Here is a 138,622-nt window from a genome sequence, read left to right as displayed (position 1 = left end):
TAAGATGACGATGGGATGTTCAGGCAGTTCAGAAGTTGGAATGTGAGCTGTATTTTCCCAAGGTTGAGAAGTAGGTCCTCTGACTCCTCTATCCGTTTCTGTCTGTCTTGGAACCCTCAACCAGTACTGTCTTCTTGGAGTATCCTCGTCCGTGTCTGACGAGTCACTATACTGAGATAGCTCCCTCTGGTGTTGTGTTCTTGAAGGTCTGGTTTGCACCCTTCTCTCTGTAAGTTGTGTAGTCTTTGTCTGTTGGGTTAGGTCAATCGGTAGGTCGTTTACAACATGCAGGAGATTTCTGTGAAGAGTCCGTACTCTATTTCCACCAGTCTCTGGGGACACCTTGTAAATGGGGTTGTCATTCACTTGTTCTCGAACGACATACACTGTTTGTTCCCAATAGGACCGTAATTTCCCTGGACCCCCCCTTTCACCCAAGTTACGAACCAAGACCCTGTCACCAGGTTGGAGAACGACTCCTTTCAGGTGACGGTCATAATATCTCTTGCCTCTAGCGCTTGATTGTTGACTATTCTGAGAGGCTACTTGATAGGCTTCTCTCATTCGCTTTGCCCATTTCTCTGCATAACCCCTGGGAGAATCTGGTTCCTTTTCTGTGGACAACCCAAACAATAAGTCAACAGGTAGGCGTGGATGACGCCCATACAGTAAGTAATGTGGTGAAAACCCTGTGGCTTCATGTTTTGTGCAATTATATGCATGTACCATCTGTGGTAAGTGTTCCTTCCAGTTGTTCTTCTCTTTCTCTTCTAGGGTTCTCAGCATCTGAAGCAGGGTTCGATTTAGACGTTCTGCTGGATTACCCTGAGGATGGTATGGCGTTGTCCTGGAGTGGCTTACTCCGGTTAGTTGTTGTAGAGTTTTGAATAGTTCGTTTTCGAACTCTCTGCCTTGGTCATGGTGTAACTTGGCTGGGTATCCAAAACGGGGAATGAAGTCGTTGAAGATTCTTTCCGCAGCTGTTCTTCCAGACTTGTTTCTCGTTGGATACGCTTGAGCAAATCTGGTGAAATGATCTATGACAACCAAGATGTATTCATAACCACCCTTACTTGGTTCTAAATGCATGAAGTCGATGGAGACCAGTTCTAGGGGTGAAGTGCTGGTGATACTTCCCATTGGTGCTCTGATGTGGGTGACAGGTTTCTTCTTTTTGATGCAGGGACATTTCCTGGTCACGTAAACTTCAATGTCTCTTTTCATAAAGGGCCAATAGAACCTCTCTCTCGCCAAGGTAAGAACTCTCTCAGTTCCTACATGACCCATGTCATCATGGAGGTGCTTTAAAACCACTGGGCGGTATTTTGTTGGTAGGACGAGTTGTTGTCGCTGCGTTGTCTGCCTGCACAGCAGTTGGTTCTTGATCTGGAGTTTCCCCCATTCATGCATGAGTTTTCGCAGCGGAACATTCGCTCCTTGTCGATCTTCCTTTGACAAGACTCTATTTGTTTCTTTTAGTCTTATTAGTGCCCCAATTGCTGGGTCTTCTCTCTGAGCCTTGACCAGTTCATCGTGGTTGATAGAAGGTAGATGTCCGATCACACCAGTCTCTGGGCCTTGTGCAAGATTAAGCGCTGCCACATACGCAATGTCTTGTTTCTCTGCGGCCTGGCTACCTTCCCACGTTGCAAGTACTGTTTCCTTGGACAATTCCTCGGTGCACTCACCCACATACCTGTCCATATCCAGTGGTAGACGGGATAGAGTGTCAGCATCAACATTGCTCTTCCCTGGTCGGTACCTGATATCAAATCGGAAGTCTGCAAGTTCTCCTACCCATCGGTGACCAACGGCGTTTAGTTTGGCTGTGCTCATGACATATGTTAGTGGGTTATTGTCTGTGTAGATGGTGAAGTGGGGCGCATAAAACAGGTAGTCCCTGAATTTCTCACAAACAGCCCATTTCAAAGCGAGGAACTCAAGCTTTCCAGAGTGAAGCCTGTAGTTCTGCTCGGCCGGAGACAAAGTTCTAGAACCATAGGCGATGACTCTTAATCTTCCTTCCTGACGCTGGTAGAGCACTGCACCTAACCCTTGCTCTGAGGCATCAGTGTGTACGGTGAAGGGCAGGTCAAAGTCAGGATATGCCAGTATAGGTGGGTTAGTTAGAGCATCAATGAGTTGGTGCAGGATACCTTGATGCTCTATCGTCCACTGGACTGGGGACTTTGATGAGAGCTGGGCCCCTTTACCTTTCTTTAGTATCCGTGGAGGTTGTTCTGCTGTGCTTCTTTTTACTTGCAGCAATTCATAGATGGGCTTAGCGATGCGAGAGAAGTTTTGGATGTACGTCCTATAATAACTGAGAAATCCCAGTAGCTTCCTGACATCTCCTACCGTGTGGGGTGTCTTCTCCCTTAAGGCTAACACAGCATCCAGATCTTTTGGGTCTATCCGTACTCCCTCAGCAGAGACCAGCCTTCCCACATATCTGACTTCGGGCTTGAATAAATCACACTTTGTTGGTCTGAGCTTCACACCATGTCGTTGCAGAGCTTTTAGGACCCGCCTAACCCCCTCAAGGTGATCTTCAAAAGATTTGCCATAGCAAAGGACATCGTCCAGGTAAGGGATACAGCATTCATCCCGCAGACTGTCAAGCATTTCCTCCATGCTTCTCTGAAAGGCGGCTGGAGCATTTGAGAGGCCAAATGGGATCCTCACCCATTCATAGAGGCCCCAAGGTGTGACAAATGCTGTCATATGACGAGATCCCTCTGCGATGTAGCCCTGATGGTAAGCCTTTCCTTGGTCCAGTATAGTGAACCAGCTGTGACCTCCAAGGGTGTTAATTAGGTCTTGAATACGAGGTAAGGGGTGTCGGTCTGGCACCGTCTTTTGATTGAGTTGTCTGTAGTCAATGCACAGTCTGAGTGTTCCATCCTTTTTCCTCACACAGACCACTGGAGCAGCAAATGGTGATTTTGACTTTACTATCCATCCTTTAGCAAGCAGGACCTGCACATATTCCTTGACCTCCTTGTAGAGCGGCTTGGGAATAGATATATAGGTTCGCTGAACAGGAATATCATCCTTAAGGTTGATGCTCATTTGGAGACTGGGGATGCATCCAATGTCATCATCATCCTGAGCAAAAGCTCCAGATTCTTCATACAGCATTTGGTGGACTTTTTTCTGTTGATCCTCTGCGAGATGGCTTATGTCAACAGAAGGATGCCACAGTGGGACTGAGTGGCCATTGTTTAACTTAGTGACTGATGCAGAGTCGGCACCGCGTACTATGTTTTCAGGTTTCTTGTGACTCTCTGGCTCTGTTACTTCTGTTATTTTCTGAACAAGCTCAATACTACCAATCACTGTCTTGCTGGACAGTATCATATCCTGCTCTGTGTGGTTCCCTATTGGCACTTCCACGTAGGGCCTGTCAGACTGATGGATTTTCACTAACCCCACACCCATGTCTAGTCTTTCTAATGGTAAGCTGTTGAATTTAGGTTCAAATAACACCAATGAGTCAGAGGATGAAAAATTGTCTGGGACTTGACATTTGACATAGGCCACTTCTCCAGGACGGATGATAGCCCCTTTCAGACCGACTTTCACAGTAGTAGATTCTTCCTCTGATCTTTGGGTCTGTACAAAACTCACGATTGCTTCAGCTTTGACACTGTCAATTTCCATGGCTCCAGCAAGGAGATTGGTAAGGATAGACAGGACTTTGGGTCTACTTTGTTGTCCCATAATGAGCTCTTGAATAACATTAAATCCAATCAATGGTCTTTCTATCTTTAAACGACTCACTAGGAATGGCACTCGAATAGACAGGTCTGGGTCATCATTACCTTGTAGGTTGACTATTACCTCAACCCATCCGTCATAGGGTACTTCGTCTCCTGTGATGGCTAGTACATCCAGTTCCTTGTCAATGAGCTCACTGAGGGGTCGGATATCTTGATAGGGTAAGTATTTCTCTTTCCAGGTACAATCAAGGATGCTCACATTTGCTCCAGTGTCCAACAGAACAGTGACAGCATAGCCTGCCATGCTGCATTTTAGCAGGGATCTGCGCCCTATTAGTGGAGCTACTTTGTCTGTGTCTGGCTGTGATTTGTTGGACAACTGAGGGGAAGTGGTTGAACTGACACTAACAGTCTCGGATGCCAGCACATCACTGCGATGGGACTTGGTCTTGAATGCGGTCACAGCTCGTCCCTCTTCTATGACCGAGGCCCGTTTCCCGACGGCTTTGGTTTGTTCAGGCAACCTACAGCACGGTGACCTTCCCCTCCACAAGCGAAACAATGGCTACAGTCAGGTTGACCTTGTTCTACACACTGAGAGCATCCAAATGGTCTTTTTCTTCTCTGTGAAATAGCTTTGTCAGTTGTGTATCTATACACAGGTGAGTATGGCTGTTCAGACACCTGAGTTTGTTTTCTAAGTCGTTTCAATGAATCTATGGTCTGATTTAAGGCCTCAACCTGAGCCGCTAGTCTTTGAATTGTCTTGTCTTTATTTTCAGTTTCAGTATTCTTGTTGTCACATTTGTTTGTCTTTTCCGGTTCTGCATGAGTACTGTGGGCCTGAGTCACTTTGCGGATGGAGCTGCGACCCAGTCTGCGCTTCCTTTCACTTTCTTCATTGGTAGTTTGAATTACTTGTCTCAGTAGTGATTCGTCCGACAGGGTGGCGTCAGACAGAAGAGGTTTTAGATCTCTCCTCACATCCTCATGTTTCTCACCCAGACCCTGGTAGATGGTGTTAAGGAACACACACTGTACTGTGGCTGCATCATACTTAACCACAGAGTTAGACTGTCTGGATGTGAACATTATCTTCTGCTTTAGTCCAATTGTCCTGTATAAGAACTGCTGGGGTGTCTCATGTTCATGTTGTTTCGCACACATCAGTTCTTGAAATAGTTCTGTGCTGCCCCTCTCACCAAGATGAGATTGGAGGAAACTTTTCAGCTCTGTGACAGTCATTTCTTCTTTGTTTGTGAGCATATCTCTAAAGTTTCCAGGTTTAATTATGCGCAGGACGCCTTTGATGATCTCATTCTGTGTGTGTCCCTCCCTCAGTCCCTCCTCTACTTGTTTGCAGATGCTGTTATAGCTCATGTCTGATGCAGTGTCCCCGATTTGTCCTCCATGTATTTTAAATTCCCTACGTTGTAGTAGCGGAAGATCCCTTAAGGCTATCATAGTTTCACTTGCATGAGTGGGCTGCTCGGTTCTCAACTGCGGTATATAGTGAGGTGACTGATCAATGTTTAGTCTACTGGTTTGGGTGGGCTGTTTCGCTGTGCTGGAGGAAGGTAAACGTGAGGGTGAGTGGACTGTGTTTAGCCTGCTAGGGGGGTTATGGTCCCTCAAACTAGATACCTGCTTGTCTGACATGATGGGTGTTGTAAGTGGGACATTTAGCTGGAGGAGTTTATTGTACATCTCCTCATAACTGGACAGTAACTTCTGCATATGAGATTCATGGGTACCCGTATTAGCAGTGGCTGTGTCAGTTTGTGTGTGTGTCCCCTGTGTGTCAGTGTTCACTCTAGTCACTTCATGTAGCACAGTCGAGATGTTAATGTCCCCCTCAGTATTTAACTGTTGAGCCTCTGGACTCTTGCTATGGTCTTCAATGATCTCATCTACTTTATCTTTTAGTTCCAGTAACCATGAAATACCCTCATCTTCTAACATCAATAGGAAGTTGCTAGACATATAAGCAGACAGATATTCAAAACAACTCTCCTCGTCATCTTCGTCCAACTTATCTGATCGAAGTTCATCAACTGATCCAATGTTTTGAGTGAGTTCGAAAATCTCTTCGGTGGTCAGGTGGTGAAGTCGTTTCTTTATTGTCCAAACAAGTCTCTTTCTCTCGTTGTCAGACATGGCGCACGTTGTTGACGCTCTGGGACTGTTGAGTTGCGCTCTCTTGGCTTAGATTCCACTCTGCTGGCTCCCTCACCCTGGCAGTCGCACCCTCGTAGTTCCCCTCGCTCTGGCAACGTGTCGTCACTCTGGCCCACGGTTCACGGATCACTAGATCAGCAGTTGTCGGACCTCCGTAGCACTGCCGATCCCGGACGAGCCCCCAAAGATCTGTTACAGATCCCAGATGAATGGACTGGTAACAGACTTAATACCGCTTAGTGCGGAGAGAAGTACGACATCCGCGTTTCGTTAGAACACGAATTTAATAACAAGGCGTGAAGTCACTTTCCATGGATCACGGACACACGTAAAAAAAACAAAAAAATAACTCAGCTAGCTAGCTCACTAACGGCGGCCGTCTTCTTCTTCTTCTTCCTTTTTTTCTTCTTCTTTTTCCCGCGTCTTCTCAAGATATACATGAGACTGTTCACTGCCACCCACTGGGCACATATGGCATAACATCCGATAGAAACGATGAAATACAAAGCAAACAAAATGTGACCATATAACACATCATAGAAATAAAATGAAATACAATCAAAACAAACAAAATGTGACCACACATTTGTGTGCGTCACATGAAGCATAGGCTGCAGGCAAGGGAGATAGAAAGGTAGTATGGAGGACAGAGAATCTCCAGGGGAATCTGTAGGTGTGTTTTTGGTGTGTACGTGTTTGCCTATGAATGTGTGTGTTTGTGTGTATATTTATGGGACTACCGAAAGATGTGGGCCTGCTTCATACATAAACACAAACAGACCTACACTCACTCACATTCACGCACACACAAGAATAAATGCACACAATAATCCCACACTTCTTCACCTCCTTGCACACACACACACACACACACACACACACACACACACACACACACACACACACACACACTGTGCTTCAGAGATGAATAATGCCACTCTGCGTCTGGTGGGATGCACCATTGTCCCTTGGGTGGGTTGAATGCTGGGATGTGCTGGAAACGGCTGACACACGCACACAAAAACACACACGGACACGCACACAAGCTCAGTGCTCCGTCTCCAGGTGACTCTGTTCCTTTTATAGAGCAGAGCACTTGCCCAACTTCCCTCTTCCTTTTTCTTTTGTATTAATGCATAAGCACACACTCACAAACATGCACGCACACACACACACACACACACACACACACACACATGGAAAAGTAGGCAATAGATTACAAACATTGCCACGTGCACTTATACACTGCAAGAAACACACCAAACACACTCTATGACACCCCTACTGGTGTACTTAAAGCATGTACATAAACACACTTCCCACTTCCTCTTAGAGGACATTTGTGTTTGCATCTGTGCAGGAAAAGACAGAGGCGAAGAGAAGGAAAATCGGGCTAAGTGAAACCTTTTCTGAAACGCTGCATCAAAGAGAAACCAGATAATATCGCTTTACATCGTTTGTTTAGGTTATACATTTTTAATATCTTAGAGCGTTTAGAAAAATGGAGCTAAGTCTGGGGATCATATTTGATCCAAAACAATAATAATGAATAAAAAGTCAGCTGGAAAGCTAAATAGCCACAGAGGAGCTGGACGTGAGTGTTATGAACCAACGTGGTTGCTCTTCAGATGTAATTTTATTGCTGTGGCCTGCTGTGTTTGAACATTTGCCTTGTCTCAATCATGCACCCTGACATATTAACACACACATCCACACTGTGGTTGTTATGATTACTTATTTATTACTGCTTAGTAATTAAGTTCCATCATCTATGTTTCTAGCTTCTCTTCCAGTCATGTCAATCGTTGCACCAGAGACTGCTTCACTTGTCTGCCCCTCCATCTTGAGCGGCTGAAACAGATTCTGGAGCCGGCACCATTTAGGGGCCATTTTCTACACACACACACACACACACACACACACAGGAATGCATATTCACAAATACACATGCAAAATGTCTTAAAATCTGGCAGAAAAAAGCTGATAATACTGTATCTACTGGATGTCCGTAGTGTGTGCTTGAATGTGAGTGTGATCAAGCGTGAAAAAACGATATCTTTAATGGTTCTCAAAGGGGGAGAGAATTTAGCTTTGACTTCAGGTGGATGTTAAAGTAGAATTAGACATTGAATATGAGAGGATAAAATGTAAGATATATTGACCTGAGGCTCAACAGCACTAACCATCACAATGTTTCTCTCTTTTCTCTCGCCCCTTCTCTCCCTGCCTTCAGAACCCCAAACCCCCCCTTCCCCCTTTCCTGTCTCACCTCACCTCCCCCTCCCAGCTCCGGCTGCAGTCGGAGGGAGTTATGCAGTCCTTCCGTGAGCGCAGCGGTGGTTACCACAGCAACCAACCCTGCTACCAGCAGGAGTCCCATGAATTATCCCGTCTGGAGACCTACCGACAACACCCGCATCAACCCCACCCGCAGCACCCGCACCCAAGCCCAGGTCCACATCCCGGCCCAGTCCCCGGGCACAGCAGAACAGGCTATGAGGCTCATTCGCTGGCGAACCCCACAAGCATGACTCCGTCTGGAGGACCAGTAACTGGAGGACCGGTCACTGGAGGAGGACCCAAGGACTGTTACAGCCAGCAGGCCTACCCAGGTTACCCAGGCAATGGTGGAGGAAATGGGAGTGGAAATGGGGGCACGGCACCTTCGCAGACAAAGAAAGCCTACAGAGGAAGCAAAGTGCCCCCACCAAACCCCAGTCAGCACCTACAGGGTCCCGGGGCCTATAGTACCCACATGGGCCCTGGGAGTTACTCGGCCCAGTATTTAAGCGAGGGCCACCTTCAGCAGAAATGGGAGGACTCTGCCCAGTTAGCACAGTATGACCAGGAGATGGTGGGGCGTATAGAGGCTGGTGGTACCCCTGCACCTGTCTCCTCCCAGTACATAGACCAGACCATGCTGGCCCATTCCCAAACCCAGTGTCACCAGCCCACCACCCCTGCCTATACCAGCCCCCACCATCAGGCCCACCCCGCTAACCCCGCCCCCTCCCCTCTCATGTACCCCCAGAGTCACCTTCACTACCCACAGCACTCTCCCTCTCCTTCGCCATACATGGAAAAGTGCAGCCCAATGCCCCACTGTTATAAAGGTTACAGCATTCCCCCAAATTCCCAGTATGGCAGACAAATGAGCAGCCACAGCAGTCTGAAGCAGGGGGTTTACAGGTCGACCCAGAACAGTTATGGCTACCAGCAGCCTCCATCCAGAGGTTATGAGCAGCAGCCCCCTTTACAGGCCATGACCAACCCCCAGGAGCCCCACCCTAAATACCAACACTACAGCCAACCCCAACAAAACTACTGTCTCTCAGAGCTGTCTGTCAGATCACCAGAGCAGTATTATCAGACTTGTAGCCCCTCCTCAAGCCACTCTCCAGCCCGCTCTGTAGGACGCTCCCCCTCGTACAGCTCCACCCCTTCACCACTCATGACCAATCCAGAGTCATTCCAGTATAGCCAACCTCCCATGACCCCTGGGGCAGCATCCTCGTCTTCATCCTCTTCAGCTGGCATGCAGGAGCAAGCCAGCACCAATACCATGTTGATGCCCCCTCGCTCACATCCCTCACCCAATGTGCCCCATCCAGCCCCCCACAGCTACACCACCACACCGCAGGTCCCCACCATGAAAGAACGCTTCTCGGAGAAGCTGTTGTCAAACCCCAGTTTGTGGAGTCTGAATGCCCTCACCTCTCAGGTAGAGAACATCTCTAATAATGTCCAGCAGTTGCTGCTATCAGAGGCCCTGGTGGCCAACAAGAAAGGTGGTAAGCGCAGCAGTGGAGGTAGCAACAGCAGTGCTGGAAGCGGAGCATCCATCAAAAAGGGTGAGGAGTACAAAAGTCCTCCATATCCAGATGGTGGTGGTAGTATTGGAGGCCCCATGCAGGACCCTTACTCTACCCCACAGCACCAGACAATGCCCATGGAACTCCATGAGGGAGGCTACTCCAGCAGTAGTGATGAACAACTGGAGAGGGGTTATTACTACTGTGGCCAGGGTAGAAGTCCAGCACAGGCTCCCAATAACACACAACTCAACCTGGACACAGCCTCTTCATGCTCCATGACATCTCCAGATGATATGTCCACCAGGTCTGGAGACTCAGGTTTGCACAACCTTACCCCTGACCCGACTCGATGTCAGTCAGGGCAGAGAGGGGATGGCATGAATACTCCAGTAAAGAGCATTGGCGATGAGAGGTCTCCTACAAGCATTACAATCCCCAGTCCAATGAAACAAGAGAGGGACTCCCCTTCAGATATACAGCATATCAACGAGCCTGTTAAAGAGAACTTTGAGGAATCAGCCTGGACAGAAAAATCAGCTGACAAAGAGGAGGTGTCGACAGAGAAATCTCCTGAAAGCGAGAGAGATTCAGACACAACTAAATCTACAGAAAATCTGGAGAAATGGTCAGATGAAGAGAAATGTCCAGCTCTTTACAGCAATGTAAACAAATCAATGACAGAAAAAAGATATTGCTACAAGGAGACATTGTACCAAACGGTCCAGAGCAAATATGACCCTGATATAAGAGACTCAGTTGAACAATCCCCAGCAGCTCTCTCTGACTCCAGCCACAAGGAACACTTTGTCCATGAAATGAAATCAGAAGCGTTCAAATCTGAGTCTCCAACTGCATCTGAGAGCTCAGTGAAAACATTGCCTTTTATATCTAGGGGTGACCTTGAACAGGATCAATATTCCACAGAGAAGGATGACAGCTCAGAGAACACCTCTCCAACCCCCCAAGTTGAGGCCTTGGACGAGAACAACTCAGTCAAGAGAGAGAGCAGAGATGAGGAGGATGAAGTGGAGGGGGAGGAGGATGAGAGCGCACAGGATGAGGCAGATGAAGAAGGAGAAGGAGAAATACAGAGACAACTAAATTCTCTTTCCCCTCCTCTGTCTGTAGGGGTTAGGGAGGAACTGGAGGAGGGGGAGGAAGTGTCATCGACTGAGGATCACATTAATAGAGATGGGCAAGAGAAGTCATTTGGGGATCTCTGCAGCAGGACAGAGAGTCAGAGTACAGAGCTCCATACTGACAACGAGCCTGCAGGGGCGCCTGCCCATCCAAATGCAGCAGCAGCAACGGCAGCAGTGGATGCTACGGCAAGGGAGTCAGCGATTGGTGACACTGCTCCTCAGCCTCAGTCTGCTATGCCAGTCTTCTCAGCGCTCAATGACAAGACAACACCTTCAGCTCAGGCCAGGGATCATATTGATCACAGTGATGCTAAAGTGCTGGAGCCAGACTCTCCTCAACTGCCAGGGAAGTCAATACTTCCCTCAGCCTCCTCCTGGGCAGACACTCCTCCCTCCCCCAAAAAAGGTGATGAAGACATGGAGTCGGGCATCAGCTGCGCCAGTGCAGTGACTCCCTTGGCCAAACCAGAACCTGTGGCCCCATCTGCTCAGCCAAGGGCATTTGGACGTAAGCATGCAAGGGGTAGAAGAAGAATCATGCATTCAGGCGTGGGAATCAGGCAACAGCTAAGCATGGAAAGGGAGGGGGGAAAGGAAGAGGAAGGAGCTCCTTCGCTTACACAGAAACCCTGCATGCCTCCAAGCAAAACCATGTTATTCTCAGATACAATGGACCTAGCTCATCAGGAATCTATTGTAAGCCAGACTCCCAAAATGATAACTGATGGTTTCCGTTCGAGAATGTGCACTCGGTCATTCAATGCACCAGATTTGCCACCCAAAGTTGAGCCTCATGTGAAGAGAAAACCAGGCCCAAAACCAGGTTTAAAGCCTGGGCTTAAAACAGGGCCAAAACCTGGAACAAAATCAGGGCCGAAAACGGGGGCAAAGCCAGGTCCCAAACCAGGGCCTAAACCTAGTCTTAAAACTGGACCAAAGCCCGGCCCAAAGCCTGGACCTAAATCAGGACCTAAACCTGTGCCAAGGGAATTAGAGCCGCCACAGATGATTGAAACACCAGTGAAACGAAAACCAGGACCCAAACCAGGCTCAAAATCTGGGCCAAAACCTGGGCCAAAACCTGTTCCAAAACAAGCTCTAAAGTCAGGTCCGAAACCAGGACCTAAGACTGGAGCCAAGCATGCAGATGATTTGCTTCCCGATGACACCGCACCCATCAAGGCCTCAGTAGGTCGCCCTAAAGGCTCAGTTTCTAAGGCAAAGTTGGGACAACAAGAAGAAACCATTCAACCTTTGACAGGACTGCAAAGCAGAGCCAAAAAGAGCCCAAAAGCTTTAATATCACAAGCAACCCAGGATGCTAAACCAGTAAACGAGGACGAAAAACAAGTAAGCAATGAGGTTACGGCTCCAGAGAAGGAGGGTAAGAACATGGTCTTAAGATCCAGAAAGCCCTCGCAAGAAAAATTATCAAAAGAAAAAATCACAGGGGAAGATATTTTTCCCCAGACACTAACAGAAATTAAAGCTCCTGATGATTCTCTAAAAGAAGAGGAACCTGTTAATGTGGAACAAACACCAACTTCCATTCCCAATGCAGTCAAAAATACAGATGTTTCAGCAGACCCATATGCACCGCTTGCCACATCAGTCCTAATGGAACAATCTGAAGAAAAGACATTACCTCCATTGAAACGGAAACCTAGCCCAGAACTTTCTACAACACCAGCAAAGAAAAAGAGGGGTCCAAAGCCCAAACCAAAATCCTTAACACCTCAACCGTCTCTAGTTGAACAGGTTATCTCTACACTGAAAGAGAAAGGTGTTCGTGGCCCTAAAAGAAAGCGAGGGCCATCCAAGAAGGTCTCTGTGGTCACTCTCCCACTCAAAGACACTCCTCCAAACATCGTTGAGACGGACATCACTAGTGATGTGCCTGTGGTGCCTCCTCAATGCCCCACAAAAACGAAAGTTCTTCCACCACGCAAAGGCAGAGGACAGAAATATGAGGCCATGGTGCAGAAAATTACATCTCCAAGCTCAAAGAAACACCTACCAATTCCCCAGATGGACAGCAATCTAAGTGAAGATGTGACAGCCAAGGCTTTGCCTCAACTTGTCCTAAAGGAAGGTGAGCCATCTATCCTCATGAATACCATTGAGGTGATAGAGGGAGAGGTAAAAAGCATAGATTCTAGACAGGAAGTATTAAAACAACGTGAAGGAGCAGTGAGAAAAAAGGAGATGGCACAAGTAAGAGAGGCATCAACAGCAGAAGAAGTGCGACACGGGATGGAAAAAGGGATTGTGAATAAAGAAGAGACAAGGCAAGAACACATACAACCTGGGATACAGCATGGTGTCAGAGCTGACAAGTATTGGAGCTCAATAGAGGCTCCAGTTGAAGTCAGGTCTCAAGGAGAGTGGACACAACAGGCCTCTAAAGGTGTATCATTTGCTCCCACTAAGTCCAGCAGAACTAAAAGAAAGAGATGGGCCATGGTGGAGAGCACAGATGCCTCAATAGTAGCCCTGGAAGCAGGGAGCCTAATAGTTACAACACCAAGACTAGCCAAGCAGAGGGCCATTAAAAACAACCATGAGATGCATCTAAAACAGAGGAGAAAGAAAAGAAAGGGCCAAGCCGCTGTCGAAGAAACAGAGACAGTTGAGGAGAAAAATATTGAATCAGTAGAACAACAGGAGAGGGTGGAAGGGACGGTAACCCCCACCGAGTCCACAACACCTCTTCCAATCACCACAGATGAGATCACAGAAGCCCCCCAGGTAACCAGCAAAGAACTCTCTCAGAAACCTAAGAGAGGCAGAAAACCATCCGCAAATCCAACTCAGAGGAAACGAGGCAAAACTTCAGCAGAGCAGATTCCTGGCAAGCCAATGAAGGTCCACAAAAAGCCCGGGCCAAAACCTGGGATGAAAGACGCCATTGAGGTTATTGAAGCAGTTGTAAGGGCTGCAGGATGTGAACGGGACGAAAAAGAGGAGAGAGAAAAAGAAGAAACGGAAAAGAAGGAAAAAGTAGAAACATGTATCGTGGGTCCTGTAGTGACAATATCCGAAAAGCAGACTGAGATCATTTCTGTGAAAAGAATCAGGCGCAAACCAGTCCATCAAAGTTCTAAACTGTCTTTCTGTCCATATGTGCGGATTAACAATTCCAGAGACTTTTCTTCCTGGTGTGCCATCGTTAACAAGCCTGAGGATGCAGTGGTTTTTCAGAGACGCAGAAAAAAGGGCATACTTAGAATGAGGAATCCTTTCACAGTTGCAAAAATAGTGCCACACACTGCTGCCATGCTACAAGGACCCTTGGTGAAAAGAAATCTCATTGACAGGTGTCTTACATGTTGCTTGTGTGGAAAGCCAGCAAACTACCGAGACCTAGGTGATTTGTGTGGACCCTACTACACAGAGGATGGCGTTCCACGGAAAATGTTGACAATGGGGCACACAGAATCCGTCAGGGAAGAGTCACAGAAGACCAATGACAATAACAGTAGCAGCAGTGAAGAACCCAGCTCCTCAAAGAGCGAGGGTGAGGGCAGCACAGAAAAGGAGGACAATACAGAGGCTTTCACTCAAGAGGGCAGTAGCAGCAGGCACCATTGGCGCTACCGGAGGGCAGAAAGAGCAGAGAGGACGGGTCAGGAGAGTGGTCCTCGAAGATTAACTCTCCGAGAGAGGTTTAGGAGGATGAAGCAGCTCCAGGCCATCAACACTGGAGCCTCAAGTGATGACCAAGAGGGTGGTGACAGCATGTTCAAAAGGCTACAAGTGGAGGCAGAGGCTAAAGAGCATTGGGCCCATGAAAACTGTGCCATCTGGACCAAGGGAGTCATTATGGTAGCTGGGAGGCTATACGGACTGAGGGAGGCTGCCAGCAACTCAGCCCAAACGGTACAATAGCAATCAACATATATTCTAAAAATGTATGCATGATTAAGTTAAGTTAAAAAATAAATGGAAATAATATGCAGCTTCTTGGAGAAAATGACGTTAACATTTTGTCATTTTTTTCTTCTTTTTACCCTCTTTGTCCCTCTATCGGTCAATTTGTTTGTTTCTTTGTTAAATCTTGGTCCATATGTGCATTTGTCTTACTAACCCCAGAGCTGCTACAAGTGCCAGATTGTGGGGGCGTCCCTCAGCTGCTGTTGGAGAGGCTGCTCTCATAAATACCACTATGTCTGCGCCAAAGAGATAGGTAAGAGACCACAGCGAGAGAAGGAAGAGAGCAACAAGGGAGAAAGTCAGGGAAATGAGGAGGAAATTTGGGAATAGTAAATTGAACGTGGGTTTTAGAGGGTTGTGGGGAAAGAAAATTAAGGCAGGTAGAAAAAAAAAGAGAAAAATGAAAGTCGAGGGAAGAAAGCGAGGGGAGGGAAAGTGGATGTGGGGAAAATGCATCAGGAAGTAACATTATTGAGTGTGAGAAGAGATGTCTGAGAGTGCTAAGAGAGTGCAAAAGCGGTAAGGAGGGAAGGAAAAGAGGCAGGGAGCCTTGAATAAAAGGGATGATGAGGGAAAAGTGGGATCCTGGAGTGAGCAAAAGGAAGAAGGGGGAAGAGATAGAGGGTGGAGGGTGTGCATTATTGACCACAACCCCTGTGGCTCCGTCCATCCGTTTTCCTGTCTGGGGACTGTGTGTGTGTATGTGTGTGTGTGTGTGTGCGTGCGTGCGTGCGTGCGTGCGTGTGTTTGTACGTGTGTGTGTTGGCGTGTGTGCCCTCCTGCCTCCTGCCTGAATGTTGGCCATAATGCTACCCTGTGTGCGTCTTACAACCACACTCCCTTCAATGCTTGTGTGTGTGTGTGTGTGTGTGCGTGTGTGTGTGTGTGTGTGTGTGTGTGTCCCTGTTCATTGTTGTCAATATAAGTGAGTGTCTGTGTGTCAGCAGAACATGTGTTGTTGTATGGCTTCCCCTTACATTACCTCATGCCAAGAAAGTACAGTGTGAGGATTAGAAGGCCTGCCACGTCTGCCTTGAGCCAGCACAGGGAGCAGATCGAGGCCCTTTTTAATCCTGCTGAGTGCACCGGCCATATCTGACTGTCTGTCTGCAACGCAACTTATCCACTCGGTGTCTCTCTCTCTCTCTCTCTCTCTCTCTCTCTCTCTCTCTCTCTCTCTCTCTCTCTCTCTCTCTCTAACTCTATTTGTTGTGTGTTGGGTTGTTGTTGTGTGTAGCCTCATGGTATTTGTTTCATTCATTGTTATTGTCGATATCTAGCTCATTCCTTTTCTTTGCTTCCTCTTTCCCTGCCTAGGCTGCACATTCCACGAAGATGATTTCTCCATAAAATGTCCTAAACATGAGGTAAGAAAATAAAAACCTTTAAAATAGTGAATACATTTGTATCAATCTTTACATATTGTCAGTTTTTAGGGTTTAAATTCATTGACACATTTTTAGTGTATCCTGCTTTTACAGTGAGATGATTTGGTATCACTCATTGTAAAAACTTCTCAGGCATCAATGTTTTCATGTGTCCATTTACAGTTTTAGGTTTGTGTAAGTCCCATGAGAACTCTCTGCTCCAAGCTGTGCATTTGAGATTTTATTGTTTTTCCCCCCATGCCTCTCGCCAAAAAAAGAAAATGAGTTCACACATTGCTGTCACAAGCAGCAGCACCATGGCTGGATAGATGATACAGTGCAGAGCAGAAAACACAATTGTCAGCTCTTGTCGAACAGAGAAAGAATCAAAAAAAGAAACACAAGGGTTCATGTTGGTGTGCTTTGTACATCTGTATGAAGTACCCCATCCATTCCCATGCCAAGATGGTCACGATCTCATCTCGGACTGACCGATATTCTGTTACCAAATCAATATGTACCCAATGACCTTGGCAAGCTGAACCCATATCAACCACCGGTGGTTGCGCGAACACTCACCCTTGCGCCCTTCATGCAGTGCCGTCACTCAATAAGCACTCTTATGACGGCAGACCACCACGACTACAATGGGCCATCGTTTTTGTGTTATTATGAAAAGCCCATGCCACAATCAACTCTCCTGCAAGACAAACGCCATCTAGCGGTGGCATGTTTGCACTGCAGCACAAAGAGGAAGGTCAGATGCTGAGGGATGGGGGGAGGGAAGTAGAGAGGAAGAGATGCTGACATTCAGCAGGGAGCAGCGGTGCATTGAGGCAGCGGTGGCAGCAGCCTCCCTTCCTCCCTCCCTTCTCTGCATCTCTCCTTCCTTCCCTCCCTTCCTCTTCCTTTCCTGTTCTCCTCTGTGCAGACTGACAGGGATGAAAAGCTGGCTGCTGATCAAAACACCCCACCCAGCATCACTGCCTGCAATCCTCCCCACATGCTCTTTCCACCCGTTCTCTCTCCGTCTTCCTCTTGTTATTTCTTTCCCCCACCCCTCCTTATTTTGCTTGTGCGACTCCCTGCTGTTCCAGCTCCCTCATTCTCTTCACCCCTCATCTCCTGCGCGCTCCCTTTTTTCACTCTTTTAGTCGTCCTCCCTTCATCCCTTCCTCCATCTTTCTCTCTCATCTCCTCTCCCCGCCTCTCCTCACCTCAACTCCCACGTCTAAGCGGCAGAAATAGAGTATGTGAAACAGAGAGAAAAAGGAGAGCGAGACAGAGAGAGAGAGAGAGAGAGAGAGAGAGAGAGAGAGATTGTTGTTAGCGGGCTGAGGCAGAGCTGTCATCAGCTGAGGGATCTGAAGGTCTGTGTGTGGGTCTGTGCAGCGCCAATTTACGCTGAGCAGCCTAATCAAAGGGATGAGCAGACACATACGAACATGCACAGATGCACACACAACCACCCCACCCGTGGGTCCCCTCGGAAATTCTCCCTCTGCCTGTGTTCAGGCCTGAAACACATATATCCATGAAATCACACACACACATGTTGCCTACAGCTGTGGCGATCGAGAGCTAAGGGACACACACTGTGTGCGTCCACGCAGATTCATTAACGGGGTACCTGTAAGCTCACACACAAATACACAGAGAGACATGCAGGCAGAGAGAAGAAAAAAGAGTTTTGTGCAGCGGCTGAGTGGGAACAAAAGACGAATGGGGGCAGTTAGATCAGAGAGCGAAAGAATGAAAGAGACGGAATGGAAAGAGAAAAGAAGGGCAACAAGAGAGACAGGCAACAAGAGAGACAGGCAACAAGAGAGACAGGCAACGCTCGGCGATGGAGAAAGCGAGAGAAGTAGTGAGATTGAAGGTTTAAAAGAATGAGCTCCTCCAGAGAGGTAAACAGAAAGAGAGATGGAAGACAGAGAGAGAGAGAGAGAGAGAGAGAGAGAGAGAGAGAGAGAGAACGCTGCTGATCTGAGTCCAGGCCATAAGGATGGGCAATTGTCAGTTCAGAGGGAAGACGGAAAGAGTGAACGAGAGATGCTGGGGTTCTGCGGAAGAGGATAAGGGGAAAGAAAGCGCTCACCACCACCGCACCAGCTCAATTAGTAGGCGTTCCCGCTGTGTCTTTCACAGTGGAGCTGGTTCACCAGCCAGCTGCATCCATCTCCTGCACGCGGCAGCCGGCTCACTGACGTGTCTGCAGGCCCGCACAGGAGCTCTCACCACGATGCGTGTATAGCACATACATGTGAGATCCCACTTGCATGTACATGTATTGCAGATTTTTTTTTTCCCCATAAAAGCACATCATGCACAGTTTAATGGTTTAGACTTAACAACAAAACATGAAGGCCCATGTTCTGCAGTGTTGTGTAGCAGTACCTCAAAACCTCTGGCACAGCTCTTATTTGTATCCCTCTCTGTGTGTCTGTCACTTGAATTCATGTCAGCCTCTCTTTCCTTTTTGTTTTCCCTACAGGACCTGTAAGATATTCCAATTCACCACCTCCACCACCAACACCACCTCTCAGCCAAGCAAGCATCACCTATCCAGCAAGGCAAACAAAGATGCTGTCCATACAGCCACCTACACCTAGAAGACACGGTGATGAGTGATGACGGACAGGCACGTCGGCCAGTGGGTCTGGGGGAGGATAAAAGGCGGCGATGAGGTGGAGCCACAAAACCCCGGATGATGGCTCCGCAGAGAATAAGCTGCTCCCTGAACTCGGCCTGGAAATGTCTTTCCCCGATTGAGCCCCTCACTGGAAGGCAGAAGGCAGCGGCGCTGTTTAACAGGAGGATAGACTGTGCTTTAGAGGCTGTGTGCCTAGAGCCCAGTGCACAGGGGGGCTGTTTGAAATGCAGAGCGAGGAACGCGTGTGTGCGTGTGCGTGTGCGTGTGTGTGTGTGTGTGTGTGTGTTCTGCCTTCGGATGGGTTGCTATCATATTCAGACACCTGGCGGACACTGATTGGACGGTAGCATCCCTCTGGCCACCTTGTCTGTGGGCCAAGAGGTGTGTATACGCGTGTATGTGCGCGCGTGTGTGTGTGTGTGTGTGTGTGTGTGTGTGTGTCTGTGTGCGTGTTTGAGTGTGATAACCACAATGTCATTCTACAGCCACATCATCAGTGTGTTTGTGCCTCATGTGTCTGTGTGAGTGAAGAAGTTCATCTCTGATTCAAGATGACATTGCATTAAAAAAGCAGCAGCCAACCACTGGATTTGCTCTCTCAATGTGTGCGTTTGTGTTGAAAACAAGAGACAAAACGAAACTAAAAAAGGAAACTGTACATGATGACGTGCTTTACAGGTTCTAACTATTCTGGTATTGAAGAGCGAAGAAAAAAAATGGACCCAGTATTTTAATATAATGCTCTTATCTTCGGAGATGTATTTTGATGTGCATTATGACTATACGACATCATCGCGTCACCCTTGGTATATGTCAGGCTTTGTTGTAATTCAGAAATTAAAAAAAGAAAAATTTTAAAAAGAAGGAAAAAAAGAAAAAAAAAGATAACTCTGTTAAAGAGTGTTACTCCATTTTAACTGTGTGCACATCCCATATGTACAGAAGACAGCGCCATCATCACTCGACAGGTTGCAGATCAGGGCCCCAAGGGTCCGGCCCAGGGGTCAGGTCGTGTCACTTCACATCTATGTACAGTCCAGAAGTATTACTGTTAAACATTGCCATGATGTATGATTAGTTCACCAACCACAGCAACGCAGAAAGATATATATACGTTCAATCCAGATTTCACAACACACACGTCTGTGTATCTCAAATGTAGCCTCTTTCACTCTTCCATGCTATGTAACAATGCCCCGTTCAGGGTGTCAGTTTAAGTACTGGTCATATCAAAAAGGAGACATATTTAAGTATTAGAGCATAAAAGAAAGTGCAAAAACGCCACACCAAACGTTCCCTTTTATGAAGCTCGTTATTTAATGGTGTATATAAGTATTTGATGCTGTTTAAATGTAAGATGTGATGTACTAATATAATTGTGTATAGTATTTCCTAGAGATGTTTATTTTCTATAAAATGGAATATGTTATTGCTTATAAAATGTTATTAAAAGAATCCATTGATGGAAAAAAATAACGACCTTTTTTGGGAATGTCACTTGTCATAAGTTGGAGCATGCCGTTTTATTGATTTTCATGTCAAATTGTTTGGAATCGATGACACAGCATCACTTTGTTTGAAATGTTTTTTGTAACGCCAATGTTAAATATACCAGCACCTTTCAATGCTGCTATGACCAACGCCTGCTCTTTTTGTCTTTACTGAACGTGCACTGACATTAACATACATGGAGAACAGCGTTTCTATTTATTTTTTGCTCACCAGGTAGAAAGTGAACAAAAAGTCAAATTTCCACCATCACAGACTCATTAACACATCCCATCATCATCGTCACGTCTCAAAGATTCCACTCTGATAATGAATCCTGTTAAATATCCTGTCAAATTAGAAAGAGAAATTACAGAAAGGTTGTTTTTTGTAAAAGTTGAATCCCATTTCACATGTAAACCTCTTGCATAATTTTTAATTTAGTGGAGGGAGACTTTTTTAAATTGATTTAAAAAACACGATCATGAGGCATTACTGGTTTTACCATTAAGCATTCAAATGGAAAGCACCACAGGAAATGCAATAGACTTCTTTACAAAATGCTTTAATATTTACATCAGAAAAGGATGAACCCAAAGAACAAGTGATGAAAAGATGTCAGTTACAGGACATGTGAATAACACCTTTAGACATAGTTCCGTCTCATTCATCTCAATCCAACATTTTTCAGTCTTTCACATTAGTGACACACTATAAAAAATAACACACGTATTCTGGGACAAAAACATGCCAAAGTTGTTGTTTTTTAAACTCTAAAAATCAATAAACGGTGGTTCTCTAGGAGCATGAAACTTTAATGACTGAAAGAGCAAGTATTGCGCTTTATTTTGAAGCTACGAAGGAAAAACCAGAAGATCCACTACAGGCTCTCTTTGGGGAAAAAGGGAATTATTTTTTAAATTGTCTGCATTGTGTAACTTGTTGCAAAAGTGCCAAAGGTTAATAATGTTTTATAGTTCCAGTTGTCTGTATGTGGTGCCGGAATTGGACGCGGCCAATTCCTTTTGATATGATATCATAGTTGCATGCGTGTGCAACAGTGCAAAAGGTCAATCGAGTCACATGACGTGACACAAATAACTTGATACCGTCTCGTAACGCAGTACAGTAACCATACAATTTAAGCCTGTTCAAAAGCTACCAAAGAAGACAGGTTTTAGGGAAGGAAATAATCATGTATCACTCTGTTTATGCAAAATACTGCTTAATAAAAATGTCATACAGATTATAAATACATTTTAAAATATGTACACTGCAAAACAACAAACATGGCTAGTGCAGATTGAGACACAGAGCTTGTACAGTAGGGCGCCTCTCCTCAGATCACCACCGGTAAAAACATGATTCAAATCAACTTTAAACACTGTTTGAAAAACCTGCAGAGTGGCTTTACACTGCGAAGGCCCACGGTCGGACCAATCAGAGCTTGGTCCTTTTCCTCCCACAAACAAGAGACCCCTCAGTCTGCAGCCAATCAGGCGAGACCTCCACCCCAACCCAGAGCTCTTCTTCCGTAGAAAGGGGCATCTATGTTGAAAATATCTCGGTTGGGACTATACTGAATAAGTGCAGGGCAAGTATCTTCGTCATGCTTCACTCACACACACACACACACACACACACACACAAAACGTGCACACACGCACACACACACCAGTCACACTGCACCGTCCACTAAGAGGACGTGATGGCTCCTCTCTGTGGTCAAACTGTGGCACTGCAACACAGTCTCACGTGGGGGATTCAGCTCGGTAAGTAAGCTTCCTTTATTGTTGCGATAATCCATAGCAACAAGAATGTGAACTCTGAAGTGTTTGCTGATGAGGGAGTCCTTAAAGAAAATGCTTTCAGTTTGATATGAATCTGGATACTTTACATCAATCGGTTCAATAGCTACCCGCCAGAAAGCCAGAGACTGTGTGGTCTCTGTGGGGATTTTTTTTCTGTCAGTGTGTTTTTGTATTTCAGAGATGTTTTTATATACAGTGTCCATGCATGTCTCTCAGCACCATGCCCACCTTCCCTCCCTCCCTCCCTCCCGTCTAGCTGTTGGTGACGGTGGTGCCGCTGCCCAGCTTGATGATCATTTGCTGGCAGTCGTGAAGGGTCCTCTTGTCTCCCAGCTTCTCCAGGGTGCGGGCTGCGTCCGCCAGCATGCCCACCCTTTGGCCGGGAGCCGACAGAAAGGAGGGCGGAAGGTAGCGGCACGCCAGCATCACAGCCTCCGCCTGCTCCCGCTGGCCTGGACGCGTCTCGCACTCCTCTGCACACAAATACACAAAAAAAATGTCATTACCGTGGTATTTCGGGGGAGCTTTTCAATGTAGTCAGCCAGCAGCAGCCTATCAGACTGCAACGGCTTATTATTTAATTACTGTTGGGATTAAGCGTTGAGAACAATTGGGCAAAACAAATGAGAAGCTGATTAGAGCTACTCATTACAGTCCTTTAATGTCCCTCAGTTCACTGCAACTTTATTCAAAAAGCTGCAAGAAAACATCTAAAAAGTGATGCTGAGAGAAAAGCAGAATGCCCAGATGAAGTTTATCAGCGAGTTGGAAATTGACTTTGAAGCAACCCGATTATAGCATGAAAACAACAATTATGATTATGAGCCTCTCATACTGCCAACAATAGCAAAAGAAAAAACGACGAAACTGAAAGCCTGAATTCATCTTTTCAGCGAGACATTATGTATTCACATTCATTAGGTTTAATAGGTATTAATAGAAAATATCACAACTGAGGAAATGATAGTTTTCTCTATAAAAATAAAAACAAAGCAAAGAAGTAAACAGCTTTTCAAACCAATCTGCCTGCAGACAGAATGTATTGTGCTGAGTGGATGAAAAAAAAAAGAAGTATGGAATAACACAAGTGTGTCCAAACACACCTGTCTTGGTTCCGGGCGTTGCCCTGCGTCGCAGCGAGCGATCCAGGAGCTGATGCGTGCGGGTGGGACTGGCTCCCGCCATCAGCCTTGCTGTAGCTTCATGAAGGAACAACTGGAGGGAGGAGCAAGAGGAGAAGGAGGAAGAAGAAGGATGATGAGTCATATATAATATTCAGCTCTATCTCAGAGAGACTTGTGAACAACGCAGCTGAGCACTTGCTTCACGGGTCTCTGTGTGTGTCTCTCTCTCTCTCTCTATGTCTGTGTGTGTGTGTGTGTGTGTGTACACACATCTATATGTGTGTGTTGCAACACCTCCCAGCTAATTTCAACAGATGCGTGTATCGTGTATATGTGCACAACATGTATTTAGATGCATACATGCTTCTCTTAATGTGTTGCAAATTTGTCTGACCATTCCAGGTAATGCAGCACAAAATAATCTGTCTTGATGCCTGTGAGTCGATCTTCTCCCAAGCGAGGTCATGACAGTAAGTCATGGTTTTAAATGCTTGACAATGTAAACAGACAGTGTGTTCAGAGTGTCTTTCAATGACAAGGTTAGAAAACAATCTCCACAAAGTAAAAGTTCGACTAAATGTAAACAACAAAAGCTCCAAAACGTCTAACTTGCTTAAAGTCTGAATTTCTAAGCATCTAAACCGTAGAGGGTCATTCTGTTTTACGTACTCTTCGCATCGCAGGCCTGAAGCTGTGGGCCAGCTTGCGTAGGGAACTGAGGTCTTGCTGAAAGCCTTGGAGCTCCGGTGGGGACGCCTGGTGGACGCCCACCGGGCCGCTGGTACCCACCGACCCTGACCCAACAGGACCGGCCCCCTGCTGCTGCAGGCGCCACACATTGGTCCTCATCACCAACAGGAGATCACACAAGAGCAACTGGATAACCTAGAGAGAGAATTACACAAGATTAGGACACGTGTCACTTGCGTGTAGCTGGAAAACCAAAGCTATTAGTAATTGTGGTATAAAGTGTATCATTTGTCTCCGTTTTAGATCTAATATTGAAGGATATCCTCATGAAAAAAAAAAAAAATTCTACACTTTTGTCAAAGCATAATATGGAGAAAAAAATCTTGACAAAGACATAACACAATATCTCAAATTTCCACTTGATATTTGTTATATTGGACACTATGATGTCAGACTTCAGCTGCCATTCTCAAATATTCCCGGAGTGAATCTGACTTGGTAATTACATTATAGTGTTGGTGTGCACACTAATTCTATGAGTCATTATTTGTTTTGATAAAAACAAACATTCAGTGATTAGAACGTGAGCTTACAAACGCACAGAGATATTGCCCGGCACAAACTACAACAAAGCTCTACTCAAAGTTTGAGGGCATTTTCCTCCCCCACAATGTGCATGTGTGTTCTGCCGTTAGAGGCCCAGCTCTGTGTTGCACTGCAGGTACATTGCACTCCGCTGAGACACACATGCAATGCAACTACAATGCACCACAGCTCTGGCCGGAGACACGCACACACTGTGAGCTACCTATCCACCAGCATCACCATCTGCTGAACACCAGAGGGTAGGACACCTCTGTATCACAGAGAGGATTTGCTCCAGGGGGATTCGCAGTCTGTGGTAAAATGTGTGGCTTTGTATTGTGAAAGGTGTGTGGGTGTGTGCGAGTGTGTGTGTGTGTGTACAATTTTCTGTGTTTACAATTTGATACACGCACATGTGGGAACATCTGTCACTGTGAGCATTCGTGTGGATACATTTTTTTTTTCAGCTTTCTAATGCAGATGCTGTCGCCCTTACAAAACTTGACTTTAATGCGCACAAATCTGCAAGTGTGTGTGTGTGTGTGTGTGTGTGTGTGTGTGTGTGTGTGTACCTTGTCTAAACTGGAGCTGTGGCAGTGTGGTCCGAGGTTGAGGCTGTCTCGAAGCAGGGTGCTGGCCTTGTCGCTGTAGCTCAGACTCAGCTGGCAGTTTTCTGGCTTGGACAGCAGAGCCCGCACAGCCCTGAAAGTGTTCAGACACGTCTTGGGCAGAAGACTCCTGACGGAGCGCGAGGGGAAAGAGACAGAGGACACAGGTTAAGGAAGTGGAAATGTCTGCAAGTCCTCTGCAGACAAAGGTTTTGAAACGCAGTCTTAGTCTGGCTGCAGATGTTCCTGTTTGTGTGTATGTGTGTGTCCAACATACTCCGCGTTCTGCAGACTGCGGGGCAGGTGCTCAACAGTCGGATACAGTCTCTCGGCCGCGGCGTCATCCCCTTGGAGCCAGTTGATGATCACCACAGTGACCGAGGACCACCACTTGGAGTGGGGGTCACAGCCTGGAAGTTGAAACAAAAACAGTCAAAGGCGAACAAACAAAAATGTTAATATTTGAATCCCCCACTGCCCACTTTTACATTTAACATGCATGAGTGTGTACACACACAGCTGCCGTCTGTATTTTGACCTCTGAATCAATCTGTTTCTCCCCTCTGGCATAGTCACAACATGCTGAGAGAAAGCAGCCATTTTGACGACTCCCTTATGAGGGAAAACTACTCAATTTAACATTGGGCAACACACACAGACGCACACACAATACTGTGTGCAACCTGAGGCTCTGCCAAGAAAAGTCTCCTATTAAAATCCCTGCACAGTCTGCTGTTCCCAACCGCCCTCCCTCCTCTCAAGGTGATCACCGATTTGACAGCGCTGAAGATAGATGAAGCAATCTAGTGGATGCCTCCCTTTCACCTAAACCCCTTTCGCTCAGATCTGTAATCAGTGAGGACAAAGGAAAGTGTGGGAGGGTGAAAGTCAACCCAGTGGAAATCAAGCCACTCGATCTCAAAAAGTATAAAAATTAACTTTATCGCGATGATTCTTATTTAGAAAACACAATAAAGGAAATCAAACAGTCGGGGCAGGCGACTGACTGATGTGGGAAAAAGCAAAGGCAATCAAAAAAAAAGGTGCCTCGAGATTTCCGTAATGTTCAAGATAAAGTGTCTTTAGAGTGGTTGGTTTCTATACTCTTAGACAAAGAAATGTGTTGGTGAAATAAATGAGAGCAACTTACCGGTCACGGTGGCCATGTTGGAGCCAATAGCGAAGGACTGGGAGGTGGCGCCAGCTGCATCTGATGCACTAATCAGCAGCTGGAGGTACTCCAGGGCGTCAGCATACTCCCTGAGGACAGACAACCACTGAACGGTTACTTCTCTGCCACATGAACACACAAAGACAGTTTCAAAAATCATACTTGTGTGTGTTTTTTTTTTAATAGTTCATTATGCTATCCTCATTGTTAATTATCAAATGAAAATGGTAAATCAACCATGAGATTCCAATAAAAGATGTAAATTGTTGACAAATTCCAGTTGGGTGTGCAGTATCATGAACAGTTATTTGGAGGTGCGTTTTGTTCTCTTACCCCTCTCCTTGGCTGGGGCTTTTCTCTTCGTGAGGCTGGGCCACACAGTACAGAGCCTTCTCCAGGAGATGCTCCCTGAAGGCCTGAGTCACCTGGGCTAGAGGATCCACTGTAAGAGGACCAACAGATCAGTTACAACGGCCTCAATGTGCATCTACCAAACGGGTGTTTAGGCCACATGAAAGTCTGTGCTACGTTTTGTCTGCACTGACCAGTATTGCCAGCCTGACTGTAGATGCTTTCTTTAGGAATGCTGCGAATAGCCCAATCCCCGTCCACAAAGAAGCGGTGACCTAGTGGGTGACACAGCCACTGCATCGCTGGAGGCACACTGCCACTGGAAGACAGGCACGCCTGGCGCGCACTGCTCAGGAACACACGCTGTCAGAAGAAAAAGTTAAGTTGAGTCCTCCACTCTCCTAAGTTTAATGTGGACAGAATCAAGTCCCGGGGTCATAAACAACTATGTTTCTTCTTTAAACATGACAGACAAATGAACCTAATGTCAAATCAAAAGCATTTCAACTCTAAACCGGATAACGTGCAAGTACTTCAACGTCACTCAAAAACAATTAAATAAAATGTGACATTTGCACCTTATAAAAGACTGAGCGAGGCGGTTGTGCATTAGCAGCTGAGGGCACTTACAGAGGTAAAATGAAGGATCCTTGGCATGCTGGCTTTGACCCGTAAAGCTGCAGAGACGTAGACCTCAGCCAGACTGGCTACAGGCAGACAGGAACCAGCACACTCTGCCAGGTTCACTGCACTGAGAGCCATGTGCACTGCTGACAGGTGGCTACCATTCAGCTTACCTGTATGCACATATACAAGACAAGAAAATTACAACTTAAACTGACTCTTGCGGCAAAAAGGCCGAGTTGCTCTTTAATCGACTGAGAATCTGTCACTTCAATGTCACCTTTCAGTGTTTAGACTCACACATCACTGATTTATTTAGAAGCAGCGTTTTTCACACTAGCTGACCTGTCATGCGTAGCTGGTGCAGGCGGTGGTAAACTAGAGCGGCGTCGCGGCTGCTTTTGCTTGCGTCCTCCTTCAGGGGGCGGTCCGATCGCAGTCCTCCAGCCTTGGCAGCCAGCCAGCGGCCCACCCAGAGGCGCTGGAGGCAGAATCTTAGCAGGGACCAGAGTGCGGCACAGCCCAGGTCCAGCTGAGAGATGGGTAAGGGACGACCAAGCGCCTTCAGACAGGTCCACAGGTTCTGACTGGCCTGGGCAAAATCTCCCTGGGGAGGGGGGAATAAGAAGAACAGAAAAAAAAAAAATACAATGTTCTTTTAGATTGGGATGTTGCATTTTAAAATGATCCAACTGTTTCTATGAAGATCATACAATTTGTAACGAATAAAAATAACCATACTCTAGCTAGGTCAAGATCAGCCTGCTTGCGGTGCCTCCAGAACAGGACAGAAGATCCAGAGTGTGGTCTGGTTACAGGCTCTCCATACACCAAGAGTCGGATCAGAACCCCCGACACCAGAATACCGTTCAGCAGCCACACCAGTATAGTTGGCAGCATCCAGTCCATCCAGCCCCACGAGTCCGCTACAGAAAACACATTTAATTGATCATGCAATAAATCCGATTATTACATGATTTAAAAAAAAAAAGTTTTTGTGACACAGCTGACGGTGGCTGCGATTTACCTGCGATGTCCACACCCAGGACGCTCCTTCCTGCATGATGGGTGGCAGCGGCTGATGCGCTTCCAGCTGAGCTGCTGCCAGATGAGCAGAGCAGAGCGGCCAGAGGGTTGAGGGAAAGGAAGAGGAAGGTGAAGGTGCACAAAGCCATGCGGGAACGATCCAACATGCCACTGGCACTGCCTCCTGCTGCCGAACCGTCCACCACGTCCACACTCGGCTGCTAAATAAAGAGACCACATAGATACGTTACCATTAGCCAAAGTCAACACACAGACATGTTTTATTCTGATGAAGAACAGCGGTGGCTGAGGATTTTACCCATTACTGACACAATACTAGTTATTATTTTTATCATGCATACCTTAGTGTCCTCCCCCATTGGACTGTCAGGCTCTGAGTCACTGCCACAGTGGGAGAAGGAGGTGGGGGATCCCACGTCCGAAGCCGGCGGAGTCGGCAGCTCGTTCTTCACATCAGCCGGTCCATCCACCTCCATGGCAACCAGGTCCTTGAGAGACTCTGAAGAAAGAGGAAAGGAAAGATGAGGAGAGTTAGGAGGTCAATCAGTGGTAAGAAAGTAAAGACATCTTCAACCTTCAATTTCACTTCAGTCATTTCAGGATAACAGTAGCTATCAATAGACCTCATCACAAAAGGTCAACTGAATGACTTGCTTTCAAGGAATGAAATTGAAGCGAAACGGTTATGGAATAATAAAGAGACGGGTTTTTCCCGCACGTACTGTTTTTCTGGGCTGCCATTTTAAAGGCCATGTTCTCCTGTTTGAGTTTCTGGTTGGCCTGCTGCAGGTAACGGATGTAGTCGAGGACTTTCCTCAGCACTGCAGACTTGTTGAGCTTTAAGGAAGTAGAAACAAAAGAAATGTAAGATAATCAGATTTGTGCAATGTTATCGATTGCGATGTATTCAAATGAAACTCTTTCCTACCTTGGCCTCAGTACCAGCCACCAGATCTTTGAGCTCAAGGATTTTGTCATTAATAGAGGAGCGGTAGCGCTTCTCGATGGCGTTGTGCGCTGTGCGCTTCTCTCCCTTGGGTGGCTGGCCAAACGGCTTACCGCTGATGGCGATGCGGTTGATAGGCAGCTTATCAGCGTCCACCATGACTGGCATCGTGGTCAGGATGGTGCTACCCCCCATAAAGGCCTAAAGCGGTAAATAAGGTAGCAAGAAAAAAAAAGGAAAACAGTTACCAAAGGAATGCAGAGTAAAATCACATTTGATCATTGTTTAATCTCAGTTTTTGAGTTCCACATGATGTGCCTACCTGCAGTGAAGTGCTCTGTACTGGGGTGGTGGAAGAGGCCATGGTAGTGACAATGCAGGGGTCATGCTTCAGAGTGGTTAGCAGCAGAGACTCAGCCTTGATGAACTGGGGTTGCAGCAACACCTGGGAAGACGTACGCAAGTACTGTAAAGATACAGAGTTAGGGCTTTGGTTCAATAGCACACTGTAAGTATTTTGTATGTACATGTACGTTCAGGTACTCACAGGTACTTGCTGCACGTGGGGTGCGATGCTTTGAACTGAGGGACTCACTGACGTGGTCAGGAGAGGAGATGTGGTGGTCAGCGCTTGGAGTTGAGCCTGGATGGTCACTGGCTGAACATTTGGAGGTGAGGATGACAAGATGGTGGCGGTTTGGCTCACGCTGCTGGGAGTGACGGCTGAAAAATAGTTTGAATACGAGCATGTATAATTGTATGAAATATATACACAACGAGTGTACGACCTTTTACTGCACAATAAAGTAATACAGCGCATGGAGCGACTGCTTTCATCCAATTCTTGCAGCAACAATAAATACCTCTTTTATACACAAATAATTTGAACATTTCAGGACTTCAGGGACATCAGACTCGAGCAGTCAAACTACAAGTCTTGACTGCAATTTTGTAGTTCAATATAACAAAACAATTATAGACCAACCAAACCTCTTCTTCAACATAACCCCCCCTATGATAGCAACAAAAATATATATTAGATAAATGTATTGGTATTAGATGGATGTATTGGTCAAACATATTCTTGATTATCAAAGCAACCCTACAATACTTTGTCTCTGGGTCTTTAGGCCAATAGGTGAAACACAGTCACATTGTAAATAATTGATAGCAACAGTCAGTGTGTCACCTTATATTTGTTATCAGCTCCAACTGGGCAAGCTATCGCACTCACCTGTCAATACAAAGATCTGGAGTTTTATAGGAGTAATAAGCATAAGCAATTTACTACTTCAACAGCCTCCCGCTGTTGTAAATGAGCATTTTGCTACAAACATTTAACACCGTGCATATAGTGCACGCCGCTGATCAAAGTCTATTAGAAATTAACTTGGATAAGAGTTCAGCTGAGGTTCAATAAAATGTCATTTCAAATGAAGATCTCCTTTACTATCCAACGTATCAGCAATAGCATAAACCCTCATCGCCATCAAAGTGTGCTTACTTGTGTAGCTGTTCTGGTTGCTGTAGTTGATCCGGACCTGTTGCGACTGGGCCGGAGGTTGTGCCGGCAGCTGGGGTTGAGACTGAGTCTGGGGTGCAGGCGAGGTGAATAGGGCCTGGGGTGTGATGCTAAAAGATGGGGTTGGTGCTGGTGAGCCATGAGGTGAAGCTGCCCGGGCCAGAGCAGGCGGGCTGAGAATGGGTTGGGGCTGCTCCACCTGGGGCAGCCTGAGGCTCGGAGCCTGCTGTGGGGAGGCTGGCTGCTGCCTCTGTGTGGTGATGGGAACCTGGGCCAGGGGGGACTGCTGGAAGGTGGGAGGCTGGAAGGCCTTGTCTGGGGTGGGGGAACTACGGGTGATGGGAGGGCCCAGGAGGGCATCAAGGTGTGGGCTACTGCTTAGGATGGAAGAGGACGATGAAGGTGGAGGTGTGGCTGTGATAGTTGGAGCTGGCGCTGGAGCCGGAGCTAGAACTAGAGCTGGTGCTAGAGCTGGAGCTGGAGGTGTGGTGATGGACTGGGACAAACCAGGATGCTCTTGGGTGAGAGGAGGCCCCGTGTATGGCGGGTTATCAAACAGTCCTCCAAACTCCATGTCCTGGTGGCTGATGAGCTGTAGCATGTCTGAAGAGGGAGAGAAATCAGAAAAATGGTCACTCAAACTGATCAAGAAAAATATATAAGAATCTTCCAAGATAGCACTTGAAATCTGCAGTTGTGAAGTGGAGCCTGTTTAAAATTCATGAGACATCGACATTTCATAGAAACATAGTTTTCAGTGTGGCTTATCGAGTTGTATAACTTCTTGGTTGTAAACTGAATATTTTTTATTTCCATCTACACTGCGGGTTTACCATTTACCCACATCTACAGTGTTTAAGCTATTGACAGATCAGAGTAAGCCCTCAAAAATAAACTCAAGAATAGATTATTTATGCTTCAAAAAATAATCACTGTGCAAAAAATTATGTCATGAAAGTAAAAGTACGTCTCACAGAATGTTTATTGCAGCAGAGAATGCACTATTTCTCTCCAATACTCAAGTAATGTCAGAATGTAAAACTTCCAAACAAGTAAAATATAAGTATATTATTTAAAATAACAGATTTGTCCATTTTGTCTTTATTTGTTTGTTTTTTACCAAACGAGATTCACCAAATAATGTAATTAATACAAAAATGATCAAATAAAAGAAAGTTTTTACTTTAAAAAGTTTTTGGTTGCTTTTAATACAAATTTAAAAAAACTATCCTAGATTAGAACAGTGATCCAAAAATATTCTAAATTTGATCTGAATGGATAAATTAAGGAATCCTATTCAGAATGCATTCTAATATACAAAATACAACAGCTGTGGGCTAAAGTACTCCAAAGGACAATGTGTCAATGTGTCACCTTATATTTCTTATCAGCTCCAACTGGGCAAGCTATCGCACTCACCTGTCAATACAAGGATCTGGAGTTTTATAGGAGTAATAAGCATAAGCAGTACATTACACTTGTCCAATGTACTGCATTGCTTGACAAATATTAAATATTCATGGTTGATTATGGTCTTGCAACTATTGACTCATGTGGTCTCATGAGCATAATATGAAAATAGAATGTCTAAAATGGAAAAAAAAAAAAAAAAGCTTTTAAATTCATATTAAAATGCATAATGGCACTGTACTTTACATATATTCTGCTCTTCTCTCAAATGGACAAAGTCTTTTCCAATCTCTAATTTGACAGATATATTCAACAGAATATATCACGAAAAAACAGAGACTCTTATGTGTGAGTGTATGTTGTGTCTGCAGTGGAAACTCAGCAGCCTGATTTTATAGTCCAGTGTTGTGGATGAGGTGATCGCTCTTAGCCAATCAGAGCGCGTCTCGGAGACTCGCTATGCCGATCAGCCCAAGACAGGAAAGAGAGAGCGCGCGCGCGCTGTCTGTGGCTCTGCGCGAGGTTACCACTGAGTAGCAGCACGGACTGAGGGTTACTGCCGGTCAAATTTAGGAAGGCGCGAGCACGTCTGCGGGATGTGCAATACGCAGTGGTGCTATGCAGTAATATTTTTCGACTTTTATCATAAAAAAAACGCATTAGCTATTATTGTAAAGAAAATATTACACCCCTCATATATGAACAATGTAATAACGTTTTATTTATTCACTGTACGTTACACCAAACGACTGATGCAAATGTGAGATTAACACAATTTAATTGATGTACCTGTATTTAGCTAAAGCGGTTATATATATATATATATATATATATATATATATATATATATATATATATATATATATATATATATATATATATATATACACACACACATATGTGTGTGTGTGTGTGGGGGGGGGGGGGTATTAAGTATACAACAACAACATTAATGAAAACTTAAACACGCACATATTTCCAACAAACATAAGGGGGACAAATGTGTAAATAGCGCACATAGTGATATAAAATACATATTATTTATGACTTTACACGAAGGTGTATCTAACGTGTAAACTCGGTCAATTGAGGCGGTGAACCCAACTCCGAGTGATGACCGACAGTAACCTCCCGTCTCTGGAGCAGGAGGGGGCGGGGCCCACTCGCGTTAGCTGAACCTGCTATTAGCTCAGTTAACCGGCTCTATTAATTGGTTCGTACGAAAAGGTCATGGTGGTGCAAGACACGACTCTGTGGAGAAGACCGACTATTATCACGTCAGACAACATACACAGGATACTAGCTCGCTAAACGGCCAGCGTTGGCTACCCACTCGAGCTAATGGAAGCTAACGCTACGACGTGAGCTGTAGTCCTTTAAACTGCTCACTGCTGGGGGTTAGCGTTGGAATAAATTAAGCTTTTAGACTGAATATCATTTGTAAGACACAGAAGGCGAGTCAGACTAAACACACGTGGCGTACGGGAGGTAACGTTGTTGTAAGTCACAAGCAGTAGTGTTCCTTTAACGTGAATGGGTGAGCTAGCAAACACTGTTGTATTGTCTTACCATCAATGTCGCTTAAGAGGGCCGTGTCAATGTCGCTAGGGTCATTTAGCGACAGCGTTGGGTCCAGATTATCCAACGACGGGTCGTCAAAAGACAGGCTGTTCATCGTTACTGTTGTGTCTGGCTTCCCCGATGATATAGATTTGGCTTGCTGTGGAATCTCTTAGAGACGAAAAATAGGGGAACTTCTCGCGTCCCTACATTTGACAAAAACGTCCGATCCCAAGTCCACCTCAGACACGCGGAGAGTGAGCTGCAACTTTGTATTGATGTGTCAACTACCTACTCACTCCTACCCCCATGATGGTCCAGGGAAACTTGTTAATCCAAGCCAAACACTGACGCTCGTTCAGTACTAACTTGCTTACGGTTGCCGGCGAAAGATCCCACCCAGTCATTGTTGATTGACAGGCTTGCCAGCCACTCGCTGCCTGTACTGGATTCTCACGTACAATGTTTCTCCGGGGTGTTTTGATTATTTGAATAAGGAGTTGTCATAATGTGGAGCATGTGCCGTAATTTTCTAGCACAACAACGTACAAAGAAACATGAATTTTAATGTACTCAACAAACTGGTATGATGGCTTTAAAATGTTAAATGTATACATCGTAAGAGAGGAGTATCTCCGTTGTATAAATGTAATTATATAATATAAATAATAAATTATCCCGTGCTATTCCTATCCCGGTTCTGTATACGTGTTCATAGTCGGCATATACTGTATTTCACCACGCTGTGTATTTTGAAGGGAAACAGCATGGACATATTTATTGTGGGTTTGACTCCAACAGCCAATGAGAGCCAAGTGGGCGTGAGCTAATTAAAGACAAGTTTGTTTGACTCGAAGCAGCAGCTCCTCCTGTAGAACCAGTGGAATCGACCAATGGGAAGCTCAGGACCAGAGTGGGGTGATCTGACGTTACATCTCCGAGTTGAGTGATTACGTCATGTGTTTCTATCTTAGAACAGTAGCAGCAGCAGGATAATTACCTGGAGAGATACAGGTTGCCCAACAGAATTAATCAGGCTGAATTGTAATTTCTGAACAAATAAATGGATAATAAATACCAAATATGTTCCCTCGATGGAGTTATATGTCTAATGTAGCCTGTATAGTGTCTTCCAGTAAAAAAAAAAAAAGCACTTACATTGTTAATATAATATACTATTGGCGACGCATACTTTATTTACCGTTATATCAGTTTCATCTTCTTTTTTTTAAAACTAAAACGTAAACACACTGTCATAATGAACACTAAGGGGTTTCCCCACAAAAGCATGGTGGGGAATCAGGTCAGTGACCTGGATTAGCACTGAAAAGTTAAAACTACGTATAAAGACTTGTTGACACTTTGTGCTAATCCTTTGGCAAGGAGTAGATGAAATGTCCATGAACCCACATATGGGAGGGGGTGCGAGGCTCATCATGTGACATAGATAACCAGCGCAGTGTAAGATTGAGAATGGGTTGCATCAGCAAGAAGAAGACGACCTTACTTGTAAAGTAACCACAAACAGTTATGAGGTAGAGGTCACACATTGCTAGTGTTTTATTGGGCAGTTATGTACGTGCATTGGGTCAAACAAAAATCTGACCATTAGTAATGGCAGAAGACGGCACAGCCTAACAGGCATGGGACACCCACCGACAAAAAACAAGCCTCTCTTGCATGTCAATGAAACATCATCTCAATGTTTTGCTTCATCAGTATTAAAAGACATTCAATAACCATTTTGAGATAGCATGTTGCAATCAGGACGTAAGCTTCATAAAAGCAAGTAACACAATACACTGTTACAAATCCAGAGATACGTAACATACAAACAGAAAAGTTCCCTTTGAAAGGATCTACATTACATTTTTAGTAATCGTTTTTGCTCCGCCTGCATGGTCATTTTTAGATTTTTAGAAAGTGAACACAATGGTTGATTGTAAATTTAACGCTATTATCTCAGTTACCTGGCAACCATATTAAACATATAAACCATATGTAATCATATAGCATTAAACAAAAAGTTAAAGCTTGTTAATCATTAATTTTCCCAAACTAAAATACATTAAAATATTTAATCACAACAATTACACAGACAAATTAATTTCAATGTCACCATTGCAATTAAAGTACAACACATCATGAATATGTTGCCAATACTGACAACACATGTTGATGCAAGAATTAGGCTTTTATGACTTGGGATGCCTTGATAGAGAAGGCGTTTGGTCTTAAATTGAGTAAAACAATCTTTCAAGTGCAGAACGAAGTTAAAATAAACCAGAGAAAAAAAAGCAAAAGAGCTGGAATGGAAGCAGGATTGTTTTTTGCCTCAAAGACAAACTCCAGTCGGAGCCACTTTGTTGAAATCAGCCAATCACAGAAAAGCTTGGCAGCAGTTCCAACAGGAGCAGATGAATCATACCAGGAGGAAAATACATGAAGAATGAAAGTACGTCTTTGACTGCACAACTCAAAGAAAGTACAATTGTGATTGTTTGCTGCATGTTTCAGCTTCAACCACAAAAAGATAAATGAAGGGTTTCCTTTTTTACATGAACTATGAAAATACAATCATGGAATCAAATGATACATAAATCTCTCTGCCCTCTGGATACTACTATGAGCTTTAATAACATTAACCAGATACAGAAACTAGTATTCCCGTATTTTGAGGTATATAGAGTACATAGTGATTAAGTAAAGATCTACCTATATCAATACTGAGTTTAATACAGAATATTATTGTAAGCTTTACTTTTTTGTCTGTTAGTTGATGATGGTGACATGCTGATCCTTTAAATAAATGCCACATTCTGACTTGCATCTGCATGTTATTTTTAAAATTCCTAAAAGGTTTTGCCATGATAACCTTGAACTGTCCATCAATCCACAATTTGTGAACAAGCCCTGCAATAACACAGTGACAAAAGTTAAGTGCAAAATTAAGCCACTTGAAGGATCTTTTCCCATCCCCTAGAAAAATAGTAACCATCTTGTTAAGACACAAGAAAAAAATACAGGCTTGTTTTTGCTTCAAAGTGCACAGACATTAATATATCTTGGGAAGGAAAATGTTCATGACTCTTTAACATTTATAACACATGAAGGTGACTGCTGTTCAACAGGAACAATTTAATACTAGTTGGTCATTAAAGCCTCAATTTTCTTTGGAATGGCTTAAAAAGTTTGCAATTGTTCAAGAGCAGCTAATTTGTTGCAGCTTTTCAGAAGACTGAACAGGCTGGTGGGAAATATTTCATGGGCACATTCCTTCCCTTCAGCCTTTTAAAATACATAAAGAATCCTTGTTTTGTATTCCCTTGGGTAAAAGGAATGCTGGCATACACTCATCAAGAGTAGCTATGATTTAGCTATTATATTCCTAGTTAGCTAAATTAGCCTGCTAACATAAACCTTTTGTCCACAGTGCTTCAGGAAAATTGGGAAATAAAACCAGTTGCCATTCCACATACACCTCAGTATGGAAAGCAAGACTAGAGTTCTAACTGAAGTATTTTGTGGAAAGAAACAAAAAAAAAATAAGCCTGGATTGACCATAACCACAGCGCTAGTACAAAGTACAGAACAAACCATTAAAATACTACAAGCATAAATTAGCAATTAGCTGAATGTAGTCAAACACAATGTTATCCTAATTTTATGCTTCCATAATGACTCAATGCATGGACCTGCAGTGGATGTCTTCCCATTAACCTCGCAGTAATATACTACATTTTAAAAACCACATCAGACAAGTTAGCTCGTCTTCCTTTGGTGGTGCGTTACAAATGAGCTGCAGGGCTGCGAGTAGTACACCCCACACAAACAGATTAATACAGCCATATATAGTAAAACACAACGCAGTCTTGCGCAGTAAACATGTTGGACCTCTGCATGTTAAAGCAACACCGTGGCAAGAGAATGACAAGGCGGCGGAGATCGCTTGCTACACCACTGCCATCAGCGAGGAAATGGGACTGGAGGGGCCGTTAGGGACGAATCATCGAGGGCGAGGACCTTTAGATGCCCCCGGAAAACGGCCGTGGTTCTCTGAGAAGAGTCTACAAGGCAAAGAGGGTGTCCTCCGTCCGTTCAGCCTTCTTGTGGGAGCCAGCGGGGGCACGAGCGGGGTGAGCGGGGTGATCTCCGGGGGGAGACGGCAGAGAGTCTGGAGCCTTTGCTCGCTCCTCCAGGAACTTATCAAACTCTGAAAGAAACAGATTGATAAGAAGGTGAAAAACAACAACACTTCACGTTCACATTCGAACCTTCACATTCGAGCGATTGGAACACACACATGCAGCTGTGATCAGTCTTTACCTTCACTGGTCACCCCTTCCTCGGCAGCATCCCCTTTCTATTGAAAAGAGAAAAGTAAATCAGATAATGTACACAAATTGCCATTATTAATGGAGTACAAACCTGAGTGTACAGTAGAGCCAGCAACACATTATGCTGATACACAAAAGCATCACATGTCAAATGCCTGTCAAGTTCACACAAACTTCATATTCTAGTCAAAGGCACTCATGAAGAATCCGTCAACCATCCTTCTACTAGACAAGGAACCTTCTTTAGCTGTCGAGCCCACGACCTCCACATGCACGTGTTAAGGAAGGTCATACTGTTTTAACTGACCACCACTGGCACTATGTTAGCATTCATAAGGCAAACTTCAAACTGTTATATGCAAGTCATTGGTGGAAACACATTAGTTTAGAGTGAATGAAAGGTAGTGACGTGAAAGGAAACTAAAAGTCAAATGTATCCAGTTATGAGACAGATGAAATGCGCCATCAAGAAAAACAAAAACAAAACCGAGGGGAGCAAGGAGAGAGAAAGAAGAGCAAAGGATATAAATCAAGTTAAAGAAGTCTCACCACGTCAGCACAGAGCCACTCCTCTATGTCATCCATGACAGAGGACTGCGATACAGGGATCTATGGAGCAAAGCCATGGACAAACCAAGAGGGCAGCACCAAAGCCACACAACAGAAAGACACCCACAAAAAAAAAAAATTGTAACACCAAATGCTCAAAGAGGAAGATGGTTAAAATGAAAAACAACACAAAATGAGAACAAAAAGATGTGCTCAAAAGACACTCAACCCCTCTCAAGTCTGTGCTCTTACTGTTTCAACATGTGCAACAATCTGCTACTCAGCTGTCTTCAGTGAGTTCAGCAGTTCCCAGGTTGTGTATTGTTCTCATTAGTTCTGAAGTGCTGACATGGCTTAACAGCTGCCGACTAATGTCACACAGCAGCGTTAATTATTCCACATCATTAGTTAATTAGCAAATCGCTTGAACGTGATTAAGAGATTGATTGCCTGGGAAAAGCTGAAAGCACAGGGACCGTCGAGAGGCGGGGCAATCCCACGGCATACACATACATGGAGCACATGACATTGCACACACGAATGCTGCGTGGCGAGCGGTGACTGATGATGCGATGACGCCACATCGCGGGTGGGAGGGGTGTGCGTTTGAGTTTATGTTTGTGCGGGCACCAAGCGGTCCCAGTGGAGCAGGACTGCTAAGAAAGTGTGTTGCATTATATGACAGTGAAATAGGAAACTTTCACACTTGCTCGAGTCCATCCATGATGAGTAGCATTCTGGGAAATTTGCAAAACAATGCTTCCATGCTTTTTGTTAACACACAAAAAGTCTTCCACGTCCGGTTAAGTCAAAGTCCACATTTGGCATCGAACCGATGTCAAACGTTAAACCTTTCCCTGACACCCTGCTATAGACTACAACGACTCGGATGGGGTTTCCTCGTGACAGTTAACGCAATGAACGAAGCTTTTCAAAATAAAAGGCCAGGGCAGTGAAAGTCATTCACAGGAAAAAGAAAACACATGCAGCTGCGTGAACAAGAGAGAAAATGCTGTTGAAAAGTGTGATACAAATTCAAAGTGTAATCCTTTATACTCAAATATTCAGTCAAGATATTAACTTAATTATTAGTATTCAAAATATTACAACTACTGATCCTATGTTAGTTTATCTATGGCTGGTTAGGGTGAGATGTTAGTGACATCTAGTTTATTATTTAAGATTTAAAGACATTTAGAGGACAACTGACAAATACTCCCTACTACACAGCAGATCAACATCCATTTTGTTACGCTTGGATAAAATGTTATCAGTACTTTAACGATGTTCATCGTTGTTGATTTAACCGTGCTGTGTAGCAGAAGTATCTACACTTTCCTGCTGTTTTAGTGTGTGACTGTTGAGAGATGAGTCAAGCTGATGGAAGTTCCTTGGTGACCCGTCAAGCTCATTAACCATCTATAAAGAGGTGGCATTACGGAGGCAAGCATCAGTAATGAGTTTAGTGTTGAGCGCCCATGTCAGTGGAGCGCAATGAAGGTGGGCAATATGGATAATATCCTATACCCTTTTACAAGTAGTTCTATCACTCCACCAATGAATATTGTTTTCTGTAAATTAAATATATAAACTGCTTAAATACCAGAATATGTACGTTTTTGGTAAATCCAATGAATTATAGTTAATACTTAGCTAATAAAGTGGTGAACATATCCTAAATATAGCATACACTTAAACTAATATAGATTTAGTTAAATATAAAACATTTTGGGTGAATCTTTCTTTTAGATGGATAAATATAGATCTTCCTTTATCTAAAACATTGCCGACAGCAGTACATTGCTTTGCTCCTGCGACGTGACTCCTGTCTGTTTTCTCAAAACTGGGCGTGTACCAACTGCCGTTCACTAAGTAAACATAAGTACCTCAAACAACCCCACTAAGTAATGCCGTTTACTAAATATACATAAATACCTCAAGCAACCCCAAACTATCCGTGTAAGGTATTATCATATTGCCCAACACTAGAGTACAACATCTGTCCTGACATGGAGGTGGAAAAACTAGGTCATGTTTCCTGATATGAGCTTGTTCGGGCATTCCAGGACTGAGCAATGACATGAGGCTAAAAATTAGAGCAGCTCATGAGGGTTATGGATGATGCTGCAGGAGGTTGAGAGCAGGGGTGACGGTGGACACGAGGGAGGGGTAGGAGGACACACTGAGGATGGAGTCCTCACCATTCCTTGGGTAATAAGCCAGCTGTCTATGGGCAGCTCCTGATCTGCTGGGTTATCATCCCCTTTTACACTCAGCTGAATCAACAACAGAACAACACCTTACAAAAGAGAAGAAATGTAGCACGCCCGACCACAGCATAGCACACAGTGCAGAGAGAGAGAGAGAGAGAGAGACAGAGGAGAAGTCAAATATGCAAGAGGCGGCTGTCATTTAAAAAAAGGGGGAGAAAAAGAGGTGAGAACTTAAGAAAACGGTGAAAGGTTGATTCCATAAAGATGAAAATGAGGAAAATAAGACGGGGTGGACAAACTCCCTTAAGTAAAAGCACTGTACGAGGCATTGGGCGCCGGACGTAGCTAAAAAAAGAAGTGGTATGTGCAATCACCACTGTGTGTGTGCGTGTGCGTGTGTATGGCAGTTCAGAATAGTCTGTTTACATAGTGCAGCCGTGCAAATATATTGCAATGTGTGCTCAGACAAGGAGGAGCAATGACAAAAATCGAAGTTTGCATTTGTGTACAAAGTGATAGGGTGGACTTTTCTTTTATTTAGTTAATCATAAAACTGAAAATTAAAAAGTCTTAATATCTGGTTTAAAGAATGAAAAATGTTTTTTAAAGAGTAATAAATATCGTGCAATCTGGAAACTGTTCAAGTGTTAAAAAGCGAGCCTATAAATAAAAAGGCACGCTTAACACTTGAACAGTTTCCACATTGCAAGATATTTATTTGAGCTATTCAGTAACTACAATAGCCAATTCACAAACCTTTTGTTTGATTAAAGTTTATGTAACACTGCACTGGACTGTGGAATATATGGGCTCAGAGGCCATCACATGCAGGGAGAGACCAAGGGCTGAGGACAGACTGGTACAGGAGAAGCTCATCAACTCCCACACGCTATATATGGGTGAACACTGTTTCAAACCACATGCATCAGTGTACTCACCCCTCCTGTGTTCTGTTGTCTCACATCCAAAGCCGAGGCAAGGCTTCCCAGAGCCTGAGGGTCCTCATACTTTACACTGGGCACAAAACATAAACAGCAGCGTTAAGAGCGAGAAAAAGCACAGTCAAAAAACAGTGAAAGAGTTAATACTCAGCGATGTTCACACATTTTGATGATAATGTAATTTCATTCCTTGAATATCTGGTCAAATGCCAACATTATGTGGAATTCTTCAAGAACATCAACAATGGTAGGTACATTTCATATTCACGACAGAGCACAGTGGGGAAAAAACCTACAGGAAAATTAAATGCAACAATGGTCTTTGGCCAACAGGGATGTTTTATTTGGCAATAACCGCTGAGAGACCAGATATCCCAAAACACCCTTTTGCAATTATGAATCAGGAACAGGAACAAATCCATAGCACTGGAGAAGGAAAAGTAATCGGCTAAATCAACAATAAAGTGATGCAGCGAAGATGAGAAAATCTCACTTTACACATTATTCTCAAATGGAAACCTGTGTGCTTTGCCGTTACTTTACAGCTGAAGGCAACAAGTTGTTGGAAGAGAAAAATACCAGATCAACATCCATACACTTGAGGTATTTAAAAGCCATTTCAGGAAATGCACAAGGGAATAATTCACGATAAGACGATGTAGCGAGTGCAAGTTAAGGGACAGAGGACACATCAATTAAATTAAAATAAATTACACCCTGAATAAAAACATGAGGATCCGGTCTGCCCCAGAAGATAAATGAAATCTTGACCTACTTTTTGCGCTGCTCGGCCAAAGAGCTGGTCCTGGTCTGGGCGAACATGTCAAAGTCGTCCTGGTTGCGACCCGGGAGAGAGGACAAGGTCCCGCTCACGCTGTCTGAAGCTACATCTGGAGAGGGACGGCGAGAGGAGAGCAGGAAAAGGGGAAAGAGCGAGGAGTGGAAGGAGAAAGCAGAGATGGAGGAGTATGAAGAAAGATTCAGAACTGCAACATATCTAAGCTTTAACCAGAGTACTGTAGCACGCAGAGACCAACAGGGGAGCTGAATGCGTTATGTTGGTGGGCTCAATTTCCATTAGTAACCAGATTATTAACCATTTTTACAGTCTGCTGCTTCTCCAATGCCACGTCTGCAGAGACTGAGCAGGAGGGATGTTAAAGGTCTGTTAAGAGAGAGTGTATGTGATTGTTCTTACCAATATTAGCGAGTGCAGACGAAAGAGAGGCCGTTGTAGGGTTATGGGCCGGGGAGGCAGTGGCCCCAGCTGTTGTTTTGGGTGGAGGGCTAGAGCTAATCCCGGGCGTGACCACAGCAGGGGACCCTGGACCAAGGTCTATCAGGTTGTCCTCTGTGGTCTCATTCAACATCTGAAAGGGAGCATGGAGAGCAAAAGAGAAGGCTGTTAACAATTCAGTTTAAGCAAAAGATTGAGATGAAGGAAGGCCACACGTTTGTTGAGGAAATTATATTACTGAGCGTTTGCCCTTGTATACAGAGAGAATACTGAAATGCTACACGATTGACTATTCACACAATTTAAGGCAACATTGAGGGTAAATAGTTGTGGATCGGATGCACAAGAACAGCACTGAGGGTCGCATAAACATCTGCACAGAACTTCAGATGTGTGACACAGAAGGACGGAGGGAAGGGAAGGACATGTAGTATCTTGCTTCGCACAGTGCTACTGATGGGTCTAAGCTTTAGCTCCATCTAGCAGACGTGTTAACATTTATCACTCTGTTCAATCACAGCACATTGGCTGGTACTGGCACCATACTTGCCTCCATCAGCTGGCCACAACACAAACAGACAGAGCACACAGAAAGATCAACAGAATGCAAACACAAACAGATATGTGGGATGAAGTGAGAGATGCCTCAACCCTCTGGCAAATCACTGGTACTGGCATATGTACACTCTAAATAGCAGATTGGGACTTGTTCTGCTTTGCTCTTTCAGTTTTGATGAAGCTAAAAATGCCATCTACTTGCATTATGGGTTAATTCTGCAGTGGATTGTGAATGCCATCATACATAGTAATACATAAATCACATACAAAAATGGTTTGTGTGGACGGATTTGTCTGAAACAACCCTCATAGCATCATTAACTGCCACAGGCGATGCCAAAACAAAACAGGTGATCCTTAGGGAGTATTTGGGCGTTTGATTTCTGCTCTTTGAAAACAGACTTTGTGTTGATGGTACTCACCCCGTTGTTCTGAGCGGCTCTACCAGACCTGTACCTCTCGTACCTGTGAGCACAAAAACCTTTAATGTTTTAGGACAAGCTTTGTGGGGTTCAAATGCTTACACATCTTTCATCTTCAGAACCCTCTTAAAAGAGACATTTTACCAGTTTAAAGCCGCAGAATGTTTAAAAGCATCGCGTCTCCACACAAGCAGCATAGCTTTGTGGTGTTTGAAATTGCAAAAATTTTATTTCATCTGCGTTTTTTCTCAAAAAGCTCAGGTCTAATTACAGCTGGAGCCTCCTTTTTAAAAACATGTATTAAGATACAATTTTCTTTCTTTTTTTAAAGTTCCTGCAAGTATCACACGTTAGGCTAAAACATCTAGTTCTGTTGAACAGGAAAAAGTGGCATTGACATCCAAGATGATTGAAGATTACCGAAAACAGTAAATAATAATAATACATTTGATAAAACGGTGCCCTTTATGGCACTCAAGGTCACCTTACATCACAGACAATCAGCACACTTGGTCCCTCTTCTGAAGCCCTTGTTGAAAAACACAATTCTGATTGAGCGTTTGATTGAACGTACCTCTCATATCGGAGGAAGATGTTGTTGAGGTCGTCGTTGACGTGTAGCAGCTCCTCAGTCACTTCTTCGTTAGAGACACGTGAAATCAGCTCGACCACTCTCTGCTGCATGGCCCTGCATGTTCTGTTCAGCTCCTTGAGATATCAGCACGTCAACAGATTGATCAATAGATTAATTGTTGAATGAATAGATCGAAACATACAGCAAAAAGAGTGAGACTGCTTGTTGTTTAATGTTACGCACCACCCGTCATGACAATTCCTTAATGAATGTTTCTGGTTCTGATATAGAGAAGCATATTATTTCATCAGACACATACATTATATGGCATGGTCTAAACATGGGAACATTACCTGTACATATAATGTGCTTTTTATTTTTTTTAACACGGCATTCAATTTTGAGAAAGGCGAAATGAAAGCGTAAGAATCTGTGAATGTTTTGTCTTTAGCAGCTGGGGAAAGCAAGAAACAAAGAAACAAAGGGTAGCACATGACAATCACAACTGGAATGGGCATCTTAGCACAGGGCCAGATCCTTTACAGTGACACACATACCTGAGTGGATTTGCTCTGAGGAGATTAAACTCTGCATGAGTTTCTCCACGACTAGTTAATTGCCAATTCCAAGAATTTGCCCACAGCCAACTGGCTCTTGATATATGTTGTGGGGGAGTTGAGCGTTTTTAACACTGAAAACTAAAAGCACTACTCCCCCTGGTGGGTGGAAATAATTACAGCACTTTACAGTTGCCATGCCATGTTGGAAAGCGTTCTGCATTCTGAATTAACATACTTTACTGTGTGTTGGGAACTCATATATTTAATTAACTTGCCTAAGGCGCCATACAACTTTGCTTGCTCATATACCTTCATGTTCAACTCAAAATCCACATTAAAATCCATAAAGTCAGATTTATTTCCGTAATATTTCACTGTGATGAAAATGTTTATTACATTAGAGCTTATTATGTATTCATGAGTCTCTTACCTGAAGCAGTTCTAGGTCAGAGGCATTTTCCTGCCCGGGAACCATCTCTGTTAGCATTTCTGACATGACTTTCGTGTTTCCTCTCACTACGTCCAGCTCACTGCGCAGGCGGGCGATCTGTAAGCACAGAAGGTCAGAGGTCACTAGGACACATTCAGTATCAGCAGTGCTGCAGATGTTCTCACAGGTTGGTCCTGATGTCCCGCTAAAATCTTGTAATCTGCTTTAATCTACGCACTTTACAATTCAAATCGCTAAACAATAAATCTATCATATTGACAGACTGGTGAAAATAAATAAATGAAGTTTCACAAGTGCAGCATAAAGTAAATTTTTTGGGTCATATGTTGCTTCTGAAGCCCCTCACCTGCTCAGGGGTCGCTGTGATGGGGCTGGGCATGAGGGCAGCCTCTGTGGCAGATGCAGGGGGCGGGGCCAGGAGCGGGAGCGGGGCTGGATTAGGAGGCCCGACGGCGGGTGAGACCGGGGCTAGGTACTTGAGCATGGCCGGGTCCACCTCTGCTGTTCCCTGGAAGAAAAAAAATACCGCTAAGGAAATTGCGTTGTGAATATACGTGTGTGTTAACGCTGTGTGTGTGTGTGTGTTTCTTCCTTCTCACCCTCTGTGGTGTGTGGATGGGAGACAATGCATCCAGGTCTGCCATTGGGAACTCAATGCCTTTCCTCTTCAGTTCCTCATAAATGTGGACCACACCAGTTAGATCGGGGCAACTCCTGAAAGCATCGGCCCATGCCTGCCAAAAAAACACACATTGTGACTGAAAAAACATAAATGGTCGTATTACATCACAATATCTGTACAAGGTTTTTCATCCGGCCCTGTTGGCAAATCCTTATCACAAAAATACAAATGAATGGTCAAGGAACTAAGTACATTGACAACACAAAAAGCTCCAATACCTGTATAAGCGCCAGCACTTTGTCCTGTACGATGGTGGGAGGATTGGTTTTGGGGGAGATGATTTTGACCAACACACCATCGATGAAATCTCTGTTGGCCACCTGGACATGAAACCTGTGACCGCAGTTTTTCACACATGTCTCCACTACCTGCAGAGAGGGAGAAGATTAAACAGAGACAGAAGCCGGGCGAAGAAACAAACAAGCAAGAAAGTCTGCGAAAGGCAGCAGAAAAAAAGGAAGACTTCTCCGTCAAGAGTGCTTTCATCACGCACAGGTGCTTTTAATGAGCAGAGCTATCAAAGATGTGGGAGGATACGAACACAGCTCAAAAGACATGGCTGCTGTGAACAACATGAAAGATGAGCAATATCAGACAGAAATGCACAACCTTGACGATGGCCAGGAGGAGACAGAGTGGAATAAATTGACCAACAAAAGAAACACAAGACCCAAGCGGGTCAAGTTTTATGCAAGGTGCAATCCTTTAATGTGACCTACACAGAAAAGCAACAACAACTTCTTCTGGTGAAGTTGATGCCAGTTTTACAATAAAAAAGATCAGAACTTCTCACCGTTAGCGCCAGCATCACTTCTCTGTAGTTCTTGTTGCCCCCAAGTCTCTTCTTCAGTGCCCGCATGGCGTCTTTTGGCCTGCGGGGAAACAGCAGCGAAGACACAGCTGGATTAAGCACCCCAGCTGAGAGTAGACAAAACATCTTTGACTTTGTTGGAATGAATTATTTTCTGTGCCACAATAACAGATGCCAGTCAGTCTGTCAGCGTAGCTGCTTGACTAAGACAGAGAAGTGCCGTCACGCCATCTGTTCCCCTCTTTTCTTTCTGAGTGACTGTTTTCTCCAGAGGCAAGAACAAAGCTGTCCATGTGATAAGACGTCAGGTTGGCTTTCTGCCTCACACTGCCCGCCTCTTCACTGCAGATGAGGCGTAATACGCTTTTATAAACTCCTTTATGAGCAATGGTAAATGTGTTTTAATGAGGGAGCTGAAGGAGACAGAAATGGATAAAGATGGCGCACAAAGTCGAATAGCTTCCTCGAACAGCACTTTGTGTGTGTGTGTGTGTGTGTGTGTGTGTGTGTGTGTGTGTGTGTGTGTGTGTGTGTGTGTGTGTGAGAGAGAGTGTGAGTGTTTGATGAAGTGTTTTTGGGGGTTTTGGATGGTGCATCTGTTTATTTCCAGCACACAGTAGCATGTGTTAACACCCTATATTAAAACAAGTCATTTTTCACTATCACTTTCACAGAATTTTAATTCTAACTCTGGAGATAACCGACAGACTGAAACTTTTTGAAGACAACAAGTTCTGTGTTCTGTGTGTGTGTGTGTGTGTGTGTGTGTGTGTGTGTGTGTGTGTGTGTGTGTGTGTGTGTGTGTGTGTGTGTGTGTGTGTGTGTGTGTGTGTGTGTGTGTGTGTGTGTTCTGTGTCTGTCTGTGTGGAACAGAGAGAGCCCCATGTTTCATACCAAGACAATGAGTGTGTGTAGGCATGAAGAATGTGAAAAGCAGGGGAGAAAAGAGAAAGTGTTGAGAAAAAATGAAAAAAGACATATTCCATTATTGGAAAAATAAAAAACGAGCTCACATTATATGCTTCAATGCAAAGTCCAATCTGGAACCATTATGGTCTGATAAAAAGAAACATTTGTGCATTTTGGAGAAGGCAGGGAAATATTTTTGAAAAAATTATAAATACTAATAGGGGCAACAAAAAAAATGCAAATTAGGTAATTTATATGTTTTTGTTGCGGCTTCTGGTCTCACAAAAGATGCAGAATCGACATTGCGACAGTTTTAATGCAGGAGACTGACATACGAATTTAATTAATCAATTCTGTCAGTCAGTGACACCTACAGGAAACAAAAGGCTTTCTGTGGTGTGGTGTCTGTTTGTGAAGCACAGTGGAAGTCAGTGTATTGAGTCTCTCAGTCAGCCAGTGTGACAAAACAATGACAGATCCATGAAGTTGCGGGACCAGAAGCACTTTTGCTCAAAAATGTTGAAGAAGCAAATTCTAACTCAACAATGATTAACTTGTAGATGAAGCTTACCCCTCGTCCGTCTCATTTATGATATCGCAGATCTCCATGTTGAGGGTCCAGTCCTCATTCTGTAGGCCTCCGTCTGTGGCCCGCTCTACAGGAAAACCCACATAAACAGACTATTTATATTTATTTTTTTATTTTTATTTCAGTTCCTCATAATTTTGTCTGCAAAGTAAATTTAAACACGTAAACAAGCCCGGAGTTTACTTCATTACAGTTTTCATTAGTTGACAAACGAATAACACACAAATAATAACACATACAGTTACATGTGTTGTGAGACAGGAAGCTGATCTCTTTTTACACAGACCTGACATTGTTTACATCCTGACATAATATCAGTTCAAAATGCAGAAAGAAATATCCATGACTGCCTGCAGATAGTTGAGTTTTAGTTGCATCATAGTGATTAATAAATCTTGGCTTCTCAACAACATAAACTTGAGGGTGGCTGGCACTGAAGTAAATTTTAGTTTCAATACCTCATGCACTGTTTACCCCCTGCCAGCTGTCTCGCTAGTCAGCATGAAGCTGAGTTTTGGTCAGGCTCGGTTTGTCGTCTGTACTAAAGTCGATGCACACTAATTAAAGCGGCCCATGGTTTACATAACATCAGAAGTAAAAACTGTTGTGTAAGCAAGTCAGCATGCGGTGACAGATATTCGTAAATAATCAATTCTCTAATGTCTTTCTTCAATCAGCCAAACATTTTTTCCAGTTTTGAATCATTTTTCTCTATAAATGTGTATTTATTTATCTATTTATTTATAACTCAATAATTGTTGATTAAAGTAAATATAAAATTAAAAAAATCTCTAGAGATAATGTATTAGTTTTCAAAATTCAGTTAATTTGCTCCAGTAGGACTGCGTGGATATAGTTTGATTAGATTTGATTGACAGCGCCCAAACAACCAACTACCTGTCATCGAAAAGGTATTGCTGAATTCTGATTGGTGCACAGTACATGACGTTACCTTTTACCGTTACCTTTGAAAAAGATCCGTCTTTTTTTCAAGTCTCGCTTAGATGAATTTTGTTCTGGTTTCATCAAGAATAACGTAGCATTATAAGCCAAATTATATATTATAATAAAACCACTAAATAAATATATAGCTATTGTAAATTCAGGTAAATTTGTTTGTGTTATGAGGTGTGAATGGTCCCTAAACTGAAAACTCATCTTTCAGAAGGGGTGGGATGAAAACTCATGAAACTAAATATTATTCACCACCTGTTGCTTGAACTGGACAAAAGGAACCAAACAGTCACCTCGAGAGCTGGCTGTGGGTGAGACGTGGCAGTGTGCTCATAATTCGAATAACAGCTGAAAAAAAATGAAGCCACGGAGGCTTTTAAACTCCACCCTATTTATTAGCATTATACAGCCAGGAAATAATGTGATCCAGACTGTGAAAAGCCACATTGATGAACTGGCACTGCAGTCGTCACTCTGTTCCTCGCTCTGTCTCCTCCGTCTCCTCCTTCCTCTGCCGTCCCCTGAATCCATCCATCATGTCAGTGAAAGCTGATATTTTTCAGGATCGCTTGTCAACTTCACAGTGAAACAGAAAAAGGTTTTCTACTGGAGTGAGCTGTGACCGATTCCCTGTGACGGACGCTCATAGATTCTCATTAGACAATTCTTGCGCTTGGACAGGAGGAACTTTTTTTCTTGAAGCCCTCGAGGCCCTGAGCAGGCTGTCATGCCCGGGCCACGAACCTCTCACTGGGCTGGGTACCTTCCATTTGGGAGGCTCAACATTGGACAAGTCAGACAGCCATGACATATTCATGCTCCATCTCTAATCAACTTGTCACAGACTGGGCAAGCACCGAGAGACAGGCATCTTTTCTTGTTTCGTTTTTTTACTCTTTACGCTCCCACCTACGAACATAATTAATAACTTTTTTGGAAAATAAAAGTGAATTTAAACATGAGCGGCATTGATAAACATTGTGCTGTGTATTGTGTTAGTCTGCACATAAGGCATAAGGCTGGTGGACTAAACCAGCTACTGCCACTGGGATATCCCATGTAATCTCCTTAATGGATTGTCAGGTCAAGAAGACAGGGTAGAGCACGAGGTGGCAGAGGAAGAAAGAGACATGAAAAAAAAACCCGAACTAATCTCTCCTTGTGAAATGAGCTGGAACGATGCTGAACAATGAGAGCCTTGCTAATGAAGTGAAAAGGCCTCTGAGTGCATTCATTCCTTCATAGTGTCTATCCACCCGGTCCTGGGAATCGACCAGTGAAGCCAGTCGATCACATGGCTTTAACGGTGACACGCTGTGCCAGCCGCTGCCAACAAAACCACAAATCTTTCCCCCATCTTGGCCCTCCACCTCAACACATTCTTTTCTCCTTCATTAGACTCCTTTCGCGAAACATTTTCTATTTGTCTTCACCCATTTTCCCCTCCACAAAGTACTTCTGACGTTCAACAATTTGCTAATCAAAGGTTGGTCGTCTAAATATTGGAAATGGCTTCAAACTCTGGTTATGTACAGAACTCCTGAGCATAGTATTAAGGAGCATTCAGAGGAACTTTTTCCAGTCAAATGGTGAAAGAAATTCTTAAATTTAGACATCTGATTCTTATCTTATAAAAGAGTAAAAGGATACTAGAGATGTAGGAAAAGACAACATGGCAAACTGACAAATAGGCAGCCCTTAAAAGCTCATCTGATTCCCAGATAATAAGTGCTTCATTAAAACTTGTATTGTATTTTCTCCATTTATGGTGCATTACAATTTATTTAGTTTTAAACATGCAGTCGAACTATGAATGCACTATTACATTGCAAATACCACTCACTCACTCTCTCACTGACAGACTGAAATGAGGAGGATAAAGGAATATGAATTCATCACCTCTAACCCATCCACCACCTTCTCAGTCACTTAGGAAATAAAACAGCTCACTATGCATCCCTCAGCATCTGTTATGTCGATCTCTCTGAATGTGTCGGGTAAGCTGATCCTTGGCCCTGCCGGTGTGGTGTACAATACCACCGCAATGGCCAAACAGACAGCCAGCTGTACAACTCGGCGCAGTGCAGCAACTTAACCGGAGAGATCAAGCTGGAGATATAGCCGTCTATGTGAAATAGGGAAATCTAAGTAGCTACAAACCATGGTATGACCTAGAAGGACCTCCAGAAACTAAATGATTGAGACAACGCCCACAGTTGGTTGTCGAGGGCTGTTGTGAATGACATGGCACAAAGCAGCTGACCAGTGGGTGAAGGACAACACTCACGCAGGCCAGTGGGCAATTCAGAGGCTCTTCAACTCCCATAGACATCCCTCCACCAAACTTTTTACACTTTTCTGCACCGAGGAGCTTGATAAAAGCTTTCCACGGTTATATCATTAGAAACTGGAAAACAGATTAGGTAACAACATGAGAAATCATCTACATGGACCTTATGTCTAAAAGAGCAGTACTGACAGAAGAAAATATGTAATAAAGAAACGCCCGTGTGAAGCTGCTGCATTCACTGAAAGGTAAACACAAATCAACATAGTGACAAATTGATGTTTGTTCCACGTCTGTTTTGGAAGGACGTAACTAAACATTTCAAACCTAACTAGACATGAAGTAAATATGAAATGCTTACATTATTTTGAGTTAAAACTGCGTAAACACTGGCTTTAGAAATTAATTCCAAATAGTTTACAAATAAAGAAGGTCCCTATACGCCAGACACTTTAAGCAATGTGACGACACTGACGTAACCCGTGCCATTCTCTGTCATTTAATGTCGTTTACATACACGGCGAGTGAGTGCCCGTAGTGCACTTGTGCTTATAGGGGACTAAGTTAGGTAGGCTAGCTAGCTAAAAGCTAAGATGACGTTTGGCTTCGATGATGCTCGCTAGCTCGCTATTTTCGTACCGTAAACCCGAGTAGTAAAACACCAAATGTCTGCTCAGGTTCAAATTATGTCCAGTGGCGGGAAGTACCACATCTCTAATAAATGGCTTAGAGGCTAACGTACCTATACATTGGCCCACGGGAGTGCTGTACGGATTTCCAAGTAAGAACTCCATTTCGACAACAAACAATCCGCTCGGGAGTGACAGAGGATGAGGCCCGGAGGTGGTGCTGATAAGCCCCGCCCACAGATGAATTCTATTGGTCTATACAATTAAGGGTTGAACGCGATTGGTTGAAATCAATGGCCGTCATATTTACCAGCTGCAGCTGTGTTCAAAAAACCTTGTTCTTATATGAACATGAATATTACTGTATAGCGCGCCGTAATAATTCTCTATAAATGCCCGAAAATACAATTCAGAAAAATACACACAAGCATTCACCCTCTGATTATATCTCGAACATAAATATACGACTGACCGTAAATAAGCCTAAATTGTTCCTATGAAAATGTTTAACCGAAATAAAACAACAGTGAACCAAATCTTAGTGTCATCATGTATATATATTTTTTAAGTTAAACGAGCTGTCGCTTAGGGGGATGAGTGGTCGTCCCGTTACCACGAGGTAGCCGGTTCGATCCCCACTCCCCCCACAGTTCACACGTCGAAGTGTCTCTGAGCACGACATTTAACCCCTCGTTGTTCCCCGGGCGCCTCATAGGGCAGCCCACTGCTCCTAATCAAGGATGGGTCAAATGCAGAAAAGAATTTCCCCAAGGGGATTAATGAAAGTGTATGTTTCTTTTCTATATCATATTAACCCCTCTGAAGTACTTGAACGCAGCTTGAAGTCAGCCGGTTGCTATGTAACAGTGTGTCAACACCAGAGGGAACGTTGTCGAGTTCTGGAACGACTAAAACTTTTTAGCTCACGCTGGATCTTGTGATTGTCGGAGGTAACTTTGCTTAGTTAATGTGTGTCTGGTAAACTCATTTATCATTCTGTTAAAACTATCCAGTTAAAATAATCTTAGCTGTTACACAATAAAATGTTTTTTATTGTTGTTTAACGTCATCAAATAAAATACAAATTCCCAAAAATGTATTCTGTTTATTAATCAAGATGGAAAATGAGAATTTGATGGATGAGGAGATGCTACAGAAGGCGATAGGGGAGCAAGCTGCTCAGGATCAGGTTGGACGTATTGGCAAGGTGGAAGGAATCCACTTCAATGAAATACGTAAACTACGACTGGATTACAAAAGTGAGAAGGAAAATGCAAATAAATACACAAATACATAAATGAATGTGTAATGTGTTGGTATGGGTTTAGGCATCAAAGTTGTTTGTTCACAGACATCCTGATGATTGACCACCTATGGGAATTCAAATCTTTGGTCAGATTGGATTTGAACAGCAACCTCATAGAGAAGATCGAGGGCCTGGACCATCTGATTAATCTAACATGGCTTAGTAAGATGAAGCGTCTTATTTCTGCTCATGCTTTCAGCAATAATGGTGTATGTATTGACAAAGATATATAGATAGCATCTTAAAATATGAGCACAGAAACCACCATTAATATTTACAGTCATTCTAAATGTGTCTTTCAGATCTGTCATTCAACAGCATCGAGAAAATCGAGGGTCTGCAGTCTCTGCGGAAGCTTGAAGTGCTAAATTTGTCCAACAACAGAATCTCTGTCATTGAAAATATGGACACACTTGAGAGACTCACTCATTTCTTCATCGCAAACAACCTCCTTGGACAGTTGGACAACGTAACAAACATTTTTTGGCATAAATATTTCACACATTATGTCATTTCATGCTGTACTGCAAGTATTACGTAATTTGTGTTTTGCATTTTCAGAATATAACGTTACATTATGTTGACATGATCTAATACACCCTGATTACATTTCAAAGGTGCTCTATCTCAGGAAGTTCAAGAACATGTTCACCATCAACCTGTATGGAAATCCTGTCTCTCAGGCAGACAATTACAAACTTTCCATCGCTGCATACTTTCCAAACTTGATGTGCCTGGACTACAGAATACTTGACGAGAAAACTGTAAGAATAAAGTGTGTTTAATACACACTGCAGAGTTATTTTTTTTTATTATATTGTGTATATATTTTTTTATTTTGTATATATCTTTCATCCCTGTTTTTATATTTTATTTTATTTTGTCTATCTATCTATATATCTATCTATCTATTGTCTTTCCTTTCTAAGCATTTTTTACAAATACCTTTCTTTAACCCTTTCTTTTGGAAATCCCACATGGTCAAATCCCACTACTGCATAACCACATCACATATCTCTCTGTACAGAAGAATGAAGCATCTATAAAATACAGCTATGTCCTTGACAAGATCAAACGTGAGGAGCTGCAGAGGCAACAGGCTGAGGAAGTTAAGCAAAACCAGGAAGCTCAAGTCAAATTATACATGGTAATATAATCCTCAACATTAATTTCTACTGTGTACTCATCATTTTGAATACCGACTGTGTGAGAGTTTGGTTATTCTTCCCCACAGGATGCCTTTGTAGAGGCCTTGAATGGCTCTGACCTGTTTAAGAGCATGCTCAAAGACGACCCAGAGGCTCTGCACAATGTGCCTGAAGCGGCTCACCTGCTTCAAACATATCCTGTGTGGTCTTGACTTTCTAATCTATGCGGATGAATTAGTCGTAGTATGTTCCTTAACCATACACTTACATTTGAATGCCAAATGGTGGAGCTGTGTATGCAGTTATTTGAAACAGGTTTGGCAGAGCATGAGCGAAGAGAGACAGAGGTGAACTCCTTCTTCGGGGGTCAGGAAGAGGCCGTGACGCACTACCAGCAGAAAGCATCACGCGTAATGACAGATTTTGAGCAGCGACGCAAAGTGGTGAGCCATTCGGACCATAATGTTTTAAAAAGACCTGCAGTAAACCTGCTCTTAGCAATTAGTATGAGGATACCTCTTGTGTTCGCACCTCTCTAGAGGATGGTGGAGCTGCAGCAGTCATCAGACCCGGACCTCCTGAAGGTCAACATCAACCACTGCAAAGAGGAAATCAACCAACTCTGTAACAGCCTTATGGCACTAGAGTTTCAGCTGGTCAGCCAGCTGGAGGTCAGTGTGTGTGTGTGTGTGTGTGTGTGTGTGTGTGTGTGTGTGTGTGTGTGTGTGTGTGTGTGTGTGTGTCTGTGTGTCTGTGTGTCTGTGTGTGTGTGTGTGTGTGTGTGTGTTTGTGTGTGTTTATACATCTTCTCTACTTGGTGAAACATATGAACCCTTCTCAATTCTCTTAGACCTCAGTAAAATAATGTCGCATAGTTTATTATAGATTCCACGGCTACAGATTGAATACATTCCCTGACATCTACATGTCACCAACAGTGTACCTTTTTTTCTGTTTGTTTAATTTCAGGCTAACATTAAAAAGTTGGACATCAACATCTCAGACATGATTGGCAACTTCAGTGAAACTGCTCAGGGGATATATCCTTTCTCATTGTGCATCATTTGAAGAGCTTTCCATTAACACTAGTTCATAACTGTTGTCAGGGTAAAGCTATTGAGGTACTGCACTTCCTCATTTGGTGAAGCAACTTGCTCCCAATCCCATTTGAATGTAATAAAGTTTGTTTTGAGTGGTCATTAATCGAGTCATGTTGAGACGTCATCGTCTAATTGCTACACAGTGACAAGCAAACACACACAGTTTGGGTGCAAAATAAAAGATAATTTAGTTTAAACTTTCCATAACACAGTTGTACATTTGCCCAATGTCGAGATCTGGAAGATAATTATTATGAGAATGTGCGAATGATGGCAGCAAATGTGGCTAAGGACAAAGGGGAGCACAGGCCCGATCATGATAAAACGGTGAGTGTTTTATTCCCTTCAGACCAAACTGGCATACCTCCCAAATATAGGATAACATAGATAACTATTTAGACAGTACTTAAATTGCTGTCAAGGCCTTCTCTCTCAGTTATGTAATGAAGTATATACTGTATATTATTGCAGATATAGCAGAATAATAAGAGATTAACCTAACATGAGATGACGGAGATTAACCTGAACAGGTCAGACAACGTTGGGATATGGTTAATTACCATTGTCAGTGCCCTCAGCTGTTCACTGTGTTGTCTCTGTGCAGCTGCTTGTAGACAAAGACACCGTGATGGATGCACTGGCCACCAGCCACGACAACCACCTGCTGAAGATCCATGACCGAGAGACTCAGCTGATGACACGTGCCGATGCCTGGAAGGTTGCTCTCGTTAAAGGGGTAGGGAGCTGAAGTTACTCAATTTATATGTTCATATGGATGATGTCACTCTCTCCTGTATTTTACATTTGTGATATTGTTTTCTTTTTGTCTTTGCGGATAATTACAGATTGAAGAGAAAGAACTTAAGCGGAACCGCATGAGAATCTCAGACATCTACAGATACGCGGACCATTTGTTGGAGCAGCTGGAAGATTCGCAGTAGCATCATCTGTTAAACAATCCCCCCTCTCGAAAGTTTGTTTATGTATTCGGTTTCATAAAATGGAACAAGACATTTACTCAACAATAAAAAAAATAATAATAATAATTCTAATTGTTTATTTGTTTTTTGCTTCCTATTTTTGAAGTTTTAAACATTTTTTCAATGATCTTTATACTGTTTTAGTGTCTTCTCTTGTTTCACTGCCACATATGTGTGCTTAGTGATTAATGTGGCGTACATCTATAGGTAGAAAATAACAGAAGAAAAGCAACAGTACACAGAGTGCAGACCAAAAACAGAAAAGAAAAATATATAATATGTGTTTTTAAAAATTAAACAAAAACAAAATCAAAATTAAATGATAAAATAATCTAATTAAGTCTCTTATTCCATCATGAAGCTGATCAGCCTGCTTCAAGGCCTCTACCAACAACCCTGTCCCTAAAAAAACAAGGTTCACAGGACTGCCTACAGTCCCATCGCTCTAACTCATGGTGATGAAGTGACCCTCCAAGGCCCACTGAACCCATTGAACCCTTCTGCAGTTTGCCTCCGGAGCCAACAGGTCTGTAGACAACACAGTCGACATGTCCCTCCACTACATCCTCCTGCATCTGGACTCCTCAGGAGTCCTGTATCTGCTGCAGGACAAGCTCTCCAAGCTGCAGGTGCCTTCACTCGTCACTTTTTGCGCAATAAAACATTTGCAAGTAAAAATCAGATACTTGATCAATACATTTGTTTAACCAGCTTGAACATGTAAAGAAAAGCAACCCCTAATTAGATTAGCTTTGTCTGCAGTTCGTTATCCGCCACCGCTATGTTTACACAAGCACAAAAAGAAAGCTTGCCATTTACTGTTCTGGGAGTATTTGGTTTTAGGATTCTATGTGTAGTGAATATTAATAGGAGTAGTTAAGTGTAGTAATACAATCCTAGAGATACCTAAATCCCGACCAGAGGGCCACCGTAGTTTTCTGACATTCTTAGAAAGAGAGGGGTGCGAACGGAGCGGTGTACTGTTGCTTGCAATCTACAACCTCACCACTAGATGCCCCTACATATCACTCTGTTCCTTTAAACGAAGGAACTTTAGCCTAAAATATGTCAACAAGGCAGGTAACTCTAGCTCTTACAATTAAAAAAAAAATCAGTTTTAATAAATTATTGTAAATTGATTAATGTATATAGTACTATTTAGCTAAATTTTCAATTAAGTCTCTCTCTTTGTACCGATTTGAACCAACATTTACACTACCAAATTACAGTACTGGTACATACTGGTACTAGCTGAAGTCTTCGTGAATCACGTGACAATCAAGCGTTTTGAACTTTTGACGTTGACGCGACTCTCCCTTTGCACGGTTCTGGTTGTGCCTCGTTAGAAAATTGCATACAACTCCCAGAATGCACTCGGCGTACATTATCCAATACGAGCGTAAGCACCAGTTTCCAGCCAATGCGCTCCACGGTAGCTAGAATCTGAAGTGAAACGTTGCAGTGAGTCCCTCCTCGGCAGTCGGTCCATGGACAGCTCACACGATTGGGCAAAGTTTTTGGGAGCTCGGGGGATTCGATAGACCCTCCGTCAGGACCCGACCTCTGTCCAGCTCTGGTGCTTCTCGGCCATAAAGTTAATGACGGTCGCTGACGGTGACACGTTAGCGCTCATCATGCCTGTCCGAGCAGAGTGCCTCAGTACCACCGGCGCGGCCTGCCCATCCTCGGCCTCGCTTGTTCCCCCTGCCCCGATCAACACCTTCCAGCCCGGGGTGGCCACCTCACTGCTGTACAGCGGCTCACAGTTTCGGGGTTATCAGAAGAGCAAAGGCAACTCCTACGACGTGGAGGTTGTGTTGCAGGTAAATCGTTATTGACGTACACACGTCCTGTTTGGTCCGTTAACGTCAGTTTGTTAATACATTGCAAAGTCAGCATATGTGTAGCAGTAGTTGCTAACTTAGCTGACGTTAGCTCGTGAAGATTTTTTATGGATGTCATTCAGTACGCGGAAGAAAAATATTTCTAATTGACTGTGTTTCTACTGTGACATATATAATTTTGACATAATTGAACCCATTGACGTTGTAGTCTATTCTGTAGTGACGTTACACATAGCACCCTAACCTACACGTTAGCATCTTGTGCAACTAGCAGCATAAATGAGTAGAATAAATCTACGAGAATTGACGTTGACAGCAATGTCAACAGTCTCACTGACACAACATGTCATGTTTCACTGCAAACCCACTCTGTGGGCTGTCTGTGGTCGAGCCCTCCTGCACTTTTTTGTTTTTTTAAATCATTAAGAATAATTACTATTTTTGTACCTGTGGTTTCAGGCCACTTGAGATACATAACGATGTTTTCCCTCAATGTGTTTGCAGCATGTGACCGTGGCGGACTCGTATTTGTGTGGCTACCTAAAGATCAAAGGTTTGACTGAGGTGAGCGTTGAAACTTGGTCACAGGTAGTAACAGGTAGTACTGACCTTTTATTCTGAGCACTGACTGTTTTTTACATTTAAGCGAGTGGGAACTGGTTTCTGCTTGCTTCATAAGGCTGAATGTAAACAAATAAAAAGTTTAGAGGTAGACCGTTGCGATCTAACTAGATGTCATGTAATGTTTACACTCTACTTCTGAGTGTGTCAACTGTATACCCATTACATCACACACTATATTGAGGGCAAAAGGTCAGCAGATTCCAGCAGTGAGTTTTTTTTTCTTCTGTGGCAGCGTAAAGTAAACAATTGGCAAGAAGTCAAATTTAAACTGGCGAGTTGTTTTTGTGAAAATTAAGCCAAGAGAACGAATCGTAAGTCAACATGCATAATGATGAAGATTCTTCCCAATATGTGACCTGTACAAAGTATAACTTTATTTTCAAATCTAGATATGAAAAAATGTGGGGAAACCGTTACTATATCATAATTGTTGCATCACCTAATGTTATCACTTAGTTTAAAGTCTCCGAAAATTCAGGAAATGTAAATCATCATGTTGCAGTGATGGACAAAGCACCTTGAAAGCATTTTTAAAACAAATATAGTTTGCAGGCATACACTTTTGAAGCAATGCTGAACCACAATGTATGTGTTCACTTTCTCTTTCCCGTCTCTGTGTGATAGGAGTATCCGACTCTCACAACATTCTTTGCTGGTGAAATTATTAGTCGAAAAAGGCCTTTTTTAACCAGGAAGTGGGACGCGGATGAGGATGTGGACAGAAAGCACTGGGTATGTCCGGTTTCACTTGTATTTAGGTTGATTACTAACCAATTCTGCCTACAGCTCTTCATCTAACAAGTTCACTGACACGTTGTATTCTTACGTCTGGCAGAAAAGACCCTAAATTGCAAAAAGAGTTTTATTTTTTCCATTTTGTTTGCTGTCTCTCGCCTAAAAATAGATGGAGCCAGGCAGAAGCTTTTATCACTTTGTGAAAAAAATCCCACGGCAAATAAAAAGAAGTTTATGTTAAGAAAAACGGACATTTCTGTATTTTATGAACATATAGTGATGATAACCAAAAAGTAGACTTTGCACAGTTTTCTTGTCATCATCTCCATACGTTCTATTTTCTTATCAGTATTTTATGAACTCTTACCAGGGCAAGTTCCAGCCTTTTTACAAATATGCCAAAAGCTTCAACTCGGATGACTTTGACTACGAAATGTTGGACAACAGTGATTATGTCTTTATGAGGTGGAAGGTTAGTACATCATCTTACAACATCTCTCTATATGTCCTTGTTTTGGCTTACAGCTCTAACCTTCACTTTTTTTTCTTCTTCTGCACCCTCAGGAGCAGTTTTTAGTCCCAGACCACACAATCAAAGACATTAGCGGTGCCTCCTTTGCTGGCTTCTATTACATCTGTTTCCAGAAGTCCACTGCTACTATTGAGGGCTATTATTACCATCGGAGCTCAGAATGGTAACGACCAAACATTACAAACCGAGACAATCGCTTTTGCCACATTAGTGCCTGTTTCTTTTCTCCAACATGACTCTTAATCCTCTTTTCTACTTTCCTCCCTAGGTACCAGTCTTTAAACCTAAACCACGTTCGAGAGCACAGTATGCCTATTTATGAGTTTCGGTGACAAACGCACACCAGAGTACCGAGTCAAGGAGGGGACACTTCATACGGCTCTGTGGTTCAACTGGACGGGAACAACAGAGAGTCCTTTAGTGCCGAGATTGGAGCGGACCCGCTGCCCTTCCTGCAGGGACCGAAAACGCGGTCGGGCTCTCCGGAGGTGGACTGATGCAACAAAGGCACAGAGAAGGACAAGCTTAAAGGAAGCGAAAGATCCGTGGAGGACAGCCGGTTCTTGCAGTCACTGTACAGCCTCATTATTACCTCAGATTTCATTTTTTTAATTGTATTTTGGTCTGTTTTTAATTTGTGCCACCTGATTTTTTTGCGCTCGCAAAGGATCTGTCTTCCTGTTGTCGGACATCGAAATATGTTCCTGTTTTCCTCACAATGGCCTTTCAGCGAGGAGTGAGTGGCAAAAGGAACGAGGATAAAGGGGGTTGTGTTTGTTCAGTAAAGCTGAATTTAAATCATCTAACATCACTTTGACACCCCTGCAGTGTTTAATGCAGAGTATGATGGTTGTAGGTTGTTTTTTTTGCCAAAAGGTTGCAGAAAGTAGCAACGATGAGCAGTGGTCTACTTTTTATGCAAGGTCTTTAAGACCGTAAGTTGTGGATCAGGCGTTCAGGGATGGCGTTTTTTGGGCAATACGTGTTGAAACCAACGAGTTCGGATCACAGCGACGATGACCTCCAACAGGTTGATAACCAACAACCATTTGTTTCTAAGCTGCTGCTTTTTCAAACGCAACACGAAGTCTTCAAGGGGCTTCATGTCAAAGTTTCTCTATGCAAGCCAAAGGTCACTAAGAGGTCGGCTTTCTAAGAGTGCATGACTTCTTTTTATTTCCAGACGATTTATCTTCCTTCCATTTATTTTTAGAGTAAACGTCTGAGTAGAACTGCATAAGAAAAACAAGACTGACTGATGAATAGATTTAATAACAGTTACCAGCATTTGAAGCTCAGACATGTGACCGTACATTCCAACACTAGTTTAAAAAAAATAAAAAAATGTTTTAAATTGTATCTTATGTGTCGACAAATGGGGCACATGTGGAGTTAGACTAACTGAAAATGTTAAGATGTGACAACAAAACAATGCTTAGATTTGAATGTTAATCTTCAATACAGTCTGTGGATAAAATCTTGGTTTTCTTAAGTTCTGGTCACATCATTTTAATATTATTTCCATCTTCAGAAGCAGTCGTTTGGCTTAATGAGGAAGGCACAACAGTTGAACGTAACAAAAAAAAAGCTCCACACAACATGTCCGTCGACAATGTGTTACTGTTCTGTCCTCAGTGAAAAATATGTCAAAAAGCACTTTTTGTGACTCGTGGAGAAATGTAAAGTAGGAAGAGTATCACCTCCTTTGATGCTAAAGGGGAAAAAAAAAACCTGCTGCCTTAAAATTTTAAATGTCTGTAAATCTTTTTTTATTTTAAAAAGACAAATTATTAGGTGAGTAATGTTCTATTTGAAAAAAAAAAATGTTAAAGTACATTTCCGTGTTTGAGAAAAGTTTTTATCCAGCGCCTGAGGATTGCAGAAGGCGTTGTATCAAAGCGTGCATGTACTCCGCCTGCCTCTGTGTTGCTTCTAGGCTTTCAGCTGGCTCGGCTGCTGCTGCATGACGAGGGGATGTGATGGGCTGCGGGGGGAAAAAACTTTTTATTGGATGTGGATTGAAAGTGTTGCAATCCAATTTAAAAATAATTGCTGTTTTTTTTTTATCAATCATATAACAATGAAAATGTGCAATGTAAGAAACAGATGTTTATTTGTGAGTGTGTTATTACAAGTCTCGACTGAATACACTTGATTTAAAGAAGATGTATGATAAATCAGCCTCATTGCGTGAGGAGAAATAAAGAGTGAATTATTTCATACCTCATCGTATCATACCTCTTTGTCTAACTCACAGAACAGGAGTTCAGACCACAAAGGCCATAGCGGCCTCCACTAGATGTCAGTAGTGGACAACTAAACGTACACGGACCGTCCTTCCCTCTCTCAAGCACTCCTCAGGCTTTAAACTTTTCAAACATCTCAGCCTTCTGCAGCTGTTAGGTCACATGATACACGGCCAACTTTGTATTGTCTGACTGTGGGTGCATTCCAAGTCTCTTAATTGTCATTTCCTCGCTCCTTGACTCAAAGGAGGAGCCTCTTCTTCCTCCGCCGACGAGTAGGAGATGATCATGAACGAGGAATTCAGGATCATAATCATGGAACATCTAACACCACCACCGCTGCGAGGGCCAGACAAGAAACATGGAAAAAGATCGCACACAAGTTAAATGTGCGTGTTGGGAAAATGTATAAACTCATTTAAAAGTGCCTCATCAATCAGATTATATACGTGCTGCTGGCAGTAGACTTCATGGAATGCATCATCCAATGAGATCTTGCCAGCAAAAATAATGACCTCAATTCTTTCAGAATAAGTATATAAAAACAAGCCCAAAGAGTATCTAATTGATACAAATCAATATATACTTTTGAGGATATATGTACTGTGCATGCTTATGTATCATGTATTATACGCAACCCGGTCTCAGTCGGCTTCAGTCATCAGAAACCGTTGTTGCTTCACGTGACATCTCACGGGAAACAATGCCTTATGTCTCTTAAAACATTTCCTCATCCTCTTTCCTCACATGGTTTCCTTGCATCTCTTCATGCATCCTTGATGGGCGTGACAAAGTTGCAATCAAAAGATGCAAGTGAGGGAAACGGGGAGGCACAAGAGACTTGGGATGCATCCACAGTGTCGGTGCAAATAAGTAAATCTTTAAATAAAGTGAAAAAGAAAGCAACCCAATGCCTGCATATGGAGTCAGTGAATAGATCAGATCTCTGAAGTATATTCCCCATAAACCTCAATTCCTTTATGATCAGGTTGAATTCACACAAAACAGTTGAATGTGCAGCGTTGTTCTAAAGATACTTATGTGAAAAAGAATACATGGTTTGGTTTTCCAAAGGTGAAGAGTATGTTTTGTTTTGGGAGTTCCTTTGCATGGTTACCATCAGGCAGGTGATTAACCACTTATAGTTTCAAGAGAAACTTGAATAAACAAATCAAGGCTCTGTCAGAGTGACTCATGTTTGGTGTACGTGCCGCAGGTCACAAAGAGGGGAGGAAATGTGTTAGACAAAGAAATGTGAAAGAAAACATGATATGGGCCGAAACTTCCTGATCTGGCTTGAACAATAAACAATGTCATAGATTTAATGAAATGGAATATAGACGTGTGTGTGTGTGTGTGTGTGTGTGCACGTGTACTAAAAATCCGATCAAAAGTATACTATATTGTTAATAATATATGCATGTACGCTGGCAGTTTCTTTGGAACTACCAGAAACGTTGTTACATTATTAAAAATCAGCAAATCAGAATCAGAAAACCATTTGGAATTTGTCCTGGTGGAAGGTGCATGACATGTAAACATTTAACGATAAACATAAAACAGAGTGCAATAAAAAAGGGAACATGAATATTTACAATTGGGTCGACTGAGTATTTACGATTTAAACGATGTAATGTAAACATTAAAGTTAGAATAAGTCAAGTTCAAATGAAATGTAAATAAAGTGCACATAATGAAGTGATTATGTAAAAGGGACAATTGTAAAGTAACGAGGCAAAGAGTATTTAAGTATGAGGTGTGGAAGGATGTGACTCGAAGATTGTCTGGGTGACGCAGTCAGTCAGAGGGGGACTCGGGCTCTGGATGAGCTGACGGGAAACAAACTGTTTGTGTGACGTGAAGTCTTGGTCCTGATGCACCGCAGCCTCCTGCCAGCGGGGAAGCGACTCAAACAATGCATGTCCGGGATGAGAGGGGTCGGCTCCAGTCTTTCTAACCCGCTCCAGAGTGCTTGAAGGGAACAAGTCCTGGAGGGATGGCAGATTACAGCCAATCCCCCTCTCAGCAGAGCGGATGATGCAAATGACGCAATTGGTGAAGTTATTGATGCAGTATTATAATTTGCATTGTATATTATACATAGAACTGTTTTATAACAGAGTTATAGGCTTTCTGCAGTCACCTGCATGCTTTCCTCTGTGGGTGTGCACCTCTCTCTCTCTCTCTCTCTCTCTCCCTCTCTCCCTCTCTCCCTCTCTCTCTCTCTCTCTCTCTCTCTCTCTCTCTCTCTCTCTCTCTCTCTCTCTCTCTCTCTCATTGCCCCAGTGACGAGGGCGTGTTGTCTACGTGCCTGACGCCGGTGGAGGAGCAGATATAAACACACCTGCAGCGCGTCTGAGAGCGAGGCTGAGAGGATTCCTACTGCGTCAACACACACACACACATACACACACACATACACACACACGTCTCTGTGGGCTCATCATGGACCGCTATCCCTTCAGCGTCAGTTTAATCGGAGTGCTGCACAAGGAGAAGAGCAAAGTAAGCGCATATGGAGATGTGTCTTCTTTTAGTGCCACCTTCAAAAATCTGTGTGATTAATTTAGCATCCCCCCCCCCCCCCCCCCTCACAGATGTATATGACCTCCGTGCTTTGGTCGGACCAGAACGAGATTGTAGTTTACAGGACTTATCCGGATTTCAAGAAAGTGCACGTAAGTGTAAAATGCTCCAGCTCCTCTTCCTGTGTGTGGCGCGTGCATGTGTGGTTGTTGGTTCGTAACAGTTTTGTTATACATGTTTCTCTTTCTGACAGAAACAACTGAAGAAAGCATTTCCAACGGCAAACAAAATGAAAAAATCGGACAGAGTGCTTCCCAAGTTTCGAGGTGTGTGTTGGTAAATTACAGCTTCTGAGAGTTAACAAGTGCATTTACAGGCTGTTTGGATTCTGACCCCGTCCCGTGTGCTTTTAGACAAAATGGTGACCGCTGGCACGCCGAATAAAGGTCCAGCCAAGTCCCTACAGCGGCTCAAGTTCTTGCAGAAATATTGCAGTGAACTTCTGAGCTGCGACCCGCAGGTGTGTCAGTCTGCAGAACTCATCCAGTTCTTCCACCCCAAAGACGAGGACCTGCATCCGGACTTCGCCAAGAACTGGTAGGCTGAAGATATTTGTAGTCAATTAGAGTCCATTCATTTTGTAGGAGTTTGTGGGAATGAGCTTTAGTCTTGTTCGGGGCATTGAGCCCAGAGCAAACACTGCAGACTAAAGCAGATTCTGTAAAACATGCATGAACATAAGGAAATACTTATTCTTAAATGTATGTCTTCTTCAACCTGGTTTTCCTTCACACTGGTAAAACCAAAAGGTGTATACAAAATTGCTGTATTTCTTTTTTTTGTATAAACATATAAGAGCATGTAAAAGGATTGAAAAAATAGACAATGTGAGTCTCTGCGAGCATGTGGACCTGGATAATGTGAAATTCTGAAGTATCATTTGAAACACAACCTGGTCTATTGCTGCTCAACAAACATGATTAATGCCGAGTTGGAATTAGACCTGGGCATGAGCTGCTCTGTGTTTTTCTGAAGATAAATGTTTCTCCAAATTAACCCGCGGCTGTCCTCCTCAGCGTCATGATCTTGCCATCAGACAATGAAGTCATCTCCGATGCAGGAGAGGTCAAAGGTGGAAACGTGACCCAGCCGTTCGTCACGGAGACGTACAGATGCGTGGCCCCTTACGAGACCAAGGACACCAAGAACAAACCGTTCAAAGTGACGTTGGATGAAAAAGTAGACGTGCTCATCAAAGACCAAGCAGGTGAGCGAGCTGCGGCGCTCCCGGTGTCCCGTTACTGGTTCCACCTCATCGACGCCGATGCGTGTTGCGTAACACGTGGTTGTGTTGGTTTAGGGTGGTGGCTGGTGGAGAATGAAGACAAGAAGATGGCCTGGTTCCCTGCCCCCTACCTGGAGAAGCTTGATGATGAAGATGACGATGACGAAGATGACATCGACGGGAATCCTGAACAAGGTACGTTCCACAGATACGGTTTCAGTTACTTAATCCTCAATATATTAGCTCGTCAAGGATCAAGGCCTGTTTGAAATTCCTCAGTGGCTTAGCGTCAGTCACGATATTATATGTTAAAGTCCCGCCTTTCCCTCTCAGGAGCGCTGTACACTGCAGTCAAGAGCTACAAGGCCACCAAGGACGACGAGATAACCGTGGCCATTGGGTCAGTGGTGGAGATCCTGCAGAAGTCCGCCAACGGCTGGTGGCTCATCAGGTATTTAGCACTTTAGCTGAACTTTGTAAACATTCCAGTGGCATTGAAGATTGCGTGTCGCAGACTTGAACCCCGCCTTCTCGTCTTTGTCGTTTCTAAACAGATACAACAGCAAAGCGGGCTACATCCCCGCCATGTACCTGCAGCCCTACAACAACCCTCACATCCGCATGACAGGCAACCATCAGGGTCGGCGGTCCTCCACCCCGAACCCCTCCCCAAACCAGATTCCTTCCCTGACCCTGCAGTCCAACCAGCTCAACCTCTCGCAAGGAAATTTGCTGCAGCTTCCCATCAGGTCTTCCACACCCAAACTGCAGCCCTCCAACAAGCTGCAGAGTTATGACTCTCTCGACATCCAGTCTGAACAACCTCCCGCCGGCCCTGCAGCCCGCCACGTTGCCGCCTCACCCACGACCGCAAAGTTTGACCCTCCACCCACGATCATGGTGGAGATGGACGGAGAAGAGGAGCTGCGTGGCACGAGCGCGAGTCAAGATAGCGAAGGAAGCTTTTCGAGCGACAGCGACGTCAGCGATGACCTTAATTCTTCCTGGACGAGCTCCTCGTCCTTCAACCTGAGCAAAAGCTACAACGAGGACCAGCTGCGCCTCAGCCGTACGCCCCCTCCTACGCGGGGCAACCGCCTGAGCCCGGCGAACATCTCCGACGGGAGAATGATCCCCAGTGTCTCCGACCCCAACCTCTACAAGGGCCCGGCGGGCTCGACGGCACCGAAGGTGCCACCCAGACCGAAGGCTCAGGAGATCCTCACCCGGTGCACCACCGTCACCCGCAAGAACGCAACCAAAGGCAGCATGTCACCCGTCCAAACAGAGATAATCAGCTGCTGAAGTGAACACCGATGAGCAGTTTTATTTCATTATCAAGGAACTTTATTTCTGCTGTGGCTCAAGGATCTTGTCCTGCCAACCACCATTTAATTGGGAAAAAAAACAAGACTGTTGTTGCCGCGTAGTCAACTAACATAAACGAAATTAGTCTGTAACTCTCAACTATCTTAACTACTACTCTCTAACTCAAATGCTCATTTATTTTCCATACTGGAAACCTAGTGTTGTGCTTTATATGCATTTTAACTGTTTTTGTGAGGGCCATAAAAGTAAATGTTTGTCTGAACTAACAGAGTATGCAGGTTGTTCCATTTCCTGCTAAAGCCTGTGAAACGCAAACTCAACTTGAGAAATGCGATGTGTGTAAATATCACTGAATATACAAAACAAAGTCTGACCATGTACATTATGTGTATTCACGTTACTATAGAGCTGGAACAAATAAAACATATTTTACCAACTTGATTTCATCTACAAATGTCTTGATTTGAACTTTTGTTTTTTTCAGTCGCATCACAAGTTAGAAGTTGGGTCATTTTATTTAATTTTCAGCAGAATTGAATGCAGATTAAAGGTTATAACTAGTAGAAATGTGTCTGTCTGGTAGTAATCTTCATATACATTATTCAAGCTTGTTGACGTTTAGAAAGTCTGGACAGCATGAAAACACAATGCCAGTGGAATACAATCCAATCACACCTCTATATTTGCATCTCAGTAAAGGTTTGAATAATGGGCCATTAAGTCATTAACTTGTATTAACTGTTTACTCCAACACTTAACTCTCTTTCTTTCCTATCGTGCCCCACCTGAGCTTTAATGACCGGAGTTCCCACGAAAGGTCAAACAACCACAAACAAAGATTAGCACCTGGTTTCCACTCAGCAGCAACATTTACCACTCATGAATAATATGGCGCATTGCATTCAATTAAACACTTGTTAAAAGAACAGATTTTATTTATGTATTAAACATTTGTAGTTATTGAATATAAAAACTTTAGTTGTATAAGAAAACCACCTGTTCTGGTTGAACCGGTGGATCAGGATTGCTCGCATTGCAAAAGGTTAACAAAGGGTGCAGCTGGCATCTGCAGTGGGGGAAGAGAACCACGGCCTGAATGTTCATGCAGCTCAGTCTCTCTCCACTCGCTCCTGTTTCCCTCCCAAATGTGGACTTTGTATGAGGAAATCAGGTTGGTTAAGTTGTTTTTTTTAAATTCTGCTTAAACTCAAAACTGACACACAGTCAAATTACCGGCAAAAACCACCTGAAAATATTTACGAGCTGCGGAGATGGGGAATGCACAAACAGGCCTATTATCCGTTTCATCGTCATCACTCCCACACCTGTCTCTCCTGTGCTTGCCACACAGTGAGCGTGTCACTCCACTTAATGGTCTGCGCGAGGACAACCCTTTAGGGAGTGAGCCATCCGTTAATAGCTCAGAGATCCCCGTCAGCTGGCGAAAGTCTGGCCTTGTAGAACGGAGGAAACCGGGAGACGTTTCATCAATTTCACTGTTTGAGCTTCTTCCAGGCCTTCCTCATCTGAGCTCTCTTCACTTTCAGAGTGGTGGTTACCATTTGTTTTGGTGCTCCCTCCGTTTTCTACCAGCCCGTCGTTAGTGGCGGCCTTCTTTGAGGCACTGACTTCATCGTCCTCCTCCTCCTCCTCCTCCTCCTCCTCCTCCTCCTTCTTTTCTGGAACTGGGCAATTTGGATCGTCACCTTGTCCGCCATCACTGTCATCGCCATCTTGTTTCTCCTCATCGCCACTTTCCATTCCCTTCTCCTTTTCTATCATGAAGAAAGGCTGTGCAAGAGGAGTGGTATCCATTTCTTCATCTTGGCCCATGCTAGACAGGATATAACAAACAAGAGTCATAAACTGCATTCATGCCTTTGTAACTTTTCCATTTCCTTTTATCATTTACACCAAGTATCTCAGAAACAGTTTCACTTTTCACTGAACTCAACTTGGATACACTCGGTATAGAGAATGCTGTTCTTCTACCTTTCCCTCTTCCGTATTCATGCCAGACAGAAATAAGACAACAGACGTTGTGTTTGTCGGAGACATCGACTAGCTCGACCAAATACATGTCATTTGACCCACATAGTGACACTATTTACTTAGAGAGCAGAGATGCCAGTTTTGCAGAACTGATTGCTCTTTTTGCTGTACTCAGTGGAGAAAGCTGAGGACGTTAATGAGCTCCGGTCTGTGACAAAGAGGTTAAATAAAGAGTTTGAGGCTCTAAATGGAGACTGTCTGTCAACGCACAGAGGATGTCAAAACACACAGCTACTTATTAAATACAATAATAGGCTCAACTTCTGGTGCAACGTCTCTTTGTATAAACAGCTGCACAGTGTTCGAGTGTCAGAAAGGCCTTTGAATTAAATTATCTGTTACTCCAGCTTAGCATCTTATTGTCTCCCTGGTACTAGAAACAGCATGGCCCCATCAGTGCAGCCCTGAATGCCACTTTCATCCTGAACCTCACCTGGATGGTGCTCCAGCCACTCTCATCTTCTGCCACATGTAGTTCAAGAACATGGACGCCTGCAGCAGATTGCCAATCCTCTGCATGTGTCTCTCTGTGGGGGAACGAGTAAACAGCCATTCATTTCAGCTCACATGTTAATCAGGAACAAAAGCATTAACAGCAAGGACGAGATGGGTGTCAGGAAAGTGAGGCTTGATTGCTTCCATGCAATACTTTTATGTTTCCATCCACTTTGCTAATAAACTACACTATACTCGGGGCATCTTGTGGTTATGTTTTAACCGACCCACAGAAAGAAAAAGCGAAGAAGTGACTCTTTAACGCTCTTCAGTCAAAACACTGCTGCCAGATTCTTGCCTCGCTCTAAGTTAATTGGGTACTCACGGTTCATGGGCATGCACCACTGTATTTTTCACATCTGACTAACCCTTTTTTGTCCCTGCGTGCCTGATAACGACACACCTATCTCATAAAAGAGGGTTAAAATAAAGCCTCAGATGTTTTTTCTATTTGTCTCATGCTCTGTGTGGGAGAGTGCGTGCCATCAGCTCAATGTGACAGGAGCCTTCAACCAGGTTTGAAACCGGTTTGTGATTTCTTCGTCTTTTGTAATTACTGAACTAAGATGACGCAGTCCTTCTTATTATCCATCAATTTATTTATCCGTCAGGTCGCGGTGGCAGCAGGCTGAGCCAGACTTCCCTCTCACCCGCAACATTCTTATTCTGTCCCATTTTATTGTCTATTCATCAATTGAATATTTTACATATCATCTGACATCACCTCTGGAGAGGAAACGTGTTTACATACACACCAGGTGTCTTTTACGATCAGTTGGTCTCAATTACACACACACACACACACACACACACACGCACACACAGCTGACCTGTGTATGGGATGAGTCCCTCAAAGTGGGCTCGGGCGCCCTGGTACTTCAGCAGCTCCTCAGGCGGCAGGTGTGTGAGGAGCACCTGTAGGACGGCCTGGGCATCCTGACAGTTTCTGGCGTTGGTGTTCCACACAACACAGTAGCGTAGGAGCGACTCTGAGTGGGGTTGAAGTCAGACATTAATTAGTTTTACTCTATTTTAACTTCTTCTTCTTCACTTTAAGATTTTTTTTCCCATTGTCGTTTATGCATTCCATCCTTAGAAAGCATGAGGGACATCATTCATCCGTTACCTTTCTGATCAACTCGTAGTTTCAGGACTGTCTTCTCCAACAGCTCGCTGCTATTCTCCACCTGACGGATCGCTAGAAGCAAGAGAGAACAACATGTCAGAGACAGCCGGCAGTCAGCTGTTGAGGCCTAAAACATCTTCCTTTTAAATAGATAAACATCTCACAATTATTATATATAATTATGAAATGAACATTGGTGGGTGGAAACTACCATAAATACTTTGAGGAAAACCAACATTGGTTGTTGGTGAGATTGGCTGGACTCACATTCTTTCACAACTAGGTGTGATGCCACTTTGGATTATCGTAGAGAACAAAGAATGCGTTTGCCTTTTGTTTGACATCTACTGAATGACATGCTGATGATCTGTACATGATCTGTAATAAAGGTGTCTGTTATTATTGTTTGGAGCTCTCATTAAAAGTAAAGATATATTTTTTTTAAAAAGCGACGATTCTGGACTGATGGTAAAAAGTTATGTTTACTACTATAATGCGATTTTAACTGCATTTCCCTTTCCAATGACAAAGTGTCAACTTTATTGAAAATGTACAAAAAAGAAGGTCTACGGTTTCACAACACCAACTTTAACAATAAATACCATCGCTGAATCATCCAGGCACGTTTTTGACACGTGTCACTTACCATTGTGTTGAGGGTTGATTGTTTGTTACATTAAAATAACATTACTGCAGTTTTGTTTTCGGAAGAATATTTCTGTGACATGAGACCCGGGCGGCCTGCTTACGTAAAGATCAAAGCTTGATGACTCAACTCGGAGCTGCCATCTCAAATGAGCGATGACTGATTTACGACGTGACGACAGGTAAGTTGATGAAAGACAGAGATGCATCGAGTACAGACGAGCTGCAAAGGCTACAGAATGAATAAAAACTATGTGTAAATGAAGCATCCTGGTAGCCTGAAGGTTTAAAGCACCACTCTTTCCTGTCAATACTAAAGTGACGCCATAATTGCCCCAAAAAGAGTTGGAGCACAAAGTACCTTTGATCACAGTGAGCACAGTGCGGGGCTGGTCCAGAGAGATGGCGAGACCCAGGGCCTTCAGGTATTTCTTCTCATGGAGCAGGTTGGACAACTCCTGCTGCCTTCAGACACAAGAAGCACACACACACGTTTAGAAATGGGCACATGCTGAAATATTTGTTCCTCAATATTCACGGCAAATTAGCTCAGAAGGTAAATTTCCCCGGAAATTAAACATAACAAAACAAAAATGTAGTCCCTCGGCTATGGACAGAAAGTGGATACTGACATTTAAAAAGGTTTGACAGACGAGATGTAAATCACATTAACTGGATGTTTCAGCCCTTTGTGTGGGTTCAATTGAAATACACTAAAGTGAAATGTACGAAATTGACTTCTTTCAGTACAACGGCGTTCCAACATCTTTTACTCCAAGAAATCAATGATAATGATTGATGTGTTACCCATGACCACTTCTGTCCGTGAGTACACATTCACATTCATTAAAAACATATTTTGGAGGGGGAGTTTTTCGGGACAGAGGACGTCGTATGTGTACAGATCGTAAAGCCCTGAAATTTGTGATTCTGGGCTGAAACAAAAAAGATTGAATTGAAATGTTATACAATTAATTGTCTGAGACCTGAAGTTCCCGCCTTCCTTTCAGGACACAAACACACAAAGCCAGGCCTGACCTGTGACCCAGAGAGGGTCATTTACCTAACACAGTCTGTTTGATTATCAGGTGACATGCTGTCACAACAAGGCGGACCAAAGCCAGTCAGTCAAGAAGATGTAGTGCTGAATGACATCGGCCGATACTCATCAACTGCATGTTGTGTGCAGCGTACTTAAGTATCTGATCCTCCTGCTTGGCCTGCTCCTCCGCCAGCTCCACCTCAGTCACATCCTAGCAGTTGACAAAAGACAACATATTTTGTGGTGATGCATTGAATCCTGCAGCGGAAATTCCCCCATGTTCCCTCCCTAAGAAAGGTCTCGGTTGAGAGATTGCGTCACACTTACCACCCACACGGTGATGTTGGAGTCGGCTGAACCAGTCACCATCTTGTCATCTTTGCGGTTGGCTTGGAGACCCCACACTTTGTCCTGGTGGGCGTCCAGCGTCTTTACACACTCGTTGGTTTTTATGGTCCACAGCTTCACTAAACCATCCGAGCCACTGAGGACAGAACGCCAGTTGGAAGAGTTGAGTTACAACTGTGTGAGGAGGACCCACAATAATGCAGATAAAATACAACGCAGTGTTCCAAAGCTATACTCCATGCTAATTCTAATGAGGATGTTGGTTTCTTGTAAAGTAAATGCAATAACAGTCTACTCTAAAGATGATTCAATAATACTCATAATGTTGTGTGGGGCACGGCTACGGTTTACGTGTTGTGTTTTCCTATTTAATATAATTTTCAGTTAAACACAAAAACTATCAGTATGAATAGTCCACTTCAACACAAAGCGAGTTTTTGTTCAGGAAGTCGCAGAAATGGACCGTGACAATCATGTCAAACACGATAAGCACACACAAGCACAGCACAACGTGAGGCTTTGTTAAAATGAATTGACACGGCAAAATGTTTCCAAAACAAACCTGTAAATGCAATGAAAAAGGGCAACAAAAGGAAAAGAAGCGCTTTGCACGAAGGTTACCTGGTGAGCAGCTGAGTGCCTCGGCTCACAAAGACGACCTTCAAAACCGATGCATCGTGACCCTCGAATGTCTTTTAAAAAAAAAGAGAAAAAGAATAAAATCAATTTTACAGCCACAAAAGTATCACAATTACAGTCAGCTATGGGAAAATAACTCTGCATAACTAACAAAGAGAAAATCTCCTGTGATGTATTTGCATGATAAAACACTGACAAGGAAGGGCCTGTGTAATATGTAGAGAATGTACAGTATGTAAATGATACCTTGTGAATAGGCACACATCCTGCGGCTCACCTTAAGGCAGCTGAAGTCTTGCAGGCTCCACAGTTTGGTGGCACCGTCTGCAGAGGACGAGGCCAGCACTTGGTCGACAGGAGAAAAGCAGACGGCCCAGACGCCGCGACGGTGGCCCCTGAACACTCCCAGCATGCCCACGTTCCCGTCCCCTGCCAGCGACCACAGCTTAGCCGTACGGTCCTGGGACCCCGAAGCCAGCAGCTTGTCATTGGGAGAGACCGCCACGCTGTTTACATCCTGGAGGAGGCAAGGGCAGGAGATGAGGATGAACTTTTTCAAGTTAATGAGATTTTAGTAAATGCAAGTTTGAGGGGAAGTAACTTTATTGGAAATGAGAAATTTTTTCCTTTCATGAGAAGATTTCCTTTTATGACAATGCCGGGATGTTTTACATGACAACAATTTAAGTAACACAGTCCTGCTGATGGGTAGATTGTTGTCTTACATCTTGATGTAGCAGGAAGTCATAGCATGTAAAAACTTGACATTCCAGCAACTCATCAGTTCCATTGTGTGCACATTTCTCTGCACTTCCTTGAGTTAAGTTAAGAGTCACTGTGCATGGAACAGTAAACAAAGAGATAGATGAAGACTGAATCTTGTGTGTGTGTGTGTGTGTGTGTGTGTGTGTGTGTGTGTGTGTGTGTGTGTGTGTGCGTGAGAGACAGAGAGACAGAAAGAATCCTCACTAAAGTTGTATATCTTTCTGAGTAAGATCTAAATAGTCCGATCAAATAAATATACTTCTATTCCTAATAACATGTACATGTACGGAGGACAAGATCTACCGGAAGCTTTGTTACACTATTATAAAATCAGCAATTGGTGAAATGGTGAAGTTATTTATTAATGCAGTATTATAATTTACATTGTATATAACATTTGAATTACATGTTTCAGATGAAGAAAGTATGTGCAGCAGGAACAAGAAGACTAAAACTATAACTAAAATAAAGAAATAACAGCTTCTGGAAGTAGTCGCTGCTGAACACTCAGACTATCTGTGAAAATCAGACACATTTGCACTGTGAGGAAAGACTGCACTCTCAATAGTCATGCTTTGAATAAATGCAGTCAGCTGTAACCAGATAGGATCTTGTTCCGTGAATAAATGTTAAAGACTTTCCTCGACTATTTCCCAGAAAAAAGGGTTTAGCAGAAGCATACGTCAGTACATGAGACGACAGAAAGACCTGAAGACAATGCCGGGACGTGTCGAAATCCATTCTTCAGCGCACACATTTTGCAGAAATTGAACCAGGAAGCAGGGTTTGAACATCCCATTCATTGTCGCCACCTTTGACGTGAAAGTCGGCCATTTGCATTTCAGTAGGGAAATCTAAATGATGCGTATTCCTGTTCAAAAACAACTTCATGAAGGCACTAATGTTGACAGTTTGTCAATTATATGTAATTTATTAAATGTGTAGACACACCCTGACACACCTTATTTGTGAACTTAGTTTAACATCTCAGGATTTGGTTTTAATTATCATTATTATCAGTGGCAGGACATTATGTATTTGGTCATGTTTGGATCCATCACGTTTAAGTTTAAGGACCTCTTCTTGTTGCAGTGATTTACATTGTTGAAAACTTACTTGATTGAGCCATAGAATGCTGACTCTTCACAACTCTCAACTGTCTGGTCGGAGCTTCAAGAGGGAGCCTGAATGACACTGAGCAGCAGAGTCCTGCAGTGTGTTTGCCTAACAGAGCTAACGGATAATAAGTAATAAAGCTAACCGAATTAACAGACAGACAGTTTCTGTTCATTTGAAGTGTTGACCATTCAACATGACGCATTATGTGAATCGCAGTGTAGCTGTACAGAGCCAAGGAAATGAGAGCTGTATGTCGCTTGTGTGCCTAATGTCGGATGTAACATTGCTGACACATCTGGAGATCGGCACTCTCGTAAGTGCACTTTTCTACTGCTATTTGCGGCCAACTGAAAGTGTGGCTTTACTTCTATCCAGTTCCATGAATGATAAATGCATTGGAAATAATATGTTTAAACATTGCTCTTTCCTTTTTCCTGAACTGTGTGTGGAGTTTTGTGCTCGTACCTTGTCATGAGCCTTCTCTGTGGCGCGGGGGCTCAGCTGATGTATGTCCGCTCCTGTCTTGGACAAGTCTTCCGGTAGATCCCACACCTTCAGGGTGCAGTCCTGACTGCCAGACACTATGAAAGAGGCTTTCATCCTGGACACAAAGATGGAGGATCATTACCATCACACAGACTCAATAATGTCCTTCAGTTTACGACCAATACCTGCCGGCACATGCGACAAGAAACACGTGTGTGTCTGCAGGAGAGTTACCTGGAGCAGGTGATGGAGCCCACAGCGTTAGTGTGGTTGGAGCCCTGAGCCACACAGTGCACCTGTCCACTGTCACTGTCCATCTGCCACACGCGCACCGACCGGTCCTGAAGACAACGACACAACACACACTGATTACCTAACCTTTAAACACAAACTGATCATCATGAGAAAGCATACTCCCTCATCTCAGGCACGACCTTTACAAAGTAAAAACATTGGGCTGCTAATTTTTAATTTGCTCATTTGCAAACCATGGTGTGGAAGCTGAAATGTTGATTAAAGTACACTATACCAGATAAATAAATTAGGGCTGGGCAAAGTGGAAAAAGATTGAACTGATTAATCGCATGATTTTTCTGTCATTAATCACATTACACGCCAAATTCAATATGAAATAAAAACTCAGTGTATTGCATGGTTTTATTTTATAGTAATGTTATCAGAACAATATAACAGGCACTTTGGAGCAACAGCAAGTTAACATACATACATAAATAGTATATAAATCTGTTTTATTTTTTCTCTGAATATAGGTACCAGAAAAAACAGCACCGCTGCTCGCTGCAAACAGAAAGTACATAACAATACGTGCTTCCTTGTCAGCCTCTCGGAGGCAAGTCATCAACGCATCTCATTTATTTATTTTTAATTTTTGATTGACCTCACGATGGCCGGACTGGGAGAGCCGTAAGACGCCCAGGTTCGAACTACGTCGTCTGGGTGAGATTTAAAGTGCAGCACCTGTGCGATAAGCCTCGCCCAATGCCAAAAAATTAAGAAAAAATGCAGTTAACGCACAATCAAATAATTAACGCTGTTAAAGGATTGAGAAGTTAATGCGGTATTAACGGGTCAACTTGCCCAGCCCTAAAATAAATACATGCTATTGTTGACTTAAACGTGCTTCAATAGTGCCGAGCGCATCAACGATCAAAGGTGGCTTTCACGAAGAAAAAAAGGCTGATGCCAGTATTTTCTTTTTCTTTTTTACAAACTACTGTAGAAACATGGCGGTGTAACATGGTGGACAACAACAATTCGTCATATCAGGTCATTAGAAACTAATGTAAACATAGTTATGAAAATTAAACTACACATTTGCGAAGAAATCTCCTTTCATCCTACACACTGCTTCTTTCACAGAATGCATTGTTAACAACAGATAAGGGCTGGAAGGTGTTAGGATGGATGCTCACCTTCGCACAGCTCGCAAAGAGGAAGCCCTTTTTGAACACGTCCAGTGAGAGGACAGTATCTGTGGACAATAAACACAAATAGCAGTGAATGTCAGCGCAGATCATCTTCTCTGCAACCTGCTCAGCAAGTCACTTGCTGACACCATGAAATGGAGATAACGTCATCGTATTAGATTCCTGGATTGAAGTTCCTCTTATGACAATCCAAGTTTCACTAGACCTGCCATGGATTATAGAGCCTGTGTGCTTCAATGTTGCATTATTCCTCATTTATGTCTTTTGAGTTGAATTTACTATTGCATAAAAAACTCTTCACATAAAAAGGTTATACATCTTTATTTGATAATATCAGTATAGTTCAGCCTCAATACAAAGCAAACTTGTATTTCTTCAAGACTTACCATTATTCCCAGGGTGGTAATATATCTGCAATTGTTGCAAGATTTTCTTTCTCAGACACACAAATTTCTCCAAAACATAGACTGACAAACATAGACTAAAGAATAACTGTTTTTCCTACATTTATTGTTCTCACAGTTTCTGACACAGGAGAAATGGTGTGGACATGTGGTAAAAGACAGATACATGAATAATATTAATGAAAACTTTCTGCCCTGATTTAATAAACACACTGCTTCACATCAGTACTTGTATACTCATGCTGCCCTCTGTTGGCTACTGACCTGTGTGTCCGTAGAGGATCTGGCAGCTGTTGGTGAGCAGCTCAAACACCTTCAGCTGGCAGCTGTTGGTGGCCACCACAATGTGGCTGTCCTCTTTACCCAAAAACTTCACGTCCAGCACTTCATCATTGTATCCAACAAACTGGGAGAAAGAGAGGGCAAAGGGAACAATGGGCGAGGGTGTAAATTAATTATGTATACATCATAATAAAAGAAGACCCAAATGGCCGGAGTCTCTAGTTTGATGATAGAGTTGTCGAGAACAATTTGCAAAGTTAAACCCATCAGCCTCCACCTCAGTACACACCTGCTGCTGTGTGGTGAGACCAGGGAGCTGGTAGAGCACAATGTTGTGCTCCGCTGTGACTGTGGCGAGTCTGGAGGACGCAGGCAGGAAAATGAGGTACGTTAGGCTGCGGGGGTCGTCGTCCTTCTCTTCATATTCCTCTTCTTCAGAGAGGGTCTGGGCGTAGACACAACGCGCCGTGCTGGCTTCCCACACTCGCATTACACCTACAGGTGAAGAAGGGAGAGACCGAGACATTTAAAGAAAAGATCTGAGGAATTAAAGGTGTCACAAAATATGGATTCATGCACAGCAACACAGAATAAATGTTCGGGAGAACTCAAGAGGTGAACCTTTGCTGCCTGCTGTAATGAAATGCAAGTCTTTGCTCATCACTCCAATCTGAGACAAGTCCTCATTCTCAGGCAGCAGCACCACACCCTCCACGGCCTGACGACAAAGAAATCACACAGAGAATAAAGTTAAAAGTATGGATTCTTTCTTAATAAAATAAGACATAAATATCTCGCAGTTTTTCGCATGCATTCTTACCTCGTAGACCGGCACAGTTCTCTTGGCTTTTCGGGCCTTCAGGTCCCACACTGTACAGATCTTGTCTCTGCCAGAACTACAAATAAAGATCGGCACACAATTACAACAGAAGAGGAAGAAAGAAGAAAACACTCCCCGCGAGATGCCCCCAAAAGGTGTAGATGTTGTGACTAACAGCCGTCCATTGGGTGGCTGAGTGTACGATACCTGACCATGGTGTCACCATCGGGACTGAAGCTGAGGGAGGTGACAGCGCTGTAGTGGCTCTGCAGAACACACACACACTGACTGGAGCTCAGGTCCCACAGCCGAATGCCACAGTCCAGAGAGGAGGAGAAGAGCTGCAGCTTGCTGATGTCTGGGTGGAACTGGACCAGACTGCAGAGACACACACAAGTATGCTACTGAATTGTCTTATTTGATACTCAATAACATAAGTGCAATTAAACCTAAAACCTGTAACTTTCAAACTTTTAATGGTAAAAAAATGATTTACTCTACATTATTAAAGAAACATTCAAAGTATTTTTCAGACTTGAAATACCGAAAAATCTGATTTTACTGGCCTTCAAACCAGCTTTATTGGCCATGTGTGTGTGTGTGTACATCTGAGGGAGTTTGTCAGTGTTTTTCACATCTCTCTTCACAAAAAAATAAATAATAGCTAAGAAGAAGGCCAACAAAGCTGGACAAAGAAAAATCAAATAATAGACAGGTCTGTTATGTACACAAGTAAAAAGCAGCAATGGTCAACCGGAAAATAAAAAACATGACTTAAGTCAAATACATTGCTCAATCCTATGGCAGATAAAAACTACAATTTTAAGATAATACTTGAAGCAATTATGATTATTTAATGATTTATTCACTGATTAATTTCTTTGTAGAAAAACCTGTTTATAGATCTCAAAATAAGATAAAGGGAGAAAAAAGTAGAACTGATAAAGTAACCTTGAGTATACACATTTTTTTAACAAAGAAACAACTTCTGTTACATATTACATATACATATTTAATACATATTTAGCACTGGAGAGAAATTTAAACTTACTGAACAACGCCAGATGAGCCTTTAAGGTTGTGGGTGCAGTACTGCTTCACCACATCCCAAAGCTTTATAGTGCCATCACAGCCACCTGCAAGACAACAAGAAGACATACTCTGAAAAACCATACAATGTCCACGTAGAAGAGATAAGGCTGAAACACGGTACACAAAAGACACAACTTATTGTCAATAAATGCTGACCTGTGGCCACGAGTGTGGAGGTGGAGTCAAAGGTCATACTGGCCACAGGAACAGTATGAATGGCCCTCCAGGAGCGAATGCACTGAGCTTGCCTCCAGTCCCACTGCTTCAGCAGCAGAGCTCTACTAGCGGTTACCAGCATCTGTGGTGAAAAGCAGAACACAGACATGCATGTATACTGAAAACTTTCTTAATGAGTGAGAGAAGAACCTCCAGCAAAAAACATCCACATTCAAACCATGAAGTCTGACTGAAGTGATGATTGGCACTTTAAGCGTTTGCTTTACCTCATCGTCACAGCTGAGCGCAAAGGATGTGATGTCCTCTTGATCATCCTGGAAATTACAATATGCACAGACAAGAGATTGTCACGATTTTTCAATTAGCAATATAATACAAAACCAATATTTACATTCAAGAAGCTGGGACCAGAACATGTTCGACATCCTTTGTTTATTAAATCACTTTCTGTTGGTCAAATAATGAATTCATCCTTTTAGCTTGAATTATAATACCAGTGCAATACATATGTAATTCATCATGAATAAAATCAATCAAATATGTTATTAGCCTAGATAAAGCACACACATTACTCACATTTTGCAATTTGAGGCACCACATACAATACAATGAACAAGTACTTATATAGGCAGGCAACACAAGCTCCATTCTGCCGGGCATTATTATATGACCGAAGTCTTTGAGATAGGGCTTCTACTTTTTCAAATATGATTTTTTTTTTTAAATATACGGCTCTGTCTGTCAAACTCAAAGGTAACGACCTACTCAGTACTTACATGCTCAACACTGTGGACAATCTTCCCTGTGCTGATTTCCAAAACGTTGACGCGAGATTCACAAGTGCAAAAAATGTACTTTTCATCTTTGCTGATCTGGAAAACAATCAAGACAGAGAGATTAAGGGCTATTGTATCAGAAGGTTACCAAAACATTTGGGTCACTGCAATAGTCAGTCAGTGGAGTGCTTTGAGGGTTTTTTAGGCTGTTACATGTTAAAAACACTGATTGTGGCACTTTTGACAAAAACCCAAGGCAGACAACTCACTTGGACTTTTCCTCCTTTGTAAAACGGCTCAATCTTGCTGTCAATGACATAACTGGAAGGAAAAAACACAAATATAACTGTAAGTTGCACACACTATAAATGACACTGTAGCCTAGCTTGTGCTAGCCAGCTAGCAATGTCTGCAGCCTGCACGTGTGAGACGTCAAAAACTTACTTCGTCTTGAACTGAAGGTTGGTATGCGCCATCTTGCTCACTTTGAACGCCAAAACCTAAATATGTTTGTCAGCTACAGTGAAGTTAATTTGTTATTTCTCACTTCACACGTTGGCTGAAGTCTACACATTCCGCATGTTGGTGGTTGGTACCCGAGTCGCACCCAATGGACGTCATCTGAGCGCACTGAGCTGTGATTGGCCAGACGGTTTCTGCTCAAAACTCAGCATCTATTGTCGACATGTAAACAAACATTAATTATATTTTAAAAGCGCGTAAACTAGTAGTTGTTTGGGGTAAGAGAATGTGTCCATAAGTAACATGATTGAAATATATGTGATCATGATAATCTTAAAAGAAACAATGACTTTCATATTTAGTCCCCGAGGCTCTCAACAATAGAGTCAGCTGGCTCATTCATGTCCACAAGGTCCTGTTTGATGTGGAGGCTGAGCTTTGGTGCTAGAACAGCAGGGAAAGGACGCGCTTCGTAACGAGCGCCATTATCTCCCTTCGTTTGGGTAATTTTCTGTTTTCATTTGTCTCCACAAACACACACGCGCAGGGTCCCTCCTTCACGTTGTGTCAGGAATGTTCATGTGTGTGTTGTATTGATAACGCGGGTGTGTTTTTCCCGTGTGACATGTGAGTGGACCGATATGGAGTAAACCAGCGCCGGGAATGGAAACACGTTGAAGAAAGAAGATTATCATGGTGAGTACATAACCGCTTTTGTTTATTTATGTATTTTTCGGTATATTACACGATACTTAATCACAATTACACATCGGGTTATATCCTGAACATGGACACAGAGCTACTTTTCTCATATCTTCAGTGAATTTGCTTTCCCTTTTAAATAAATGGTCTTGTAGTGTCATGTTACTTTCTATTGTTATATTGTATAATTAACTAAAAAATGAAATTATTTACATATGCCAAACATCATGTTTTATAAGTATTTTGTAGTTATCTTTTTGAAGGATTACCATTGCTTTTTGTTATCATGTAATCAGTCATATGACTTTCCAGAACAATTTAGTATTGTCTTCATTTGTTTTTATGTTAAAAAACATTTTGGACAGGTTGTAGGCAGCTGTGGAGCTATGTTTTACAGCTAAAGAAAAAATACTCTCCTGTTGGTACATCAGGGGTCAAAGTTTTTCCTCAGCTGGCACAACTAACCTTCAAAGTCTCCTTAATAATATGAATGAAACATTATGATAACTCAGAATAAAGTAATATTTGATTTGGCCACATCCAGGCGGACCCAGAAGTGTCAACACAGAGTGGGGGCTATGATGTGGAGTTGTTTGTGGACACTCCAGACTACGATCTGGTCTGCACCATATGCCAGGGGGTCCTCAAGTGTCCAGTAAGAGCTGCATGCCACCACATCTTCTGCAAGAAATGCATCTTACAGTGGCTGAAGAGGTACTGAACATGACATTGATCAATACGTATGAGAACAGTTATAAGTTGTACTGCATTTAACTGTTATTCATGTCTGGAAAAAAGGGCAAAGGATTAGAACTAACTGTTGTTTATCCCCTCAAGGCAGGAGACCTGCCCTTGCTGCAGGAAGCCTGTGAACTCAAGCTTGATCTTTATCATGTTCAAGCTGAGCAAATCTATTGGACGCATGAAGATCAAGGTAGGAAAAGTAAAATAGAAGTTGTACATTTGCATAAATTGTGAATAGTTTATTAAAACATATGTACTGAAATTGTAATAATGCTCATTTTAGTAATTAAGTGGCTATATTAGTTATTTGGGAGAAAACAGAGAACTCAACCAATAATGTGGCCTTACATTATCTAGCCTTGAAGCTCTGGGAAAGGGGGATTGGATCCAGTGTAAATTATACCCTGTGTTTTAATTTATAAGGTTTATTTATGTTGAGTGGTTGCAGTCAATATTTGACTCTGTTTTTAATGTAATTAAAATAGTGTTATTATAGTGTGCCTTTCAATTATTTTCTCTTTTTTTTACTTTATCAATTAGTCTTTAAAATGTCTATCCAAATCACATTTCACAGTTCACAAAATAGAATGTTGTCCCTTTCACATAATTACATTTTTTGACAGCATCAGTTATTTTTCACACAAAATAAATGATGAGCTTGGTTGACAGTTTATAAGATAAAATAAAATAAAATAAAGCAGTGGTTGAGAAGGTATGTTCGTGTTTCTCTGTATCCGGCCTCTTACAGTGTAAGAATGAGATCCGGGGTTGTGCAGAGACCTTCTCTCTTTCGGAGCAATACTGCCACAGCATGAGCTGTCTGTACGAGCTCATCCCCTGTCCGTACCAGGGCTGCCGGGCACAGCTCCTCCGCAGGGACCTGGACACCCATGCACGCCACTGCGAGCACTGGCGTCAGCCCTGCCACATGGGCTGCGGGACGATTCTCTCCCACCGCACCCAGGCTCAACACAACTGCTACAAGCAACTAAGGCAGGAGTATGAAGCCAGGCAGAGGAACCACAGGGCCATCGCAACTACCCTGAAAAGGAAGATGAGAAGGATGCAAAGCACCATGGCCCACATGAAGAGGCAGATAGGGCTGATCTGTGAAAGCCTGGAAGTGATGGATGATCTGCACGAGGTGGAAGAAGAGGACCTTGGAGAAAGCAGCAGCTCTGGTGGGACTCCTATAGCAACAATAGCAACTGCTGAGGGACAATAATTGGTTGCTGCTGTGTATAATTTCTGCATGTGTTAATTTCTTCCAAGGTGTGTGTTGTTAGAATATGTAGATATATGAATAAAAGGAATGAATTTGCAATATCATGCTGCGGTTTCATCTTTTTTGTTAATACAGTATTTGCCATTGACACTGTCATACTGATTACCATTCACAAGAATAAATCATGCATCTCTCCAACAAAAAATAAAACATGAGGTAAGGTCAGGTTTTTTTTTCTTCACAATAATAATAATGCAAACCAAGGGTCAATACAAATTAGCAAAAGCATGTGACTGCATACAGAATAAATGCATGCAGACAGAAAAAAATATTAAATGTTGGCCCATCAGTAATAAGCAAAATAATAGAATAAATTGCTAAATATATATATATATTTTTCAGAGCTTTTAACTGTAAGGAAACCTCTGATAATGGCAGATTGTTTTATTTATTTTTATGTATCTCAGACTGTATAAAACAAAGTCGATACAACTCTAATCCTTATTTTGATCAGAATAAACCGCCGCTCGGGGCAGCAGTGAACATGTTTTGTGAAAGAGGTAATATCGCGATAACATCTTTGAAATAAAACCCGGCGAGACTTTACGTCGGTCTTCTTCCTATTCAAACGATCACGTAAGTTGAATGCCGACGAATCCCTCCTGACCAAAATCGTGCTTTATCTCACACATCCTTCTGCTAAACACACTCGTCAAATCAACCAAGTGACTATTGAATGTGTTATTTCTAAACCCTGCTATTATTTACGAGAATAACGTGACACAGTCTGAGATATTATTACATCTTGAACGAGCGATGAACATGGCGCCGATGCTCGTTTTGTATGAGATGCTAACACAAGCTAACTTGAGCGTTAGATGGTTATGGGAAATGCTATATAACCTGTATTTTTGTTCTGCAGCAAATGGCGGACGACGCCGGTGGTAGAGGAGGGTTTCGTGGAGGTTTTGGTGGGGACCGTGGCGGTTTTGGGGACCGTGGTCGCGGCCGGGGCCGTGGACGCGGTAGAGGCCGTGGCAGGGGCCGCGGTGCCCGGGGCGGCAAGGCCGAGGACAAGGAAGTAAGTTGAACGCTCACGAATGTTTATAAAATGACTGTGAAACGATAACATAATAATTCCTAAATTTTTATTAACCGAGATACTCGTCTTTTGCTAGTGGATGCCCGTCACCAAGCTGGGCCGCCTGGTAAAGGACCTGAAGATCAAGTCCCTGGAGGAGATCTACCTGTACTCTCTGCCCATCAAAGTAAGGAGTTTGTGAGGATGAGCACTGACAGGCTGCCAACCTTTAGACATATGTTTTTGTCACTAACTGGCTAGCAAAGGTAACAATTGGTCTGTTGCATGCATAAGTGCGTTATTGGTCTTCTGGTGTGTATCATTTGCCCCAATATGTGCCTTCATCACATTGAAGTCAAAGAGACTTTTAGATTTATTCTGAGTTTGTTCAAACCTGGGTTCTTTAACATTCCAAACTGTTTTTAAATTTATTTTCCAAAAATCTTAAGCTTTAAACTCTTATTCCACCATAATATATGCTTTTGTAATAGTAACTTCTACAATGTTGGTCAAAAATTGCTTATGTCATTGATGATATTGTACAACATGAGAACATTTTGTAATTAATTTTTTTTTTTGGGGTATAAATGTACTTACCTGGTCAATAATGGAGCTCACGGATATAAATTAAACAACCTCTGGATTTCTTTTAGAAGTGAATCTTAGCTCTGATTCAAGCATTAATGCATGAAAGTATAGTATCTTTTACATTATGTATATCATGCAGTTGTATTATAATTAGGGCGTGGATGTAACACAGAATTTGGCGCTTGGATACACTGTTAAATGTGTTTGTAACTCTTTCCTGCAGGAGTCTGAAATCATCGACTTCTTCCTGGCTGCTGGTCTGAAGGACGAGGTGCTTAAGATCATGCCTGTCCAGAAGCAGACCAGGGCTGGTCAACGCACCAGGTTCAAGGTGGGTGTCTATTAATTCTGTGGTGACTGTCTTATTTTATGAGGTATGTTATTATCACAGTGTTGCTGTTCCAAATGTGACATTGTTGGCTTTTGTTTACAGGCCTTCGTTGCCATTGGTGACTACAATGGTCATGTAGGTCTGGGGGTGAAGTGCTCCAAAGAGGTGGCTACAGCCATCCGTGGTGCCATCATCCTGGCCAAGCTGTCCATTGTCCCCGTGAGGAGAGGTTATTGGGGTAACAAGATCGGTAAGCCCCACACCGTGCCCTGCAAGGTGACTGGCCGCTGTGGCTCCGTGCTGGTGCGTCTCATCCCTGCACCTCGTGGTACTGGCATCGTGTCCGCCCCCGTGCCCAAGAAGCTGCTCACAATGGCCGGTATCGATGATTGCTACACCTCGGCCAGGGGCTGCACTGCCACCCTCGGCAACTTTGGTAAGAGTCTTATGATGAAATTGTGTCTTAAGTTTATCAGTGTTGCTGGTTGTCTCCTCGCTCTGCCCAGCTTCATCTCTGCAGTGGTGTAGTTGTCGTTATCAGGAGATAAAGAAAAGAGTATTGTAATGCACGGCAGTGAGACTGTTAAGTGATCTCCTCCGTCCCACTTTGCAGTGCTCAACATTTTTACCAAAAATACTGTGACTCTATTAGGCATGGCGCTCTATAGGTAACATCTACTCATGGTTTCTTTAAATTTCCTTCTCAGCCAAGGCCACCTTCGATGCCATCTCCAAGACTTACAGCTACCTGACCCCTGACCTGTGGAAGGAGACCGTCTTTACGAAGTCTCCCTACCAGGAGTTCACTGACCATCTGGCCAAGACTCACACCAGGGTGTCTGTGCAGAGGGGAACACCTGTCCCACCTCCGACTTCCTAAATTTTTTGTACAGGGAATCGTTGAATAAACGTTCTGAAACAAAATTAAAACCTATGTTTTTGTTTTACTTGTGCTGAATTCATGTCAGAGCGGGGATGAGACAAGATTATTTTAACATGGACACTATTAGGAAAGGGTGGATTTGTATAGGAATTAACTTGTATGCAATATGACAATACTTTCGTCTGCTTCTAGTTCATTGTAGAAAGACCTTTTTTTTTAGGTTGGGGTTTATTATCCCAAAACCTTCAACGATTTAAACATTATCTATGCGTTAAGCTATGATTTCACTGGTCTGGCCCACTTGAGATCCAAATGGGCAGTATGTGACCCCTTAACTAAAATTAGTAGTTTACTCCTGTGGTAAACTCACTGGAAGCTGACATCCTCTCAACTCTTTTTAAAAAGTAATTGAATTCAATATATTCTTATCGGACATTGGAAAAGCATTTTTTTTTTAACAAAATGCTTTGCACTGGTTATGGTAATTTCCTGAAAACATTTCACAGGTGTAGGTCAAAAGTTTGAGAACCACTGCTCTATAGTATCTGGTTGTTTTAAGACAAATGTATGCAGAAAGATATAACGCTCCTGCACAAGCCTCCAGTACACTGACAATCATGCACAGGATCATATGACATCTGTGCAGCATTTGAATGATGGAAGGGCACTGAAATGAGTTATCACATACATTTTATTTTACAATTATTACACAACAGATAGTAGGGAACTGTTAAGCACTCTGGGCCTGAGCAGCCATCATCCGTTCTTTTTGCTTCATTAGACATTTCCTCCCGCTGGCGTACGCTCCCAGGTCTCCATCTGAAAAGAGGTTAAGAATTTAAAATGTGGGAGCCGAGTGACACAAAACAAAATAACTTAATCAAATAAAACACAAAATTTCCCAAAGGTCATATTGTTTTTTGGGCCAATAAAAGCAAATTCTGATTTTACCAATTGTTACAGTGCCTTTGTAAAAGAATGAGCAGTAAAGGTAAATCATGCCTAAAACTGACAGCATTTGCCACACTGTATTTAGTCAGCAGTCTGACATGACATGAGTTTCCTGAATAATTCCACATTTTTTTCACTACACATGTCCAAAGTGCACAATACTTACAGCGAGACTGGAAGTTGTGAGCCACCTCAGTGAACAGCTGGATTTCATTGGCACAGTTCTGCTGGTAGCTGGCTCCTTCTCTCTGCTGGCAGGCCATCATACGCTCCTGGACCACCTTCAGAATCTCCTGGTCCACTTTGCTGTTGGGTGAAACACCACATGGTGACACTTTGATAGTGGCGCCCTGACATGTATGTGCATGAATTCACTATTGAGTCCTTTTAAGACACTTTTTTTTTTAAGACCACCATTATATTGACAGAACTATTAAAAAAGACATGACAAAAAATCTGTGGGTTGCCCAAAGCTACACTATGTGTAGCAAACATGCACTCTATAATGTAAAGTTTTTCCATAAGATGCTCTGATTTGCATCCAGTTCATCCCCAAAGGTGTTAGATGTTGTTTAGGGGAGACCTCTGTGATCTGGATTCTGATCAGCTTCAACATTGATGAATGCACATAGTAGAATTCACAAAAGTATTTTGTGATATTTGTATAAATTACTCCAAATAGTTGGATATAAATGTAAACAAAATCCTCATAAAACAACTTTCACACACATACATGTATTTTAAAGGATTTGAAACTTTCGTGAAAAAAATAAATGGATGTACATTCATATACAAACTGAACATGCAATTACAAACTGCTTGTTGTGCAAATACATTTGTGAATCTGTTTTTTTCTGGCTTTTGTATATATTTATATATAACAATAAATATATAACAATAAATATTTTTGTGTGCAGGGACGTAGTTACATATATTTAAAAAAAAATGTAAATCACAAAATACATTTGTGAATTCTACTGTGTGCATTACTTAATATTGAGACTGATCCGACCTCACATATGCAGGCCAGTTAAGTTAATTGATTATCAAGAGATCGTTTTCCATCTATAGTCTTAGCCCTCTATGTTGCCTTCAAGACAGCTCATTTATATTGTATGAAAAGCTCCAGAAACTAACTACACCCAATCTGAAATAATATTCTTTCCATAGTTTTGCCATGTAAATTGGGGTACATTTTCACACAAGGTTATTCCACAGACCAAGGCCCTTAGGAGGTAAAGCTGTCGTTATCCACATGTGTATTTATGCTGTAGTTGTGGCAGTGTGTTGCGCAGTTGTAATCAAGCCTGTTTTAATTTACGAGGCGTTGGTTACCCCCATGTCCATCTTATTTAACTCTTTACTCACTAGTCTCTCCTCCACTGCATCTCCGCCTCAAAGTAACAGACGTAATCTCCTTGCTGGCAATCCGTCAGGTCAGGAACACGTCGGAACTTCTGGTGGTAGTAGACCGGCTTGTTGTTGGACCGAATACCGTCAATAGCATCTACAAACAAAGTCAGAGGTAAACCTTAACGGCAGACAAGGCCATGTGATGTGTCCATGAATGATGCTAGCTAGCATAACAGTTAGCTGAGCCTAAGGTGCATTCAAATCTAGCTAGCTAGCTAGCTCACGCTGTACATTACTGCCTCACATCACAACCCTGTAGTTTATTTGTTGTGATGTTTTGCAAGCACACAACAATGACCGCAGCGTTGTTAAGTCAAATATATCAACTACACGTCTCCCGAAAGCCTGTGTTGCTGTGCCAAGTTAGCTCCGGTTAGCTTCGGTTACCTCTAAGTTTGGTGACGGGCAGGTCCACGGAGTAGTAGAAGAGTTTAGACAGAATCAGAGCCGGGTTTGGCAGCGCCGTCTGTTTGTCCGCAGCCGGAGTCTGCCGTGGAGGCTCTGGATATGCTCCTTTGTCATAGTCTGTCGGCATTTTGCCTTCGTTGGAAAAGGACACAAGATTTCCTACAATTCGACCTCGGCAACTCTCCTTTCGAGGTGGCGCATGCGCAGACGACACAACACAATGGCGAAATAGAGGTCAACAAATGTAAAACCGCAATGTTATCGAGAAACGTTTTATTCTCATTATTAAAACTTATATTATTCGTGACAAATATAAGACAAAACGAGGAACTTAGCACAAGTTAATTTACAGCATTTTAAAGACGTAAAGTTCAAAGGGTAAAGGTAGCAGGTGGAGGGGTTGTACCATGGGAATGCAGCAGGTGGTGGTGCATGGCTGACTATCAACCTTCTTAAATAGTCAATGCTTATCAACTAGTGCACAGACAGTTGCCAGATCATTTATGGAACGTAAAGTGTTAAGATATTCACACACAGAGGAGAGGAGTGTAATGCTTTAGCAAAATGGGACAGCCAAGCCAGGAGTCTCAACAACTATTTGTTCTAGGCTGTATTGCTTTTAAAAGAAAGAGAAAATACTGTAGCTGTCCTAAAGCAGACCAGGTGGATGTTGGTCTCGTGACAATGAAAACTTTATATTTCCTTTCTTTTGCCTTACATAGGCATGTGGTTCCTGCCCACTGGGCTTCCTCACCACCCTAGAGCACAGATAGTACCCTCTTCCCTCCTCCTATCTTCTCCTGTCAAAACCTTGTTTGAAAGAGAATACGGCTGAGCAACTGGGCCAGAGACCAAATTAGAGTCCTTACACGCAGTATCATGTTATGTGTGACCCTTCATCAGCACTGGCCCCTCTCTCTTTCTATTCCTCGACTGGGCAGAGCGTGGACATGGTCAGTGCTCCTTATACTCTTTGGCTCTTTTTTTTACTATAAAGGACACATTTATTTGGAGTTTTGTCATCTACATGTGTGCATGTGTGTGTGGTTTATCGCTTTTTTGTATATCTGGGTTTATGAGGGAAGTTAAGGCATATTAAAAACGTAATCTTGGCTACACCGAAGGAGACCACATGCAATACTAAAATGGCGACTTCACATTCAGTGTGTTACATAGAAACCAATGTAGGCAAAACACATTAAGATTAATGGACTTGACTCCAGGACAGTGAATTCTTTTGAAGTCCTGTTTCATTTTATTGTCATGCTTGGAGACTCCTAATGTCAGAGAATTTTTATATCAGAAGAGATTTTAGATATTGAGACAAAAAATAACAGAGCAGAGGGTTGTACAAGGAAGCATGAATGTCTTCTGTAGGTCTTGTGTTATGTTAATGTTTCACATTATTAAGGGTTGGAATGACTCTGTGTGGCTTATGCCTTTATAGTCTCATCGCAAATTCCACGCACCCCGCCATGGACACCTCGGCTTCTTGCCCCACAAGCGTTCCAGGAGGCATCAGGGCAGGGTGCGCACGTGGCCCAAAGACGACCCCAGCAAACCTGTCCACCTCACTGCCTTCCTGGGTTACAAGGCCGGCATGACCCACACGCTGAGGGAAGTGCACCGCACTGGCCTCAGTATGTAGACTAAGTGCAACATGGATTTATGGGAGGATTGAGAAAAAACATTATCTTTGAGTTTGCTGTTTGTTTGAGAGGATAATGTGCCGATAAGATCAGGTGTTGCTTGGCACAGTGTTGTTTACATATTACATGCAGTTTAGCTTCTGGAAGCACGTTATTACATTGTTACAGGATGTACTCAATGGTTTATAAGCTGTTTATATACAATGAAATGCCATATGTATCAACTGTTAAAACGCTATGCTCAATTGAACTTTGCTGACTACTCACAGTTAAAATATCTCAGCAGATGAATATATTCCATTTTTTTCCCACAGAGCAAGCAAAGCGAGAGCAAGTGGAGGCGGTTACCATCATTGAGACTCCTCCAGTCATTGTCGTGGGGATAGTGGGATACATACAGACGGTCCGTGGCTTGCGTTCCCTCAAAACCATCTTTGCTGAGCATCTGAGTGACGAGTGCAAGCGCAGATTTTATAAAAACTGGTGTGTTATTACACATTGTTCCCTTATATGTGTGCATTGAGTAGTTGTTGCCTTGTTGACACCATTGTCTTTCTTTACTGAGCTTTTTTGTATTTCAGGTCCAAGAGTAAGAAGAAGGCCTTCACCAAGTACAGTAAGAAGTGGCAGGATGAGACAGGAAAGAAACAGCTGGACAAGGATTTCTCTCAGATGAAGAAATACTGTTCAGTAATCAGGGTTCTGATTCACTCCCAGGTAGGCCAACAATAGTTTACAGCTAAATCTAAAGCACAATTCAGTTTTAGAGACTCACTGTGCAATCAGTCAGACTCCACTGGTCTAATGATTGGATGCTATTCACCAGTTGGCAGCTACTGAATCCACCGGTGCAAAAGGGCAGAGGTGGCAGAGTCATTCGCCCGACCACATGCAATGACAAGAAAAGCTGCCACATCTCAAATCCCACGTGCTAACTCTGACTATGACACTCTGATTGAGCACTGGGAGGGGCCGTTTAAAATAGCAGTTCAAAAATAAATCTCAGGGCAGGACCTGGCTGCTCACCAGGGGTTTGCTGAAAGGAAACCTTGTTGTTGCAAGCAAACAATATGAAGATCAGCCAAGACCTCAGTTCTTAACTGTGCTGCAGAGATCTTTGTCTGTGCAGTTTTCAGCTTCACAAGTGAGAAGGAGATCAATATGTGCCCTTAACTATCAGGGTTGTGGTATTTGCCCTGAAAAAAGACTTTGATACTGTGCTAAATAATAAATCTAATTATGAAAAGACGTTGCAATTAGAAAAGCTTTTTCTAGACTTGAGGACTTCCTTCAGTTGTAGTTACGTGCTTCTCCATTTCAAGATGCGGTTGCTGGCGATAAAGCAGAAAAAGGCCCACGTGGCGGAGGTGCAGCTTAATGGGGGAAGCATCGCCGACAAGGTGGACTGGGCCAAGGAGCACCTGGAGCAAGCTGTGCCTGTCTCCACCGTCTTCTACCAGGATGAGATGATCGACGTCATTGGAGTCACCAAGGGTCGCGGCTTCAAAGGTTGTCAAGAGGCTGTGACTATTCGTCTCGGTCCAAGGGCTTGTACAATAAAAGCAGTATTAGTAATAATTCTATTTATTTCTGTCTCTTTGTGCCGATAGGTGTGACAAGCCGCTGGCGTGTAAAGAAGCTTCCCAGGAAGACTCACAAGGGTCTTAGGAAGGTGGCCTGTATTGGAGCCTGGCATCCGGCCCGTGTGTCGTACACTATAGCTCGTGCGGGTCAGAAGGGCTATCACCACCGGACTGAGGTCAACAAGAAGGTTCGTTCATTGATATTTTCACCCATAAGACTTCCTCTCCATCTGTTCTTTTGTAAATAAGCTTTCGTTGATAATCATAAGCAACATTATGAGTATATATAGAGGTTTACCATATGTGGTCATCCTCAGATCTACCGTATGGGCGGGGCAGTGCAGATCCGGGATGGAAAGGCAATCCGGAACAATGCCACCACTAACTACGACACCACCCAGAAGACCATCACGCCCATGGTACTCTCATTTTTCAAGAATATAATATAATAACCTAACTTATCTTAGTACTGTAAGGCCTTCATAGAAAATGATAGGAAATGTCTTCCTGAACAATTACGTTCTATCATTTTTTATTCTCACACTACCCTGTAGGGAGGCTTCCCCCACTATGGTGAAGTGAAGAATGACTTCCTCATGGTGAAGGGCTGTGTAGTTGGCTGTAAGAAACGCGTCCTCACCCTCAGAAAGGTACCTTGTGATCGGGAAAGTCAACTTTGAGTTCTCACAGACATCTTGCAGTATAAATACACAGTTGTAGTCATGCATTATTGCAGAATGTGTACTGTATGTGTACATCTTTGTGTGTTCCCCCCCTAGTCTCTGCTTGTGCACACGTCTCGCAAATCCCTGGAGGCCATCGAGCTGAAGTTCATTGACACCACATCAAAATTCGGCCATGGCCGCTTCCAGACTGCCCAGGAGAAAAGGGCATTTATGGTGAGCGTGAGAAAAGTTTACTGGACACACAAATCTGATTAACAGGAAATTCTTTGGGGGCACATAATCGCAGCCGACTCCGTCTGCACTATTTTAACACTGACCTTTGGCTTATCTGCAGGGGCCGATGAAGAAAGATGTCGTAAAAACACTGACGGAGCCTTTGACCGAGGAGGCCTGAAAGAAATTCTCATAGTGATAAAACAATATTCTTTTGGTATTTTTTGTACTGTATGTAACAATATTACATACAGTAATAAAACACAAACATTTTAAATACACTGTGTGATTGTGTCGTGAAAATCAACATTGATGTTACATAATTGATGTGTATTTGTCTCAACTGGATTCCTTATACATTTAAATTCAACAATTACCATAGATTTAGCAGGATTTTATTCGCTGATAATCTATGAGCATATTTACTTTGTTCAGAAACAACATGCACCATGAACAACGTGCACTATTTTTACCAACCCGTAACAGGATCAGTGGATTAGAAAAGGATTTCATGGATAGTTTGTTAATTCAGCATTCTTTAACAGTGGTCATCAGCAGCACATTGTTTTGACGTGCATCTTCTTATCAGTGTTGGCAATAAATTAAAAAAAGTGCTTGAACTGGTGTACAGTTCAATCATCTTCACGGTAGGGGGCACTTTAGCACCATTCTCACAGTCTTGAGGTTGCTGCATTGCTCAGCTGCATCTTTAAGCTGCCTTGCTCAGCTGCATGTATCCTGCACTGGTTACAACCAACACACTCAAGATAAACACCAAGCTGGTACCCAGCAGCAGCAGCAGCCTCAGAATCCATTCAAGAGTCATGGCAATAGCAGCACAGTGTCTTTTTTTTTTACATCGACATAATCTCATCTGTGGCCTTAATTAAAGGGGCACTACTCCGACAGGTACTCCTGCGACTCCATGGAGGACTGATGGAATGAGGAATGGATTGAGGATTGGTGGGATGCAGGTGGGTTTTCCAGGCCAGATGTCATCAGGGGAAGATACAGATCATCCATATTGGGCATCACAAGCACTTTCTGCAACAAAGCCATTTATAATATTTAGTGTCACTGTTTTTAATGACATGGAACATGGTACTTCTCATACTCCTATACCATCACAGTGTATGTTTAAAATGCTCTTTTTGATCTTTTTCTGCACATGGACAGATTCACTAATGGACTGACCTGGAACTCACACTGCAGTTTTTTCTCGATCCACTCAGTGACATGAGTGAAGGTGACCTCCCTCTCCCCGAGTGTGGGTCGCACATGAAGGTCTAACCTGGGAGGCACACGGAAACTGTACCTGAGAGGAGAGAATGAGAGAAAAAGACTGTAAGAAAAAGAAAAAAAACCTTTTAATTTATGGCATAAAATTACTTTGTAAACTCAGTACCATATCCTGTCAGTAGGGGGAGGTGGGATATTGATGGCTAGAGTGCCAGAGAGCTCCAGGACCTCAACGCTGAGCATCAGAGGCATGTTAGACACCTCAGCTATCTTCTTCCTGATGTACTCGTTCTCGGTGGCTTTCTGGAAGTACTTGGACTTTGCTATCTTGTCCACAAATCTCAAGATCTTCCTACTTGTGCTGCCACCTGTGTGCCTGGATGAAGGATTAGGATAAGGGCAGAAATGCAGTGTAGGGCCGTGAATTAGAAAATGACTGGGATTGGAGCAAAAAAAATCAAGTGTTTTACATCATATGGAAATCACCTAATTTACAACAATTTCTCGGTTTTGAAATTACTAATTATTTCAACATGCAAGTGGTTATTAAAACTGTCAAGTTTTTCTAAAATCTGCAATATATACTCTCATGTGCAGTATGTAAGCCTCTGATTTCAAAACTCCTGACTTTTAAAATCTGAATAATCCACGTACATTCACACATAATCGGCTCTTGCTCTGACAGTAAATTGGCGCAGCAGGAGAAGCACAGGTGGACTTAATGACCTTAACGATGCAGCACTGCATTGCCATAATTACAGCTCTGCATCGTTGAAGTCATTAAGTCCACCTGTGCATTTTCCCTTCTGCACCATGTCGAAATGTCAGCAATCAGCATCACTATTCACACACATGTCATCGCAACAGCTTCATCGTGCTGTTCTGCATTACATCTATCTTTTGTTTGGTCACAATGGATCAACAATAAAAGGCTAAATGAAAACATTATTGGTATACCTGTGTTTGACAAAGTCGAAAAGTGGTATTTTTTAGCCTTAAAAACACCGGCACATCACAAAATAAGATGCGACCACTTGTTCAGCACGCTTACAGGTGTGTGATCCATGGTATATTTGATCTGTGTGATAATTTACCCTTCAGCTGCGACCACTGTGCTCTTCTCCCCGAGAGAAGCCTGCAGCTCAAAGGGGAGGGCTTCCTCTTCATCAGACGAGCCTGCGCTGGATGACTCTTCATCACTGTCAGCCAGTACACACATCCTGGGCTTAGAGCTGAAAAACACAAAGTGGTACTTCTTAAAGCAAACCACTGAACTGAGACTCTATCCACCTCAAGCTTTATTTATTGAGGAATATGAAACGGAGCTGAGCCTCACCCCACTTGCTTGGTTTCTAGTACGCTGTGAGCCTCGTCCTCTATATCTTTACCCAGTTTACAAAGGTTCATCTTAGTCTCTAGGGACATCTGAAGGCAGCCTGTGTACATCACCTCCATCTCCAGCCACAGGCCTTGGAGATAAAAAAAAGAGCGAGACAGGGGGAGATAAACAGGTAGCAAGTAAAATCAGATCTCTGAACAAGCATCGCATCTAGATCTGGCCTGGCACAGTGTTGTTGCAGAAGGGACATTAGACCAACAGAGGATAGCTCGGGCATGTTAAGTAAGATCCGTCGGGGCCAACAGGATTGATAATCTCAATGGAAATCTTTTAGAGTTGGTGCGATGAACTAATAAAACTAATGTGATCACGGCCGGAGCTCGCTGCAGGTTTGTGTCTGAAAGAAAAATTCAGGTAGAGACTGTTGGAAGAGCATCTATAAATGAGTACTTATTTAATGCAACATGTATGGGTGTAAATGCCCACGACTGTACCTCTGCGGTCAAGTGTTGGTGTGGAGGTGCTGAGGACTTGAGGTAGACAAGTGCCCATGTCCAGATCTGCCAGCGTGAGCTCATTCATGAAGTATGGCAACTTGAAACGAGAAAAACACCTTTAGTGACTAAACATGCTGTGTGCTTATGTCAGACATGAAATAAGCCATATGAAATCTGAGTAAAACAAACAGAGAGGCTTCACAAAGGAAGCTAATTACTTCAAAAACTAATGGGCGAGCAGTATAAAACCTGCACTGTGTGTGGGAACAATATAGTAAAAGGATGGTGTGTGTGTGTCAAAGAGGAGCGCAGGAAATGAGAAATGAGATGCTGCAGCGCCATCACTGCTCCATTACTCACTCTCACCTCTGCCCCCCCTCTTCACACACACACACAGTAAAAGAAAAGCTACATATTATGACCTTGTGCACAAACTAGTGGTATTGGTCAGGCTGTAACATCGAGTCATCATCTGACCTAAAGTACACTCACTGTAGCCTGGCAGCGTCATGAGTCAGTGTGACCCTGATGATATTGCTGCTGCTGATGGTGTAACTATAAAGATGAATGTGTATTTAATGAAGACCAAGAGCGTCAGTTAAACCAATCATTAAAAACAAATTATCGTCCCCATCTGCTCTCACCTTGATCTTGCTGAGTTTCTTCTGGATCTTGTGCGCCACCTGATCGGTCCAGTACCTTTCCCGGAGGAAGTCCCAGAAGATCCGTCCCACCAGGGAGTTCACCCAGGAGGGCTGGCCCTCTGCAGAGCGTCCCTCTGCCGATGAACCTGCACTGGGCTCCTCTCCTGCTTGACATCCAGATCCATGCTCTTCATTGTGAGTCTGCAGTGAAAGCATTTACGTTTGCCCATGCATCTTTCAGAGGGTATATGACCTGACAGGACAGAGATGCAAGGTACAATTTCTATGCTAATCCATCTTCTAAACACCAGCAAAGACTGTCTCTATGTAGGGTGCCAATCCCAAACAACCCAAACCAGCATTAGCAGCTCTGCACTCAGTTACTAATAATATCCTTCCAGCAAGGTGATACCTGATATTTCTGCACATTGACATCTGGTCTAGTCAGCAGGGATGTGTTTGGCTGAGCCAGCGTTCTAGACAAGACTGGTTTAAGCGCAGCGCAGAACAGATAAACCCTAGGCAATATTGCCTAATAAAGGGTCAGGAAAGCAGAGGCAGAGTTCATATTTCTGCTCAGGCTGTAAATGAAACCTACGAAGAGTTATTTTCCTTTAGTAAAAGCTATACCAGATACTACATCTTAAATATACATCAAAGTGTTGCTCATTGACCTTCTTGTGGGCTGTGGGACTTCCCTTGTCACTGTTGCAGGGGCTGGGGGCGGGACTGCAGCTCTGCGGGCCAATCAGTTGACTCATGAAGGTGCTGTACTCCAATAGCGTTCTTGTTTTCAAAGCTCCCGGCAAATCGTGGAGCTCCTCTGTGCCGTCTCTAGCCGCGTCTCCAGCACATGGTGTTTCTGAGTCACAGAGAAAAGACAGGCACAAAGTCAGTGGGCGGAAGGAGCTGGTAAATATAACGCAAGGACTCACCGAGACAGTCAAACTCTGCATCCTCATCAATCTGTCCTGAACTTGATTCGACAAGTGTATGTTTTAAACAAGGGTGGGATGTTGCTGAATCGCTCCCAACCACCATGCATTTCAACACAGTCTTACCTGGATTATCCTCCCTGCTCACAGTACTCTGGGCTCCAGCCCGGGAGGCAGACAGGAAGTGCTGGAACCAATCCTCCTTTTCTCTTCCTGTGCGACCAAACAGGTACAAGGTGACAGGAAGCTGGTGGTCCGGGGCCGTGTGTCTCTCTGGCCTTTCTTCCTCCTCCTTTCCTTCGACCACGCTCTCCTCCCCTACCTCCCCCTCAGCCAGAGTGATGCAGACGGGGTACTTCTTGTTCCAGATCCTCTTGCGAGCCAAACCGGGCGGTAACAGAGACACCTGGGATGAAACGAAACAGAAAGAAATGATTTAGGAGAAGTGTCATTTTCTTTTTATCGATGTTTTCTTTCTACAGGAGATGCTTGCAGCCAGACATTGTGTTGACAGTTAGTCATTGCCAAAGAGCTCCCCACATTGATTAGATTGTGTGTTAGCTTTATTCTATCACCCTACTGGAAGCGACAGTAGTCTGCTTCAATATGCTACTAGGACAGCGGCCGGGTCAAGTTTATTCAGACTATCATCACTTTGGTCGTAACCCTTTAGGTCTTTCACCTCCGTGTTCGATGACAATGTGGGTGCGGAGAGATGAGAGTTCAGGCGAGAGGTCACCTTCTCTTTTTCACCTCTGTGAGGAACATGAGGCCCCAGAAATTAGAATATTGTGTGTGTGTATATACATATAGGTATATACATATATCTAAACATACTGACCTTAGAGTTAGCCAGCGTGTAAGTGCGTGAACGTAAAAACACGGCCTCGTGGGACGTCTCGTTGAACGCTGCCCACCGGGGGATGTTGGTACGTGGGTATGCCAGGCGCAGCTGGCTGCCCTCCAGGCTGACGTAGACGGAGTGTGTGATGGAGGGGTGGAAGGTCTCAGGGTCGTAGCTGTGTGTCTCATTCATCCAGCCCTGGAAGAAAATTATGAGGGTGTTCACCCCAACACAGTTACAAATCACCTTCTTCCTTTCATAATTTATATTATGAGCTGGCTATATTTAGATGTGTTTTACTGACTTTGTGTAGCAAAAATCTACTCAGGCAAATTAAATTCACAGCAAGTGGTGCCATCTGCAACAATACAGCTTAGCAGGAGAGCAAACATGAGACATCGGTCTCATTCAACATTGTGGACAAGTCTTTGAAATAGCCTTCTTGTAGTAACTCCTCTGTTCTCATATGTATCTCATATTAACCTGCTAACTCTGCATTTATCAAGACTGCCCTATTCTCTCAGCAGAGCTGTCAAGAAGTGCTTTGAGAAAGCTTTTATCAACGTAGCTTCCTCTTTCGGTGCCAAACATGCGTTGCCTGAGGACAATTTTCCAGAAAGTAATTACCTAAAAACAAATCTATTTAGCACCACTGACAGCACTATCATGAGAGCTCACATGGCTGCTCGTTGTTTTGATCTCTCAAAACATCAGAACTTGAAGCTCATTTCCATGTAGCCAAATCTGCAACCGGAAAACAGAAAGAGGCTTCTTGCTCTGTGCTACACTCAAGAGAAGTGTCATTGTGTCACTTTTATGTTTACGCCTCGCTCTGTTGTGTTCAACTCAATTGTTACCTCCAGGATTTCTGGATCCGTGAGCTCTCCGTCTGGGGGCTCGATGTTCAGGGATCCGGATTTGCCCAAACCCTTGTTGCTTCTGGCCGACGAGCGTCGCGGAGCAAACAAGAACACCACCACCAGGCCCAACATAAAGCCACATGCAACCCCCACGGACAGACCCGTCACATAGGAGGGCAGGGGCAGCACAAAGAAACCATAAGCCAGAAGACCCACGGGGAAGAGCCAGTGAAGAGGCAGCGAGGAGCCCGGCACTGTGACTCCAGACTGGTTGCAAGTTCTATGTGTCGTCCCCCTAGATCCATTCTGGAGCTCCACCACCTGAATCACGTCTCCATAAGTGCAGATTTCTAAATGGCTGTCACCGCTGTGGCGTTCTGGGGAGTTGGAGGACTTTGTCGAGGAGCTCTTTTGGAGTCTTCTCAGAGGCGTGTCGCACACGCCTCTGAGCTCACCTTCAGCTCTCCTTCGACACCTCAGGTCTGCATCTTCGCTGCCACTGTCTCTTCCACAGCTGCCTTGAGAAGACGGTGAGTCTCCGCCACCGGAAGCCCTCCCTTGCTTTGGGCTGCTCGAGCTTTCGTCCCCCATGATCTTACTCAGCATGCTCAGCGGGTCCTGCATGGCCTCGGAGAACTTCCTCCGCGTGTCCTCTAGCTCAGCGATCAGCGAGCTGCCACGGGGCTCAGCAGGAGGCAATACCCAGTCATCATTCTCGTTCAGCTCGTCTGCGACAGGCCTGGCCCCTGGGATTTTTGGATGGGTGAGCTGCTTCCAGGGATGCAAATGCAGCTTGGAGTCTGACTTGGAGAGGTTGACCTCTGGCTCGACCCGGCGGGAAATCTCAGTGCTCAGCGATTTGACCAGGCTAAGCAGAGGTTTACTGCGCAGGGAGCTGCTCTCCCTCGGCTCCAGGTCTGTGGAAGAGGATTTGACAAGGTTGCTGGTGACGAGCAGGTCTGCCGATGATGCTGATAGGTCCGATAAAGAGCCCGGGGATGAGGGGGAGTGAGACAGAAAGGGAGGATGGGAGCCGTGACTTAGGCCCAGGTCCAAATCCATCCCCAGGCTGAGGTCAGGCTGGCTCTCCCTTTTGCGTTGCTTGTCTTTGCAAAAGGCCACGGTGGGACCGTCATCGTGGCCGTCCAGGCTGAAGAAGAGCTTGCTCTCTTCCATGCTGGCCCTCAATCAGGAGCTACTGTGTGGATGTGGTGGACCAAACGGAGTCTCTAAAGACATAGCACATGGCGCTAGCACTTGGAGTCTTTAACTGCATGTAGACTTGTAACAACATCCTCTGGTAGTTTAGAGTTCATGCTGGATATGTGGGAATGCTGGATATGTGGGAAGAAAGAAGAAGAAGAAAACAAAGTTGGTGGTTATTTGAGCAACTCCATTTCTTCTCTCAAATAATTTTCACTCTAATCTTCCCCGTCCTTTCTCCTTTGTCCATTTTACTAGTGTATATAGTTCACACAAAGTTTAAGATAAGGTAGGGGTGGATGATGGCTTTGTTTCTGGAATTATCCACAAAGAGTCATTAGCACAAAGACTTTAATCCCATAGTCAGAGCTAATCCCAAATTAGATGCAGTGATCCAATCTATCATCCTAGTTTGTGCCTAATTGACACATTTGTCCTATCCAAGGAGCACTAAAAAACACTAAAATAAATAATCTTTTCTATTGTTCTGCAAGACGTAGAAGACAGTTTCTTATTTACTCTTTGGACAAGATTCTTGCAGATAGTTCAGGGATTCAAAACATTAACTCTGCAATCACAAGACCACGTCTCTGAGCTCATGTCTACCTGATGTGCAATATAAATAAAACAGGAGAAAATATCTTCATCTGTGACGGCTTCTGCTCGATGCAGAGGTGAACGACCCGCCGCACCCCTTAAGGTGAAAAAAAATATATTTGTAACTGATATTTATACCCCGGACTCTCTCTCACAGTCCAATTGTCGTCACTCGGATGACAAATGATCTGTTACCGACTCGAGTAAGAGCTCATTTACAGTTATTATTAGTAAGGCTTAAGCTTCGGGATGTCATGCCTATAACTGGGAAAACAAGCATATTTTTTTCAACCACTTGCTGTCCATTATGTCTTTGAAAGTATAACAATTAGACACTTCCTCAGGGTTTTTGGACATAGAACGAGTCCTACACAGCTGGCGTCCGTGCGACATCAGCTGTCGTTTGTTATGGCAACAGTGACGCTGTGATCCAGACAGAGGGGTTTAACTGTAATCCTCCATACTAAAGAGATTTTGACGACAGGAAATTAAGACACGAGGGACATGGATTCAATCTGATAAACGGGTGTCTTTCAATTCCAGAGATATTTGCAGATTGCTTTGTCGATCACTTGCTCAAGCTGTCAGCCACACGCACGCTGAATGCAGCGCATGTCGTCAGAAACTCGCTTCACGAGCAAAGGAAAGTGTCTGTGCTTACAGAAAAGGGCAGCATATGAAAACTGACAAGCTCATTGGACATAATCAACCACATGAGGAAATGTATAACTTTACCTAAGAAGAAAAATATGATTTATTTAAATGCGAAAGTTTATTCTGTTCCCGCCTGGATTTCCCTCCACATGCCTCATATGAGTTTTGCCGCCCTTTTGATTGCCTGCCCCGCTCTAATCAGTTTCACCTGTCCCTCATTAGTCCTACACTCACTTCCCTTGTTAGGCGGTCACTATTGATACAACCTCAGTTCCTTGATGGTCTTTGTCGGTTTGTATTCATTGCATTTTGGAGTTTTGTTACCTGTGACCAGCCTGGCCTTTTGTAATAATTGTATTAGTCATGGAACTGTTTATCTGTCCCCGTCTGCTTCTGGGTCCTTCCCCAGCCAGATCGTCACACAACAAAGGTGGTAGTGCAGACACAAACTCATATTTCCTCAAATTTACAGTGCACATTTGTACGTAATTGCTGCAGCAACAAAAAACAATGCTACAGTAGTATGGCACTTCCAGAATGACGATTCTAGAGCCCTGAATTCAAAAGGCTGCAGATTATCTTTTACTAGCATGCCGCTCACCTAATTTAACTTTGTCATAGGCTCCTCTTATCTCTCTGGCTCCTCGCACTTCTCTGCACACTGTTTATAAAAGGAGCAATGTTCATTTTCAGCACCAACCTGATGCGCGCTTTGTGAAATGTAATTAACCAAAAGTGCAGCTCTGCCAGTGCTCAAGCTGCTCCAGACAGTCCTGCATTACTCTAATCAATTTCTGCTTCGGAATCAATTTGGATCAGTTCGTGCTGACAGGGAGAGGAAAACCTTTGCTGCTCGGTGGAATACAGAGTCAGCAGGGATTTGGCAGCTTTCCAGTCAGGACTGTGGAAGAACTTCTGCAGGAAGAAAAAACATCCCAGGCTCGAAGCATGGAACCCCAGTTTTTGGTTTGTTCCTTTAAGTGAAGAAAGCGGAGCAGATTTCGCAATTCCACATAGTAAAGGAACATTTCCTAAAAAGGTTTGTACAAACAGTTTGACCCCTTTATTAGGGACAAAGGACAAATTCTTAATCTGGACTAAATTAAATGTACTTCAGTTCCATTTTCCAGACTAAAGGTCACTGTTAATAATAAACATTGCTGATTATCTTCTCTATTCATTTTCTCTGTTAATTAATTGGTTGTTAAAGAAATGTCAAACGCTTGTGAGATGATTTCCATCAATTCCCTTGGGCCAAAGAGCCACGTCATAAAATGTCTTGTTTTGTCCCAAGAATGAAAACCCAAAGAAATTACGTTTTCTATTTTTTTTTAAAAAAGCAGCAAATTCTCACGTTTGAAAAGCAAGAGTCAAAGAACATGTCATTTAACTAAAAATGGATTAACGGTTTCGCAAAATAGTCGTTGAATAATTATTTGTCAAACAAACCAATGAATCAACATTTCAAAGAGAGAAGCCCCAAGAGACTGAGGGCCAATGGAGGAACAAGTGAATGAAGTTCAAAGGAGTCTGACATTCTTGAGAACAAGCGTGGACATGGCATTGCTATCAGGGATTGTTAATAACTGCATACTTTTAGAGGCTCAAGAGTCTACTAATGAGCAGACAGTGGATTACTAAATGGATTAAAAAGTAGAGGAAGAAATGACGTGAAAATCCCACTTTGATCCCCGACGTCTGCATTAGATTGAACCATTCATTCCTAGCCTGTCCTCTTCTTGGCCCTCCTCTTCTGGCCAAACTATAGGACGACCGAATCAAAGTAAATATATAAAGTATGTGTTTTCTTCCTGTGAGGAACTTTAACATACAAAAAACCCAGTCGGATATGAGCAAATGTGACTGTCTGTGCAGCCTGGCAGCACACGTTGTCACCGGCTTAACGCGTTTCCCCAAACCACCACCTGACCCTTGATGACTGACACATTTGGCACAGGACTCTGTGTTTGTCTGGGTATCACATGGTCAGTGTTAGTGCAGCTGTACTTCATCCAATTAAGACAATCGTTAAGGCAATATCTCCGGGGCTAAAATGGGATCACAGTTAATGGACAATGTCGGCCAAACCATCACTCAGCGTCTCCGTGTGTCCCCTTTAAAGTTTCCGAGAGATGCGGAACCTCTTCGTCACTCGGTGCTCGTTCTGCCCTCACCTGTGGACAATCCTCACAAGTCCTCTGTTGCAAATACAAGGTAGCCGTTCTACGGCAGTGACTACACAAATGCAGGCGCTCCCAGTAAAACCAGAGCTCTTACCTGGATGTGGCATGTTTTAGTCTCGTGATATCAGTGGCGGAGGTTTGTGCAGAAATGTGCTCCACGTGCAGGCTGCAGTGCTCAGTAGATGCTGCAGAGCGCGGGGACGCGCACCATGCACCGGCCGCAGGCAACAAATATATTCACTCAACTTTACTCGGATTGAAGCCAATCTTCGTTGCAAAAAAAAACAAAAACAACAACAACCAACAAACGTGCCCACTCCGTGGAATATTTGTATCTAAATGCACAGTTCAGTGGGTAAACGCGTCAGCAGCGTCACACATCGCTTTCTTCCCTTCCCTTCCGCGTCAGGAGGACTCGACCCAATACAGCATAATGTGATTATTGTGAGTCGTGGCTGCAGACCGGACGGAACTGTAATCCAGATTAGACTAGAGAGGCCAACAGTGACTCCTCTCTGCTGCTGCGCTCAGCGCCAAAGCACAGATGGAGCTCATCTCTCCTCCTCTGACACCGCAGTCCTGAACGCTGCAGACTTATGTAATTGCAAGAGCTGGAAAAAAAATCATGCTCAAAGTTGCTGCTCCAAAGCAAATTTATTTCAAAGATAGAATGCGTTTTTTGTTTGTTACTGGTTTAAGGGACTTGATATGTGTGCATAGTGCACTTTATACACTGAAACTAATTCTGCAATACTGTTCTCATATTTGGGCGCCTTATTTTATATATGTTCTTATACTATAAGCATTTATAGCATTTTTTTTGTATTCTTAATTGCAATTTGTGTATGACAATAAACATATATCTAATCTTGAAGGGAGTACATGTAATAATTTTCCTCTAATTAAATTAATTCAACTTTTTCTTAATGGGCCTTTGTCTTGTATCTCACTGTTGGGGCTTAGTTGTGTTTTAAATATGAGACATATCTATGATTTTAGTTGTTACATTGGAAGGAACTAAAGCAGAGGGAGTGAATAGAGGTAAGGTTGGACAACAGCTGGCTTTTGTCTTTTGGGATCTGGATTATTGTTGTGTCCTCTTAACCAGCAGAGCAGAAGCAGGGGATCTGACAGACACCAACCTCGTGTGACCTGAAATTTAACTGCACTGTAGCAAGATTACTGTAGAATTTACAGTAACTTGCTGGCAGCAATTTGCAAATAAGTAGCTGTAGTCTATTTCCCAGTATTCTTACTGTAAAATGAATCACAGCAGCTCTGGAATAATGTAGTCATTTTTACAGTAATCAGTCAGTACCGTAATTGGTTCTACAGTAGTAATCAAAATACTGTACTTGTGATCACAGTAAGATGGTACTGTATTATTTTTAACCGCAAGTCCTAGACTACTGTAGAATTCATTACTGTATTCATTTTACATTTACTGTAAATGAATAACAGTCAAATAATTACATACAGTAAAATCAAGACACTGATTTCTTTTAACAAAAGTAATTTATTTTACAACTTTCAAAATGTTAGACAAATGTTTATCTATAGAAACAACACTTTCATGGCATACAACACGCAAAACAGAACAAACAAGATTTTGTATTTTTGTCTTTTTCGAGTTGTCAATCCCTGCAGCGGAGTCACTTTCTTAACTTGAGTCTGGGCTGGTGTCATCTTCCCTGCAGTAGAAGGACAGAGAGAAATTGGTTACCGATTCTGATTAGAAACACCACAACATGTTTCTACTACTGACGACATTATAAAAGGGCAAACACTCCCACGACCTGTGTTCTGTGGAACTGTGAATAAGAGCTAAATAAACTTGAACTCAATTGTACCCTGATGTCTTTCCATAGAGTAGTCAAGGTCCAATTAATTAACAATCTCACCTTGTATCAATTGTTATGTCAATCGTAGTCAATGAAGTCCCTGATGAACGAAGCCACGAGCGGATTGAGGGACTCGTTCTTCCTTTGGACCACTCTGCCAGTCCTTCTGCTGACATGCACCGTGGCAGCGCACTTGCTCTGTTCTGGATTTATCCTCACAAAAAATCTGTAAATACAAGAAGACATCATACATTACCTCAGCCAAGGAGAACAACTTCAGCTTGGTTTCAGCGATAGTTCCGACTACAGCCGTGCTGCCACATTGCATTCCACCAAAAAGAAGAGATGAGCCCAACTGCCCATTCAGGAGGAACTGCTGAATTCACAGTGATGGATATAAATAGTTTTTCTGCTCTAAGGCTAAATCCGTTTGCTAAATTTGAGGAGTATTTTACTCTAGTAATGGTTCCTATCCCGAGTGAAGAATATCAACAATAAATCACTACTTACCTCTGAATAAATTCAAGGGATGTGGCTGCCTCCTCTGGGTATTCAATGTTAAATACATAATAGGACCCAAAGAGGACAGCAAGAGCAGAGGTGAAATCTGCACGGTCCCTTAACTGGAGGACAACTCTGCCCTCAATGGAGAGCATCCATTTCTTGGCTCCCAGAATGGAATTTCCTAAAAAATTAAGATGACAGTGAACAACATTTAACTTGATAGGGTTTGACATTTCACATAAAAAGCAGAATCACATAACAATGCTTAAAAATGCATTGTGCATTGTTGAATTGAGCGCACTCTGAGTTTGACAAAAAAGTACACTTCCCTTACGTAAAATCTTTTCATGCATAGCCGGGTAGTGTGCATGCACAGAGCAGAAGTCATGTCCAGTAAATAAGCTCAAATACAACTCATGCACTTATTTTGGAAATAAAGATGTGTTTGGGGAGTCCTGAGCATACGACTGGATGCTGGAGACGTGTATTTTACATTGTGACAAGTGTGAGCCTTTTGAACAAAACTTTTGAACGCATTGTGCAGCGTGCGAGCTAGGCATTTTTGGTTTACGATGACGCTTGTTATAAGAACTTTCTTTGTTAGACTCAAGGCAGCCCACGGTGGCTATTTAATGCTATTATGCTCTAATGGTGAAGTAATCCTCACTGTCAGCCTATGTTGTGTTTTGTCTCGTGCTGGGATCTTACCAAGCATGATGAGCCGCGGTGTGCTAGGCAGGGAAACCTGGGCCTCAATATCAGCCTGGGTGGAAGTCTCCTGCAACACAAAATAAACAGACACCACCATTAGAAATCCTAATTAGGAGAGACATTAAAGAAAAAAAAAATGAATTGTGCCAATACTGTACAAAACATATTTACATCAGCCAAGAGGAAAAGGGCATCTTCCTTTTCTTTGAAGTAAGCAATCATGGATAGTATTGCTGCAAGTCCAGTATCTATGTCTTCCATCTGTTGCTCAAGGCCGTGAAGGACCATCTTTACTTCCTGTTTCCATTTCAAAAGCTGACTTTTGAAATAGTGGAGCACTCTTTTCCCCTTTTCAGCAAGTGATTCACGCAGTCTTGACTCTAGCTCTATTCCTGTCAATGTGCAGAAGTGCTGCAGTAAAAACTTCTGCGTGAGGAGGAATGGCCAATGTTTCTGTATGTCTGACATACTCGGTGAGGGAGTTGCATTAATCTCACGACGCTGTAGCTCATACATTAATACCATGAGGTCATTGACTCGCTTCTGGTCCGCACCTTTTTGTCCCTCCTGGGAATAAATAGTCTTAAGTTCTTCTTTCTTATGATAGAGAGACTCTCTATTTTCCCCTACAGGTAGCTCCAAAGGCTGCCAGTTGACACAGCCATAGCTATCCATTTTGCCACACTTTGACGGTCCTGGCTGGTTTTCAGCCACAGCAGAAAACGAACGTTTTGGCTTTCGAAGCCGTGCCAGGGTATTGTCTCTGTTCAAAAATTCAATCCTGGTCCTCAATTGTTTTCCTAAAGTGTAATACCCATTACCTAGTTGCTCTCCCTCTTCGTTTCTGTCCTGAAAAGATTCAGGGTATTCATCAACGATGCGCTTAGCCAGTGCAGCGCACTGTTTGAATGGTGGGTTTAAGCAAATCTGTCGTATTGCTTCTGCAATGACTCTGACCATGTGCCGCTGATCTGCCGCTGGTGGTCTCTTCCTCTGTGCAAGACACATTCTCAAACTGCCATGCGTTTTCTCCCACGGCACAGAAAAGGTTGAGACCCAGGTGCTATTCTGCACAGACACAGGACTTGAAGTTCTAAGTGACAGCTCTGATCTGGGATCAGTCTGAGTTACAGGCGTATGAGTCAAAATGATTTCATTCTCAGCAGTTACAGTACCGTCACTTTTCTGCATGTTGTGTTGTGCATCTAAAAAAGAAAAAAAAAGCATAGATTAGCTACTACAAAAATTAAAGGCTAGGTAATTAAGAATACGATACATCTTGTCAGTTGATTTTTTACATATTAACCAGCATTCATAGAATATGGACTACAAAACCTAATTTATTTTATACAGTAATGGCATTCAGAGTTTTGGGATTTAAAAAAAAAAATGTTTTGTAAAAATGTGTGTCTTTAACTGAAATCCTGAGGACTATGCACACAATTGCATGGGACAGGTTTATACACTTGGATTATTAAACATGGTTGCTGTTATATCCTGCAAGCAAGAGTTCATGTTAAAACCAGAGAGCCATTGTGCTGTCTGACAGTTGCTTATATTTTGTCTGTGGGTTCTTGAGCAAACAATGGAAAATAGTGTTTCTAATAAACCCAAGTCCTACCTCATGGATAGTATCTTGCTAATTCTGCTGCCACCTGTTGGCCAAACTGCGTAACATCTTTTAGAGCAGCAGGATGATACGGTCACCTGCGCTTCACTGGAGGGGCACGCGTCCACAGATTCACTGGATTGTTAACAAACTCTGGCTGTGTAGATCCTTTTATGCTCATTGGGACAGTCAAATAAAACTTGGGAAATGGATTTTAAATTCTGCTCACATTTATCGTATTTTAGACGTTAACAATAGGCATTTGAAGCAAACTTCTTTGTATTATGCGTTTAGAAATTCACCAGACTGTGGAGATTTCAATTGATTTTCCTCAAAATCAATTTGTGATCATTGCATATGTTTGGATTCCATAGTGTGAACAGAATCTGATCTGGAACATGTTTTACTTTATAACATGATAGCACAGTGACTGGGATTCAAAACTCACCTCAGGTGAAAGCTACTGTTAAAACTGTTAATAAGTCACTTTTGTGAGAGACTCAAAAATGAGAGAATAGTCCAAATTGAAGCATGCTGCTTTATATATAGTTGGGTGTCAAATACCCCCCAAAATGGCTACTACAATTCCCATAATGCCCATTCTAACGTCGAATCACCTGTCCCCCTTTGGCAAAATGTTTTACTACAAATGTTACGTGAGGAGAGCTTTTGTCCTAAAAAAAACAACGCTTCATGTGCGCTTTGAGTTGACCCGCAGGTAGAAAATAGTTTTGCACGTGATCCACAACAACACGGTCTCTCTCCTGTAGGCGTCCTTTTATGAGCTGTGAGGTTCTGGGTCTGAGTGATTGTTCTTCCACAAATACTATAATGTTTATAGTAGGTTTCTAAATGTAAAACACAGGTACACTAACTGTGTTTTGGGGCACTGATATAAAAAAAACAATCGTGAATAAACTTCACTCTCTTCCAAACTCACCATTATGCCGGGAAGTTTTTCAAGGCAAGTTATTGCATATTGTTAGCTACAGTAATAATAGACGTATTAGTTGTCTGATATAAATACCATTTAGGTAGCTTCATACTGGACGAGAATTTGAGTAATACTGGTGTACATATTTTTTACCTGGAGGCTACAGGCAGCGAAATATAAATAGACTACTGGAATATGATATGATAGGATATGACACTTTATTGTCCCCCCATGTGGACAGTTGGTTTCAGCATTAAAAGCAATTCCACTGAACAATATGCAAGAATAGAAACATGAAATGTGAAGAAAGAGCAGCTCCAGAGATGCTGCTCAGCACAATGATGGTCTAAGATACCTGTCTCTACCTGTGGGAATCGTTTAACTCTCTTTAAAAAGTGCTGACATATTACAGCAGTCTAACACATATCAACCTAAAAGGTATTCACAAACATTTTAGATTGTGTTGCAAATTAAAGAGCTCTTTTCACCTGACTTACCGGTATTTATGATAAATTGAGTTCTGAGATTGTCTGCTAGTTTTCACCCAGTGAGGGACTTTTCATGAGTTCGCAGGTGCACCTTTAGATTAGGTGCAAATCTGTATCTCATACCACAAATGCGGCAGCCATATGGCCTCTCTCCTGTGTGTGTGGTTTTATGTCTCGTCATCTGTCCGCTTTGGGTAAAACGTTTACCACAGATATCACATGGGTACGGTTTTTCCCCTGAATGGTATCGCATGTGTGTTTTGAGTTGACTGCTAGCGTTAAAAAGTTTGCCACACAGACCACATTGATATGGTTTCTCCCCCGAATGGCTTCTTTTATGAATCGTTAGGTTCTGGCTCTGACTGAACGCTTTCCCACAAATATCACAGTGATAAGGTTTCTCCCCAGAATGTGACCTCACATGCACAGTGAGATGCTCTCTTCGGTAAAACGTCTTGCCACATTCTTGACACACAAACTCTTTTTTGCCCGTGTGTATTCTTTTATGTACTCGCAGACAACGGCCATTGTCGAAAGTCTTGCCACAGATGTCACAAAAAAATGTTTTGTTGTGACAACCTTTCACATGAGTTATCAGCTCTTTTGAAGACGGGCATCTCACCCCACAAACAGTGCAGTCAAAATTGTTTTCATGTGATTTTATGTGCTTCATCAAAGAGCCAATGTACTGAAATCCCTTACCACAAAAATGGCAAAAACTGCGACCCTTTTCACTTTTAGCTGGACTTTTGTCATTGGTTAATGTTCTTTTGTCCATCTCATTGAAGCTGCCACTTTGCCTTTGCAATATATTTCCTTTCCGTTTCGTTGTTTCGGTCTGTTCTCCTTTACTATTCACCAACTCCTCGTCACTGTCATGGTTGTCACTCTCAGCTGCAGAGCCGTCTGAAGAAATTGGCCGCATTTCATACAACGCTTGTGCCTCTGGCTGACGTGGCTTACTTTTCACGATTTCAGAAGGGGGGAAAACCATCTCTTGTGTTTGACCGTCACCTTCAAATTCCTCCTGCTCTTCTTTTATCTCCGACAACAAGAAGTCTGTCTGAACCAAGGAGTAGTTCCAGTTATTATCGTCTGGCTCTGCACTGGTTTGAGAGGATCCCGGGACCTCAGTAACCAGACTGGAGTTGGACTCTTCTGGTGTTGAGGATCCTGGGTTCTCCTGCAGCAGTGAGGCGTCACCGTCCCCTCCACGTCGCCATGTGCTGCTGCTCAGTGAAGACTCTGCAGCTGCAAAAATGGACAGGAGCAAACGTTAATGTGAGGAAAGGAAGTCATTTTTCCAACAGAAAAGATAAGCAACCCTCAAATTTAGAGTTCCAATACTGTAGTATTGGTCATATAAACATGATTATTAGTGTAGTTGTGGTCAGGTCTTTACCTGACTAACACGACACTAATGACATAGCATCAAACATTTATCGACTACCGTTACTGCAGCTGAGTTTGTGCAGTGGGTGGTGCGCGTGCGCGAGCAAGAGGCGCGCAACATCTTCAACTAACGTTTCTTCTTCTGGCGCTACACCGCCATCTACATGTGGAGGTTGGAATAGCAGCACGAAGCCTACTCGCTGCGAAAACAATGCATTCAACCAAAGTTTCTAACCTGATTTATTTCGCAGGATTTCCAGCTCGTTTCGCAGACTTTTCACCTCCTCTTTGGACCGAGTAACTTCTACTTCGTACATGGCCAACGTTATGGTTTTCTCCACCTCTCCGAGGATCTCCTCCGCCGCCGTGTACAGCCGCTGGTGAACAAACGACCTCAACTGGAACATTGTGGCGGCCATGTCACCGGACAGCACACAAACATGCACGACAGAAGCCCAGGGGCGAGAAGACGAACTCTGCTAACGAACCTAGCTCGAGCCCAGAGCTTGTGGTCCGCTAGCAGTCAATGTAGAACATCCGGTTTGTAGTCCTTCAGAATAAAAGGGGCAATTCCAAATAGATGAAAGTTCAGTCAAGCAACCAAGCCACAACATAAAGACACTGAATAGTCAATATCAGAAATATCACTTCAACAAACATCAACTAAATTTACCGTAATAAAATAAAAATTGAACTAAATTTGAGATTATATTGACATTCTTAATATCTAAGAGAATCTCTCTCCCCGGATGGACAGAATCAAAAGATGTCATGTGACTTGCATGAATAACGTAATGGAGTTACAGCACATTCAATGAATATGACAGACATGACATACAGTATATGATTGAAATGTTATTACACAGCCATGATTATGGGTCACACGTCAGCTCTGCTTTTATTGTGAAGGTCGGACTCTTAAACCGGAAGTTGTATTGTTGCCAGCAGAAATATTTCTGATGGTCAAGATAACTTTTCACTGCGTCAAAGAGGAACAGACACCGTCTGTAGAGCAGAGGGATGTCGTTTTGTAGTTTTTTCGGCGGAGAGGTCTATAAAGACCATTTTAAACCAGGTACCTTAATCTTTTTTAACTTCTTGCACTTTATTCAAAATGTCTGCTTTACTTATGCTGTTTGAAGTCTGTTCAGCAAAAGTGTAGTTAACCATCGCTCGCCACTGTTAGCTAACTATTCATTGTAATGCTCAATAACTTTGTTTCGGACTAAATGATTGACTCCTCTCCACCAATAAGAGGGGTGGGCACAGTTCACGTGGTCACATACCACTAGACATTAAAGGGATAACGTAAATAATCAAAATCTTGTGAAGTTGTGTAACCCATGCTCGGGTTACACATTGACTCTGTTACAAAACCGGTTTTTGTTTACAACACAAGTCGACTTCCTCTAGAAAACACACCCTTAAACAAATAAAAATGCAACCTTATTTAGCTCAACCTTACATATTCATTCCTACTAAAACATTCATAATATTAAAATGAATATAACATATTCTTTAAAATACAGTAGTAACAAAACATGATCATAACTATCAATGATAAGAGAATACCAACACATTGCCACTAGTAGGTGCTAACGTGATGTTTGTTCTGAAGTAGGCCGAAACAATAATTAAAAAAGACATTTTCAACGGTTCTCTCCTGATATTAAACTCAAATCCTTATCTTTCATCTTTTACACCTCAGGGGTTTACGTCTGCTCCAAGTGTGATCACCAGCTGTTTACCAGCCGCTCCAAGTACGAGCACTCGTCTCCCTGGCCGGCCTTCACAGAGACCATCCATGAAGACAGCGTGTCCAAACACAAGGAGAGACCTGGGGCCTATAAGGTACAATCCAAAGAGAATTGATTTTCTTGATGTATTAAACCTGTCGGAAGAAGCTCAACGCAAGTGTGCAATATTCATGTCTAAACAGGCCTCCACACATGTTCATACTTGTTTACGCAGCACAATTAACTGTATGTCACTAGCTGCAGGTATCCTCGAGAAGCTATAGTGATTGTTTAATGTATCAACTGCTGGCTGTATTGAAATCTATAAATTGCTGATTTGAATGTGGGATGTTTTGCAGGTAAAATGTGGGAAGTGTGGAAATGGACTTGGCCATGAGTTTGTGAATGACGGGCCGTCCAAAGGCGCGTCTCGATTCTGAATATTCAGCAGCTCACTGAAGTTCGTCCCTAAAGGTTCGATAATCTGATTAAATCATAACTACTGATTTTGTGTCATGTAGGCCCAAGGAATGCTTATTTACCAAGTATACAGCAAAAAATAAGTAAATCAACTTGCTCTGTGCTCCATATGAGTAATTTATTAGAAAGGGTTGCATTGAATGTCAATTTCTTTTCTACATTCAAAGCTTCAATGGATGTTTTTCTATGATTTTGTTTGTCATATTTTATGATGCAACCCAAAAAATATGATTTTGTGTTCATGTGAGAATATAAATGTCATTTATGTTTTAATATAGGTGGGTAAAGCAGAGTAAACTATTTTTGATCACAGTGAAAATCATGTTTTGAAACGCCAAATGTTTTTTTTTTGTATTTTATTGCTGTTTAGATGAAGGGTAATGCATTACTATTTTCATATTTAAAATTTTGGAAAATTAATGAGTTAATATGCCATGAAAACAAAGACATAGCGTAAACCCTGATCGGCATATTTATGGGCCAACAAGTAACAAGAAAATGTGTCGAGTGAAATCGACGCTGCTGATGTTTGCATTGTCGTTCAAGATCCGTGCGGATCTGAACCATGAATAATTGTGATTATAATAATATAATATTGTAATAAATATTTAACAAGACAGAGTTTAGCTCAGGTGCTCTGGCTGTACAATCAGCTGACTATTTCTGTTTTCTCATTTCTCCACAGATAAGGTTGATGGACAGTAGGTGAGCGTGTAGAGGGAAGTCATGCTGGACTTGTCGACGTGTCTCTGTGCTGCTGGAGGTGTGGACAGCGGATGAAGGGTTCTGGGATAAATCCCATCTGGGAGCTCCAGGGCTCTGATGAATGATGGCCACTCTGGACAGCGAGAACAGAAGACTGGTCTCAACTCTTTTTTTACTCAGCAATCATCAGCATCTCAGGAAAGCCTCACTGATTAGACAATCATCAGTTTTAGATGCATATATATAACTTATTTAACTGAGGTTATGAAATGTGATGAAAACACGTCTGTTTACTGACTATGAATGACTAATATGCAAACTGAAATAAATTTATTTGAAATAAAAATAGCACAATGCTCTCTCTCTCTTTTATTATGTCTGAATAGTTTTAGTCAGTAATGAGACAAGTATGACGACGCTGTCCGGACTGAACTCGGCCTTTAACCACGTGGCTCTAAAACTGGTGTTTTAATTTACAGAGTGCTGTTCTCCACTGTTTACTTCCACACTGATCCCCTGATTTCCTCACATACGTCATACTCATTATTGTGATGTATATTATTATAAAGTTTAAAGCACATTCTGGCTGACGAAGCAGAACATCGCCACTGACTCTCAGTGATGAAAATACTGCCATCCAGTGGACGCGATGAGAACGAGGTGAGGCCTTACGCAAGGAGGGCAGAGCGGCTGACACTTGAGATCTGGACCTGCTGGTTTGCTCCAGCTGGAGCTGCGTCACTCTTTATAAACAGACTGGTCAAACCACAGAGAAATCACGTTTGGTGTGAAGGCATAAAGACATTTAAAAATGGATGAAATGTCATATTGCTCTTTTTCTGGTGGAGAAGAGTTTAAGGATCACTTCCAACCTGGTGAGTGAAGAAGCATGAAGTCCCGCTGTGGTGGAAAGAATAGTCCATTCGTTGATACCTTTGTTCCCCCTCTCAGGTATATATGTGTGCTCTGAATGTGGCCACCAGTTATTTTCCAGCCTGTCAAAGTTTGAGCACTCGTCTCCCTGGCCAGCCTTCTCAGAGACGATCCACAAGGACAGTGTGTCCAAACAGCCAGAAGCATGGGGGCCGCTAAAGGTATATAGTGCATGTTGGTTGTTAGTCAACCAACACCTCTTGGTAATCATGAGATCTGTAGGTTTAGAGCTCTGATTCAAACTACTTGTGCTCAAATATCACAGGTCTGTTGTGGGAAGTGTGGCAGTGGATTGGGCCACGAGTTCTTGTACGACGGACCCACAGAAGGCCGGTCACGCTTCTGAATATTCAGCAGCTCACTCACGTTCATCCCTAAAAGTGAGTTTTTGTTTCACACATACGGTTGATTGGACACTTAACAACATGCACCTTTCACCCACGTTTTGTTTTGGCCTCTTCCACAGAAAAGGTAGATGAACAGAAAGGTGAGCAGTGAAAGAGAAGGATGTTTTCCGCTGCTTGAGGTGAGGACAGTGAATGAAGCGCTGCGGGGCGAAGCCTATCATGGAGCGCCGGGGCTCTGATGGAGAGTGGCCTCACTGGGCAGCAAGAACAGACTGGTCTCAACCACTTTTTAAAATGAGCAAACCTGGATCTCTATTGTACCTCCCTTAAGGAGAGTTTAAGGTTCAGTTATGAGTTAAAGTCTCACTGGGTAAGTCATTGTTTGCACGCTTCACTGCGCCACTCTGGATCTGTGAGGGTATGTTGGACACGCTGTAGTTCAGATCTCTATTTAAAAGTGTAGTTGCATGCTCCCACCAGTTGATAGTGCTGTGGGCCTGGAAAATACATCTGAAACCAGCTGCAACTCACCTAAGTATTACTTTGTGGACATATTTTGCTCTATGTAGAGGAAATAATGCATTCAGAGCACAACAAGGCTCATTCCTGATGACAACAACAAAGCAACAACTGTAATAATTCATGGTGTCTCGATTCACTTAGAAAATTATCCTTTTTCAATTAAATGTACTTGTAATTGCAGAGGATTCATGAATCAAATAATATTTTACATGTGGCTATGCTTTTTTTTCCATCACAAAAAGGTTTGTTAATGGAATTTTGTTGACATTCTTGCTGGAAAAAAATACACCGATTAAGAGTTCAGTAAATATCTGAAAATCAAGTCTCCACTGTTGTGTCCACTTGCCATCTTCTCCATCGCGTCAGGAAGTAGACCCAGGAGTTATGAGGATAACTTTACTTGGTCAAATGTCTGAGGTCTGCACGGGTTGCAGACATCAGAGTGCTCTGTGTTTTCCAGGTAACTCAGCAAAGCAGCTTCTTGGCTTGTGGAGTGGTGGAATTATAAACAAAGTGAGGATGTGGGGCTGCGTTCAACAGCTCCTGTGCTCTTTAAATGTCTGGGTGAGAGCAGGTGTGGATCTGCCTGTTTCAAAGGCTGGAAGATCAGAGGGGGAGATGAAAGCTGCAGTGTCAGGCCGAGGATTAAGAAAGGAAGTGCAAACATTCAAAGATTGTAATGATGTGTCGTCGCACAACATTTAACGCAAAGACTGTTTTGTGCATTTGATGTGATGATTTCGTCTGTCGGATCAAAACAGTTGAATTCACTTCAGAGGGGGCAGCTGTTGCAAAAGTATTGTTTGAACTGTAATTTGGCCCAAAGTGATGATGAAGTAATACCTGCACAAGGAAGGCATGACTGACTTGCTGTCTTTGTAGTAACGCCACACACAGCTGCAGACGGACTGACCTGTCCTTCCTCGGAGGTGACGTCTGGGACAGGGGAGGAGAGGGATGAGAAGGGAAGGGAGGGGGTCTGCGACAAACTCAACAACAGACAGAGACCACCACACCAAAGATGAACCAGATGTGAGATGAAGAGGAAAAAGGAAATTGCCGAAAAACAAGGAACTGTAATTAGAGTTTGCTATCTGTGAGAACACCCTTTCTGGCTGGCATCTGAGCACAGCTGTATGGCCAAGAGGAAGCAAACAGGAAGGAGGAAGTGGTAATCCTCTGATAGAATCACGAGACAGACTCGGATTGTAACCACACTTTTCCTTCCACTGACCTCTTGGGCTCATCCTGCTCCGGAGCAAATCCTTAATTACATTAAAACCGCTACTACTCCAAAGCCTACCCCAGTCCCAGAGGCCGAGCCTCAGGGTACAATTTAAATGTGTGTATGTGTGTGTGCATGTGTGTGTGTGCGTGTGCCACTGACTCATTCGCAGGGACATCTTGTTTTAATTACACCATATATGAGGCCTGTTGCTTAGATGTGGATGTTTACGGGCACTGCACCTGCTTCTGTTTTGAGCCACAGAGAAAAGTGTCTCGTTCTGTGTCCACACGCCATGACTTTATATCCAGTTTCATCAAGGTACTCCCTGAAAACATCTGTCGTCCAGTGGCTCTGATTCACGCACTACAGGAGCTGCAGTGCATTCACATTGTGGGTAGAATTAAGCCCTTGAATGCGTGACTGTAACAGAAATAGAGAAAGCTCCTTTCATCAGTGAGTAATGTGAGTTAACCCGCTATAAAGTGATGTCTCCATCCTTACATGGTGGGGCTGCCCTCCACATGTTATAGACCACATATGTGGGCCAAATATCTTCCTCCCTCTCCCACTAATGATTAAAAGGATAAACAAAGCTTTTATACTTGACACGGGAATCCGATATGCGCTCTGGATCGAAGGAAAGTTCGGGAAACTGGAGGCACGCGGGCATTGTTGCATTTCGGTCAGGACAACATGTGTTTGACAGAGATGGAGCTTATGAAAACCAAAATAGAATAGAATATATTTGCTCGTCCTCTCCGAACGGCCCGGCCGTGAACCGCAAAGTGAAATGTGTAGTTTACTGAGCAAATAAACAGATTTTATGCAGTGTGGGTATATGAAATGCATATCTTGACAGCCTGAGCTGGTTATAAACACTGCAAATGTGGAATGAGGAGTAATAAAAATGCAATTACACCGAGGAAGAAACAATGAAAAACCACAATTTTCTGTTCAGTCCAACAAAATGTCAACAGTTTAAACATGGGCGGGACTGCCCAGCAAAGCCAAAAAAGAGCCCCGTGAAATCTCAAGTATGAGGGCACCCAGTAAAGAAATAAACAATGAGAAATTTCAAAGATTACCTTCAATGGCTTCTGCCGCTTTAGTGTCACCTTTATCACATGATCACATTCCTGTTTCTGAACGCCGACAGCTTCAATAACACAGAGGGGGTTTTCGAACATGTGTATTCGCAAACATCACTCACTATCTGCACCCTGATCTCCTGGAGAGATAGAGCCAGAGACAGCAGCACAGGTCGACCTGAAAGCTTCAAAGGACTGCTGGAGTTGTGTGGCACGGGTATTGTTCACGCGGATCAGGGAGAGGGGTCCTCATTCTCCAGGATGCCGGGTTGACTGAGGGATAATAGGGATGGTTTAAGAAACAGCAGAAGAAGAAGAGCGGCTGATTGTGTGCCCGCATGTGTCGACATTGATTCCGCCTTGATCACGGGCGATGAGCTCGAGAGGCCTCAGAGGTCGGGCAGACTGTGGACAAGCTGTGTGCACACTGTCAAACAACTCTTCTCTTCTACTTTGTGTTCCTGTGTGAGTTTCAGAGTGATCAAATAGAGAATCAGATGAAAGTGTGCCAGAAGCAGGGACACATTTATCAAACGCTGCCATCTTCAGAGTATGGAAAATATCAACACGGTTTTTAGATTTGGGCTCAGTGATTTCAAAGGAGGCTCGGCTCACAGATAGTCAGAGCGGTGATGGACTGTGGAAAATGCTGCATTTGTGTGTCCACAAATGTCAGAGGCCTTTGACGTCTGGAGAGGTTCACGGCGCGCCAAAGAAACGTCGGACGGAGACCGAACCCTATACTGAGGAGAAGAAAGTAATTACCTCAGTCTTTCCCTGGGTACGGTGCCACAGAACGTCTTCCCTCTGCCCACCCGTCCTCCCCCCCCCACCCAGACTGCTAACCACAGCGCCCTGCAATTTACAGCTGCTCATCCTCTGTCATCTTGGTTAGTAATCCCAGTGTGTTCCATAAGAGACAACTGCACGCATATTTTCCTTCTATGTGTGTATGCGACATACATACACGTCTGTATAAAACATTTTGAACTCCTCAGAGGCCCCAGATGGGTGGTCTTAATAGTCAAAATTGCTGCTTTGCTCATGCTGATTGTTAACTTCTGTGCAGAAAATGTTCAGAGGTGCCTGAGCTCTTTATTCTCCTCAGTGATTATAACCCAATCAGGAACCTATAATCATACCCAACATTATGAGACAGTTACGGAGGTGTTTCTGACTCAAGATTTACTCTGCAGATGTTGTGAAAGATCGACAGAACGTCACATTTGCATCTTTTGCCAAACACCATCAAGTGATGAATGTAAGACAGAAACGCTTATGGGGAAAGAATAATCGGCCAGAGCAAACAACAGTTTGACATTTTGGGAAACACACTTGGTCAGAAGATTGATTCCACTGTTATAATTGCCCGTTAAATATGAAGCCACAGCCAGGAGCAGGTTAGCGTAGCTGAGCATAAACACTGGAAACAGGGGGCAGCAGCTAGCACGGCTCTGCCGATGCTAAAGATTTGATGTGTATTTATGGATTTAAAGCACGTCCAGCCTCACATTTTAACCAAAGAACAATAATGAAATAAGACAATTCTTTAAGGTGTGTGTGTGTGTGTGTGTGATCACATCTGGATCCCGCTTGTTGTATGAATGAGGGGAATTCCACATACCTCTCCAGCTGTATGCCCCTCAGCACCTATTGTGCAACACACACACAGACACACACACACACACACACACACACACACACACACACACACACACACACACGCACACAGACACACACACACAGACACACACTGATTTTACCTTTTTTTTATAGCAACTCCTGAAAGTAGTCAACGTTAGAGCCAACAATCTTTCAAGTTAGTATGTATTATTTGCTTTTATATATCAAAAATAATGCTTGAATGCATGATTAATATATCTTCAGCATCAACGTTTGGCAAAGTCGATTTCTCATGCTTCACATTTGCATTTGATTCTTTTACATTTGTGCCAGAAAAGCAAACACCCTCTAATCCCGCCTGTCAGCCACTCAGCAGTAATTGTTTCTCTGGACCCCTCGGCCTCCTCCTCATTGGCTCGTCAGTGTCACGGATTTGAGCGGAGAATGCCATCTTACGCCTGACACGACAAACACTGAAAACCGAGAGTGTACTTTTCCTCCATATCTCAGGAAGTGAGTGATCGCTTGGTCAAGACAGAACCCAAATTCATTTTGAATGTATTTTGGGGACGTCCAAGGAAAAGCCTTCACTGCTATCATTTGGACCAGCAGCTCTGTTGTGTCCGTTAAAAACACAGACCTCAAAACCCAAAGTGAGACCAGATGAGAGCTACAGGAAGGAGAGGAAGATTTGTGTCTGAGTGTGTGTGACGTGTGTGTGTGTGTGTGTGTGTTGGTAAAGGGGTGAAAACAGAAGAGGTCAAAGACTCAGAATACATTCCCACAGGAATGAGGCTCACAGGCAACCCATCGTGATTATTAGCTGTACAACAGTGAGGGTGTGGTGGGGATGTTTTAAAAGTACACCACCACCACAAAGTTGAAAGTAACAATTCAGTTTCACAACCCCCCCAAAAAATCTGGCACTTAATCCCCTGCCGAATTGCAATGCATCGTCTTTACACAATTGTCCTATTGTGTGTTACTTCGTGTTGTTAGACAGATTGTTTTTCCTTTGTGCAATGAGTGGTGTCGATCTCCTTATTTACCTCTTGGTAAGAAAACTAAATTAGAAATTCCCCATTGTCTCAGAACTGTTTGAGATTGACTCCAATCACATCAGTTCCTCTGACTGTATTTAGCTTGAATGAAGCTTTGGACGACTGTAAAAAGCACATAACGTCATATTCATCCAAGCAATGTGCCAATTTCACACAGGAAGATAGTCGAACCAAAGATAAACGAAAAAAAATCAATCCCTTAAGTGAAATATCCAATTTTAAAGTTAATTTATCTTAACGTGTTTTTTTCCCCCTGGTGGGTCACATATTTGCTCCACTCCCGTCCCCTTTGGCCAAAACAACCGTTAGCGCGCTCACTGATGGTTTGCCTGTTTGAGTCGCACATGATTTTGCATTCCTGTGAAATGCAGACTGGCCCCACAGGGTAGAAGCCCATCTCCTGTTTCTGCAGCATGAAACAGTTTGACACACACACACACACACACACACACACACACACACACACACACACACACACACACACACACACACACACACACACCTACACAGACAGACAGACAGACAGACAGACAGACAGACACACACACACACACACACACACACACACACACACACACACTGGCCTACAGGATCTCACAGGACAGGTGATACTATTTTAGCAGACCTGACTCCACATTGAGGCGATGGACGGAGCAATTTTTTCCCTGCTTTTTTTTTTTTTTTCTCGGATGACAGCTCTCTCTTCTCACAGTCGATGTGACAAGTTGGAATTTGAAAAACATGGGAAACTCCAGAGAGTGGAGAGACAAACTGCTGTGGTTTTACACCAGTAATTACAGTCAGTTAACACCCATCTGATGAATGTTTTTTATTTACAGAGATCGTCCAGGTTTGACTTGTTTACGCAAACGAGCACATAGCTCTTTGTTAACTAATGAGACATTCCCCCGGCTGCGCGTTCACACGCATCTTTCGCCCGTCTGATCGTCTTGAATAAGATGATTGAGTGTGAAAACTAACGAGCACTTCCATTTGGGTGGCGGTTCTGGCCCAGTAACAGTAGCGCAGTGTTCGACCCAACCGTCCGTGTCAGTGGAGCGCGAAGATGGAAAGAAAGTTGTTTTTCACACACGGGGCGGAAATAGATGGTGACAGTGACACATAAAAGGCCGTGCTGTGGTCTGGACCTGACGTCATGGCAATCAACGTTCAAGACGACGAGGCCTTTCAATGAAGGAAAGCCACATAGAGCAGCCCACAAGCATTTCAGTAAGTAACAGTCTGGGATCGGGTACCACAAGTGGAACATGTGCACGCAGACTGGAACAATAGGCCCCCACAGGCATATTGAAGCATGCGCAACAGCCCGAAGGAATAAAAGTCTCTGCACGCATATTGACAGACTTCACATATGAAGTCAGACACGTACACCGCAGCTCAAACTGTTTCACCTTCACGCCGCTGTCAGATTTGCAGCCACATGTCTCAGTAAGCTGGGAGGCACGAAACTGTACACTGAGCTAATCACAGTTGTCTCTTTTTGAACCTCTTTCTCACTCCGTTTATCTCTCGCTCACACTCGTCTTGTGCCATGAGGACGCAAACACATACAAGCACACGCAAGTTTCCCTCGGCCCCCTCCCCTCCTGGTGCCTCCACCCTTCCCAACACACCCACAATCACTGAGGAGCCAACCACCGTCCCACTTTTCACCGCAGAGCTGCGGATTAGAGAAGAAGGCATTTCCCAAATGGTCTGCGGCTTGTGCGATGACATGATTGTCATTTAGTTTAATTCCCTTTAGATCCTTACTCTCACAATGCCGCTGCTACAATTAAGCAAAGAAAAGGTAAATATCAGTCTGAAAAAACACAAAGGTCCTGCGCAGACTTGCTCTCCGGGGAGGCATTTGAGTTTTTATTGCTAAGATGAAAGACACATTGAAAATTGGTCTGTGCAGCTGGTATGGCGGTTGAGGAGGCCTTGCATGCATTTTTTGTTTATTTGAGAAATATCTGTGGGTTTGTATCGCTATACGTATATATCAATTACGTTATTGTACCTCCTGGCTTTGGGTGCTGCCCAAATCGAACCCTCATGAAGCTGGAATGAATCGCAGCAAACTTTTCCCCCGTTATAAATTACTCCCACGTTGAACTTGAGGCGTTATGCGGGTCCAACACTGTTTAATGCTTTCAAGGCCGCCAAGGCTGTTGCGTAAGCTCCAAACATCCCTCCTTTCAGATCTGTAGCACATTCATCCTTTCAGTGATGTCTCTATGGAGCTGCAGGGCAAGTCCGGAAGTTCTCCTGGAGGCAAAACAGATCGATGCACCTGTGTGAAGGTGGTGGGACGCGAGGGATGAAGGGTGGAAGGAGAAGAGGACGGTGTGGGGGGGGGAGAACAGTGTGTGGATGGATTTTTTGTTCAGTCCTCCTTCTCGTCATCCATCCATCATTCTAACTGACTTTGCTTCGGTTTGCAGATGAAAGTTGGGGAAGGCTCCGGGAGAAGGAGGGGCCTCACAGACACTTTGTTGTGGGCTTTTGTATTCAGTGAGCCTCCCTCCCCGAGGGCTCGGCCATTGAGCATCTAACGTATAGCAGAGTGTGTGTGTGTGTGACATCCTTTATTTCTTTAAAGTAGCTGCACTTCAGACACCAACGCGAGCAATCAACTGGATTGTTTTTGGGAAAATAACCACATCCTTGCATAGCACAGTATAGATCCAACAGTGGGAATGTCCTCTGATATAGCCAGAGTAGCCAACATCCTCAATCTGGCCTTCATTAAATGTCATTTCAGACACAATAAAGGTTCCATTTGTGGGAAACTACAGCCATACCTCTGAACCGCTAAATGAGTATCTCCTGGGCGGTGGTTTCAAAGGCCTGTCATTCTGAGGGCTTGAAGGACATTCTTCCGGGTATCTTGTGGCTATTGCAAATGGCCGACAGCTTCTTCCTTATAGTGGAAATGACTGAATGAGGCTGGAACATTCTGCTTTTGCTGAGGAGGATTTCTAATTTGCTGTAATGGCTGACACATGTACACGCCATGAGCGGGCCTCTGGCTATGGAATTCTGTACCAGTGGTGCACACAGGGATGCAGCAGCACACACCTGAAGGCCCCACGGTTGGAGATGTGGTCTGAACTACACACACGCATGCATAAATGCCTACACGTGAATGCAAGCGCATATCAATGTACACAAAGATGAAGAGCGATACGCACACAAACACATCGACAGAGAGATGTATGCTACGACCTCAATCCTATAGATACAGGAACAGTTCACAACTTGTATGTCGTATTTGTTTCCTCAACACTGCTGCCGCCTGTTTGTTTCTTTAATCTGGCTGTTTATATTTCTGGGTCCAAACCTGTCAGTGTAACTCCGACTAGAGCAATTAGCGCGAGGGAAAAGCAAATAAAATGTCTGATGAAAGCAAAGCCTGGATCCTGACCTCATTCTGACTGAATCTGCCTCTAGCCAGCAGACAGTCATTTCCAAAGCTGTGAATTCCTCAGTGCCAGGCTAGCCTCGCTTTGGATGGATTTACAATGGCTGTTTGTGCTTCAAAACATATCATTATTCTATATTTGCCTGGATCCTGTCAGAATCCGCAGGACCCTTTGTTTGAGCACTGCTTTTTTTTTTTTACCAAACTGGTTTTACATCTCTGAAGACCAAAATTGCAATCACAGGCTTTGTAATGCTGAACTTATAGGAGTTCATATATTCCTTAAAGAAACAGTGTTCATGGTTTAGGGGGACTTATTGGCACAAATTAAAATGATGTTTTTATTAGTGTATACTCACCTGAAACTAAGAATCATTGTATTTTCTAGAATGAGCCCTTTATACGTGCATATGGAGCGGGTCCTCTGTTAGTTTAGTAATAGTCATTTCCTGGAGTCTTTGCTTGCCAAGTAACTCTAGCACATAAAATGTCAATCTTTCAATTTTACACTTCAACACAAAGTGTTAATAAGTGAGCTTTAGAGGTGCTGGTAGGAGTCATAGCTGTTCCCCTCTGTTTCCAGTCTATGTGCGATTATGTTAGTTAGCCAGCTGCTATATATATATATATATATATATATATATATATATATATATATATATATATATATATATATATATATAGTAGCTTCATATTCACGATACAGACATCCATTTTCTTTAACTATTTTTTAAACAAACTTTTTTCCTCTCTGAGGATAAAAATCAAGAGAGCTCAATGAAGACAGATAACTTTAAAATACTCAATTAGCAAACACAGTAAGTTTGCCAAACTAATTTACTATCTCTGTCTGAAACACAGTGCCCCAGGGCTGTGTGTGTGAGTGTGTGTTTTTGTGTTTGCGTGTGCACACCTCTTTCTCAGACAGATTATCTACCTCAGTTCCCCTCTACCTCTCCTCTCTCTCTTTCCATCCCATCGTCCGTTCCAGCAGCTGCTCTGTGTGTTAGTCAGGTTCAAAGTCTGAACTCCATCTCAGGTTCAACCTCCATCTCTTTGCCAGGAGAAACTCTATACCTGCCTCAGCTTCACGGGAACGTCCTGGTGCTGATCTTTCCTGTGCGGCCCCTAAGGTCCCACACTCAGCCTCAGATACTGTATTCATGGGACCGAGCAGCCGTGGGGGCGCCCTCCTCGCTTCAGGCCTATTGTTTTGGACGTTTGTGTCGGGTAGACGTGTCACCACGTCGACTATGTGTTGGTTCAGTGCTTAGTCTCACGGGGCAGAGAGAGGAGCTTTTGGATAGACGACCTCGGGCATCTCTTATTCACAGAGACATCTATCACATGGGTTCAAAGGGACAAGGAGGATTTTCTTCTGCAGGGTCAGCTTACATTTGTAAAACACTGATGCGCCTGTAGCTCATAATAAAGTACATAAGATATGCTTTTCATCTTAAAAAGTTCCAGGAAAATATTTATTCTGTGTACTTATTATATCTTTAACTTTATTAAGAACTTTAGACATATTCAACTCACAAACAGACCACAAATAAAATATACTAATGGGTTCTTAGTGTGCATCATGGGGTTTATTTCAGAGGGTTTATGCTAATAATACCTAATGTAATTTATGTTATGAATGAAAATGCTTTTATGTCTTTGCCATATATAAATGCAGGAGCCTCTACGTGTAGTTTATGCCCCTAAGAAGCATGTGTATCTATATGAGGGAGGGAGGGAGGGGTGGAGACGCGTAAAAAAGGGCGTAGGAAAGGCAGAGGAGAAACCTTGAATGAGAGATCTGGAGACCTCAGAGCGCACAGAGCAGCAGCCTGGAAGTCTCATCTGACTGCAAATAACCATGTTCAATGACAAACACTTTCTCCATTAACGAGGATTCATTTATGTCTTTTCAGACAAAAGAGACACAGATTATGAGGATATTTTTTTTTGTTGACAAAACCATCATCCCACTGAAGCGCTCCTGTCTCCATGCAGCCTCTCTAATGCGCAACAGCTTCTGGGAGATAATTCAACAATATAAACTCCAACCAATGTAGTAAGAAGAAGCATGCTGTCCCCGTTTCGGCCCTTTGGCACCGAGCAGGAGATCAACTCATGGGATGTAGTGGATGCAGAGTCAGGTTCAACTTTGGCAAGGTGCTCTCCAAAGTCTCGGTGTTTTTTACCATGGTCCTGATCTTCACCTACTTCTTCTACTGCCTCACCGGATTCTGCGATTCGGCTCCCAGAACTTTCTACAGCCAGCAAGCGTCCGACTATGACATCCTGGACGATCCCCGCCGAGTTTCGGACGAGCCGCGACCCTCTCCGCGTCTCCTGCCGGACGCGCAGTCCCGCCGGAACCGCACAGTCTCCAACGACGCGGCGCAGGTGGACGCGCCGGGTGGACAGCAGCTGCCTCTCCACATGCCGAGCAGCGCGAAGGAGAGCGCCGAGAGCAACGGCATCCCCGTGGCCAACACTTTCGGGACCAAGAGGTTTCCGCAGGCGATTATAATCGGCGTGAAGAAAGGAGGAACCCGCGCCCTGCTGGAGTTTCTCCGCATCCACCCGGACGTGAGGGCGCTCGGCGCCGAGCCACACTTCTTCGACCGCTTTTATGATAAGGGACTGGAGTGGTACAGGTAGGCAATTACTCACGATCTAACACATGCACACGGGGGTTGCCTTTCCACTCAATTTTAGCAGCGAATTAAATAAACAAATGATCGTATAGTTGTAATATTCTAAGTCCAAATAAAGGCACATCGGTTAAAAAGTGACAATAAACTAAACGTGCGGTTTGTCCCATGATGCCAAGTGTTGTACTCTCTACTATAAAGCTGTGGATGCCATCCCACACAGAGATGATGTATGGCAGGGTGAAGGGTCAGATGGTCAGTGGTGTCACCTGCATTAGTGCTGATGTCTCCTGTCAATACACATGGCTGGCCGATATATTCAGATCACCATATAACCCATGGAGCCAATATTCTCCCTGCATGCTGGCACTGTAAATCAAAAGGCTGCGGGGCTCTCTGGGGAGCAGTCCATCATCCTGACAGTCATCTAAACACCATTCATATCCTTCTCCGTCGACATCCGTATCAAGACTTCCACCCTGCTGGGAGTCGTGCAAGCAGCATATAGTGATTGCTCTAATATTAATCGGCTACTGTCGCAGTGACAGCAGCTGATTCAGGGGTGATCAGGTTGACCGGAGCTACTTAAGGCCCTAAAGAAGGATTTGGGTTCTGGATCAAGCTGATTCGGATCATCTCCAGATGTGCAAGCTCCCGGGTGACATCCCAGTTCAGCTCAAGCACTCACCAGTGTCAGAGTATTATTACGGGCATGCTGTGAGCATACTGTATGGCATTAAAGGTGCCATGAGAAGAGAGCTATACAGTAGGATGAAGAGCCCCGATAAACAAGCACTTTGAGAGCGTGATGCTACATGAAACTCGAAGGTGTAATTTAATCTTCTCTTGTTTTTTTTTTTCATCCTCCTTAGCTGTGTTTTAACTGAGAACATGAGGACACATGGAAACACTTTCCGCACTGATAATTGCAGCATGTTTCTCAGCTTCCTCTCCGTTCTCCTCAGTGCACGACACACACACACACATACACACACACACACATGCACGTTGGCACTTTGCCCCCTTTATTACTCCTCTTTTACACTTCTCTCCTCTGCTGTAATCCATCCTTCTCTCTGCTTTTGGTCACCCTCACTGCTTTCCTTGCCTCTATTTCCTCCTTACTATTCTTTAAGTGTAGAGGATGTCTTTATGTGGAAATACCTGTGGCAGAGCTGGTGTTTCCAGGGCATGTTTTACGTGTGTTTCTGTGTGTTTTAATTAGCCTGACGGGTTCTGTTGTAAGCTCTTATGCTTGAATCTCGCAGTTTGGTTGGTGCTGTAACGCAGAGGCGACAGCAACATTCCTGAAAGTAAGATCAGTCATAATAAGGGCTGCCACGAAAAATGTGAGCCCAATCTTGTTTTGTTTAATTTATAGCATGAAACCCAAAGATATTCAGTTTACAAGAAAAGTAACTAATTCTTAGATTTGATAAGCTGGAACCAGCAACATTTTGACATTTACTGAATTGAAGATGAATGAAAGATTCAATGATTACCAACATAGTTGCTTAGTTTTTCTTTTGTAAACGAACTGAATGGGTCGAACTATTTATCCAAATTTCCAGTAGCATCTATAAAGCTGTTTGACTGCAGGGCAGATGGTCCAGTTAAATCATTTCTAATGGGTCTGCTCTTCTAAAAATACTGGAATATAAAAGAAATAAAGTCTGTCTTCTATTTTGGATAGAAGTAAACTGAGCTGGAGAAGGTTGAGAAGAGTTGGAGGGATTAAACACAACAATGGCGACAGCAACGTGATCCTGGGGGAAATCTCTGAAAGATGATTCCCTTGTTGTCACTGAATCTCAGAAATTGGGGGAAATATGTTTGCTGTCATCTGCAATTATCCACAGTGAAGCTGCTGGAAGTTGTGTGTGTGCGAGTGTGTGTGTGTGTGTGTGTGTGTGTGTGTGTGTGTGTGTGTGTGTGTGTGTGCGTGTGTGTGTGTGTGTGTGTGTGTGTGTGTCTGTGTCAGTGACAGCAAGAGCCCATCCATGTGGAACAATCAAGTTCTCGTCAGAGAACAGTGGGTCAACTCACTGTCAGATCTGGAAACTAACAATGCATATACACACACGCGCGCACACATACACCTACACACACACACACACACACACACACACACACACACACACACACACACACACACACACACACACACATATACGCACTCTTTCTCACCTGATTCGGTTGGAGGCTGCTCTGCACGACAGCTCCTGAAAAGCAACTTTGCACGTTGACATTTAATCTCGTTGAAGTTCTCTGCTTCATCTGCCGCTCTGAGGTCAACCGGGTCACATTCGAAGATACATAAGCACACAAATACACCACTGGATCAGCAATTTGATCTTAGCATAGCACCAATTCACTTACATTGTCATATTACTTTATCGACAGTCCGCTCATGACCCCGTCATGCCTGTGCCTTCAGCCAAAATCAATTTTTAAAAAACATATTCAAATAAACCAAATATGAAAACTGTTGAACATTTTGTGGACGAGTCATTTCAATGACAAAGACTTTGCCGAAGACATAGGATTTCACATTAGCATATATGTGACAACAATTTGTGCATTGTGTGGTCGGCGTCCATATGTTTCGGACTGGGAAAGAAGCACAAAATGCAGGCGGCTCTAGCAGACGGATGAGAGTCGTGCTTGATCATAAGTTGCTGTCAGATATTGGCGATCTCCATGCTGGAGACACTCCACAGTGTCCGCCCTCCCGTGCGTGTTGCGCCAACAGCATTGTCTTCTCCGAGACCAACTTAGACATCATTCATGTGTGTTTTCCATTGATCTCTCTCTCTTTCCACCCAGCCTGTCTCTCCATCCTCGCCTCTCCTTTGCATGTGTGCATATGAGCCCATTACAGGAATGGAAAAGCCACAAATAGTGCATTCAGAATCAAGCAGAGATTTAATGAATTTCTGTGTTGTTTTATGGCTTTAAGAAGACTTCATGGATTGATGGGTTTCATATGGGACTTGAGAGCCACCGCAGAAAAATGAAAGACATCAGCTTTTCACGGCACAATGCTTGTGATTCTCACGGCTTTGTCACCACGATGTGGGCTGGAATGAGAAACCCTGTCTTTTCTTTTGGTTGCATCTTCAGTTCCTTGATGACGTTAAAATGGAAACATTCGCTGTTGTTGTCTTGCAGCAGAACAAGCAGTTGTTAGTGAAAAAAAAGATGAACAGTGTTGACTTGGATCCAAATTCACATCCAAGAACACAAATCGCCATTCTTCATGTATTTCATTTATTGAACAATGCATTTCTGCATTTCAATTTTAGAAAAAAAAACAGCCCAGAAGTACCATCGATATTTTGAAAGCTTGTCAATTGGCTGACCTACAGTCTTGACACCGAAGGCTACGCCCGATCGGATTGCTATTAAAATGGAGTATAACTCCTTGAAGGGCAGCAGCACAAGGGCAAAGAGAAACGACAGCGCTGCTGAAAATTCTGTTGGTCCTTAAAAAGACATATATTTTTGTAAATAAGGATATGAGAAGATGACAACAGGGGAATTATGCCGGTCTCTGGGATAACGTATGGGCCATTTATGGCTACTCAACATACATCAGGTTAGTTAGATCAATTTTATCAGAGGAGGAAGGTGATAAGCCACAAAATCTTCACCTCCTATACTTGTCCACTAAATCTGCCAGATTATTTTCAATAGCTTTTGGAATCTCTCACAAAATATGAGAACAGTATAGAGGATGGACAATTTAATATATAAGTAAAAAACACCTTTTCTGTCCACATCAATATAACTTTTTCCTTTCTGTAATTAAAGTAATGACAGGATACAATGTATTGTTTTACCTCCATTAAGAGCTTATGAGTCATCTCAACATTGCATTCTTTTATTTCAGTGTTCTCCTCAGAGGTCAGAGTCAAACACTTCCCGTGTCAGTCTCGATACTCGACAGTTGAAATGGTAAAAGTGGACTCTAATGTGCACGGGACAGCGTTTTCCAGAGCAAGGGTGATTTTCCCGACACCTCATTCTGTGTGCAGCCTCGAGGCCGCAAGTGATCGAGGCTGAACACGACTGATTGGTGTAACAGACCAGGAAGTGGTCTCTGTAGTGTTGAGTTGTATTGTGTTTTAATGGTGCTGGGTTTTGGCTGCAGTTGGGTTTAGATGGCGTTATAAGGTTTGAATAGGCCCACAATCACACCCCATATGGTGGGAATTATAATAAATTGAGGTGCATTGTGGTGCATTTCGGGGGCGCCTGGAAATTCTTTCCATCGTGCTGTTTTAGCTCCGGACTGCAGTTAGCGAGTAAAGAAAATACTTTGTGTCAGTGAAATGTTTCAGATGTGTGGTGGTCCTGCTCAGTTGTGCAGATTAGCTTAACAATAGAAAATACAATGATATGATAATACTCCAGGGAAATTAAAAAGCCATTACTTTTTATTACACATAGTCAGCAATTACAGTTTGAAGGGATCTAAAGAGCTTGTCTGAGTCTCGTTCTCGTAACTGTAATAAATGACCAAAACAGCTGCAATCAGTTTACCATCAGCCTAATATCAGTATGAGGACTGGGTATCAATACTTGTTGGGCACAAATTGCCTCATACTGCAGAGAAAGATAGAAAGGGTTCACTATATTATTACAATTCATGACCACCCCCTTGTGATGAATCAACAAATGTACCAAATGTCGTGTGAATCCATTCAGTATTTGTTAAACTATTCAGTTAAGAGGTGGACTGACTCCTTTTATTGAATCTAAAAGTGCAGAAAAACTTTTGTATTATATTTAAATACAATATCAAAAAGTATTGTATTGTTATTGACACAAGAAATGTGCAAACAATACCCATAGTCAGCGCCACAGACCCTGGTAAATGTCTCAGCTTCTTTCATGTGCCAAATGCTGAAGCCATTACTGATTTCCCCAGCAAAGTATCACTGACATCCTGCTAAGTCTCCTAACTATGATTAGACGTTCATATGCCGTGCAGTCACTAATTATCCATTGACCAACAAAAAGTATTTCATTTCTTCATAGGAAAGCCCACACACACGTGCAGGATTCAACCCGGACACAACCCCCCCCCTCCTCCCCACACACATTCAAACCCACTGCAACGGTCTCCTGCGGTAAATCACCAAAGATGAAAATGTAAAACACTGTACTCCGTGGGAGTATCGCACTTCAGCTAACCTCCTGTTGAGAAAGCCCTCTGCTACTTCCACAAAATCATCTGATAACAATGTATTTAAAACCTGTGGGTGGCAACAGTCTTTCTGCCAGTCATGTGGTTCCCCAGAGGGATCACTTCCTCTCTCTCTCTCGATGGGTGTCTGCAAGCGCCGGAAATTCACCTCCAGGTTTTTGGTGTTTTTTGTTGAGTATTTCTTTAGCTCTTAACATACTGCGTTACTAGCTGTTATTGCATAATAAAAATATTGTTTTTATTATGCTGCACAGTGTCAAGCCCGTCCTCAGGCTACGTTTGTTTTTTACACAACGTTCAATTTTGTTTCTTGGCATTTATGACACTTTTAGGCCTCGTCACTTGCTCAGGTTTCTCTTTCAACAAAGAATACATAACAGAAAGATAACTCCTCTTGTGTGTGTGTGTGTGTGTGTGTGTGTGTGTGTGTGTGTGTGTGTGTGTGTGTGTGTGTGTGTGTGTGTGTGTGACAGTGTCAGCAGCGTGTTGATGTGGTGCATGTTTTTACTGCAGTGCAACCAGATTATACTCAAAGCACTGGTTTGGTATTTTGGGAAATACAATTATACACTTCCTCGCGGAGGGTTAGATGAGAGCGTCGATACTATTGAGAACGGTATCAATCTTCTCATCTAACTCCCAGCATGAAAACAAATAAGCGTATTAGTCAAATGTCAAACCATTCTTTTAAATTGCTCTATTTGCCCCCTGTTTAATCTGTATTTTTCTGGTCAGAGGAGAATAGTAGCATATGTTCCCTCAAGGCATGGAGGCGTAAACTGAGGTTCCCACACTCATCCTGTCAGCCTGACGGGCCGACCGTGGCCCCGAGGCTTCTTCTGTCACCCTCTGAGCACAGCAGCAAACTGCTGGGAAATGTTTTCCTCTAGTTTGTTGTCTGCGCTCCTCAATTTTACTGCCTTGATTTTTTTCCGCAGCCTTGTTAATTTGCCTTTTTTTTCTTCTAAAAGCGTCTGGACGTTGAGTTGTCTGCCAGAGGGGCAGTCTCCTCCAGCGAGACAGTGTTTAGCATAGATGGTCCAGTAAACAAATATAATCATCCATGGAAATTTAGATCGGGTTTTGTTTTTAGAAAATGACATGATAATTGGATTTTTTTGGTGGATCTTTTTGTCTGCAATCAGCTCTGCTTTCTGCGCAGAAATGCCTTTTGTTCGGGCGCTGCAGCAGATACAGCGGGAGAACCCATAATCTCGGGGGCAGGAAGTCTCTTGGCCACATCCTTGTTGCCAGGGTTAGTATTTAATCTTCCGATCCAGACTGCCTAGAACATATCAGTAGTGTAATCAGCGGTGTAACACTTCAGGGAGGAAAAGTGCTACATCCTTTAAGCAGCAGGGAGTTCCAGACAAATGTGGCCAGTCAGCGAGGCTTTCCACTGCCGCGCTAAATAGAAAACATCTTCGTGCTCAGAGTTGCTCTTTTTTCAACAGTTCCTGAAAGGCATTTACCTGACTTAGCCATCTATGTAAAACACATATAACATAACAACAGATTAAAATGCATGAGAAAACTGACAACAAAAATGAATCATCCCCCACCTGTTTACAGTTTGTCCCGACACCACGTACAGGAGCAGATTTATGATTAAAAAAAAAGGCTTGTATTGATTCTCTGATAATGAGACAGATTGTGATGAGGGAGATAGGGACTCAAGGACGTGGGGTGGGTGGGGGGGGGGAGGGGATCCACAATTCATTAACTATTCATGAGTATGGAAAGACAACTTATGGTCAATTACCCAAGTGACACATATGTGAAGGAGTGAAGGACAAATCGAGAGGAGTCTGGATGAAAGAGGAGAGGACAGACAGGGAGACGTGTGCTCAGTTTCTCATCAGTAAACACGGACACCTCCTGCGCTCACATGAGGATGTGTGCACAAACACACACACGGTGCACGTACACACAGTGAACAATCTGTCATAGAGACAGACGTATTGATTAGACACAGATAAACAGGGGACAGACAGGCAGCGGGAGGCCATTTGCAGCTCTTCCAGAAGGGATAATAATCAATTAATGGTCTTTTATTAGGGGGATCATTTAATGGGGGTGGCGTGAAATGGCTTAACTTTAAGTAAAGGGGGAAACTCGAAACTTAGACAGGAACAAGGCATCTTTTTCCTCCTTCCCCCTCATGGTCATGAACGTGTGACAACAAATCATTTTTCATAGTAGAAGCATTACAGACAGTTGCAGCAGACAAATTACAAACTAGTTAACATCCAGTTTTACCCTTTGTTTCCCCATGGCTCCTTTTTATGACTTATTGTAGGACAATTTGGTGGTTATATTATGTACGTGGTCCTCTTTGCTTGTGAATATCATGAAATACAGGTAAATAAGCTTATTTGCCAAATGTTAGATGGGAAGATACTACCCTTCTGTCTGTATGCGTATGAAGCCACTGCTAGCAGTTAGTTAGCTTTGCTTAGCACAAAGACTGGAAACAAGTGGAAACAAATAGCCCTGCGCTGTACAAAGGATGCAAAACTTTCCTACCAACACCTCTAAACCTCTTTGTCTTGTTTTGTTTAATTCTTACAAAAAACAAACTGTAAAAGCAACATGTGTTGTTTTTTACGGGGCGCAGGAAGTAGCTCCACTGGGCCAAGAAATAGTCCGACAGGCAATCCCCCTAAAATCACAACATGTTGCTTTTACACTTTTGTTTTTGTACAGACTAAACAAACCAGATACGAGGCATTAATTAGTGAGCTTTAGAGGTTCATATTTACCGTAGTTACAGACGTGCGAGTGGTATCAATCTTCACTTCTAATCATCGAAAATGAAATATTCTATTTCTCTGCATTTGTTCTCTTGCACAGGAAGTGAATAAGTGTGTTTTTCAAAATGTCAAACTGTTGCGTTAAGGCCTCTTTTAGAACTGAAAATAAACTTCAGTGGGTTTCAACAATGTCCAGCGCTTGACGCTTGTGATGACTGAGATGGCTGCTGCTCGTTGAGGAGCTACTGCGCTGCCTTTGACCACAGAGGAGGAGTCAAGTCAACCTGGCTGCTGCTGCTGCAACCCTGTCAATCACTGCCTAATGTACTTTTTTATCAGAGCTTCATCAGCCCCGTTTGGCTCACACATTGACGTATTGCCATATCTTCATTCCTCTCAGATGGAAGATAAAGAAAACATAAATGATGTTGGCTACTCTAACATCAGTTAGTAACATCAGCAAGTCTAATGAACCATTACGTTTTGATTACTACGGTTGACTTATTATTTATCATCAAATCAGTGTTTGACCATAGACAATCTCGCTGGAACAACTGCCAACATTGAAGTTAATTTCCCTTGGACTTCCATCAGTAAACGTCATTTCTGAATGGCCTCTTGTTATTAACATTTGGACTCTATAAAAGCTTTAAATCTGAAACAAATAAAGCACACAGGCTCCATTACTTGTTTTATTTATGGGAAGCCACAAGAAAGCTCTCTGTTTCCAGTAACAAATAAGATTTGTTGATAAATGACTACAGACATTTCATTTTCTGTTGGTTTTTAACTCATCCTTCATTTGGCATGCAACACAATTTGTCTCTGAAATCCAAATCTACCACAATTTTGCTTCACGCAGACTGTCAATGTCAAGCAAAAGACCAGATCTGTTGAATACCCCGTTACCCACAATCCCTGTTTGCCAGATAGCGCTGGAAGGTTATGAAATAGCATATGCGCACATTTATTAGTAGAGGAGAAAGGAAATGTTGAAACAATGTAAAAATATGTACTAGTAGATTATTGGTTTGGGTTGAATTGATATAGATGCTATAACTATGCAAAATGTATCACCGCGATAGCGTATATTTCAACCCACTCACTGCCGTATTATTCACAACATCTCTCATTGCAGACACATGTGTTTAACACACTAACTGAGCTCAGCAGCTTGCCATCCTGGTTGCACTTCCTGACTTTGGTCTGTTTGGTCTGTTTGGGTCCTTGTAGGAACCCGTAGGGGAGGTAGGGGGTAGCGGTGGGGGCACTTTGCTCTTGCAGGAAGAAAGGAGGGGGTGGAAATCTGTAGGAAATTGCTGTTAAGTGGTTCTTGAGGCTTTGTGGTTTTGTCTCATCAGGCCCATAGTGAGTGGATGGTTCTGGTGTGCAGGCCTCACAGCAAGGCTCAAATGGGCTGTCTGAGGCCCTGGCACATAAACACACTGCAGTGTATGGACCTTTAATCACGCAGAATTTGGGATGCTTTAATGTTTAGTGTGTGTACGTTATCTATTGATGTTCTCTTTGTACCCCACACGGGATTACATTAAAACATTACCCCAACGGTGCAATTTCACCAAAAATAAAAAGCAATAATGCAACTGGCACTAGTCTTTTTAAAGCTGCATTAATAAATCTATTT

At 43.2% G+C, this 138,622-nt stretch overlaps 15 protein-coding genes and 1 pseudogene across 22 annotated transcripts in view; 10 read left to right on the top strand and 6 right to left on the bottom strand.

Moving 5' to 3' along the window:
- The window catches only part of LOC137786550 (retinoic acid-induced protein 1), a 59,430-nt gene extending 40,692 nt beyond the window's left edge, over positions 1-18,738 (top strand). The window contains exons 2-5 of one of the 2 annotated variants that reach the window (XM_068578492.1): positions 8,134-14,736; positions 14,950-15,043; positions 16,108-16,157; positions 18,652-18,738. In XM_068578492.1, coding sequence (XP_068434593.1) covers positions 8,212-14,736; positions 14,950-15,043; positions 16,108-16,157; positions 18,652-18,660 — 6,678 coding nt within the window. In that variant the 5' untranslated portion in view covers positions 8,134-8,211 and the 3' untranslated portion in view covers positions 18,661-18,738. The remainder of the gene's footprint in view (positions 1-8,133; positions 14,737-14,949; positions 15,044-16,107; positions 16,158-18,651) is intronic. The other variant, XM_068578494.1, reaches the window with a different exon arrangement.
- A 3,608-nt stretch (positions 18,739-22,346) lies between these two features.
- srebf1 (sterol regulatory element binding transcription factor 1) lies at positions 22,347-34,129 on the bottom strand. Of its 4 annotated transcripts, none has more exons than XM_068578264.1 (19): positions 33,757-34,129; positions 30,760-31,380; positions 29,803-29,978; positions 29,578-29,721; positions 29,238-29,456; positions 29,032-29,146; positions 28,651-28,808; positions 28,290-28,506; positions 28,004-28,188; positions 27,608-27,869; positions 27,269-27,435; positions 26,833-27,001; positions 26,621-26,729; positions 26,267-26,376; positions 25,394-25,526; positions 25,081-25,246; positions 23,903-24,118; positions 23,213-23,324; positions 22,347-22,582 (listed from the first exon to the last, which is right to left on the bottom strand). In XM_068578264.1, exons 1-19 carry the CDS (start codon positions 33,860-33,862, stop codon positions 22,362-22,364), a joined length of 3,606 nt encoding a protein of 1,201 aa, XP_068434365.1. In that variant the 5' UTR covers positions 33,863-34,129; the 3' UTR covers positions 22,347-22,361. The 4 variants fall into 4 exon arrangements, with proteins under 4 accessions (XP_068434365.1, XP_068434367.1, XP_068434364.1 ...); XM_068578266.1 differs by having other exon boundaries at positions 29,578-29,700; XM_068578263.1 differs by having other exon boundaries at positions 28,290-28,509; positions 33,757-34,128.
- A 3,490-nt stretch (positions 34,130-37,619) lies between these two features.
- On the bottom strand, positions 37,620-52,647 carry LOC137786263 (target of myb1 like 2 membrane trafficking protein). 3 transcript variants are annotated; one of them, XM_068578016.1, is made up of 16 exons: positions 52,564-52,647; positions 48,563-48,647; positions 47,065-47,143; positions 46,490-46,639; positions 46,189-46,323; positions 45,936-46,097; positions 45,569-45,685; positions 44,579-44,712; positions 44,005-44,047; positions 42,986-43,157; positions 42,563-42,677; positions 41,785-41,860; positions 40,835-40,909; positions 38,634-38,693; positions 38,074-38,110; positions 37,620-37,960 (listed from the first exon to the last, which is right to left on the bottom strand). In XM_068578016.1, the coding sequence occupies exons 1-16, from the start codon at positions 52,613-52,615 to the stop codon at positions 37,815-37,817; spliced, it is 1,638 nt and encodes a 545-aa protein (XP_068434117.1). In that variant the 5' UTR covers positions 52,616-52,647; the 3' UTR covers positions 37,620-37,814. The 3 variants fall into 3 exon arrangements, with proteins under 3 accessions (XP_068434117.1, XP_068434118.1, XP_068434119.1); XM_068578017.1 differs by lacking the exon at positions 40,835-40,909; XM_068578018.1 differs by lacking the exons at positions 38,634-38,693; positions 40,835-40,909.
- Positions 52,648-53,337: 690 nt separating this feature from the next.
- On the top strand, positions 53,338-56,958 carry drc3 (dynein regulatory complex subunit 3). Its single transcript, XM_068578020.1, has 13 exons — positions 53,338-53,400; positions 53,568-53,709; positions 53,802-53,918; positions 54,059-54,225; positions 54,374-54,520; positions 54,784-54,903; positions 54,991-55,097; positions 55,173-55,347; positions 55,444-55,575; positions 55,874-55,944; positions 56,223-56,331; positions 56,609-56,740; positions 56,850-56,958. Exons 2-13 carry the CDS (start codon positions 53,568-53,570, stop codon positions 56,943-56,945), a joined length of 1,515 nt encoding a protein of 504 aa, XP_068434121.1. The 5' UTR covers positions 53,338-53,400; the 3' UTR covers positions 56,946-56,958.
- A 1,468-nt stretch (positions 56,959-58,426) lies between these two features.
- Positions 58,427-62,919, top strand: gid4 (GID complex subunit 4 homolog). Its single transcript, XM_068578427.1, has 6 exons — positions 58,427-58,807; positions 59,333-59,392; positions 60,077-60,184; positions 60,558-60,659; positions 60,752-60,882; positions 60,988-62,919. The coding sequence occupies exons 1-6, from the start codon at positions 58,583-58,585 to the stop codon at positions 61,049-61,051; spliced, it is 690 nt and encodes a 229-aa protein (XP_068434528.1). The 5' UTR covers positions 58,427-58,582; the 3' UTR covers positions 61,052-62,919.
- Positions 62,920-65,371: 2,452 nt separating this feature from the next.
- Positions 65,372-68,532, top strand: noxo1a (NADPH oxidase organizer 1a). Its single transcript, XM_068578426.1, has 8 exons — positions 65,372-65,470; positions 65,563-65,643; positions 65,745-65,817; positions 65,905-66,088; positions 66,568-66,758; positions 66,852-66,971; positions 67,110-67,227; positions 67,331-68,532. Exons 1-8 carry the CDS (start codon positions 65,411-65,413, stop codon positions 68,079-68,081), a joined length of 1,578 nt encoding a protein of 525 aa, XP_068434527.1. The 5' UTR covers positions 65,372-65,410; the 3' UTR covers positions 68,082-68,532.
- Positions 68,533-69,019: 487 nt separating this feature from the next.
- tbl3 (transducin beta like 3) lies at positions 69,020-82,413 on the bottom strand. The gene is made up of 23 exons (XM_068578425.1): positions 82,266-82,413; positions 82,091-82,142; positions 81,822-81,917; positions 81,312-81,359; positions 81,025-81,166; positions 80,828-80,912; positions 79,984-80,154; positions 79,777-79,852; positions 79,578-79,674; positions 79,246-79,451; positions 78,939-79,080; positions 78,256-78,314; positions 77,057-77,163; positions 76,802-76,937; positions 74,730-74,969; positions 74,435-74,505; positions 73,793-73,949; positions 73,618-73,676; positions 72,785-72,888; positions 71,779-71,850; positions 71,483-71,641; positions 70,591-70,684; positions 69,020-69,939 (listed from the first exon to the last, which is right to left on the bottom strand). The coding sequence occupies exons 1-23, from the start codon at positions 82,295-82,297 to the stop codon at positions 69,540-69,542; spliced, it is 2,805 nt and encodes a 934-aa protein (XP_068434526.1). The 5' UTR covers positions 82,298-82,413; the 3' UTR covers positions 69,020-69,539.
- On the top strand, positions 82,401-84,944 carry LOC137786472 (RING finger protein 151-like). The gene is given in 5 exon segments (XM_068578379.1): positions 82,401-82,409; positions 83,530-83,699; positions 83,823-83,919; positions 84,478-84,919; positions 84,922-84,944. Coding segments are annotated over 5 exon segments (741 nt in total).
- Positions 84,945-85,474: 530 nt separating this feature from the next.
- On the top strand, positions 85,475-87,884 carry rps2 (ribosomal protein S2). The gene is made up of 6 exons (XM_068579512.1): positions 85,475-85,590; positions 85,877-86,035; positions 86,133-86,222; positions 86,847-86,954; positions 87,057-87,390; positions 87,662-87,884. The coding sequence occupies exons 2-6, from the start codon at positions 85,880-85,882 to the stop codon at positions 87,832-87,834; spliced, it is 861 nt and encodes a 286-aa protein (XP_068435613.1). The 5' UTR covers positions 85,475-85,590; positions 85,877-85,879; the 3' UTR covers positions 87,835-87,884.
- Positions 87,885-88,510: 626 nt separating this feature from the next.
- ndufb10 (NADH:ubiquinone oxidoreductase subunit B10) lies at positions 88,511-90,813 on the bottom strand. Its single transcript, XM_068578177.1, has 4 exons — positions 90,589-90,813; positions 90,157-90,295; positions 88,955-89,094; positions 88,511-88,656 (listed from the first exon to the last, which is right to left on the bottom strand). The coding sequence occupies exons 1-4, from the start codon at positions 90,734-90,736 to the stop codon at positions 88,568-88,570; spliced, it is 516 nt and encodes a 171-aa protein (XP_068434278.1). The 5' UTR covers positions 90,737-90,813; the 3' UTR covers positions 88,511-88,567.
- Positions 90,814-91,514: 701 nt separating this feature from the next.
- LOC137786353 (large ribosomal subunit protein uL3-like) lies at positions 91,515-95,022 on the top strand. Its single transcript, XM_068578176.1, has 10 exons — positions 91,515-91,562; positions 92,057-92,249; positions 92,573-92,741; positions 92,840-92,975; positions 93,581-93,767; positions 93,869-94,029; positions 94,159-94,260; positions 94,396-94,491; positions 94,621-94,740; positions 94,862-95,022. Exons 1-10 carry the CDS (start codon positions 91,560-91,562, stop codon positions 94,919-94,921), a joined length of 1,227 nt encoding a protein of 408 aa, XP_068434277.1. The 5' UTR covers positions 91,515-91,559; the 3' UTR covers positions 94,922-95,022.
- Positions 95,023-95,068: 46 nt separating this feature from the next.
- On the bottom strand, positions 95,069-106,283 carry LOC137786352 (testis-expressed protein 2-like). The gene is made up of 12 exons (XM_068578175.1): positions 105,830-106,283; positions 101,096-102,432; positions 100,236-100,436; positions 99,521-99,800; positions 99,134-99,321; positions 98,460-98,660; positions 97,813-97,912; positions 97,316-97,448; positions 97,074-97,211; positions 96,146-96,355; positions 95,935-96,055; positions 95,069-95,784 (listed from the first exon to the last, which is right to left on the bottom strand). Exons 2-12 carry the CDS (start codon positions 102,272-102,274, stop codon positions 95,638-95,640), a joined length of 2,898 nt encoding a protein of 965 aa, XP_068434276.1. The 5' UTR covers positions 102,275-102,432; positions 105,830-106,283; the 3' UTR covers positions 95,069-95,637.
- A 1,026-nt stretch (positions 106,284-107,309) lies between these two features.
- Positions 107,310-113,712, bottom strand: LOC137786159 (uncharacterized). 2 transcript variants are annotated; one of them, XM_068577818.1, is made up of 7 exons: positions 113,450-113,712; positions 112,525-113,073; positions 108,963-109,996; positions 108,789-108,858; positions 108,087-108,261; positions 107,637-107,802; positions 107,310-107,426 (listed from the first exon to the last, which is right to left on the bottom strand). In XM_068577818.1, exons 1-6 carry the CDS (start codon positions 113,631-113,633, stop codon positions 107,655-107,657), a joined length of 2,160 nt encoding a protein of 719 aa, XP_068433919.1. In that variant the 5' UTR covers positions 113,634-113,712; the 3' UTR covers positions 107,310-107,426; positions 107,637-107,654. The 2 variants fall into 2 exon arrangements, with proteins under 2 accessions (XP_068433919.1, XP_068433920.1); XM_068577819.1 differs by lacking the exon at positions 107,310-107,426 and having other exon boundaries at positions 107,710-107,952.
- A 449-nt stretch (positions 113,713-114,161) lies between these two features.
- Positions 114,162-116,449, top strand: LOC137786846 (methionine-R-sulfoxide reductase B1-A-like). The gene is made up of 4 exons (XM_068578960.1): positions 114,162-114,289; positions 114,923-115,065; positions 115,310-115,424; positions 116,116-116,449. The coding sequence occupies exons 1-4, from the start codon at positions 114,235-114,237 to the stop codon at positions 116,133-116,135; spliced, it is 333 nt and encodes a 110-aa protein (XP_068435061.1). The 5' UTR covers positions 114,162-114,234; the 3' UTR covers positions 116,136-116,449.
- Positions 116,450-116,893: 444 nt separating this feature from the next.
- On the top strand, positions 116,894-118,224 carry LOC137786853 (methionine-R-sulfoxide reductase B1-A-like; annotated as a pseudogene).
- A 10,261-nt stretch (positions 118,225-128,485) lies between these two features.
- LOC137786773 (heparan sulfate glucosamine 3-O-sulfotransferase 6-like) overlaps positions 128,486-138,622 on the top strand; it is an 11,418-nt gene continuing 1,281 nt past the window's right edge. The window contains exon 1 of the mRNA XM_068578867.1: positions 128,486-129,015. Coding sequence (XP_068434968.1) covers positions 128,486-129,015 — 530 coding nt within the window. The remainder of the gene's footprint in view (positions 129,016-138,622) is intronic.

The sequence above is a fragment of the Clinocottus analis genome, unplaced genomic scaffold (assembly GCF_023055335.1).
Source record: "Clinocottus analis isolate CAN_PGR_092001 unplaced genomic scaffold, fCliAna1.0.p SCAF_16, whole genome shotgun sequence".
NCBI lineage: Eukaryota > Metazoa > Chordata > Actinopteri > Perciformes > Cottidae > Clinocottus > Clinocottus analis.
Note: the sequence above shows the minus strand (reverse complement) of the source record. Positions and strands in the feature narration are given on the sequence as shown.

What these genes read in the sequence shown, in the direction of transcription:
- srebf1 (XM_068578263.1), bottom strand. Translation starts at nt 33,862, where the DNA reads ATGAACAGCCTGTCTTTTGACGACCCGTCGTTGGATAATCTGGACCCA. An exon ending in TGGCTGGTACTGAGGCCAAG is followed by an intron (nt 29,147 to 29,237) that starts GTAGGAAAGAGT and finishes ACTTCCTTAAAG; the next exon opens with CTCAACAAGTCTGCAGTGCT. An exon ending in GCACCAGCTACGCATGACAG is followed by an intron (nt 27,436 to 27,607) that starts GTCAGCTAGTGT and finishes ATGTGCATACAG; the next exon opens with GTAAGCTGAATGGTAGCCAC.
- LOC137786263 (XM_068578016.1), bottom strand. Translation starts at nt 52,615, where the DNA reads ATGGAGTTCTTACTTGGAAATCCGTACAGCACTCCCGTGGGCCAATGT. An exon ending in GAGCCGCTCAGAACAACGGG is followed by an intron (nt 43,158 to 44,004) that starts GTGAGTACCATC and finishes GCTCCCTTTCAG; the next exon opens with ATGTTGAATGAGACCACAGA. An exon ending in TTGGCCGAGCAGCGCAAAAA is followed by an intron (nt 41,861 to 42,562) that starts GTAGGTCAAGAT and finishes TTTTGTGCCCAG; the next exon opens with TGTAAAGTATGAGGACCCTC.
- drc3 (XM_068578020.1), top strand. Translation starts at nt 53,568, where the DNA reads ATGGAAAATGAGAATTTGATGGATGAGGAGATGCTACAGAAGGCGATA. An exon ending in TCCTTGGACAGTTGGACAAC is followed by an intron (nt 54,226 to 54,373) that starts GTAACAAACATT and finishes TACATTTCAAAG; the next exon opens with GTGCTCTATCTCAGGAAGTT. An exon ending in AGCTGGTCAGCCAGCTGGAG is followed by an intron (nt 55,576 to 55,873) that starts GTCAGTGTGTGT and finishes GTTTAATTTCAG; the next exon opens with GCTAACATTAAAAAGTTGGA.
- gid4 (XM_068578427.1), top strand. Translation starts at nt 58,583, where the DNA reads ATGACGGTCGCTGACGGTGACACGTTAGCGCTCATCATGCCTGTCCGA. An exon ending in ATGTCTTTATGAGGTGGAAG is followed by an intron (nt 60,660 to 60,751) that starts GTTAGTACATCA and finishes CTGCACCCTCAG; the next exon opens with GAGCAGTTTTTAGTCCCAGA. An exon ending in TACCATCGGAGCTCAGAATG is followed by an intron (nt 60,883 to 60,987) that starts GTAACGACCAAA and finishes TTTCCTCCCTAG; the next exon opens with GTACCAGTCTTTAAACCTAA.
- noxo1a (XM_068578426.1), top strand. Translation starts at nt 65,411, where the DNA reads ATGGACCGCTATCCCTTCAGCGTCAGTTTAATCGGAGTGCTGCACAAG. An exon ending in CGGATTTCAAGAAAGTGCAC is followed by an intron (nt 65,644 to 65,744) that starts GTAAGTGTAAAA and finishes TCTTTCTGACAG; the next exon opens with AAACAACTGAAGAAAGCATT. An exon ending in GCTCATCAAAGACCAAGCAG is followed by an intron (nt 66,759 to 66,851) that starts GTGAGCGAGCTG and finishes GTGTTGGTTTAG; the next exon opens with GGTGGTGGCTGGTGGAGAAT.
- tbl3 (XM_068578425.1), bottom strand. Translation starts at nt 82,297, where the DNA reads ATGGCGCATACCAACCTTCAGTTCAAGACGAA. An exon ending in GGCTCATCTGGCGTTGTTCA is followed by an intron (nt 80,155 to 80,827) that starts GTAAGTTTAAAT and finishes GTGTCTCTGCAG; the next exon opens with TCTGGTCCAGTTCCACCCAG. An exon ending in ACTACGAGTTGATCAGAAAG is followed by an intron (nt 71,642 to 71,778) that starts GTAACGGATGAA and finishes AACCCCACTCAG; the next exon opens with AGTCGCTCCTACGCTACTGT.
- rps2 (XM_068579512.1), top strand. Translation starts at nt 85,880, where the DNA reads ATGGCGGACGACGCCGGTGGTAGAGGAGGGTTTCGTGGAGGTTTTGGT. An exon ending in GCAAGGCCGAGGACAAGGAA is followed by an intron (nt 86,036 to 86,132) that starts GTAAGTTGAACG and finishes GTCTTTTGCTAG; the next exon opens with TGGATGCCCGTCACCAAGCT. An exon ending in TGCCACCCTCGGCAACTTTG is followed by an intron (nt 87,391 to 87,661) that starts GTAAGAGTCTTA and finishes TTTCCTTCTCAG; the next exon opens with CCAAGGCCACCTTCGATGCC.
- ndufb10 (XM_068578177.1), bottom strand. Translation starts at nt 90,736, where the DNA reads ATGCCGACAGACTATGACAAAGGAGCATATCCAGAGCCTCCACGGCAG. An exon ending in GCCCGTCACCAAACTTAGAG is followed by an intron (nt 90,296 to 90,588) that starts GTAACCGAAGCT and finishes CTTTGTTTGTAG; the next exon opens with ATGCTATTGACGGTATTCGG. An exon ending in ATGCAGTGGAGGAGAGACTA is followed by an intron (nt 89,095 to 90,156) that starts GTGAGTAAAGAG and finishes TTCACCCAACAG; the next exon opens with CAAAGTGGACCAGGAGATTC.
- LOC137786353 (XM_068578176.1), top strand. An exon ending in GGACTGAGGTCAACAAGAAG is followed by an intron (nt 94,030 to 94,158) that starts GTTCGTTCATTG and finishes GGTCATCCTCAG; the next exon opens with ATCTACCGTATGGGCGGGGC. An exon ending in AGAAGACCATCACGCCCATG is followed by an intron (nt 94,261 to 94,395) that starts GTACTCTCATTT and finishes ACTACCCTGTAG; the next exon opens with GGAGGCTTCCCCCACTATGG.
- LOC137786352 (XM_068578175.1), bottom strand. Translation starts at nt 102,274, where the DNA reads ATGGAAGAGAGCAAGCTCTTCTTCAGCCTGGACGGCCACGATGACGGT. An exon ending in CGGATCCAGAAATCCTGGAG is followed by an intron (nt 100,437 to 101,095) that starts GTAACAATTGAG and finishes ATTTTCTTCCAG; the next exon opens with GGCTGGATGAATGAGACACA. An exon ending in AACTGCAGTGTGAGTTCCAG is followed by an intron (nt 95,785 to 95,934) that starts GTCAGTCCATTA and finishes GCTTTGTTGCAG; the next exon opens with AAAGTGCTTGTGATGCCCAA.
- LOC137786159 (XM_068577818.1), bottom strand. Translation starts at nt 113,633, where the DNA reads ATGGCCGCCACAATGTTCCAGTTGAGGTCGTTTGTTCACCAGCGGCTG. An exon ending in AATCCTGCGAAATAAATCAG is followed by an intron (nt 113,074 to 113,449) that starts GTTAGAAACTTT and finishes CCATTTTTGCAG; the next exon opens with CTGCAGAGTCTTCACTGAGC. An exon ending in CCCTTTTCCTCTTGGCTGAT is followed by an intron (nt 108,859 to 108,962) that starts GTAAATATGTTT and finishes TTTGTGTTGCAG; the next exon opens with GAGACTTCCACCCAGGCTGA.